The 144,179-nt window shown below is 42.1% G+C and overlaps 1 protein-coding gene across 4 annotated transcripts; it reads left to right on the top strand.

Moving 5' to 3' along the window:
* Positions 1–26,834: 26,834 nt before the first annotated feature.
* TNIP1 (TNFAIP3 interacting protein 1) lies at positions 26,835–138,361 on the top strand. 4 transcript variants are annotated; one of them, XM_073621105.1, is made up of 19 exons: positions 26,836–27,012; positions 64,608–64,746; positions 67,997–68,134; positions 70,038–70,135; positions 73,452–73,520; positions 89,437–89,631; positions 92,378–92,472; positions 95,546–95,660; positions 98,558–98,626; positions 100,979–101,068; positions 104,496–104,561; positions 108,378–108,509; positions 109,430–109,558; positions 112,091–112,219; positions 117,872–117,997; positions 119,478–119,543; positions 122,546–122,734; positions 122,814–122,904; positions 132,457–138,361. In XM_073621105.1, exons 2-19 carry the CDS (start codon positions 64,647–64,649, stop codon positions 132,498–132,500), a joined length of 1,941 nt encoding a protein of 646 aa, XP_073477206.1. In that variant the 5' UTR covers positions 26,836–27,012; positions 64,608–64,646; the 3' UTR covers positions 132,501–138,361. The 4 variants fall into 4 exon arrangements, with proteins under 4 accessions (XP_073477209.1, XP_073477206.1, XP_073477208.1 ...); XM_073621106.1 differs by lacking the exon at positions 26,836–27,012 and adding an exon at positions 51,148–51,266; XM_073621108.1 differs by lacking the exon at positions 89,437–89,631 and having other exon boundaries at positions 26,835–27,012.
* The last annotated feature ends 5,818 nt before the right edge of the window (positions 138,362–144,179 follow it).

The following is a 144,179-nucleotide window of genomic DNA, read 5'->3' as shown; positions in this document are numbered from 1 at the left end:
TTTTCTGGGATCGTCATTGCTTGCTACAAAACTGAGGCACTTCCTGTGTAGGAGGGGTTATATGGGAGGAACCGTCTTACTATTGGTTGCCAGTGTCCAATCACCTGAAAGTAAGCGTATAACCCACATAGTCATTATTATGGTGCTCTGTGTCCCGTGATGTACTCCAAGAAAAGGATTTTACAGGTAAGCTGTTTTAAAAATCCGTTTTTTCCAGGGCTGGTTTTTATTCCCAGTCCAGCCCTTATAGCCGGTAAGGCCACTCGTTAGTGGGGTGAGTTTAGTTGTTCAGGTCACCATCAAGGAGGGTTCTTCCTTCGTCAGAAAAGAGAAAAACGCTCCAGACTGACCAGGTCTTAGAGTATCGCTCCTGCTGGTGTCATGCTGAAAGAAGTAAGTCTTCCATTCTACTGATTTCCCTTACTTTATGAATCCACATCCCTATCGTCGGAGGTTGTGGGGATTTCCACTTAAGAGGGATGTATGCCTTAGCAGCGTCAAGGAGGTGGTGAATTATAGATTTTTTGTATATCTTCCCAGGTGTATTGGAAACGTGGAGGAGGTAGAAGGCTGGGTCCTCCGGTATTTTGCGCTCTGTGAATTTTTGGAGGATGCATTGAATCTCCGTCCAAAAGTGTTTTCATTTGGGGCAGGTCCAAAAAATATGTAAGATGGTGCCCTTGTCTCCCTGGCATCTCCAACATTGATCAGAAATGTCTGGAAAGATTTTCTTCAGTCTCACTGGTGTTCTGTACCACCTGGTGAGAATCTTAAAATTGGTTTCTTGTATTCTCGTGCAAATAGAAAATTTGTACGTAAACCTGAGGATGTGTTGTCGTTGTGTTGTAATGAAAGTTTTACCTAGGACACGTTCCCATTCCTGTACACCGTTCAAGAAGTGGGGTTCTGCAGGAGTGACTAGTAAGTTGGCAGAGAGTGCGGGCAGCGCCCCCGTTTCTGAGCAAAGTTCTTCGAAAGTGGTAAGGGGCCTGGCAAACAGTCCCAGACCGAGAGGGTTCTGAGGAAGTGAGTAATCTGGAGAGCACTCCAAAATCCTAGTCGGAAAGAACCCAACTGGTCCACCAACGCTGAGACTGTCGGCCACGCCCCTGCAATTATCTAGCGGGAGGCTTGTATGCAGCCTGAGCCTGACAGGCTCCGGAAGTTGGCATCACCAATTCCCAGAGGGAAAAGGGGGTTCCCCAAAATTGGGTACAAGGGTGAAGGGTGAAGTTGAGGAAATGGAGGTGGATGAGAGCATGACTGAGCAAAGTTTGGCTGTGTTGCCTATCCGAGGGTAGTCTTTCATCTTCCTTTGAAGGGAGGCAAAACACCAAGGGGCTCTACCAAGAGGAACAACCGATTGGGCTTGTTCCATGCGAACCCATATTTTAAAGTCTGCGTGTCTTTTCCAATCGATCAGCCTACTCAAATGTATAGCTTGGAAGTACTTGCGTATAACAACAAAGCCTGGGGAATGCCCAGGAAAAAACCCAAGCCTACTTACCAACCAGCTCGCAGACAACCGAATTAACCTGTCTAACAGTATGCGTTAAAAACAGGGGTTTAGTCCGCACACATTTGCAAATGCATGCGTAAGCCACAGAGCCTTGTCACGGCACCCTGGTATCTGTGGTCCTAACACTAAACTATGAGTGTCCCCACAGTGGAGGCACATGCATTCTGATGGATAAATGAGGGCAGGTGGGCTGAAGGAGAGCCCACCAAACACCCAGCAAATAGCACAATGGCTGCAAAGGTGTTGGTGCGCTGCCGGCCCAATAAAAACACCAATGTGCGTATGTCCGGTACTTCCAATCCACTGTATTGCTTAGGTAGCATCAACTGGTTACGTTGTAACCGTGGACGTTTATGAGCCCAAATGAAATCAAAGAATATTGTTTGGATCTGCTTGAAATAGATAGACGGGATATGGGTTGGCAGCGCCTGTAGAAGATAAAGAAACTTGGGGAGGATGCTCATTTTAATAATGTTGCAGCGACCAAACCAGGGGTGGAGGCCGGTGTTCCATTTGTCCAGGAGCTGCTTAACTTTTCGAAGTAGTGGGGGGAAGATTAGCTCAAAGATTTTGGCTATGTTGGAGGGGACCAATGTTTCCATGTACGTCAATGCTTTGTCAGTCCATTTGGATTTAAAATTGTTCTGAAGCTGTACGATAGATATTTGTGGAAAGTTAACCCGCATTGCTTCCGACTTGGAAAAGTTAATCTGGAGGTTTGAGAGAACTCCATATCTCTCAAACTCTTTCATCAAGTTAGGAAGTGAAATCAGAGGGTTCGTGAGGGAAAATAACATATCATTAGCGTAGGCCGAGATTTTGTGTTGAGTGTCTCCTATCTTTATTCCATTAATATTCAGGTTAAGTCGGACTGAGCAGAGAAATGGTTCCAGTGACAGGGCGAAAAGGAAGGGCGACAGTGGGCACCCCTGATGTGTCCCGTTAGTAATTTTAAAGGTGTCCGATAGAACACCGTTGACCCGAACTCGAGCTGCTGGTCGAGAGTAAATCATGGAAATCCATCTTAGCATTTTAGTGCTGAAGCCAACGTACCGTAAAAGTGCAAACATAAAATTCCAGTTCACCCTGTCAAAGGCCTTCTCCATGTCAGTACTGAGAAACACACAGTGTCTGTGATTTGTTGACTGCCTGAAGTAAATTCTATACTTTCGTAGTGTTGTCCCTAGCCTCCCGTTTAGGAACAAAGCCCACCTAATCCAAATGGATCAGGTTCGGGATAAGGTGTTAGATCCTGTTCGCCAGTATTTTTTTAAAGAGTTTGAGGTCCAAATTGAGCAATGAGATCGACTGATAACTTCCACAGGATGCTGGGTCCTTCCCCTCCTTAGGGATCACCAAGATGTGAGCCAATAGGATGTCAGCCGCGAATGTTGCAGTTGAGCCAAGTGCATTAAACAGCTTGACCATGTATGGGGCAAGAGAAGGAAGTAGGGCCTTATAATAGTGGGCCATAAGACCATCTGTGCCAGGTGCTTTACCCTGTTTAGTGGCACCAATGGCTCCCTGGAGTTCCTCTATAGTAATGGAGTCTTCTAAGATGTCTCTGTCTGCATCAGTTAGTCGGGGCATGAGTGATGATGATAGATAAGAATCTATCTGGTCTTGAGTGGGGGGGTTTGGTCGTCAGATTATATAAGGAATTGTAGAATTCCTGGAATTCTCTTGTTATCTCGTGGGGTTTCGTAACCTTAGGTCTGTTGGGGGGTACTAGATGTGGGATATAGGTTGCTAGTCTCTGTTCTCACAGGGTTCTGGCTAGTAGTTTCCCACACTTGTCTCCGGACTCATAAGAGAATTTCCTGCACTTGTAGTGCCGCTTTGGCTTTAAATTGTAGGAGGTCTGCGATTTGTGTATGTTTGACAAAGAGATCTCTCTCTAAAGAGGGGTACTGTGCCCGTTTATGACGGATCTCTAGAGCAGCAAGGTCTGCAAGTAGGGTCTTAAGCTGTTCGATTCGTATAATCAACACGCCGCGAATAACCGCTTTGTGTGCCTCCCAGATAATGCCAGGGTCACAGTCTGGGGTGTCATTGGTTCTAAAATAAAAGTCCAGTTCTCTAGTAATGTCTGCCAGAATGTCTTTGTCTTGTAGGAGACTTTCATTCAGTCTCCATTGGTCTGTCCTGGTAGTCATGGAGTCATGGAGAGCATAGGACAGGAAAATTGGGGCGTGATCGGACCAGGAAATGGAGCCTATGGTTGAGGCACGTACTGCATGTAGCTGTGCATGTGGGACAAGGAAATAATCAATGTGCGAGTATGTCTTGTGGGGGAGGGACTTAAACATAATTGGAAGCAAAAGTTACCCATTGCAACCTTGATTTGGACAATGAAATGCCTCCATCCCTAAATATATTTTAACAAGGTATAGGAAAGGAAAATGGAACATTAAATAAGGCATAACATTGTAGTTAGTAAAATTATGTATGAATATCTGAGAATTGTTTTGGATAAATTAAATTTGTTTTGGTGTGAAAATCCCCTAGGGGTAGTCCAAGATTTTTGTAAGCATAATAAAAGAGATAATAAATAATTTTTAATATAATCATAAGAAGAATATTAACATAATTGTAATAGTTGATTTCATGCAAACAATCAATGGACATAATTAATACAATAGATACAATTAAATGTATAAATAAAATTACAGATCATGGGTGAAAAAAAAATCACATAATAAGTATATAAACAGTAGATAATGATGATATTGAAATTCATGATTGAAATAAACTTGTATAGGCACCCTTAGTTGTATACCCAACACGTTTCATGGCTGACTGCCAATCATCAGGGGTAAGATGCATATGAATACTGGAAAATCAAATAAATAACTATTAATATACAAAGCCCTGGAATAAGAGGGAAATGTCAAATACATCTCCTTTCCTAGAGATACTTACGGAAAAGTCAGCAAGTAGGACCCAGCTCCAGTAAGGGAATGGCAAGGTGATCTGGTAACACCCACCCCCCCCGAAAGAAAATTGGAGAAAGGGCCAGGAGGAACAGCAGCCATGGAACACACCAGACAGTCACGTCACATGTCCAAAAGGTATCGTATATAAATATTTTACCCAAATCTGTGAAAAAACGTGAATAAAAACAAAAACTGAATAAACTGAAATAGGTGTGACTTAAAGACTTAAACATACACTCCTAATCCCAATATCCCAAAAAGTCCAATAATACTTAGCTCTGGTAGTTGAATGTCAACAGCTTACACTGGATATTTGGATAAACTGGAACAAGACAATGAGGTGTCTTGGCTGCATCTTTCCACAACTCCAAACAGACTTCCCTCCCCCCATGGCAGGGACTAAATTTTTATAGTCCAGTCTACCAGAGAACACCCACAGGATGTAATCATTCCTCTTGACCACTCACAGGTCGTTTTGTGAGTGATGTCAGCACAACCTGGTTGCACTTTCCCCAAAACCACACGGTCAATTGGATATGCTGCAGCCATCTTTAAGCACGCAACATCAAAGCTCATTAAACCGTCTGTGGGTGAGAGATATTATTACACGTGTATGGGGACATTTGTCATGAATCAGTTAAAAATATCCACAACTGATACATCAGGTCCCCCACCATTGCTCCTGGCCCCTCCCCCTCCCCCTGGCCCACACCTGCAGGCTCGCTCCCGAGACAGCTGTGTGTGTCCATAAGAGTGTGGCTGGGCCCTTCCCCCTACTCCCCCCCACTGGCTGTGATTGACAGCAGCAGGAGCCAATGGCTCCCGCTCTGTGTCTGAGCCAATAAGGAGAGAGAGAGCCGAGAGAGCCTCTGCTCTAGATCGAAATCAGGGTCAGATAATTTAAGGGTGGGGCGGGGAAGGGCCACTGCTTGCAGAAAGTATTTTACCCTAAGGTGGTTGTAAAACTTTACATATACTGTAGCCAGTGAACGGACTATCCTCCGGTGATACACAGAGATGAAACAAATACTCCTACATAAGTTGTATCTGTCTATCTGCAGACCTCTCTACATCTGTTCAAAGTCCAGAATTTGTTAGCTTGTCTGAGAGTTCAGAAAAAAGGAGGCGGAGAGCTGAAGCTACTCTGCAGAGCTCAGTGGAGGAGAGCTCTGAGAGCTGATTGGAAGGAAGGGACACACCCCCCTCCACACAGCTCACAAGAACAGAGCTAAGGCTGTCAGTCAGTTGGAGATCTCTCCCCTGTCACCATTTTCTATTGGTGTCAGGAAAAACTGTCAGAAGTGAGTCATGCTGATAACAAGAAACAAAACAGCAGACAGAAATTACACTTATGCCCTGTACAGGCGACCGGTTTTGCCGCCGGAATAAACTCTGAAGGTTTTTCCGACGGAATTCCGATGGAATTCCGCTCAAGCTGTCTTGCATACACACGGTCACACCAAATTCCGACCATCCAGAACGCGGTGATGTACAACACGTCCGACGGCACTAGAAAAAGGAAGTTCAATAGCCAGTGCGCCACCCTTTGGGATCCTCCTGCTAATCTCGTCGGAACAAGCATACAGATGAGCGTTTTTTCCGATAGTAATTTGTTCCATCGGAAAAATATAGAACATGTTCTCTATTTAAGTCCGTCTGAATTTTCAACAGAAAAAGTCTGATGGGGCATACACGCGGTCGGACTATACGATACTTTTTCTGACGGAAATTCCGACCGTGTGTACGCTGCATTAGTGCTTTTATATGAGACAAGTACACATTATAGAAGGATATGCTTTGTTCATACTTCAAAATGTTTCCGCACTCTTTTATACACTGAGCAAAATTATAAACGCAACACTTTAGTGTTTGCCCCTATTTATCATGAGCTAAACTCAAAGATCTATGACTTTTTCTATGTACACAAAACGCCTATTTCTCTCAAATATTGTTCACAAATCTGTCTAAATGTTAGTGAGCACTTCTCCTTTGCCAAGATAATCCATGCACCTCACACGTGTGGTATATCAAGATGCTGATTAGACAGCATGATTATTGCACAGGTGTGCCTTAGGCTGGCCACAATAAAAGGCCACTCTAAAATGTGCAGTTTTATTACACAGCACAATGCCACAGATGTCGCAAGTTTTGAGGGAGCGTGCTGTGGTCCCTAGGTTGGCACACCAGATACTTCTTAAGCATCACCCCACTGGCCTGCTCGGTCCCCGGCTTGGCACACAAAACTGCTTTGCAAGCGTCACCTCCGCTGGCTGGCTCCCTGGCTTGACAGCTGCTGAAGTTTCCCAATTCTATATCGTCCCCGGTTAGTGAGAATACTGCTCCAGTACTTGCTTCAGCTACTCACTGTGGTCCCTAGTAATAAGGTGGTTAGTCCCTTAGTGGCAACAGCTCCCTCTCTACCTCTGACCATTACAGGTTCTCTGGCTGGTAGAACCATTGTCACTTCTGGTTGGACTGTAAGCCGCAGTCCCAACCCTACGCTGCTCTTTTGCTTCTGGATAGGCCCTCAGACAGCCTAGCAGCCAGATGTCCAAACTCTGGCCCAGCAGCCCAGGCAATACAACACACGTCCACCCAGACAGCCGTCCAGGTGGCACAGAAAACACGATCACCTGACTCCACCAAAATATATAGGTTCTCCCAGCAGGCCAAGGGATTTAAGAAAACCCCCACCCATTGGCTGAGGTACCCCATATACTGCTAATCTGTCCTTGCTTTGCCCTTGTCTTATCTAATGTCACCAGGTACCCGGCCACCCAGCGGTAGAAGAGAGAAGTGCAGCAATTCCAGACTTAGGATGAACTCAATTGATCCCTAACAATGAGCCAATGAGCCTGGCAGGTAAATTTAGGAGCAACCCTGCCTAAACCCCAGGGTGCTACAAAAGCTTTTGCAAAAGTCTATCAACATGCCAATGTGCCTAGAGCTGTGTATTTTTTAAAACAAATCTATTATTATTATTCTATATAAAACACTATAAATTTGAAGCAGTCACCAAAGTGATATCATAATAATGAAAGGCGGGAAAGGATAGTCGGGCATGGTGTTGGCAACTACAATGATATGTTTTGAAATATGTATCTCAATAAACTGGGCAGGATTCAACCCTTTGATAACCAGGGATGTTTTGTGCCCTTTTGACTACAACAATTCCAGCTATAAAGTTCTGGTATCATGCCATCTCTCTCCATTTCATCGAAAGGAAGAGAGCAAGGAAAGTGGGACTTTAATTGAAGCACCTGGTAGCAAAGGATAATTTGATTGAACAAGAGGAATTTTATTGATATAATAATGTAAACATACATAAATCGTTATATATAGATATCAGGTACATAGTAACACAATAGTAGCAATAACCATAATGATAACAAAAATGTCTCAAAATGTAGCCGCTGGAGTGGGAGGTAGAAAAATAGACATAATAGAGAGCAGTAAACAGTTTAAATAGCAGTAATATCTCGATGGAGACCATAATAACATTCCATAGTTCAACTCAGACCAAATTGGATAAAATCATCATTGCGAGGTAATGCCTGCAGGACCTATGGCCTCACTAGACCTGTAGAGGTAGATATTGTATAGTAGCTTAAAATGGGTATAGATAGGTAAGGACATTGTAAGGACTGCATCAAATTGCTCTGCATGGCTGTCGTCCCAGAAGGAAGCCTCTACTAAAGATGATGCAAACGAAAGTCCGCAAAAAGTTTGCTGAAGACAAGCAGACTAAGAACATGCATTACTGGAACCATGTCCTGTGGTCTGATGAGAGCAAGATAAAATAATTTGGTTCACATGGTGTCAACCGTGTGTGGTGGCAACCAGGTGAGGAGAACAAAGACAAGTGTGCCTTACCTACAGTCAAGCATGGTGGTGGGAGTGTCATGGTCTGGAGTTGCATGAGTGCTGTCGGAACTGGGGATCTACAGTTCATTGAGGGGTTCATTGTAACATGTACTGTTACATACTGAAGCAGTGCCCCTTTGAAGACTGGGCCGCAGGGCAGTATTCCAACATGATAACGACCCCAAACACACCTCCAAGACGACCACTGTCTTGCTAAAGAAGCTGAGGGTAAAGGTGATGGACTGGCCAAACATGTCTCCAGACCTAAACCCTATTGAGCATCTGTGGGGCATCTTCAAATGGAAGATGGAGGAGCACAAGGTCTCTAACATCCACCAGCTCCGTGATGTCATCATGGAGGAGTGGAAGAGGACTCCAGTGGCAATCTGTGAAACTCTGGTAAACTCCATACCTAAGAGGGTTAAGACAGTGTTGGAAAATAATGGTGACGACACAAAATATTGACACTTTGGGCCTAATTTGGACATTTTCACTTAGGGGTGTACTCACTTTTGTTGCCAGCGGTTTAGACATTAATGGCTGTTTGTTGAGTTATTTTGAGGGGGCAACAAATTTACACCGTTATACAACTTGTACAATGACTACTTTACATTGTAGCAAAGTGCCATTTCTTCAGTGTTGCCCCATGAAAAGATACAATAAAATACCCCTTACAAAAATGTTAGGGGTGTACTCACTATCTATCTATCTATCTATCTATCTATCTATCTATCTATCTATCTATCTATCTATCTATCTATCTATCTATCTATCTATCTATCTATCTATCATATACAATTGCTACACAAGTCATATTGTAGTTAAGTGTTATTAAAAATGTCCTTTCCTTTTTAATCTGCAGCACTGTCATTTTCTGTAAAATGCAATGCAAAATGGCTACCTGGAGGAGTTCTGTACACAGATGGTGTTGAGAAAGTGCCCCAGATATGTCATTTCCTGCTTGTGTGATTGGCTCATTGATTTTTCCAGAAGTCTGCACTAAGATATAAGTCCGAATGTGGGCATACCCTACAAGAAAAATGTAAATTTTTGGTGAGGTACTCCCAATAGGAAATCACGTCTAAAGGGATGCAGACCTTGCAGCTTTCCTCATTAGAAAAGGAAGGGGAAAGAAATTGCGCTCGGTGTTCAATTTAAAAAGTGAAAAAGACGTGAAGTGAGTCCTGCAGCTAAAACACAATAACCCCAATACAAGGGCACACAAACTAAACAATATATAAAACAGTGTAGCGCTGGACTGATAAGAATACGCATATATTAGTGTATGCGAGTAGACCAGGACCCATAAATGTGTACAAAAATACAAAAGAAAACCATATACCACTTAATCTAGAACAATTCAGTGTCTATAAGCGTGTATTGTGACACTAAAAATTAATCAAGTGCACCTACATATATCTAAAAACAAAAATTGATATATATATATATATATATATATATATATATATATATACAAAAGTATACAAAAATGGTGAACTCAAAGTAAGTTATGTGGACCAATGTGGCAGCAAAAATTAAAATTGCATCGACATGTGATAAGGAACTCTGTTCACTTATGTATTGTTAGTTGATCCTTATACTTAGTGATCACGGTGAAAGTAAAAAATTGAAATAAATAAATTAGGACAGTCCCAAAAGTTATAAACAAAAGTCCCAAAACGTAGTGACACTCCAACACAAATTCTGGTTCAATATTCCACCGCAGCTGTTGCCCACCACCAAGGGATTAAAGTTGGAGGCTTACCGGACAGCCTGCGACCACCCTTATTCAGGGGGGTCAAAACAGGCTCAGTAGGGATGTATGAATCCAGAAGATGTCCTCGCCAATAATCTCCGGGTGTTCTCCAAGTGTTCTTATGGCAAGCCAAGAGGGGCTTCCAGACAGGGTACAGCAAGGATTTGGCCACTGTAGGTAAAAATGACCAAGCGGGGTTTACTACTGCTTCAAGGATGTGGCGGCCGTCTGCTCGTTAACAACCAGCTGAGCTGATCAACGCCAATACGCAGGGGGAAGGCAGAGTGGCTACAGCCTGCGCAAAGGATGCCATTGCAGTATAAGATAAGGATATGTGGCTGGATCTAAAGTAGCCAAAATCCAGAGCATTAGAAATATGGGCCGGATGAGCCAACAGGTGCTGCAGGAATTCCCACTGACTGGAGGTCACTCCAGTCAGTATGTGGTCAGCCCGACAACTGAAAAAGTATACTTGATAACTTCCTTCACAAAGATGTATACAAATCAATGGATCCAAACAGCAAACAGACACCAGGGATGTGACATCCCTGGTGTCTGTTTGCTGTTTGGATCCATTGATTTGTATACATCTTTGTAAAGGAAGTTATCAAGTATACTTTTTCAGTTGTCGGGCTGACCACATACTGACTGGAGTGACCTCCAGTCAGTGGGAATTCCTGCAGCACCTGTTGGCTCATCCGGCCCATATTTCTAATGCTCTGGATTTTGGCTACTTTAGATCCAGCCACATATCCTTATCTTATACTGCAATGGCATCCTTTGCGCAGGCTGTAGACACTCTGCCTTCCCCCTGCGTATTGGTGTTGATCAGCTCAGCTGGTTGTTAACGAGCAGACGGCCGCCACATCCTTGAAGCAGTAGTAAACCCCGCTTGGTCATTTTTACCTACAGTGGCCAAATCCTTGCTGTACCCTGTCTGGAAGCCCCTCTTGGCTTGCCATAAGAACACTTGGAGAACACCTGGAGATTATTGGCGAGGACATCTTCTGGATTCATACATCCCTACTGAGCCTGTTTTGACCCCCCTGAATAAGGGTGGTCGCAGGCTGTCCGGTAAGCCTCCAACTTTAATCCCTTGGTGGTGGGCAACAGCTGCGGTGGAATATTGAACCAGAATTTGTGTTGGAGTGTCACTACGTTTTGGGACTTTTGTTTATAACTTTTGGGACTGTCCTAATTTATTTATTTCAATTTTTTACTTTCACCGTGATCACTAAGTATAAGGATCAACTAACAATACATAAGTGAACAGAGTTCCTTATCACATGTTGATGCAATTTTAATTTTTGCTGCCACATTGGTCCACATAACTTACTTTGAGTTCACCATTTTTGTATACTTTTGTATATATATATATATATATATATATATATATATATATATATATATATATCAATTTTTGTTTTTAAATATATGTAGGTGCACTTGATTAATTTTTAGTGTCACAATACACGCTTATAGACACTGAATTGTTCTAGATTAAGTGGTATATGGTTTTCTTTTGTATTTTTGTACACATTTATGGGTCCTGGTCTACTCGCATACACTAATATATGCGTATTCTTATCAGTCCAGCGCTACACTGTTTTATATATTATTTCCTCATTAGAACCCTGCAAGTGCTGCAGCTGATTGATAATTATAAATTACTTGCATTCCCATTTATTTTGCATATGGCCACAGACAAACAAAGCGCTATTTCTTCAGAATAACAGAGGGTAGGAATCTGCAACAAAGTTTGTTAAAATCCCTGCAATGTAAATAGATCACCCAGAGGGGAAAGATTTTTTTCTTCTTAACCAAAGTTGTTACACTTTTAAGCACAACTAGCATACATACCCGCAGTTGTCATCCCTTGCACATCAGCACTTAGACTGGGAGATGGAGAGACAGCACTTAGTAAGGCCAGCCATACATGATTCGAATGTACCAAGTTGATCGATCAACTTGGGTACAACCATCCTGGCAGATTCTCTTGCGATTACCTCTAGCAACTGCTATACCAGCTAGCAGTAATCACTGTCTTCTCCCAGTGGGGAAGGCTTCCCCCGCCCTGAGAAGACAACGGCCTGCCAGGAGGGATTCCCACATCAACAAGGTCTGTGTTGATGGGGGAATCAAGCAAATTTCTTTCCTGCAACCCTTGGTTGCAGGAAAGAAATTTGCTCCGTGTATGGCCGGCCTAAGAAGAGCAGATTACTTTTTAGAATGTTATTGCTCCTGCATTTTCCAATTAGTAGGCTGCAGATGAGGAGATGACCCCTTTGTATTCCTTATCTCTATCATAATGTGGTGCTACCCTTCTGACTGTGCTGTCTATCACAGGTGCATACATCACAAAAATGGCTGGACAGAATTACAAACCCTGTGGCAGATACGACAAATGCTGTTCAAATTCAGTTTTGTATTTAGCTGTTTGTTTGCAGTTCAGCTTTAAAAAAAATTCAAAATCCCATTGACTGCCTTTGAAATGTAAAGGATTTACTTTCTAATAAAGCAACATGATAAATTAATTAAAAAAAACAGCATTTTCAAGAGGCAATGGCATCCTTTACAGGAAACAGTAAAGAGTATCTATTTTGCTGTATATAATCTAGCATGGATGGAGGAATCTGTCTTTTTTTCACTCTGCATCTAAGAGGAAACAAATAAAAATCGAATAGTGTATGACCAGCTTTAGTCCATAGAGGTCAGAGCTTAAGAGAGTTATTGGAGTTTTTGACTCAGATACGAAATCAAGACTCAGTCCTCACCTCAAATGAGAGTCTAATCGAAATGTCCATATACCATAGAAGCAATTAAATACAACCATTAAGGAAACACAGGTATTTTTCTTAACATACTTGAATAATAATGGGCATTGTTAGGGCTTGTGCTTACTTGCGGCAGCCCTTGCCACTCCTTTGAAAGCGATCTATGATGAATCACCAGAGGAAGTTTGATATGCAGTGAGGTGGTGATATGTCACCTGCCCACTGCCTGTTTTAACCCTAAAGAGGCTGAACCAATGCACTGCAACCACACAACCCTATACATTTAAATGGGTCATGTGCAGCAACAGTACCACCCTTCAAATGCGTTATGCATTCATGCGTTTAATTTTTCCCATGGCCTCAAAACAATATCCATCTATTTATCTTGGCTATGACTAAGGCTACACGCCAAAACGCGTAAGCCCTGTATTATTCTGTACCACACCTGGATCAATAAATGTATTCATATCGGAAGATCGAGCTGCCAGCTTTCTTATCTACATCTATCTATCTATCTTTTTTTTCTATTGAAAATTATTTATACTTAGACAGTAGTTAAACATGAAAACTAAAAATTGTTCTCTCACAAAGCCCTTTAGCGACTGTCCACCATTGGATGGGTTGGGGTATTTATTTATTTATTTATTTGGAAATAAATGTGCATTCACCTTTTAAATCCTATACGTAGTTCATCTTCATTTGGTAGTATAAAACTGATAAAACTTTCCAGTGTCAACAGTATTTAGGATTACGTAGCCTTTGGCCATACAAAGGTTTCTTTAGCTATTGATAGCTAATAACTTGCAGATTCTTTTGTTTGACATTACTGCTTAGACAAGATGAGAATGTTTGTAAATGTGGAAACTCCAATTTAGAATTACAAACAGGTTTAGCTGGGCCTGGGATTTCCCCCATCAGCCTAGAGAGAATAGCTTTACAAAACCTTCAGACTGAAGTCGACAAACCAAACCCGCAGTGGCAGAGGACAAGAGGAAAGATCTGACAGTTCTCTTCAATTTATCTATTCCAGAATTGATTTTGGCATTTAACTGTTTGTTACAAAAAAAGTAACAATTTATTTTTTAAAATAAGGCAGCCTTAGTTATTAGATAACACATGATCAATCTTTTTATAACTACCGATACGCACATTGCCCTAGCTTGCACAGAAGATCCCCTATTACCAGGAGTATTTTGGGTGAATAATAACTAATCTAAAATTGTTCCTAAGGATTTTCCCCTGGGAATAATTAGTGTTGAAGAATTAAAGTGACACTAAACTCTGGTTTAAAAAAAAATGATATTCAAGTATGTATTAACTCAAAAAAGACCTTCTAATGTTCTCAGCCTCCTGCAAATCGAAAAATTCAGTTTTATTTTTTTTACTGTTGTGATTTGATTTATAGGTTGGCTATGTTTGTTCTCCAACTTCTCCATGATCCTGATGTAAGTAGGAATCCTTTCTTGTTGGCTAACGAGATGGATTAGTGACTATAGACTACAAGGTTTGTAGTGTGCATAGAGCATTGCACGTGACCCCCAACTAATGAGTGCTGCTTGTTCCAAACAAACAGAAGTGAGGGGGGAAAACAAAAAGGGAGAGGTTGGAGATTCTCATGAAGTACAATACAAGCAGGGAAAAAACATAGAAAGAAACTATTTGAGGTAAAATAGATTACTTGGCCATTAAGTCAAGGGTGTGTACGGATTTGTTTGTTATTTTTGGAGAATTTGTTTGTCCCTTTAGGAACAAATAACATTACCAGTTCTGTAGGTAAAAAGATACCCATACATATACAAAAAGTGATATTTTATATTTTATGCATTCATTCCATCCAAAAGTGATATTTTAGTTATAGGTGGAACCTTGCTTGCTGAGTTAGCCCGTTTTCTTTTACATCATAAATACCCCAACAATGATATTTCCCTGTCATAATTTCCCACCCTGTTCCTGTCCATCTGGGAGTTTTGGATGTTCTCACCCACCTTTGCGTTCCAGTTCTTCCTATTAGATTTTCTATATTATAAATTAAATACATCTAGCAGATAGAGTGGGAACCTTTCATAATGACCATAGCAGGTTTGCAGACCCAGAAGGTCAAGCGCAGCTTTCTTACTAAAAAAGTTCCTGAGATAAAAGTAACTGACAAGTGGTTAATTGCTCTAGAATCTACCAAAAACTGAAATACTGGTATTTGGGGGGGGGGGGGGAGATACCCTCTTTTTAGGGGTATCCAGCTCCCACTTCCTCCCAGGAGCCGGAAGGAAGTTCACCTCTCCCCCCTCCCTCCCTGCAATCTTCTGGGACACGTCACAGGTTCCAGAAGATTGCCCGGCCAATCATAGTGCACAGCGCGGCTTGCACATGCGCAGTGTGTGCCCGGGTGTGAAGCCACAGCCGGGCACCCACAGTCACAATGTGTGGCGTGCCCCCAGGAGAGGAGGGGGAGAGGATCGGGGCTTTGTTCGCCCCCATTGCTGGACAGTGGGACAGGTGAGTGTCCGATTATTAAAAGTCAGCAGCTACACTTTTTTTTTTTTAAGGACAGCCTTAGGTAGTTTCAAGTTTAATTGGCAGACTCCGAAACTTCGACAGGAGGACAGCCATGCAGGGAAAGGCATTCAGCAAGACCGCCACATCTGCATGTGCAGGAATGCTGTATTCTATGGCAACAGCCTAACAGTTCTTAACACAAAACGTAACAGTTCCTTTCTATTTCACTACAACCTCTCCTTGTAGTTCTTCAGCCCACTGAGCTCCCGGTCTTTCACTAGACCTGCTGATTCACTGCCACTGAATCCCTTGAGCTCCTCCAATCTTCACAGTGGTATCTTCCTCAAGCGTCACCCCCGCTTCTCTTCTGGGTCCCTAGCTTGGCACTCAAGATACCTCTCAAGCTTCACCCCACTGGCCTGCTTGGTCCCTGGCTTGACACACAAGGCTGCTCTGCAAGCGTCACCTCCGCTGGCTGGGTCCCTGGCTTGATACCCACTGAAGTTTCCTGATTCTTCACTGTCCCCGGTTGGTGAGAATACTGCTCCGGTACTTGCTTCAGTTACTCACTGTGTTCGCTGGTAATAAGGTGGTTGGTCCTTTAGTGGCGACAGCTTCCCTTCTACCGCTGACCACAACAGGTTCCCTGGCCGACAGAACCGTCACTTTTGGTTGGACTGTAAGCCGCAGTCCGAACCCTGCGCTGCTCTCTTGCTTCTGGAAAAGCCCTCAGACCACCTAGCAGCCAGATGTGCCCGGGATGGACTCAATCTCTGGCCTAGCAGCCCTGGCAATACAACACACGTCCACCCAGATAGCCGTCCAGGTGGCATAGAACATAGATGACCTGACTCCAACTGAATATATAGGCTCTCCCAGCAGGCCAAGGGATTCAAGAAAACCCCTGCCCATTGGCTGAGATACCCCATATACCCATAACCGGACCTTGTGTTGCCCTTCTCATATCTAGTATCACCAATTCCCCGGCCACCTAGTGGTAGAAGAGAAAAGTGCAACAAAGCCAAAATCAATAGATCTCTAACAATCAACCAGGACAACTACTCCGGGTAAGTAAATTTGTGAGAAGCAACCCTGCCAAACTTCAGGGTGCTACAACAGTTTGAAGCTTGATTACATTTTTATAGTTCTGAGTCTCCATTGTGGAAGTTTACTCTATCTTTCTGTCCCAGAGGCATCACTTGGAATAGAAATCTCCCCTGAGTGAGGGAAAACCCCATCTTTGACAACTGTCAACAGGCACCCCCAATAGCAGATTTCCTCTTTACTTTTGTGCCAGTTACAACCCTAAATGTAGGATTTCCCTTGCTGAAAATGACCACCAGATAGACAGTGAGTAGGGATCATGCAGACAAGGACTCCTTTCCAATGCTATCCAAACCAAGGAAAATTGGTCTGGAATAGTATGTTAGGGGAAGGCTACATCTTATATTTTCTTCTGAGCTATAACCGAGCTCTGTTTTTTCATATGACTAAGAATTCAACTGAGAGATTTGTGTTTGGCATTTTTGAAAATAGATCTAATTTTTTCAACACTTGTGTGGCACTAGATTGGCGATCCCTCTTCCTGGCATTAGTGGTGATCCCTCTTCCTGGCACTAGAGTGGCAATCCCTCTTCCTGGCACAAGAGTGGCCACCCCTCTTCATGGCACTAGATTGGCCACCCTTGTTCATAGCACTAGAGTGGCAACCCCTCTTAATGGCCATAGAGCAGCCATTTCTCTTCATGGTACTAGAGCCGCCATTCCTCTTCATGGCACTAGAGCCGCCATCCCTCTTCAGGGCACTAGAGCCGCCATCCCTCTTTTTTTCCTAGGCTGTAAGGATTTAAAAAAAACAAAAACACTGGGTTTCAAAATGTTTGCATGCTATTAACTTTAACATGACCACTGTCAAATTACTGCAAGCAAATTCTAAAATTTGTGTGCACACAATTTAAGCCATGGCTCATTGATCTAAATCTCACTTTACCATGTTAGTGTTTATGAATAGATACATTTGTATTAAAGTTGGAAATGAGTAAGCTGAACTCCTACACTGTAAAGCAGTGGTAGGCAACCTTTTGAACACAGTGTGCCGAAAAATGTTTTCAAAGAAAATGAGCATGCCGATTTTATAACAAAAAAATGTCAACTTCACACTCTCAGGCCGGGTTCACACTAGTGCGACAAACGCTCCGACATTGGGAGCTCATGTCGCATGACGTGTGAAAATCAATGTTTCCCTATGGGAGCCGTCCTAACTGGTCCGACACAAGTCGGTCCAACTTTGAAAATGCTCCCTGTACTACTTTGGTCCGACTTTGATCCTACTTCAGCCCATTGACTATTATTGAAGTCGGATCAAAGTCGGATCGTCATCTTGCATTATCCGACTTTGGCATGCGACTTGTGCTCAGATGATCTTGAGGGGGAACTCTGCGACAAATTTTAAATAAAAAACCGGCATGGGTTCCCCCTCCAAGAGCATACCAGGCCCTTGGGTCTGGTATGGATTTTAAGAGGAACCCCCTACGCCGAAAAAATGGTGTGGGGGTCCCCCCCAAATCCATACAAGACCCTTATCCGAGCACGCAGTCCGGCCGGTCAGGAAAAGGGGTGGGGACGAGCGAGCAGCCCCCCCTTCCTGAACCGTACCAGGCCGCATGCCCTCAACATGGGGGGTGTACTTTGGGGCAGGGGGGCACCCTGTGGCCCCCCCACCCCAAAGCACCTTGTCCCCAAGTTGATGAGGACAAGGGCCTCTTCCTGACAACCCTGGCCGTTGGTTGTCGGGGTCTGCGGACAGGGGGCTTATCGGAATCCGGGACCCCCCTTTAATAAGGGGGCCCTCAGATCCTGGCCCCCCACCCTTTGTGAATGAGTATGGGGTACATCGTATCCCTACCCATTCACCTAGGAAAAAAGTGTCAATAAAAAACACACTAGACAGGTTTTTAAAGTAATTTATTAGGCAGCTCCGGGGGTCTTCTTCCGACTTCAGGGGTCTCTTCGTTCTTCTCCGTGCTCTCCGGCCTCTTCTCCTGGTCTCCAGTTCTTCTCCCGCTCTCTGGTTCTTCTGCCGAGCTCCTCTGCTATCTGACTCCGCCCATTATGACGTCACCACCCAGGGCATGATGGGACGGTGACGTCAGAATGAGCGGAGGCACCGAATGACATCACCCGGTGACCACGCCCCATACCTATATAAGTCGTTGCACACCTCGCACATGGCATTACAGCGGGAGAGAACGTTGTGTCAGCATTGGAAGAAGACCGGAGGGAAGAAGACGACGGAGAAGACCGGCCTACGGCTAGCAAAAGAGCAGAAGATAGCGGAGGAGCCCGGCAGTAGAACCGGAGAGCGGTAGAAGAACTGGAGACCGGGAGAAGAGGCCGGAGAGCGCGGAGGAGTCGGAAGAGACCCCCGAAGTCGGAAGAAGACCCCCGGAGCTGCCTAATAAATTACTTTAAAAACCTGTATAGTGTGTTTTTTTATTGACACTTTTTTCCCCAGGTGAATGGGTAGGGGTACGATGTACCCCATACTCATTCACATAGGGGGAGGGACCAGGATCTGGGGGTCCCCTAATTAGAGGGGGCTCCCGGATTCCGATAAGCCCCCTGCCCGCAGACCCCGACAACCAATGGCCAGGGTTGTTGGGAAGAGGCCCTTGACCTCATCAACATGGGGACAAGGTGCTTTGGGGTGGGGGGCCGCAGGGCGCCCCCCGCCCCAAAGCACCCACCCCCCCATGTTGAGGGCATGCGGCCTGGTAAGGTTCAGGAGGGGGGGGCACTCGCTCGTCCCCACCCCTTTTCCTGACCGGCCGGGCTGCGTGCTCGGATAAGGGTCTGTATGGATTTGGGGGGACCCCCACTCCGTTTTTTCAGCGTAGGGGGTTCCCCTTAAAATCCATACCAGACCCAAGGGCCTGGTATGCTCTGGGAGGGGGAACCCCTGCCGGTTTTTTATTTAAAATTTGGCATGGAGTTCCAATTCTTGCCAAACACAGTGCCTGATATAGGCGGGGATCCAAGTCGGATCCCCGTTCATTGAAAGTCAGACATATGTTGGCTTCAAGTCACAGGGCAAAGTCGGATCCAAAGTAGGACAGCTGTTGTGTTGCACCAGTGTGAACCAGGCCTCAATCACAAAAAGGATTTTTTATAAAGTAAATGCTGTAAACTACTTTAGTAGTGAGAAATTAACATCCTGCACTCTCACGCCTCAGATCAGCCCCAATTCATGCACCTTCACACCTCAGATCACTGTCCCCCCTGCAAATCTGTTTCACCACTGAACCCCCCTGCTAATCTGTCCCACCACTGTACTACCCTGCACATCTGCTCCACCACTGTACTTCCCTGCACATCTGCCCCACCACTGTACCCCCCTGCACATCTGCCCCACCACTGTACTCCCCTGCACATCTGGCCCACCACTCTACCCCCCCTGCTCATCTGCCCCACCACCATACCCCCCTGCTCATCTGCCCCACCACTGTACCCCCTTGTTCATCTGCCCCACCACTTTAACCCCCTGCTCATCTGCCCCACCACTGTAACCCCCTGCTCATTTGCCCCACCACATTAACCCCCTGCTCATTTGCCCCACCACATTAACCCCCTGTACATCTGCCCTACCAATGTACCCCCTTTCTCATCTGCCCCACCAATTTACCCCCTTTCTCATCTGCCCCACCATTGTAACCCCCTGCACATCTGCTCCACCACTGTAACCCCCTGCTCATCTTCCCCACCACTGTAACCCCCTGCTCATCTGCCCCACCACTATAACCCCCTGCTCATCTGCCCCACCACTGTAACCCCCTGTACATCTGACCCACCAATGTACCCCCTTTCTCATCTGCCCTACCAATGTACCCCCTTTCACATCTGCCCCACCAATGTACCCCCTTTCTCATCTGCCCCACCAATGTACCCCCTTTCTCATCTGCCCCACCAATGTATCCCCTTTCTCATCTGCCCCACCACTGCAACCCCCTGCACATCTGCCCCACCACTGTAACCCTCTGCATGTCTGCCCCACCACTGTAACCCCTGCTCTTCTGTCCCACCACTGTACCACCCTTCTCTTCTGTCCCACCACTGTAACCCCCTGCTCATCTGCCCCACCACTGTACCCCCATGCCCGCTGAACCATCTTCTCATTTGTCCTAACACTGAACTTAGCTGCTCATCTGCCCCACCACTGTACCCCCTGCTCTTCTGCCCCACCACTGTACCCCCTGCTCCTCTGCCCCACCACTGTAACACCATGCTCATGTGTTCCACCAATGTACCTCCTTTCTCCTCTGCACCCCTCTGCACATCTGCCCCACTTCTGTACCTCCCTGCTCAATCAAAAAAATCAAAAAATCACGGAGGTGGGATAAGCAGGTTTATTTTAAAGTTAATGCATAAACCTGCTTATCCTACTTCCGTGATTTTTTGATTTTTTTTTCTTCCTTCCATTAAAATTCCTATCAACAATATTTTTTAATGACAGATATTTTTAGAGTTGTAATTTCTTTCATTGGAATTTAGTCTCTTTCTTTTCTTATTTTAGCACCACTCCCTGCATTTAACATCGTGCAGGTAGTTTAAAGTCGCTTTTGATCCTATGCGCCCATAAACACATTACCTTAAGTAAGTATTCATTACTTGAGACATTTGTCCCCTTCTTACATCCATTTTAATCTGATACTTCTTTCAGATTAATGAATAATCAGATGATTTTTTGTTCCATAGTCTCGCCTTTCTGTCCTCTATGACTACAAACTTGACCATCTCCATTGTCCTTGGGGGTCTCTAGAGCAGTGTTTCTCAAATCCAGTCCTCAAGGCGCCCCAACAGGTCATGTTTTCTGGCTCTCCATTATTTTGCACAAGTGATTTGATCAATTTAACTGCCTTAGTAATTACCACAGCCGTTTCATCTGAGGGAAATCCTGAAACCATGACCTGTTGGGGCGCCTTGAGGACTGGAGTTGAGAAACACTGCTCTAGAGGACTGTTGAATCCGGCCTTCGTTTGTTTTTGGTGGCAACTTTTTGTAGGGTGAGTGTTCTAATCTGTGGTGTCTATTTTAAAGATCATGCTCTCCTAAAATGTATTTTCATTTTTTGATAATTAATGTAGTAATAACTTTTTGTTATAATAATTTTTTGTCTCTATATTTGTTTAGTTCTTTACGTCAATTTTGTTCTGAATTGCACATCCCCTGAAGAAGCAATCAGCGAAACATGTTGGGCTAGTGTGCAATGTATCCATTTTGCTTGAACCTACCAATCATTGTGACCACTATACTACTGCTATTACTGTGAACAATTATTTTGTACTTTTTAACTTTGTAATAATAAAATATATTCCTTATATTTTTAAGTCATTGTTTTCCTCTTGTACTCTCGTTGGCACCGCAAAAATCCCCGTAACCCCCTAGTTCTGTTTCTTTATTATTTGGGATGAGGTGCCTTTCTGATAGGGTGTTGTACCGTTAATCAGACCAACCCTTTGTCCATTATTTTTTTTTATTTGCTATTTTTTCCCCCACGAAAGTGGAGTTACCCTTTAAATGCTCGTCTTGGGTAACTTAAGAAAAAAAAAGCATTTTACTTATCTTACTTCACGCTGTTAGGGCTCCATAATTGCTTCTCTTTGACACTTCGTCTGTCAGTTGCACTCTTACATCATGACATACAATGCAGGACCAGGAGTCTTGCATTGTAAGTGAAGACGCTGGGGGACCAGCCACAGCCCAGAGTTTCGATAGGAAGAGAAACTGTGCTGGCACAATAGAAGCTAAGGGGTATCCTTTCCAATATGAGGAGAAATCCCACCTCAAGCAATTGTAACGTGAACAGGTGTCTCAATGCGAGGTTTTCCCCTCAGCCCCTGTTCCTGTAACAACTCTAAAATGTTGGATTTCCCATTGCTTTCTGCACCAAGACTAATAGGAGGAAGTAATACAAATCTGACAGGGTTTTCACATTTTTTTACTCATAAACTTAAAAAGTTTGGGATTTCATATAAACTGTATAATGTGAACTGGGGGGTATTTCTTAGCTCAATGGTATGCATAATAGTGAGTTCAGTCCATATAGCAGCAGCCACTGTACCTTAAAATGTTCAAAATTAGGTGCAATGTCCATCTCTGAAGCTGTCTTCCATATGGGTAACCATCTTCAGATTTCCCTAGAGATGTTTAATACAGATAGCCATCTTTGGATTTCTTTAGAGATGCTCCATACAGGTAGCCATCTTCCTGATTTATCTAGAGTTGCTCAATACAGGTAGCCATCTTCAGATTTCTGTAAAGATGTTTCATACAGGTAGCCATCTTCCAGGTTTCTCTAGAGATACTCCATACAGATAGCCATTTTCCAGGTTTCCCTAGAGATGCTCAATGCAGGTAGCCATCTTCAGATTTTTCTGGAGATGCTCCATACAGGTAGCCATCTTCCAGGTTTCTCTAGAGATACTCCATACAGATAGCCATCTTCTAGGTTTCCCTAGAGATGCTCAATACAGGTAGCCATCTTCAGATTTTTCTAGAGATGCTCCATACAGGTAGCCATTTTCAGATTTCTGTAGAGATGTTTCATACAGGTAGCCATCTTCCAGGTTTCTCTAGAGATACTCCATACAGATAGCCATTTTCCAGGTTTCCCTAGAGATGCTCAATACAGGTAGCCATCTTCCGATTTTTCTAGAGATGCTCGATACAGGTAGCCATCTTCCAGGTTTCTCTAGAGATACTCCATACAGATAGCCATCTTCCAGGTTTCCCTAGAAATGCTCAATACAGGTAGCCATCTTTAGATTTTTCTAGAGATGCTCCATACAAGTAGCCATCTTCAGATTTCTCTAGAGATGCTTCATACAGGTAACCATCTTCCAGGTTTCTCTAGAGATGCTCCATACAGGTAGCCATCTTAAAGTGCATTAATACAATTCAATATACTGCAGTAAAAGTATACTAGCAGACTTCAATATACTGCAGTAAAAGTGCACTAATGCACTTCAATATACTGCCGTAAAAGTGCACTAATGAACTTCAATATACTGTAGTAACCGTGTACTAATGCACTTCAATATACTGCAGTAAAAGTTCACTAACGCAGTTCAATATACTGCAGTAAATGTGCACTAACACACTTCAATATACTGTAGTAAAAGTGCACTAACCTAACTTAATATACTGCAGTAAAAGTGCACTAACGCACTTTAATATACTGCCCATAAAAGTGCACTAAAGCACTTCAATATAATGCAGTAAAACTGCACTAATGCACTTCAATATACTGTAGTAACCTTGCACTAACACACTTCAATATACTGCAGTAGAAGTGCACTAACCTAATTTAATATACTGCAGTAAAAGTGCACTAACGCACTTTAATATACTACCTGTAAAAGTGCACTAAAGCACTTCAATATAATGCAGTAAAACTGCGCTAACGCACCTCAATATACTGCAGTAAACGTGCACTAACACACTTCGATATACTGCAGTAAAAGTGCCCTGATGCACTACCATACTGCAGTAAAACTGTCCTGACCCTACACAGACACACCTCAAAATACTGCAGTAAACATGCCCTGAAACACTAAACTGACACTAAAGTAAAAATAAATGGTTGCACTACACTCACGCTGCACTATTACTATATTCACATTACACTTATGCAGCGTACACACGAGCAGACTTTTGGACGGACTGAACTCCGAAGGACTTTTCGACTGAGTTCCGACGGAGTTCCAATGAAACAGACTTGCCTACACACGATCACACCAAAGTCCGACTGATTTGAATGTGATGACGTACGACTGGACTAGAATAAGGAAGTTCATAGCCAGTAGCCAATAGCTGCCCTTGCGTCGTTTTTGGTCTGTCAGACTAGCATACAGACGAACTGATTTTTCGATAGGACTCGAGTCCGTCGGAAAGATTTCAAACATGTTCTATTTCTAAAGTCCATCAGATTTTTCGACAGAAAAGGTCAGATGAAGCCCACACACTATCGAATTGTCCAACGGATTAGTTCCGTTGGACCTTTGCTGTCGAAACTTCCGGTCGTGTGTACACGGCATTCAGCATTACACTCACAATAGAATCACAATAGCACACTAACTTGCTAGTAACAATGAACAGAGTCCTAATCTATCTATCTCCACTCCAATATCACTTGGCAAATGGCTGCTCTGGGAGGGATCCTCATATAGTGGGGGGTGGGTCTATGAGACCCACACACTTCAATATACTGCAGTAAAAGTGCCCTGATGCACTACTATACTGCAGTAAAACTGCCCTGTCACTCTACACTGAAACACCTCAATATACTGCAGTAAACCTGCCCTGGGTGGGTCTATGAGCAATGAGCCATGATTGGGCACAGTCATCATTACTTTCTCCAATCATGGCTCTGAAAGTATTCTGTGCCCTGATTGGGCAAGCCCTTCATTGCTTCAGCCAATCAGGGCTTCCAATACACTGTATGGCATGCAGTGCATTGTGGGGTGCTTGGCGGGCCGAACAGACAATTGAACGCTTCGACAATTTAGGTGTTCGTCGAATGGATGAACAGCCAATATTCAGCCCGAATTCATGCTCGGGCCAAACCGTTCGCCCAACACTAGTAGCCATCTTCAGATTTCTCTAGAGATGCTCCATACAGGTAGCCAACTTCCTGATTCCTCTCCTTTTACTCCTGATTTTTTTAAAGATGTTTCATACAGGTAGCCATCTTCCATATCAAATTTTTTCCTCTTGTCTCTTCTAAAGATACTCCATATAGGTAGCCATCTTCTAGATTTCTCTACAGATGCTCCATAAAGGTAGCCATCTTCCATATTTTTCTACGGATGCTCCAAATAGGTTGCTATCTCTTTCTCCACCTCCTTCTGGATGTACCATCTAGGAAGGGAATGTAAGTTTCTTAGGCCTTAGCACAAGCTGCTAGATGGGGCAATATCCAAGAAAAAAAACAAACCATCAATAGTTGAGTAAGGCAGATAAATATTCATAACTCATACAATGGTATAATTTTTTTCTATAGTTTATTCATTCAAAAAACCCTGAAGAGAGGGTTGGGAGCACGGAATACCCAAAAATACATGTAGCAACAATATCTCAGGTCTTCTAGGCAGCAGTTAATAATGTTGGTGGCCCTTTAATAGCAACTTTTATGTAGTAATTGGCCCTTATGAGCAGAATATATATAACAGCAGCCACTGTATCTTAAAATGTTAAAAAAAATACAGTAGGTGCAATGTCAATGGCAGCAGCTTCTACTAAGTTCTCTAGGACACTCTTTAGACTTCTCTAAAGCTGGTCCAAACAGATAGCCGCCTTTATTAGCCTATGATTTGCGGTGTGCAGGGCCGGCTTCCTGGCGGGTTCGAACCGAATGCGCCTGAGCCCATTCTTACTGATAATTTGGGCACTGATTATCAGTGTCTTGATTATCAGTGCAGTCCCAACAGTGCCCACCAGTGCTGCCAATCTGTGTCCACCAATCCTGCCAATCAGTGCCTATCAGTGCTGCCAATCAGTGCCCATCAGTGCCTCCTCATCAGTATCAGTGTCCCCTATCAGTGCTGCCTATCATTGCACATCATTGCCACCTATCAGTGCCGCCTATCAGGGCAGCCTCATCAGTGCCTCCTCATTAGTTCCCACCAGCGTCGCCTCATCAGTGCAACCTATCAGTGCCCATCAATGCCACCTCTTTAGTGCCACCTCATCAGTGTCCCCTATCAGTGCTGCCTATCATTGCCACCTATCAGTGCCCATCATTGCCGCCTATCCGTGCAGCCTTATCAGTGCCTCCTCATTAGTGCCCATCAATGCCACCTCATCAGTGCCCATCAATGCCCAACAGTGCCACCTCATCAGTGTCCATCAGTGCAGCAATATCAGCGTACATCAGTGAAGGAGAACAAATACCTGTTTGTAAAATTTTATAACAAACTATGAAAAGGGGCTTTTTGTTCAAATTTTTTTTGGTAATTTTTTCTTTATTTAGCAAAAATAAAAAAGCCAGTAATGATTAAATACCACCAAAAGAAAGCTCTATTTGTGCGAAAGATAAAAAATGTGTACAGTATTGCATGACCACGCAATTGTCAGTCAACGTGCAACAGCACTGAAAGCTGAAAATTGGCCTGGGCAGGAGGGAGGTAAAAGTGCCGGGTAGGCAAGTGGTTAAATAACACTTCATTCCTCTTTATGCACTGCAGCAATCTGCGATGCGGTGTAGTATGTAGCAACACATTGCTCTGAAAAAAAAAAAAAAACTGAGGAGAGTACAACATGTCCTACGTTTTCAGTGCAACTCCTCCAAGCTGTTTTTATGACACTTTCATTTCTATGAGTTGCCCTTCTCCTCACACAAAACAGGCTGAAGACATTCCATATGAAATTCTCAGTCACTGATCTGCTCTGAGATCACAGCTGAGGGGCGTGTCCTCCTGCTGATTGGCTGTCACACTCTGCTTCCTCATTGACGAGACTGACCAATCAGCGTGCACACGGGAATCCCCCAGCAATAGGAAGCTGTAATATGATGAGTAGCAGATTGCATTGTATTGTTTATGGATTTTGTAAGTTTTGTAACACAGATCTACTAGGGAAGGAGACAAGGAGAAGCTGAGGATCCCACAGGAGGAGGTAATGTCACTGACTCCTTGCTTTTTCAGCCCTTGTCCATACTTTAGAGGGGATCTGCAAAGCATTGTGGTCCTTGTCTGTACTGCTGTCATTTTCTGTCTGCTCTTTGTATATAGTGGATTGTTGTGCTAGGTCCTTTATAGCTGATCACATGGCACAGACATAAACAGGAGGGTACAGCTGTGTATGATTTATAGAGGATGCAGAGCGTCACATGTCTGATGATCCAGCCTGTCCATCCAAAACTGATTATTATTATTATTATACAGGATTTATATAGTGCCAACAGTTTACACAGTGCTTTACAATAACAGGGCAGACAATCAGTGTAATCAGGGGGCTCTGCTCATTGGAGTTTACAGTCTAATTATGCCCGATCTGTACAAAGGGGTCCGGCTTTTGGAAAACCTTTCAGGTATATATTACTGGGGTTTCAGCAGGAGTAGGGAGACTCCATGCAGGAGGGTGCAACTATGGTAATCTAGCTGCTGCTGGCACTTGGATCTAGTAACCCTTTGGGTGATTGAACCCACCACCAGGGTGGATAACAATCAATGATTTTTCTTTTAAAAATCAGATTTTTTTGATTTAAATAAATGTATTTATTTTTTTATCAAATTTATTTTAATAAAATGCTTATGGAGTAAAAATCTAACTAAAGATAGTTTTCTATTTAAGACACATTAATCATTTAGTTTATTCAGCATAAAATGGAGCTTAGTTATGTAGCATTAGGCTGTATTATTATTATTTATTATTATTATTATTATACAGGATTTATATAGTGCCAACAGTTTACACAGCGCTTTACAATAACAGGGCAGACAGTACAGTTACTATACAATTGAATACAGTAGTAATCAGGGGGTTCTGCTCATTGGAGTATACAATCTAATTATGCCCGAAGGGGTCCGGCTTTTGGAAAACCTTTCAAGTATATATTACTGGGGTTGCAGCAGGAGTAGGGAGACTCCATGCAGGAGGGTGCAACTACTGGTAATCTAGCTGCTGCTGGCACTTAGGTCTAGTAACCCTTTGGGTGATTGAACCCACCACAAGGGTGGATAAAAATCAATGAATGTTTTTTAAAAAAAAATCTAAATCAATTTTATTTTATTTTTTTATCAAATTTATTTTAATAAAATGCTTTTGGAGTAAAAATCTAAAGATAGTTTTCTATTCAAGATACAATAATAATTTAGTTTATTCAGCATGAAATTGAGCTTAGTTATGTAGCATTAGGCTGTATTATTGTTATTATTATCATATAGGATTTATATAGTGCCAACAGTTTGCGCAGCACTTTACAACATGAGGGCAGACATTACAGTTACTATACAATTCAATACAGGAGGAATCAGAGGGCCCTGCTGTATGATTGAATCGGTTCTGATATCACTGTTTTACTAACCTCACAGCTTATTATTCTTAATAGGAAACCTTCATTTTGTTTGCAAATATTAAAGATTCTAACCACCATCAAGAATGAGTCCTTGCATTTAAAGAGCACCTGTCATTTCAGATCCATCATGGCAGCGCCTGTTAGTGGGCATCCGCTCACCTTCTGCTGTCCCTCACCTTGTTGTGTCACTGCCGTATCACCAGCCGCCCATTAAAGTGAATGGGACTGTCGGTGAGTCAACAGCGGGTCAGAGGAGGAGCTACTGTGGGACAGAAATTACAGTTGCTCTTTAAAATATGATTTAAATCGACTTGATTTAAATCAAATCCACCCTGCCCACCACTGTTACTGGAATATCAGAGTTTGGTTGATCGTTTCGGTGAGTTGTACCACCTTAATGGGTTTTCAAATAATTCTTGCTAATTAATTTTTTTTTTTTTAAACTTGTGTATTGCAGCTTTTTTAAATAGAAATGGGGCAACCCTTCACTGCAAGGGTTAAATGGTTGTTCAATCTAGGGGTGCAGGGATGAGCTGTAATGCTTACCCCATTCCTGGCTCCAGCAGGCTTTCTTTATCCATGCGATCAGTCAGCCATGGTGGCATGCTTGCCATCCCAATATAAAACGCAGGCTTAATAGCCCTGCATAGTACGTGATGAAGCTACAGATGAGAGCAGCATTGGAGTCTGCTGCATTGAGGATAGGGTAAGTGCTACATATTTTAGCTGCACCCCTAGTCTAAACAAGCATTTGACCCTTGGAGTGTGTGGGGGGGGGCTGCTGCAAGGGCAAATTTGGTCTAAATCTGGGGTCTCCAAACTTTCTAAACAAAGAGCCAGTTTACTTTAGACTTAAGGGGGTGCCAGAGTGTGGCCATTGGGATTAGAAAAGGCCCTGAGGTTAGTTTGAATAAACAATGCCCCATCTTTGGTGTCAGTGGGAGGAATTGTGTCAATATGAGGAATTGTGCCCCATCTTTGGTGTCAGTGGGAGGAATAGCGCCCCATCATTAGTGTGAGTGGGAGAAATAGTGCCCCATCTATGGTGTCAGTGGGAGGAATAGTGCCCCATCTATGGTGTCAGTGGGAGGAATAGTGCCCCATCTATGGTGTCAGTGGGAGGACTAGTGCCCCATCTATGGTGTCAGTGGGAGGACTAGTGCCCCATCTATGGTGTCAGTGGGAGGACTAGTGCCCCATCTATGGTGTCAGTGGGAGGACTAGTGCCCCATCTATGGTGTCAGTGGGAGGACTAGTGCCCCATCTATGGTGTCAGTGGGAGGACTAGTGCCCCATCTATGGTGTCAGTGGGAGGACTAGTGCCCCATCTATGGTGTCAGTGGGAGGACTAGTGCCCCATCTATGGTGTCAGTGGGAGGACTAGTGCCCCATCTATGGTGTCAGTGGGAGGACTAGTGCCCCATCTATGGTGTCAGTGGGAGGACTAGTGCCCCATCTATGGTGTCAGTGGGAGGACTAGTGCCCCATCTATGGTGTCAGTGGGAGGACTAGTGCCCCATCTATGGTGTCAGTGGGAGGACTAGTGCCCCATCTATGGTGTCAGTGGGAGGACTAGTGCCCCATCTATGGTGTCAGTGGGAGGACTAGTGCCCCATCTATGGTGTCAGTGGGAGGACTAGTGCCCCATCTATGGTGTCAGTGGGAGGAATAGTGCCCCATCTATGGTGTCAGTGGGAAGAATAGCGTCTCATCGTTGGCGTCATTGGGAGGATTTGTTCCCCATTGTTGGTGTCACTGGGAGGAATTGTTCCCCATTGTTGGTGTCACTGGGAGGAATTGTTCCCCATTGTTGGTGTCACTGGGAGGAATTGTTCCCCATTGTTGGTGTCACTGGGAGGAATTGTTCCCCATTGTTGGTGTCACTGGGAGGAATTGTTCCCCATTGTTGGTGTCACTGGGAGGAATTGTTCCCCATTGTTGGTGTCACTGGGAGGAATTGTTCCCCATCGTTGGTGTCACTGGGAGGAATAGTTCCCCATCGTTGGTGTCACTGGGAGGAATAGTTCCCCATCGTTGGTGTCACTGGGAGGAATAGTTCCCCATCGTTGGTGTCACTGGGAGGAATTGTTCCCCATCGTTGGTGTCACTGGGAGGAATTGTTCCCCATCGTTGGTGTCACTGGGAGGAATTGTTCCCCATCGTTGGTGTCACTGGGAGGAATTGTTCCCCATCGTTGGTGTCACTGGGAGGAATTGTTCCCCATCGTTGGTGTCACTGGGAGGAATTGTTCCCCATCGTTGGTGTCATTGGGAGCAATTGTGCCCTTTCATTGGTGTTAGTGGGGGGGAATGGTCTTATTGTTGGTATCAGTGGATAAAAATAGTGCCCCAATGGCCAGATAAAAGCAAGCACAGGGCCGCATCTGGCCCCCCAACCCCAATTTGGGGACCACTGGAGTTTAGCTTTAAAGCCCAACTCCTGGGAAACCTAAAAATGATCACAGTGGGACTGTGCCTGCACTTCAAGGGATAATCGCTCATGTAGGTCTGAATACATAAAAAAGAAGATTTACTTACCCAATCGTCCATACCTCAGCTCTGCTAGACTGGTCCCCATATTGTTTTCTCCCCCATGCTCTAACCATCTATGGTCCTGACATCATCAAGACCGATACAGGGTCTATAGCCCTGCATTGGGTGTGTTGACACAGAGGGACAGTCCACTGGCAGAAAAGGGGGGGGGTGCCCTATCTTCTGGTAGAGTAGAGGATTGGGTAACCTAAAGTGCTTTTGCTCTCTTCTAGATGAGCAGTTAACCCTTGCAGTGGGGGGACAGCCCAATTTCCCAATATACCATGTGTTGTGGTGCACTGCGGTTTGTTGCGTTTGGCTTCTACTGTATAAGACATTGGGGTGCCATTCACAATGAATGACGCCCAACATAGAGCAGGTGTGTTGCCATGGGTTGTGGCAGTGCATGTTAACATGTGGGTTTTCATTCCACGATTCCACCACGCATAAGTGTGAATGGGCCCTTTGAGGTATTCCACCATACAAGAAAGTCCCTGTGACTAATTAAAGGAAACCTATCATTGCAGAAATATGTAGGCTGCCATTGCTGACCTCCTGAAATGCTAGTCGTCTGTCTGTGTTCCTGTCCCCCTGATATAAATACTTAGTCACTCATCTCAAATAAGTATGAAGATGCAGTTCTGGCTTGGCTGACCGCGTGATTCTTCTGGATCATTATCATTGAAAGTTTTAAGCTCAATATACACATTACAATTTTTGTGCAATCAACTTCAGATTTACCAAAATATGTAATAGGGGGACCTACCTAAACCATACAATCAGTATCCAAGCAGACAGTTCCCTGCAATACATAGGTGATGGTAGATCCAAGGGCACTTTCACACTGGTGCGCATCGAAACTGCCTGTAAAACGCCTATGCGTTAATGGAGCATTTTGCGGCACTTTTGCAGCATTTGCGGTGCATTTTTTAAAGAGCATGTGACTCAAAGGCTGCACTAAAAACACTTAGCGTGTGCGTTTTTGATGCGGTTCCCATTCCTTTCATTGGAGAGGAGCATTTTTAGTGCTTGGTTTTTTTTTTTTTTTTTTTTTTTTTTCTTTACACCCCCCTGAACATGCTCCAAAAATGTGTCAGGCAGGATTTTTTACACTGCAACGGAAGTGCACCGCCCCAGTGTGAAGAAATACATGGAATTTAAAGGGAAGCATTTTTCTTGAGCTTTTCAGGTGCTTTTTTTAAACGCAAAAGCGCTTGAAAGACTCCACAGTGTAATAGCAGCCTAAGGTTAAGCCTAAGTTACCCTAAAAAAAAGCACCTGGAAAGCTCAAGAAAAAAACGCTTCTCTTTAAAATCAATTCATGTGTTCACACTGGGGCGGTGCGCTTCCGTTGCGGTGTAAAAAATCCTGCTTGCAGCATTTTTGAAGCATGTTAAAGAAAATCCTCACCAAAAAATGAAAGCAATGGAAAATGCAGCACGTGCGTTTTTTAAATCGCATGTCCTTTTAAAAAAACAAATGTGGTAATATTGCAGCAAAAATGCATTTGCAGTGGATCAGTGTGAAAATCGCCTAAGCCCAGGTTCACACTGACAGCAGGAATGAAATGGTGCGAGTTCAGCTGTTCAATTTCAATCCCGCATGTCAGTCCCGACTTCGGGGTCGATTTCAGAGACATCTGTGTGGGTTTCTGCACTGATGTCTATTGAAATCGCACCCTGATTTCAGAAACTACTTTTGGGAATCGTTGCAGCGTCGCACCGATTCGGACGGTGCAATTGCTGCAGATTTGGCATGCGATTTGACATGTCAAACCTCATGCCAAATCGCTCCAATGTGAACCTAGGCTTAAGGAGATTGTACAGTCAGATGGGTGGTGACTTCTAAAAGCAGAGGATCAATAGAACAGCCAGTTAGAAGGTGTCGTATCTTTGTACTTCATGAAATATGTGGCCACCTGTGATTACCCATATTGGCATGGGATGTTGTGTTTTGTTTTTTTGATGATAGCATGATAGAGATATTTGTTTTGGTTTGGTTTTGTATCAAGGTATGTGGCTAGAAGGATGCAAAGCAGCAGGAAGGTTGCCTTGGTAGCCGATTTAGAAGGTTGCAAACTATAGATAAACAGGGCAAAACAAAATTCTACCCATTTTACATTTTTACCGCTTCTGTTTTTCGCTTTCATAAAGGTCCTCGGATTCATTCCAAGTTACAGGGAGGATTAACAAACGTAAAGAAATTTATTTATAAAAAAGAACCCACAGTTTTGTCTGAAATAACTTTAAATTGATCAGCATTCTTCATTGTTTGTTCTATATTTAATAAAAATTAGCCTTGAGTTTCGATTCAACAGAATGTTTAACCCCTTAGCGCTTCAAGCCTAAAGTACACACGATAAGAATATCGGGCGGATGATCCCTTTTTTTTTTTTTTTTTGCATGCTAGTCTCATGTCGAAAACCAATAGAATACTAAAGTTCAGAAAATTCCTGTACGACTGAATACAACGTCAAAAGTGATGTATTGTAATGTATTCTTTCATTTCTGAGCATGCGTGGTCTTCGAGCTTGTCCCTTCGGATATTTTCACACGAACTGTCGCGATCGGCTGTGGAAAGCTGTGTACTAACGATTGGATTATCCGATGATCACTCCCAAAGCGGTATTTTCCATCCCATTTTTCTCATCGTGTGTATTACGCATTAGGGTAAAACAAATGTTAATGCCTAAGCACAATTTTGCAACTTTGACACGTGTTAGACAAACTATACATATCATCACAACTATTTTGTGCATCCAGGTGTATTATACCTTATTTTTTCAGGACAAATTGGGCTTTCATTTGGTGGTAAATGGTAATTAATATCTCCTGATTTTTTTTTTATTATTATTATAATCAAAGGAAAACTGGCCCACAATAGTGCATTTCTTTTTTTTTTAAATGTAGATGTATATTTCTTGCTACTACCATAATGTACCACCAAAGAACAACCCAAAATAAATTCTCCTTCCTCCGACGATCATAGCGATACTTTATATGTGCATGTTAGTTGTTTTTTGTACCCATAGTACAGCCCAGAAACAATAGTGCACATTTTGCTTTTTTTTTTTTATCCTATCTAAAACACACTGATACTAATTTAACCACTTGCCGCCCGCCATATAGTAACATGACGTCAGCAAAGTGGTTCTGTTATCCTGACCGGACGTGATCAGGATAACAGAGCCGGCGCGCGCCGATCGGAGGTGCTGTGTGTCAGTCTGGAGCTTCTGACAGAGGCTTCTTACCACGTGATCAGCTGTAACCAATCACAGATGATCATCGCGTGAACCAAGAAGTGCCGGTAAACAGCTTTTCTTGGTTCGCGCTGATCGGCGGCTCTCCCTGTTGGGGGGGTCTGCGCTGATAGTCAGCACGTTGATTATCAGCACAGCCCCCATCACATGTGCCCATCAGCTGCCAGTTACTACCCATCAGCCGCCAGCCTGTTCCCGATAAAAAAACGCCTGTCAGTGCCCATAAATGTGCCAATCTGCCCCATCAGTGATGGCTGTCAGTGCCCTTCAAATGCCACTCAGTAATGCCTGTCAGCAGCTCCTCATCTGTGCTGCCTATCAGTGTCACCTATTAGTACCCATCAGTGCTGCCTATCAGTGGCCATCAGTTTTTTTTTTTCAAAAATTTTGGTCTTTTTTAGTTTGTTTAGCAAAAAATAAAAACCTCAGAGGTGATCAAATACCACCAAAAGAAAGCTCTATTTGTGGGAAGAAAATGATAAAAATTTTTGTTACAGCGTAGCATGACCGCGCAATTGTCATTCAAAGTGCGACAGCGCTGAAAGCTGAAAATTGTCGTGGACAGGAAGGCGAAAGAGTGCCCAGTATTGAAGTGGTTAAAAATGCTTTTTAAAAAAAAAATAAAATACTGCCCAAAATATACTGACCCTAACCTTTGACCCAAACACTAATCCTGGCACTGATCTAGATCAAATCTTGATCTAGGTAGTTTTTCTTAATTTTTTTTTTTAATTCTTTCTTATTTTTTTGTTATACACAGTTTTGTTTTAATTTTCACCCTGCAAGGAGAGAGCGATACAATGTGTCTCTCTTCCATTTAGAGAGAGAGAGAGAAAACACAGAGGTGGGCTACACAGTGACTGATCACTGCAGTAGCCAATCAGAGGTTATCACAGCGATCAGGTGACCCAGAACCAGGAGTTTGGGGTCCCGATTGTTCGTATGGGACCCCGGGGTCCTGGTGAGACCCTGGTCGCTGTGCTGGGACTGCGCTGTGTGGCACGTTCCCAGCACAAAGACAGATATTCTTCTGTACCGATCTTCCTAGACAACTGCAATGTGAAAGCCCTCGGCTATAGCACCTGTAAAGGACCTCAGTGTGAAAGTAGCCTAAGGCAGGCTATACATGGGTCGAATTTAGAAAGAATTTTCTTTAGAATTTTCGTTCGTATTTCGCACCATTAGTGGGCTGCAGCAACAGCCGATTTTCGTGTGGCCATCAAATTTGAGTAATCAGACATGTTGGAAATTTTTTGAAAAACTAACGATTTTCTAATCAATGATGGGAAAATCGTGCAAGAAATGTAATCGAAAAAGAAATGCGCACGTGCAAGAAAAGAAAATTCCCGGAAAGAAAAGAAGATTCCCAGCCACAAATTCTTTTCTGTAGCAACATGAGGTGAAATTGAAGGCTTGGATGGCTGAATTTCGAAATCAATGGTGGCATCATCGGATCATGAAACACACAAATTTTCTGGTTTTCAAAAGAAAATTCTTTCGAAATCCGACCATGTATGGCCTGCCTTAGAAACAAAACAAACTGTAAACCCTCTGTACTTCTTTAGTTTTGAAACACCTGGAATGTATTTAGCTGATTTAAAGCAGAGGTTTGCTGAAAAAAATACTGCAGCTGCTGACTTTTAATATATGGACACTTACCTGTCCAGGGAGCCCGCGGTGTCAGCAGCCGAAGCCGATCCGTTCTTCGGCTCTTGGCTGCTACCGCCGCCATCCTCGGTAAGGGAATAAGGAAGTGAAGCCGTGCGGCTTCACTTCCTGGTTCCCTACTGCGCATGCGCGAGTCACGCTGCGCGTCCTCTCAGGTCCCTGCTGTATTCTGTGTCTCACAGAATACAGCGGGGGAGGACGGGGTAGGCGGCGGAAGTGGCGTAGGTCACCGCAATCACCGCAGTGATCTATGCCAGGAAGTGGGAGTAAATACCTGTATTAGACAGATATCTGCTCCCTCCTCCCCCCTGAAAGGTGCCAAATGTGACACCGAAGGGGGGGAGGATTCCAAAAAGTGGAAGTTCCATTTTTGGGTGGAACTCCACTTTAAACTGATAGGTCAGTTGGGCTTTAACCACTTCAGCGCTCACACCTATACACGGGGTATTACACCCCCTATGGACCAGAGCAGTTTTTATATTGGGCCTATTGATTTGGCAATAACTTTGCCAAAAGAAAAATGACAGCAAAAAAAATAGAAAAGTATGTTGATCTTGTACAATGAAAAATATAACAATCATTGTATAAACCCAAGGTGGCAACTCATGTATTCCTCACTTGAAACCATACACATCAGGCCAGAGTGGGACAGTCCGATATTAGCCCACACACCATGGCCATTGGCGTGGCTGGAATATGTTCTTCTGGGTGTCACTTCTGCAGATGAAACCTTCTCTAGTAATTTCATACATCGTGGCCTTCACAGCAGTGGCAGCTGGTGGTAGATTTTTTTGTGGGGGATGGCAAACAATCCCCATTGAAGTCCATACGCCCGGCGCCCCGCATGTACATTAGGGGGCTACATTCATGGATTAGGGGGGCCGTGCCCCTGAGCCCTGCATTACGGGCCGCCACTGGTTCACAGACTCCTGGCTGCACCTCATGGTAGATGTGGTGCAGACTATGTAAAGATGGGGATTTGGGCGACGGGTGGCATCTTTAGAAGTTAATCGGCAGCACTTCCGCAGTCGCTTTTCTCATTTTCAAGCGATATATACTGTATATATCATAGCACCCCCATGAAATTTAAGGATACCAATGAAATGTGCAGAGGAGAAAAATGTGTGAGTTGCCACTTAGGGTTTTATATGGTAGTGGTTAGCGCTTCTGCCTGGCAACACTAGGGTTGTACCTCTGGGTACTCCGGTTTCCTCCCACACTCCAAATATGCTGGTAGGTAAATTGGTCCTAGTATGTGTATAATTGTGAGTTAGGCACCTTAGATTGTAAATAAAAAGAATAAGCTATTGCGCTGACTAGAACCCAACCGTCTTTAAATGGGGCACATAAGAGGGCCAGGTGAGTGGTAGGATTTACCAGGTAAAATGGATGCACCTTCTCTCTAATTAGGTCTTGAGATCCTAATGCACATATAAAAAACAAATGCAAGAGGGCGCCTCCACCTAGGTGTAGTGATTTATTTAAAAAAGCATAAAAGACAATAAAAATGCACTCGCTAGTTAAAAGTAGATGAGGCTTGTCATAGACTCATATAGACCTCCATAGGATCATCATGAGCAGGCACGTCGCTGGTTGAAGCAGGGTTCTTGATGGAAGTGCAGCTGTCAAGCTTGAGGCTGGAACATGTGGCTTAATCTGAGTGCATTTTTATTGTATTTTATGCTTTTTTAATAAATCGCTACACCTAGATGGAGGCGCCGTCTTGTGTTTATTTTTCACCTTAGATTGTAAGCTCCTTGAGAGCAGGGACTGATGTGAATGTGCCATATATATATATATGTATATATATTGCTCCTGAAAAGTGATGACAGCCGCAAGTGTACACAAGCATGCATTTTGAATGCTTGGTATTTTACTGATGATATCATTGCAATCATCTCTAGGGAGTAATTTGTAGAATTGTTAAATTTCCAGAGTAGAATAAGCCCTTAATTAATGGCATTACCTGTAATAAATATATATATATATATATCTCTATCTCAGTTGTGCTGATAAGTTTACAGACCCTGGCAGAATTTATGATTTCTTGGCCATTTTTCAGAGAATATGAATGATAACACAAAAACTTTTCTTTTACTCGTGATTAGTGTTTGGCTGAAGCCATTTACTATCAATCAACAGTGTTTACTCTTTTTAAATCATAATGAAACAGAAACTACACAAATGACCCTGATCAAAAGTTTACATACCCTGGTGATTTTAGCCTGATTACATGCACACAAGTTGACACAACAAAGGGTTTTGAATGCCTATTAAAGGTAACCATCCTCACCTGTGATCTGTTTTTGTGTAATTAGCGTGTGTGTGTATAAAAGGTCAATGAGTAAGGATGCGCTCCGGCGTGTTTGCACACTCCACGTGCAGAGCCTGCCAGGAAGTTGGCGCGGCACGGCGCTGATCACAGGCAGCGAGACATTTCCCGATCTCTGCAGCCGCACATCAGGACAATGTGATAATCACACGAAAACAGATCACAGGTGAGGATGGTTACCTTTTAATAGGCATTCGAAACCCTTTTCGAATATACTGGAGGAACATTTGCATTCATCAGCCAGGAAGCTGAGCATGGGACGTACTTGGACATTCCAATATGACAATGATCCAAAACACAAAGCCAAGTCGACCTGTCATTGGCTACAGCAGAATAAAGTGAACGTTCTGGAGTGGCCATCTCAGTCTCCTGACCTCAATATCATTGATCTACTCTGGGGAGATCTCAAACGTGCAGTTCATGCAAGACAGCCCAAGAATTTACAGGAACTGGAGGCTTTTTGCCAGAAGTAATGGGCAGCTTTACCATCTGAGAAGATAAAGAGCCTCATCCACAAAAGACTTCAAGCTGTCATTGATGTTAAAGGGGGTAATGCACAGTTTTAAGAACTGGGGTATGTAAACTTTTTTTGATCAGGGTCATTTGGGTAGTTTCTGTTGTCATTATGATTTTAAAAGAGTAAACACAGTTGATTGATAATAAATGGCTTCAGCCAAACATTAACCATGAGTGAAAGAAATGTTTTTGTGTTATCATTCATATTCTCTGAAAAATGGCCAAGAAATCATAAATTCTGCCAGGGAATGTAAACTTATGAGCACAACTGTATGTATATGTGATGTGTGTGTCTATCTATCTATCTAGATCCTTTTACTGCTGTTTATGTGCTTTGTCCATCTTTTTGCTCTTTATTTATACAGCAGACCTCCCTGTTTGTAGCTTTAAATGCTTGCCCTTTGGCTTAGTTTACCAGGTGGCTGGGGAGGGGGTTAGTAAAAATGGTTGAGCCACAATTTTACCACCACCCCAACTGAACATGGTCATTGGCGATCATGGAGCTGCATGGTAAAAATCATACCACAGTTCACATTCAGCAAGTAGAACTGCCGACAAATGCGATTGAGGCAGTGCCACAACTGCACTGCAATCACACGCATCGTGCTGTGGGCTTTCAAGGGCTAAAAACAGGGGTTCAGGCAGCAACATAAATCCAAGCTGCCTGTCAAATGCCTCTGAAAAATCTATACACTGAGGATTGCTTTTCAGAGGGGAGGCAATGAACACCGCAAGTATAAACAAGCCCTTCTAAAGCTAAAAAGACAGTGAGTATGCATTTTGAATGCTTGGTACTTTACTGATGATATCATTGCAATCACCTAGGGAATCATTTGTAGAATTGTGACATTTCCAGGGTGGAAAGTGCCCTGCTTAAAAATAGTCTATGCGTCAATTGTTCTGTAGTCATTTAGCTAGTTGCAGGCGGCAAATCATTTTTAAAGTTATTACAGTTTGTAGTGAATTAAGGGATTTTTTTTATATTTGTTTTAGACTTGACCCAATCTAATTGTAATACGACCCTTATATCTCTAAGCATCCCATCCTCTGCTTGACATTCTCAGTCCATGGAGATCTCAGAGCATCCTGCCTTGCCTCTTCCCTAGTAGATGGTAGTCCACGAGGCACTGAGAATCTGACTGCAGGTCCTGGGACTTTTTAATGTTGGGAAAGAATGCAAGCAAACTTTTTTTAATAGTATCAAATATTAATTATAAAAAAATCATATTTACCATTAGCATCCAGCTGGTAGCAATCGCCAAAAACAAGTAGGCTTTCTGAAGGCTCAAAGAACAAGTGTTTTGTAAAATTGACCCGAGGAGCAGGATAGATCAGGACACACACAGATCTGATCTACTCAGAGGAGGGATTCTCTCTCTCTCTCGCCAATAGCTCTGGATCTGATTAAGCATATCATTTTCACTGACGGTAACCTATGACGTTATCTTTATGTACGGTCAGTTTGAACCTCCTAGCTTTGTAGCAGGTTTAGATATAGACCATACAAGGCTCTGAGTATTAGGCCTCATTTACATTAGGCCTTATTTACACCTCATTTCCATTTACTGCGTCCCCCTAGAGTGCAACACGAAACTTTCTTTCTCGGACATCACGGGACACAGAGCCACAGTAATAACTGATGGGTTATGTAGGTACCTTTAGGTATTGGACACTGGTCACACCCTAATTAAGAAGTTCAACCCCCTGTATAATCCCTCCCCTTACAGGGATACCTCAGTTTTTATGCCAGTGTCTTAGGTGATGGACGTGTAAAGATGTCCTGTGCTGAAGCTCCAAAGGGAATAAACTGATATCCTATACTGGGGCAAGCCAGGCGAACTGGATCCATTCAAAGTGTCTTTTCATGGCCGAATTGGATGGTACCCGCCGGGCCTCGTGTCCGAAGAAACAAGGTTTTACCTGTAATGCTCCTCTTTTTAGAGAGCTGGACCCCGCAGATCAGAAAATGGCTTTAAACCTCCTAATTTCTGGCTGGGTGCTTTACAGGTCCAGAACTGCAGGATCCCCCTATTCGTAGGGGGCCCCAGTCTCTGGCGTTTTTTTTTAAATGGAGCCCACCGTGAGAGGTGAAGATTGGGTCTGTGTATACAGCACCCTGCGGCTGGATAAGGTAAGAGGAGATTGCACAGAATTTTGAATTCTAGTAGGTTTTCTTCTTTAAGGTAGATGCATGCTATGCCTAGTGTGACAACCGGGGGCTGCCAAGAGCACATACCTTCTCATGCTGTTTCTGTCTCAGTGTTCCACGCTGCACAGCTCTTCCGACCGGCTCCAGGTAGGATGGGATGGGGGGATTTCTCCTTAGGAATGTTCCCCCTAGGCCAAGGGGAGGCCGCAGGTGGGCTGTAAGGCGGTTTTTATACTGCACTGTCGCCGCCATTGCATCTATGCAGGTCCCATCGCTGCCGGCCTCTCTCCTTCGTCCTCCACCCCCAGCCTTCCTCCATGCTTACTCCGGAAGGGCGAGGCTCGCGCGGGAAGCGCTCGTTTTTGAAAAAACGAAGGGGGGGGGCGTCAGCACAGCGTCAGCATGCTCAGACGCCCACAGTGCCAGAAGCATGGCTACTTAAAGCACACTCTACAGGTGCTCTGAGCCTTGGAGGGACACAGAGCAGACAGTCGCATGTAAGGTGGGACACAGGCATTCTCCTAGGCTGCATTTACTAAAGTAACACTGGACTGGGCATTTGGTAGCAAGGCTTTTGCCAGACTACATCGCTCAGCAGTCAGTGTTCATTTTGGATACCTCACACCTTGTTGCTTTGCACTATGAGTAGAAGAGGTTCAAGTACCCCCAGAACCAGAGACACTAGGGGATCTCGTTCAGGTTCTGAGGACCCCCTGTCTGCTACATCCTCCCCCCCTGAGGGGCCAGGGACGGCTGGACAGGGAGAGCCGTTGGGGTCTGGGGCTATACCTGCTTCCGGCACTTCAGCCCCTGTATACATTACACAAGAGGTTTTTTTCCTCAACCATTACTGGGTTAGAGGAAAGATTAATGGCTGTGATTACAGCTTCACTCAGTGGAAGAAAACGTACTAGGCCTTCCTCTGTTTCCCAAGACCCTCAAGCAGAGGAGCTCTGGGATAAAGGAGATGAATCCCTTTCAGAGGATCAGGATGGGACAGATGATTCCTCTTCTGAGGAATCAGGTGGAGAGGGATCCTCTGCGACTTCCCAAGAGGAGAAAGTCCTAGTTCAGATCCTTACTGGATTGGTCCGCTCCACATTTAAGTTGCCCGTACCTGAACCTGTTAAAGAATCCTCTTCTGCTTTGGGGTCACTGAAACCTTCCCAAGCAGCACATGCTTTTCCTGTTCATAATTTGCTTGAAAAGCTCCTTTTATTCTGAGTGGGATCACCCAGATAAGCGATTTCTTCCGCCGAAAAAGTTTTCTAAACTTTATCCTATGGAAGAAAAATTTATTAAGATGTGGGGAATGCCGGCCATTGATGCGGCCATTTCCTCTATAAATAGTAGTCTGACTTGTCCTGTAGACAAAGCTCAGATGCTCAGGGATCCTGTGGATAAAAAGACGGAATCCTTATTAAAGGATGTTTTTTCCTTAGCAGGATCAGTGGCCCAACCTGCAGTAACAGCGATTGGAGTCTGTCAATACTTAAGAGACCATGTTAAGCAGGTCATCAAAGTATTACCTGAACAACAGGCCCAGGGGTTTGCTAACCTTCCAGTGGCCTTATGTTATGTTGTTGACACCATCAGAGATTCTATCATGCAAACCTCTCGCCTTTCACTTGGGTTGGTGCATATGCGTAGAATCTTATGGTTGAAAAATTGGTCAGCCGAAGCACCATGTAAGAAGCTCTTGGCTGGGTTTCCTTTTCGTGGTGCAAGGTTGTTTGGAGAAGACTTGGATAACTATATCAAGAGAATCTCTTGTGAGAAACGCACTCTCTTACCTGTTAAGAAGAAGAGTAAGCGTCCCTCTTTCAAACTGACTCTTTCCCCAGCGCCAGGGGCTTCAGCCTCAAGGCAGTCACGACGGCCTCCTCCATCTGGGGTAAGAAACAAACAAGAGTCAACCCCAGGAACAAAAGAAGTCCTGGGGGAAGAAGTCTTCTAGACAGGACACTAAGACCTCTTCATGAAGGGGCGCCCCCGCTCGCTCGAGTGGGGGGAAGACTGCTACAGTTCTCAAAACTCTGGCAGGAGGACTTCCAGGACAGATGGGTAATCTCCACGGTAACCTTAGGGTACAAGCTGGAGTTCCAAGAATTTCCCTCTCCTCGTTTCCTCAGATCAAGTGTTCCCAGAGACGAAGCAGTCGCTCCTTCTAGCGTTAGATCGACTTTTGTCGCAAGAGGTCATTATGGTGGTTCCCACAAAGGATCAAGGATTGGGCTTCTATTCCAACCTTTTTACGGTCCAAAAACCAAATGGGGATGTCAGTCCCATTCTGGATTCAAGGGATCTGAATCGATTCCTAAGGATTCCATCCTTCCGCATGGAATCAATTCGGACAGTAGTCTCCATCCTGCAGGGAGGAGAATTTTTGGCATCGATAGACATCAGAGATGCATATCTACATGTGCCAATTTTTCCAGCTCATCAGAAGTTTCTACGCTTCGAGATAGGAGGGCGCCATTTCCAGTTCGTGGCTCTGCCTTTCGGGATAGCCACTGCACCTCATGTGTTCACAAAGGTCTTGGCCCCTCCTCTGGCCAGATTAAGGGCTCAGGGTATAACTGTCATAGCATACCTAGACGACCTGCTCTTGATAGACCGGTCGGTGGCTTCCTTGAACGAGAACTTGAGGACCACAGTCAAGTATCTGGAACATCTAGGTTGGATCCTCAACCTAGAAAAATCTTTCCTAAAACCAGTAAGAAGACTGGAGTATTTGGATCTGCTCATAGATACAAGCCAGGAGAAGGTATTTCTTCCTCAGGCAAAGATCACTGCTTTAAGGGAGCTGATTCTGACAGTCAGGGTCCTTCTTGTATGAGGCTGCTGGGAAAGATGGTGTCTTCATTCGAAGCAGTTCCCTATGCTCAGTTCCATTCAAGACTACTGCAACACCGTATTCTGTCAGCCTGGAACAAGAAGGTTCAGGCATTATACTTTCCGATGCACCTGTCACATGCGGTGCGTCAGAGCCTCAATTGGTGGCTCATACCCGAAAACCTGCAGAAGGGGAAATCCTTTCTACCGGTTACCTGGACGGTGGTAACAACAGATGCCAGTCTGTCAGGTTGGGGAGCAGTTCTGGAACAGTCTGCGATCCAGGGGCTATGGTCCAAGATCGAGAGGACCTTACCCATCAACATTCTGGAGATCCGGGAGGTATACCTAGCCCTAAGAGCCTGGACTATCAGGCTACAGGGTTGCCCGGTCAGGATCCAGTCCGACAATGCCACAGCAGTGGCTTATGTCAATCTTTAGGGAGGCACCCGGAGCCGAGCTGCTCAAAAGGAGGTGAACCAGATCTTAGTCTGGGCAGAGATGCATGTGCCATGCATATCGGCAGTTTTCATTCCAGGGATAGAGAACTGGCAGGCGGACTATCTAAGTCGCCAGCAATTACTCCCGGGGGAATGGTCTCTGCATCCTGACGTCTTTTTGGCCATATGCTAAAGATGGGGGATCCCAGATGTAGATCTCTTTGCATCCCGATTCAACAAAAAGATAGATTTGTGGCAAGGACGAGGGATCCTCTTGCATGCGGGATTACGTGGCATCGGTTCTCACTGATTTATGCATTCCCGCCTATTCTGCTACTGCCACGACTCCTTCGCAGGATCAGGCAGGAAAGGAAGTCAGTACTTCTGGTGGCCCCCGCTTGGCCCAGAAGAAGGACTTGGTATGCAGAAATAGTAAGGATGACGGGTTCCCCGTGGACCCTACCGGTACGCCCAGACCTGTTATCTCAAGGTCCAGTGTTCCATCCTGCCTTACAAATGCTAAATTTGATGGTTTGGCTATTGAGACCCACGTTCTGAAGAGTCGTGGGCTTTCAGGTCCTGTCATATCTACCTTGATCAGTGCAAGGAAGCCAGCTTCCAGAATGATTTATCATAGAGTCTGGAAAGCTTCTGTATCCTGGTGTGAATCCAGGGGTTGGCATCCCAGAAAATATGTCATGGGTAGAATTCTTGATTTTCTACAATTAGGATTAGAGATGAAGCTGGCCTTGAGTACCATCAAGGCCCAGGTCTCGGCTTTATCAGTATTGTTTCAACGGCCACTTGCTTCGCATTCTTTGGTCCGAAACTTTATGCAGGGGGTGATGCGTCTTAATCCTCCGGTTAAGGCACCTCTAAACCCCTGGGACTTGAACTTGGTTCTGTCAGTGTTACAGAAACAACCTTTTGAACCAATACGTTAGATTCCTTTGGTCTTGCTGACAAGAAAACAAATTTTTCTGGTAGCCATTTCTTCTGCTAGAAGAGTATCAGAATTGGCAGCTCTTTCCTGTAAAGAGCCTTATTTGATAATACACAAGGATAGAGTGGTATTGTGCCCTCATCCTAGTTTTTTACCGAAGGTGGTTTCAGATTTTCATCTAAACCAAGACATTGTTCTGCCTTCCTTTTTTTCCAGATCCCTGTTCTTCGGATGAGAGGTCACTACATTCTTTGGATGTAGTAAGAGCAGTCAAGACCTATCTGGAAGCAACTGCTCAAATTCGCAAAACGGATGTTTTGTTCGTGCTGCCAGAGGGTCCCAGTAGAGGACAGGCAGCGTCAAAAGCTACCATTTCTAAATGTATTAGACAATTGATTATTCAGGCTTACGGTTTGAAACAGAAGATTCCTCCGTTTCAGATCAAGGCACATTCCACAAGGGCTATTAGTGCTTCTTGGGCAGTGCATCATCAGGCCTCTATGGCTCAAATCTGTAAGGCCGCAACCTGGTCTTCAGTCCATACATTCACCAGATTTTATCAGGTGGATGTGAGAAGGCATGAGGATATCGCCTTTGGGCGTAGTGTGCTGCAGACAGCGGTACAGGGTCCTCAGGTCTGATTGCACCCTACTTTGTTGTGATTTTCCCCCCCCCCCGCCCCCTCAGTTGGCATTGCTTTTGGGACATCCCATCAGTTATTACTGTGTCTCTATGTCCCGTGATGTCTGAGAAAGAAAAGGACTTTACAGGTAAGCTGTTATAAAAAATCCTATTTTTTGTGGCTCCATTGACTAAACCAATGGTTGTCAACTTGCAAGGTAGCAGGGATCTCAAAATGTGGCCCCTAATATCTCCAAAGGGCCGGATATAAAATGTAGTGTGTGTGTATATATATATATATATATATATATATATATATATATATATATATATATTGCTACAGAAAACTGTCACAGACTGAAGACTTCCGAGAGGAAATAGATATCTTTCTACGGGAATCATTGGAGACTGTCATGCTATAGGAGATCGTCACACTAGGAACATGTTGAGTTAAATTTGGTAGACTTTACTACTATTAAGGGACCCTTTTCGAATCAATGGTTCCTCTACTGACTGCTGGGGCCCAAAGGCTGCGCTTCAAACACCAGAGGCCCGCGTGTGCTGCTTGGGCCACAAGTTGGGCACCAGAGACATAAACAAATGACTGGCTTATGCTGTATGGGTCACAACACTTCTGTGAATGAAGCGTTACAGTTACTTGACGTCAATAATGGCTGTCCCTGCTTCCCTTACATACAGTGATGTGGTCTCTGTGAAAAATAAAAAAACAATGCGGTTTAATAAATGTTACTGCCACATTGCTGCGTTCTGAAGTAAACCAGTAAATAAGACCTAATCCCATGAGAGATCTGGTGAGGAGAACCACATGCAGCAGCCACACACGTCACACAGCTGTCACAGTATTCAAGGAAGCCATGTAAGACAGGTGTTGTGGTCATACGACCACGAGGAGGTCGGATGCTTTTATGTGTTTGCATAATAAGAAGAGGAACCTCTGTCTAGCCTGCTGCATCTTCAAATGCAGTCACTCTTGAGTCGAGTCTCCCAGTGATACATCTCTGTTCATGTCATACTACAACCTGAGTAATAACTCGCTGTCGTCAGTCATGCGAATTGTACTGTAACCCGTTTTGTTAGAAAAACAATAGTGGGGAAAATGGCAGGTATTTTTAATGTACTCATTTTAAATTCTAGTTTTGTAATGCTTCCTTGATATAATTTTTTTACAGAATCTTTAGATATTTACAAGCTTGTTTGGGGAATTTATCACGCAGATGCAGAAAAGATCTAGTATAGTGTAACTCTACCACCGCCCTACCTCTCAAGGGAAATGTAATCGCTGACAGCCAACAATTTACTGGTAGGAAATGTATCATTACATTTTCATCATTTTGTAAGTAAAGTGTATATATAGCCAAACTTTTTTCCTTGTTTTGTTTTGGATAGAGTTGGGTTAGGCTTAGAACCACTGCTAAAGCCAGCCATACATGGAAAATGTAGGGACCGGATGAATTTCAGTCCACGTGTGGGCACTGTGGTTCTACAGTAATCTTCTGTAGACTTCTGTACAACTGTCCTGTCTGATTTTTTTTCCCCACTCGATCAGTGCTGCAGGCTATAGCAGCTCAGCAGGGAGGATTCCCCCATCCACACACTAAACAAAAAAATTGAACTAAAGGCTTAATACTCACGTGTCCAGTGGCCAGTATTGGTCTTCAGTGTTGATCTTCAGGCCTCTTTATTGGCTGTTTGGGAAGACATCACTCTTGCACAGTGCCTGGAGCTATGTAATCCCGGCACTCGGAGATCGGCCCAGCGCTGTAAGCTGAGCTACTCATGCTCAGCTCAGTGTACAGCGAGCATGGAGGAAGGGGCATTTTGTTGTAGAAGAGACAGCGTATGTCTCTTCTGCAAAAAAAAAGACTGCCTGCTTGCTGTACTGAAGTGCCGCTTTTAATGCTGCTGCTATTTTGCTACTGGGCACTTTCCTATAATCTTCATCCTCAAAACAATTAATAGCTCATGAACTTGGGCACTTTTGGGCGTACAGTGTAAATTGTGGATGTATCTCTGTACCCAGGATATGCAGCTGCTACGTATAGCTGACCATAGTAATAAATGGCTGTAGGCGAGTTTGTACTTTATGGTCGTACAACCCTGGGTACATCCATTTATTATGAACCCATGGTTTGTATGTGAGCCGCTCAGGCTGCTAGGAAATGTAGTCCTGTGCCTGCTTCTGCGAGTGCTGGCTGGAAAGGAGACCGTCCACGCTCCAAACAATGATTAATAAGAGCACAAGATCCCAGAAGACTCCAGGAGCTGCACATCAGAATAGAGCCTGCTGTGTGTAGACAAGTGGCAGTCTCAGCCTGGACCCCCGCCAGGCCACGCCTCCATGAGTAAGGAGGGGACCCTATGAGTAAGCTCCAGTGGGCGGAGTGAAACGCGTTGGGAGCGTGGCCTGTTGGGGGGTCCAGGCTGAGTCCGCCACTTGTCTACACACAGCAAGCCCTATTCTGATGTGCAGCACCTGGAGTCTTCTGCTCTTACATACATTTATTACTATGTGGTCAGCTGTATGCAGTAGTTGTGTATCCAGGGTGCAGAAATACACCCGCAATTTACATTATATGTCAAAAAACACCTATCCGAATTGTAGTGATTCCGCCAATGAGTCCTTCCATGTTTTTGCATTACTTAAACCCTGAAGAAGGGGGTTATCCCCCGAATTTCATTGGATTTTTTATATTGTCTGTCATCGATGGCCTGTTTTTCGGCAGGGTTCTTCACATGCACCAATAATAAACTTTCCTGGGCTCTCAGTTAATTGGTCTGCTGCACTTTTTAGACTTGTATGCATGATTTCTAAACTTCAGGTCCTCCGCTTTAATGGGCACCCTGTTTTGAGAGAAGCCTCACCAGCAGGGTTGCCAACAGTAAATTTACTAACAGTTGACAACCCTGCTCACCACAGCCATTGCACCCCATATGAATTTGTTTGAACCTCCCTAATCCGGATCCATTGGTGAGACAAATTCAGCTCCTCTGTTACACATATGTTCAAGCAGTGTGAGGCTCGACACAGAGAGGACGAGGCTGATTTACTAAAGGAGTTGGAAATAAATTGTGTGCAAATTTTCTTCAATCATCCATTCACGTGAAAAACTATTCCTATTTGGTTTGAATACCCAATCACGTACAGATGCAATAAGTAAACAGGAATATTATGTTCACATGACTGAATAACTGAAATGAAAATTTACACAATCTAGGGTGTGACAATTCTAAACTCCTTTGGTAAATCAGCCTCACCCTTTCTATATATCCTGGAGACCATTGTCACCCAGACAGAAAGTGATAGGACATCCTAAATTTTAGAATAAGGATTGAGGGGACACTTGTTCCAATGAAAACTTTCCCTCATTCTTTAGTGATCTCCCTATCTGTATTTCAATAGATGTCCTGGCTGATTAGCTGCTGCAAGATAAGTAAATGTCTATCACCGCTTCTGTGCTTGCATGCAGAGAAAAGCAAAGTGCCAGCAGTAAGGCTGCATTCACGCTACAGCGATTTGATGCAAATCTGCCCGTGATTTGACAACGCCGATGTGTGAATGACAAATCGCAGGACTCGCATTTGAGATGCCATTCATTTGAATGACACCTCAAATTGCAGTTCGGGTCTGCCGCAATTATTGCTCTGCAATTGCGGCAATCTGCATCGCGATGCGGATTGCCATGATTGCAGCGCAAATTATCCCCTAAAATCGTGGCAGACCCACACCGTGATTTGAGGTGTCAAATCAGGGGCAGATTTGTCTCAAAACGCTGTAGATCTGCCCCCGATTTGACAGCATCGATGTGTGAATGACAAATCCTGGGACTCGCATTTGAGATGCCATTCATTTGAATGACACCTCAAATCACGGTGCGGGATTGTCGTGGGATAATTCACACTGCAATCGCCGCAATCCGCAGCGTGGGAAACATGTCACCCAAAAAACGTTCAGGAGCTACTTTAGGGCATCATGTTTCCTGCGAAGCAGATTGCCGCGATTGCAGAGCGAATTATCGTGCGACAATCGCGGCAGACCTGCACTGCGATTTGAGGTGTCATTCAAATGAAAGGCATCTCAAATGCGAGTCCCCCCACCGCCAGATAATAGAGATAAGGCAAGGTGAATGTGCATTGTAGCCTAAAGCCAGGTACACACTACAGATTTTTTTTTTTTTTTGGGGGGGGGTTACACGAAAAATCTGACAGCCATGCGAGCTGTCACCTGCTGAGCTGTTGTGTTCTGACAGGGAGGTACCCCCCCGCCAGTACACTCCGATCAGCACTCTTTGCTATTGGCTGAGATTGTTGATCGGGAGTCGGTCAGCTGCTGGTTTTCCAGCATGCACGCCCGAGAGACTGTCATACACACGAGCCGAATGTTGCCCCATATTTTTTTTTTTTTTTAAACTGCCCATTGTCTCCCGACGTTCGGCCTGTGTGTACGGGGCTTAAATCAGGAGCAATCAACTTAAGGAGACAACGCTGCTCCCCATAGATGCAGTGAATGAGTGCACCAAATACAAATGAAAGTGTTACTAAACCCAGAACCCTGCATTCACTATATCTGGTCTCCCACAGAACATGGAAATGCAATTATTTTAGTAAATATAAACTGCTAAATACCTTTTCTCATCAGCAGTATATACTAGCAGTCTTGTGACTTCTATCAACGTCTGGTTAAAGCTTGTAAGAGGAGTTTTCTTTCTGCTCTAACTGTCCTTTGAGGCTGCAGGATCCCTGATCCTCTGTCTGGACGGTGCTGATTGGCCCTGTGCTGATCACATGCATCCTCCCAAGAACAAAAAAAAAAACTCTAGCAATACACACTGAACTGAGCATGTGCAACCTGACTCCAAGGCTCCTCACTATCAGCAGATGGATTGGGGAAAGTGGAAGACCGGTAGGATCAGAGAAGACAGGATCAAACCACCTTTCTACATAATGCAGAGGATTAACCCCTTAGGTTCCACAGTGAGTATAAAAAGCATGCTTTACTGCATATACAGACTGATTTTACTGTTGTGGGTTTAGTAACACTTTAAGGAAAATAAGGCTGAAAAAAAGATGAATGCAGCCACCACATCTAATTATTGAAGAGCTGCAAGATATTACATTTTGTTCTTGGGTGTACTTTTATACTGGAGGCGCTCGGTTGAAGTAAATGGACGCCATGTGCACCTATTACTTTTCGTTAAGTAAAACCTTAAACTCTTCTGGCACACAATCTATATATACAGAGATCGCAAAGTGAAAGCAGATAAGAAGTGGGACTGGGAATTTCCAGCATCTCTTTGCTTACAGTTTCACAGTACTGTTATCTGTGATCCATAACAGCCAACTAATATATCTTGTGAAAGGAGATTTCCAGTCTCATGCAATACGATTTGGAGGACATCACTTTTATTCCAAATGCCCTGATTAGTCTGCCAGCTCTGCGGGCGAGAACCCCACTTAAAAACAGGCGATCGATGCAGAAGTGAAACTTGAGGTGTGAGACAGCCTTGGACGCTCATTATCTTGTTTGATCCTATTTGGAGGTAACGTGATATGCAAGAAAGGGAAACTGTACTGAAAAATAGGTTTTATTACGACTATAACTATTTATATCGTTTGTGTAACTTCCATGCATAGAATAAATATAGCTTACCATCTGTAAGTTTAAATGCACTGGAATTCCCTATCATCACGCTGACCTCAGCGACTGTGTGAATGCATCTTTCTTGTTTAAAGCTGAACTAGGGATAAACTATTAAATAGACAGCTACAGGCTTATAATACTGTCTATCCAGTCGTGAGATTTACACAGCTTTGCCACACAGTATGCCCCCTGCCTGGTGGTGAAGGGGACCTGATCTTTGTTTGCTACAGTTTCACTTTCACTTAAAGGATGTTTACATGTTACATTCCTATTTAGGGTGTAAAATGTAACATTCTCCAGCTCCTGCTCCCTTTCTGTTTGTGACATTCGCTCCTCTCCCCCACAGCCACTGTCACATTTAAAATTGGCGCAGCTGCTCCTATACAATTGATTACTTCCTATGGTGCCCCTAGAAGGATAGACCTTTAATACAGTCACCTACGTTATCACATTCTCTGTGTAGCACCCTGGAGTTTAGGCAGGGTTGCTCCTCACAAATTTACTTGCCAGGAGTAGTTATCCTGGTTGATTGTTAGAGATCCATTGATTTCTCCCTAAGTTTGGCCTTGTTGCACTTTTCTCTTCTACCCCTAGGTGGCTGGGTACTTGGTGGTATTGGATATGAGAAGGACAACCCAAGGTCAGGTTACGGGTATATGGGGTATCTCAGCCAATGGGCAGGGGTTTTCTTGAATCCCTTGGCCTGCTGAGAGAACCTATATATTCGGGTGGAGTCAGGTGATCTGTGTTCTGTGCCACCTGGGCATCTGTCTGGGTGGACATGTGTCGTGTGCCCCGGGCTGCTAGGCTGCTGGGGGCGTCTGGCTGCTAGGCTGTCTGAGGGCCTATCCAGAAGCAAGAGAGCAGCGCAGGGTTGGGATTGCGGCTTGCTGTCCAACCAGAAGTCACGGTTCTGCCGGCTGGAGAAACTGTCGGAGGTAGTAGGGAAGCTGTCGCCACTAAGGGACCAACCACCTTATTACCAGGGACCACAGTGAGTGGAGGTTCTCATTAGACTGAAGGAGGCCAGAGACCTTGCTACATTTGGCTCTCTGGGACCGCTTGTAGTCCAACTCTCTGCTGAGATCTGCATTCACCCCATTAGCACATATATTTCATAATCCTAATTTCTCTCCGGGTATGGACATTAAAGCTTTTAAATGGTGGACAGACAAAGGTCTGTATAGCGTCCGCCATTTTTTCACGCACCATGGGCCCTTTACCCTATCTTATTGTCGTTCGGTCTTAGAGATGCCTCAGTCGGAGCAGGTTTAGTTTTTTCCAAATATTTTTTTTTTACATTCTATCTGGCCCTCTGGAGAAACCCCCTCAATGACAGTTTACGAACAATGGTGCACTAAAGACCAGGGCACCAGAGGTGGTATTTCTATGGTGTACGGGTCGCTGCTCACCCCGGTTCAGAAACAACCATACATGCTGGCTTGGGAGAGGGACCTTAATGTTGAGGTTGATCTGGACTCCTGGTCATCCAGACTCCAGATTTCCTATAAAGGCATTCTGAATGTGTCATTGATAGAAGCTAGCCTTAAAGTTATGACTAGATGGTATTTGGTCCCTAATTGCCTTGCCAGGATGTATCCCACAACTTCTGCAGAATGTTTTTGAAATTGCAAACTGAGAGACTCTATGCTGCATATATGGTGGGAATGCCCTAAACTTAGGAATTTCTGGAACAGGGTGTTTTCTATGCTTCAGAAGCTGACTGGCCTGTCTATTGAAAAACAGCTGGTTTAGCGCTACTTAACGAGTTTCCTTCTGAGTGGCCTTGTCCTTTTAAAGCAGCTGGTGTACATTGTTATACTAGCTGCTAAGATCATTTTTGCAGGGGCATGGAAGTCATCCTCCGTATCATTTAGAAGGTTGAAACGTAACATTTTGTGGATTATGATACATGAAAAGGTTGCAAGTATTGTCAATGGCTGTCAGCTCCTTTTTGAACGCACTTGGGAACCTTGGGCAAATTCTCTTCATGTTCCCCTCCCTCAGGTTTACAGTGCGGTAAGGTGTACAGGTTCCACTTCCCCTTCATTGTCCCCCCTCACTTCCTAGATCTCCCTTCTTTCTCTGGTCTTCCCCCCCTCTCTCTGACTCCCTTTGCTCCCTCTCCCAATTTCTTTTATCTTCTATGTATTTTTATTATACTTGGTTTATTTTTTGTTTACTCTTTCTGTTTATGTGATGTTGGCACTTGAGTGCTGGTGATTTTATTTCCATGCAACACCCGCTGTCTACTGGTATCTGCGTGAGATGTTATTTTCTTTAATAGGGTTTTCTGTTACTCAAAGTCACAGATCTCTCACTCTATTTGTTGCCACATCTCATTTTAGTTGTAGAGTTTTTTTTTTTTTTTTTTTTTTTTGTTTTACATAATGAGATTTCTTGACTGCAATTAATCTATGATGATTTATTGTATGATGCTGCAAATTTGTATTTTGTACTATGTTACCTGGCACGGTGATGCCCACTGGTTGTTATCTTATTTTACTTTATTATAAATAAAAAAACTCCTTGAAAGTTAAAATTGGCGCAGCTGTGCAGGGTTCCGCACGCCACAAGGGATCTGTGAATGAGTAAACTACAAGTCCTGTCTCCCACTGTGACAGACTGACTTGTAGTTCTAACTGGACTAGGTGTGCGCTGATCAGTGTGCTTATAGTCCATTCACTCTTCCTCCAGCTACAGAGGTACAGGCAGGAAGCTGGAGGGAGAGTAGTGTGCAGGATGCTGACACTGTGTCTGCAATCCAATGATCGCGTGTGTAATTTTTGCAGGCTCCTGTAGAGAAAAATAATACATGCAATTTTTTTTACCTGCAAAAATATTTATTATCTTTTTTTCTATTAGGTGATGTTAGCCTTAAATAGTCTCCTTTCTGAAAGGAAAAGTAGCAATAATGAGATCTTCTTTCTGTCACTTTTGATTTCACCTCCCATTAGATTGCTTCTTGCACACGTGATTGGCTCATTGTGCTGCTTCTCTCTCACAGTATGCTGTACATGGGATTACAAGAGGCTGATGTCAAGCCAAATTTCAATTACCTAAACTGACCGCGCAAAAAATTTCACTTGTTCAGTCTGTCTACATGGATGGACAAATACCCCGCTGCTGACTATTGTATTCTAACAACTGGCACTTGCAGCTGTCCAAATACCTGAACCTGCTAGTTCTTTTTTTGGAACTTGCTTTTATAGTTCAGGCTCTGTTTAAATGACACATTCCTCCCATTTAGTTGTCACGCATTCAGGTTAGACTGGGGGTTACCAAGTAAATGCTTAGTCAGTGTGACTCATGTCAGGGTATCCTCTGGAATAAATACGGTACTTTGTGATTTATATTTTCCTTTGTGTCCTTTGAGAAGAAACCCAAACTTCTGCCTACGAGCCACAGCAATTATAACGTATGCTTATGAGCCATATAATAGTTTACTGATCTGTTATAACCCATCCATATAGGCAGTGCTTTTCAGATGTGGTCACCCCCACACTTTGGACATTTCCACATTTTGCAGTGTTGCAAACTGGAATTAAAATGGATAAAGTTGGACTTTTTTGACATTGATGTATACAAAATAGTCCATAATGATGGAGACATTGAAATGGTGTTCAATAGTTGAATAATGTTTAAAATGATTTACATTTGTAAAACTGAAAAGTATTGATTGCAGCAGCGGCCCGTCCATAGAGGGCGCACGGGCGCCGCCTCCCCCATCCATGCGTCTGGCCCCCTGATCTACATATCAGTGGCGCGGACCATGGATTTCAATGGGGGTGGGTGTTTTCTTAAGCACCTGATTAGAGCCAGAGGCTCTAATAGGCTTAAAAAAAGGGTGGCCTTGGAGCGCAGAGCATTGCACTCTGAGGCCACCCAGTTGTGTGACCATAGCGAATGAATTTTTGCTATTTTCACAATAAAGATCCTCCCCGCCAATCAGGAGGCAGGTCTGTGAGACCTGTTTCCCGATTGGCCAAAGCGTCAGGTGATCCTATTGTATGCCTATCGCTTTGGCGAAAGAGGAGACACATTGGGGGAGGAAGCTGGAGGAGCGGACACCTGAGCTGCTGAGGCCGCTGCCCGCACTCGAGAGAGGACACCACAGCCCCGCATGTAAGTGCCGGACCACCTGGAGGGGGGGGGGGGCTGCCCCCATATTGCAGGGGTTAAATGCTCAGTTATGTCTAGGGGACAGGCAAAGCAGTTTTATCTTCTGCTCACTGACAGATGGTGCTCCCCTGTGTTTTTGTGGTGGACTGTTCCTCGTTGTCCTCACGTTTATTCATGTCAGAGGGTATTTTACCACCAGACAATAGGGGAGAAGAGGCTACGGGGAATGCTCTTGCAGAACAGAAGAGCTTGCAGGAGAGGAGAATTAGGAAAGTAAAACTTTTTTTCTGGTACTCTAGATATAAACGGGCATTTAATCCTTGGAGTGTGAAGCGTGAATCCTGCCCGAATGGAAAGGGAGGATTTTTACTTAAAGGAGTTGTAAAGCCTTAGTGTTTTTCACCTTAATGCATTCTGTGCTGCAGCAGCCCCCCCCCAGAGATCTCCTTTTTCTTACCCGAGCAGATCTTCCCTGGGGACGAGCACAGCAACTCCAGCTGCTGTCTTGGGTCCTCATTGGATAGATTGATAGCAGCAGGAGCCATTGGCTCTCACTGCTGTCAATCAAATCCAGAGACATGGGAGAGGGGGGCAGGGGCAAGTCCTACTGTCTGTCAATGCACACAGCAGCAGGACTCAGGAGAAAGCCCACATGAGTGCCCCCATAGAATGTGGCTCTCCGTGGGGGCACTCGAGAAGAGGAGGAGCCAGGAGTGCCACTGGGGGACCCCAGAAGAGGAGGATCTGGGCCACTCTGTGCAAAACCCTTGCACAGAGGAGGTATGTATAACATTTTTGTTATTTAAAAAAAAAATGAACCTTTAGTATCACTTTAATCTATATAGATAGAGAGAGAGTTTTTTCAAATATATTTATTATGTTTTATTTGTTGTGTTTCATTTATTTTTTGATATATTATAAAGAGACTGAGTATAGGACTATGGTGGAGAACTTTGTCACATGGTGTGAGGTTAATCATCTGTAACTAAATGTGACAAAGGAGCTGGTTGTGGATTTCAGAAAGAGGAAGCCACCAGTGACCCCCATCTCTATTCGAGATTATTATTATTATTATACAGTATTTATATAGCGCCAACAGTTTACGTAGCGCTTTACAACTTGAGGGTAGACAGTACAAGTACAATACAATTTGATACAGTAGGAATCAGAGGGCCCTGCTCCTTAGAGCTTACAATCTAAGAGATGTGGATGTAGTAGAGAGTTACAAGTATCTGGGGGTGCACATAGATAATAAGCTGGACTGGAGCAAGAACACTGAGGTGCTCTATAGGAAGGGCCAGAGCCACCTCTATTTTTTGAGGAGACTGAGGTCCTTTAACATCTCCCGGACGATGCTGAAGATGTTTTATGAGTCTGTGGTGGCCAGTGCTCTCCTGTATGCAGTGGCATGCTGGGGAAGCAGGCTTAGACCCCACACACACTGTTACATTTTCTGCAGATTTTTGTCTTCAGATTTACCAAAACCATATAATATGAGGTCAAACCTTAAGAGTTTCAATTTGCATTCAATCAGGCAGGCCCTTGCACTACATGATTTTGGTAAATCTGAAGACAAAAATCTGCAGAAAATCTAATAGTGTGTATGGGGTTTTAGGGTGTCCGACACCAACAGACTCAACAAACTAATTTGCAAGGCCAGTGATGTTGTTGGATTGGAATTGGAGTCTTTTACAACAGTGTTGGAGAGGAGAATGTTGTTCAAGTTACGTTCTATCTTGGACAACTCCTCCCACCCACTCCACAATACACTGGTCAGTCTGTGGAGTACCATCAGTGACAGATTGTTACACCCACGATGTACCACAGAGCGACACAGGAAATAATTTTTGCCTGTGGCGATCAATATATATAATTCTTTTCTGGGAGGGCTGGAATTGAAGATTTAATTCTGGCTTATGATCAGGATTTTGTGTTGTTTTTATAGTATGTTGGTATTGTATTGGTTATCATTTAGGGTGGTGTTAAAGAAAATGGTGTATTTGTTTTTGGTAGTTTGACTGTCTGTTATTTGAATCTGTTATTTATTCTATGTTGTATTTAAATTGTATTGATGTTTTATTTGTAGTGTAGTTTTAATTTTGTTATTTGGTGTTAATGGCTGTTATTGGTCATTTTTGTTGTGTTTTTGCATCTTGTTCAGTTCATTGTTGTGATCTTGTGTTGTCTTTGTTAAGCATGTCTGTGTGTCTGCGTATTAACAATTTCCCTTTTGGGATTAATAACTTATTCTATAAAATTATATATAATTGATTTCCAAGGGGCTCAGCTTTAACTTTTGAAAACATAATATATATGAAACCCTGCGAGCCACTTACGGATAAATGCCTACAAAATAATAAGTGAACAGTGGAGACCAGCTGCAAACACTCAGTCACGTTCCATATTCGTGCAAAGTATTAAAATAAAAAAACAATGTGTCTGCGCTAGAAAAAATCGCTGCACTCAAAGTGCAGTACCCCTAGGTGCTAAAGTATAAAGTGCACAGTGCTATGTGAAACACAGCAAATGAGTGATCAAACAAAACAACATATCCATTAAAATATCAAAATAAAATACAAGGGGATATAACAAACAGTGAATAAATGAAGTCCAAAAACGTGTATATCCAATGATATAAAAGTGCCCAAATAAATTAGTCCAAAAATTTGGTGAATTTCACATATCCTATCTTCCAAACTGTGCCACCAAAAAACATGCTATGGTGTCTTCCAGCCGCCCCCACAGGTGTATATGCTCACCTTCCTGTGTGTGACACAGCGATTAGACTATGTCAAACAAAGCCTTGGAGCCACTCCTTAGGGGTTAGTTACTATATATGCTGCCGCCGACATCATCTAGCTGTGACCGGCAGCACCTGCGCGCATGCACAGGAGTGACATCATCGCGGCTCCGGCCAATCACAGCGCCGGAGCCCATGAACTTGGAAGTAACGGAAAGATGTCGACCGTGGGAGCGGAGTGCAGGCAGCACTGCAGGGCATCGTTCTAAGGTAAGTATTTCATAATAAGCTAGTATGTGATGCAGTTTTTTTTTTTTTTTTTTTTTTTTATTTGGGGGGGGGGGGGGGGTTCGGAGGTTTACAACCTCTTTTAAGAAATAAGTATTTTTTTTTTACTATGATTGCCAACTCCATCTATTGGCCATAATGCTGTATTTTACCCAAACCACTCACTTTTTTTGATGAATGAATAGGATCCTTGTAAAAGGAGAAAATATACGGTATTTTGATACGTTTGCAGAAAACAAATGTATCAACAGGTTCACTAGCAATTCACTACATGATTTTTTATCTTACACCCCTAAATGTCATCCAGTTAGAGTTTTTATGTTTAACCTGTTTATTAAAGTTTCAGAACATACAGGCCAAAGGCAGTATTCGTATGCAATACAACCAAGTATACAATGCAACAGAACAGGCATGAAAATGTACAGTAGCACATCACATTTAGAGGGACTGTCCCTGATTTGGAAAAATTTCCCTTTTTTCCCTCCTCATTTGTCCCTCATTCCTCCTCATTTGTCCCTAATTTTGCTCTGATCTATATAGTTGTATATAAAATGCACTATGTATCTTTCAAAAAGTGTTAAACCTTTCATCCCATTTTTAAAAGCTAGTATAAAGGAATTAAAGTGGTAAAAAAAAAGCACTTGCTGGTTTAACTAAACTTCTTTCTTTTCTGTAGAATTCTCCTTTAAGGGGGGCGTGTCAGGAGGTGTGTCCTATGCCTACATACTTTTTGCTAATAGGTGTCCCTTGTTCCCATCTCAAAAAGTTGGGAGCTATGAGTTTGCATGTTCTATCTGTGCTTGCATAGGTCTCCTCTGGGTACTCCAGTTTCTTCCCACACAAACATGCTGGTGGGTCAATTGGCCCCAGTATGTGTGTACAGATTGGCTATGCATGTGTGTTATTACATTCTGCATGTAAGTGCAAAACCCCATGCAAACAGGGAGGGTTGAGTTAGAACTTGGTGACCTATGTCGTGTGTTGTTATGGAAAGGCCCATTCCAATTGCTGTAAAAGGAAACAAATGAACCACGCTCATATATCATAAATTACGCTTATTGCGATTTTTTTTTTTTTTTTTTCTGTTATTTCTTTTTACCATAAAAATGTGGAAGAATATATATTGGCCTAAACAGAGGAATAAATCTTTTTTATTTATTTATTTTTTTTGTTTGGGGGGGGGGGGGGATATTTATTATAGCAAAAAGTAAAAAATAATGCTTTTTTTTTTTTTTTTTTTTTTTCAAAGTTGTCACACTTTTTTGTTTATAGTGCAAAAAATAAAAACCGTAGAGGTGGTCAAATACCACCAAAAGAAAGCTCTATTTGTGGGGGGAAAAGGACACCAATTCTGTTTGGGTACAGTGGCGCGCGACCGCGTAATTGTCAGTTAAAGCGACGCAGTGCTATGTCGCAAAAAATTGCTCTACAGAGAGTTATTTCCTCTCCCTCTCTGTATGGGAATACTGGAGCTTTAAATATGAAATATATATACATATATATATATATATTACACACACAGTATCTCATAAAAGTGAGTACACCTCTCGCATTTTTGTAAATATTTTATTATATCTTTTCATGTGACAACACTGAAGAAATAAATTACACTTTGCTACAATGTAAAGTAGTGAGTGTACAGCTTGTATAACTGTAAATTTGCTGTCCCCTCAAAATAACTCTCTGCACAGCCATTAATGTCTAAACGGCTGGCAACAAAAGTGAGGACACCCCTAAGTGAAAATGTCCAAATTGGGCCCAATTAGCCATTTTCCCTCCCCGGTGTCATGTGACTCGTTAGTGTTACAAGGTCTCAGGTGTGAATGGGGAGCAGGTGTGTTAAATTTGGTGTTATCGCTCTCACTCTCTCATTCTGTTCACTGGAATTTTAACATGGCACCTCATGGCAAAGAACTCTCTCAGGATCTGAAAAAAAGAATTGTTGCTCTTCATAAAGATGGCCGAGGCTATAAGGAGATTGCCAAGACCCTGAAACTGAGCTGCAGCATGGTGGCCAAGACCATACAGCGGTTTAACAGGACAGGTTCCACTCCGAACAGGCCTCACCATGGTTGACCAAAGAAGTTGAGTGCATGTGCTCAGCATCATATCCAGAGGTTGTCTTTGGGAAATAGACGTATGAGTGCTGCCAGCATTGCTGCAGAGGTTGAAAGGGTGAGGGGTCAGCCTGTCGGTGCTCAGACCATATGCCACACACTGCATCAAATTGGTCTGCATGGCTGTCATTCCAGAAGGAAGCCTCTTCTAAAGATGATGCACAAGAAATCCTGCAAACAGTTTTCTGAAGACAAACTGACTTAGGACATGAATTACTGGAACCATGTCCTGTGGTCTGATGAGACCAAGATAAAATTATTTGGTTCAGATGGTGTCAAGCATGTGTGGCGGCAACCAGGTGAGAAGTACAAAGACAAGTGTGACCCCAAACACCCCTCCAAGATGACCACTGCTTTGCTAAAGAAGCTGAGGGTAAAGGTGACGGACTGACCAAAAATGTCTCCAGACCTAAACCTTATTGAGCATCTGTGGGGCATCCTCAAACAGATGGTGGAGGAGAGCAAGGTCTCTAACATCCACCAGCTCTGTGATGTCGTCACGGAACAGTGGAAGAGGACTCCAGTGGCAACCAGTGAAGCTCTGGTGAACTCCATGCCCAGGAGGGTTAAGGCAGTGCTGGAAAATAATGGTGGTCACACAAAATATTGACACTTTTGGGCCCATTTTGGACATTTTCACTTATGGGTGTGCTCACTTTTGTTGCCAGCGGTTTAGACATTAAAGAGGGAGTCCCGCGAAAAAAAAAAAAAATATAAGTCAGCATCTACAAATACTGCAGCTGCTGACTTTTAAAATATGTACACTTACCTGTCACAGGGTCCAGCGATGTCGGCACCCGAGGCCGAACCGCCCCTCGGTCCTCGGATGCTGCCGCTGCCATCTTCGTTATGGGAATCAGGAAATGAAGCGTTGCGGCTTCACTTCCCGGTTCCCTATTGCGCATGTGCGAGACGCGCAGCGCAGTCTGAATGGTCCGTGCTGTCTCTTGGACCCGTGTGTGTCCCAGCAGACAGCGCGGCGGGACAGGAAGAGGCAAAGACTCCCGTGGGAGTCTATGCCCGGAAGTGGGTGCAAATACCTGTCGTATGTATGTGTGTGTGTGTGTGTGTGTGTGTGTGTATCTATCTATCATATATATATATATATATATATACACTGAATGGATGACAGCAGCGGTTTGAATTCATTCCTGTGACCTCATGTACAACTTCTTGGGATTTTCCCATATGTGCAATTTGACTCCCTGTAATAGGGATCAATTAAGTCTGGTGCATTGTGTGTCTGCATGCTGGTGGAGAGGAATCTTTCCTATACTCGCTGAGGACGCTACTCACGTTTTGAGATTTATATATGGACTTCACAAAATCATTTTTTTTACTTTTTTTATAATTCAAATGAAGATGTATTTGTTTATTCACTATGGTGATGTGTAATTTATGATATATGAGCGCGGTTCATTTGTTTCCTTTCAAGTTTTAGGTGTTTTCACACTTTACAAAATGCAGATCTTTGTTGTAGTTTATGTGTTTTTGCTGATTGATTTAATTTGTGCGGGTTTGGAACCTATTGATTCCTTTGTTTTTCTCCATTCCAATTGCTGTCGGTTACCGGTCTTTACGAAGTCTTTACTTATTTTTGCATATTTTGCCAGAAAATATCTAGCATTCTGTCACCTACACTTCCCTTATGTTTTGTGGTTTATAGCGCTTGGCACCAAAACTCCCCATGCTAGTGTTTGCGTGACAAGACTCAAAATATGAGATGAGTTTTAATTGGTTTAGAGAGGAAGAGAATTTTTTTTTTTTTTTTTTTTTACCACAAGCCAGGTTTTTTTTTTACATACATCTAAATATGTGCTAACTGTATTTGGGCAGAAAGATGCACTCTGTACATTCTAATTCTGTCATACACGGGGCATAGCAAATAGCCCTGCCAATAAAATTATTACTAAATAAGGGCGCCCTGGTCGCCACTCCCTGATGTCTTAGAAAGACAAGTGAACTCCTTATTTTATAGAGGACATCCTTTCCTTTCATGTATCTATCTCTCAATTAGTGAACTGGTAACTCCAGCCTGAACGTTCATGCAGCTGGGCTGTATAATTAAATTCTAGTTACGCCTTTTTTAAAATCTCCTTAAAATCTTGTGCCTGCATATTATGATTTGTCACAGATTTTTGCATGGAAATTGTAAAATACCGATTTCTCTTAGGCCTTATTCACACAGACACACCGATCCGTATACCCGTGCAAAGGGGCGGTCTTCACCTGCGCTGGATCTCGGGTGTTTCCTGCAGGCAGCCTGTTTAAATCAATGACGAGTGGCTGGCTGCATGGATCGGCACAGATCTCCATGTACATTCCAGGGTATACATTCATGTGGGTCCAATACATGGAGGATAATGCACACAGACTGTGTTCTAATCTGTGCATTGGACCTGCAAGGATGTACACCATGGGATGCTCCATTATTGGATAATGATGGAGCAGCAGCAGACTGATTACTCATCTCTCTGTTCTCTCCTCCTCTCAGAATATGTATTATGTATGCTGCACACCTGATTGCCTCCTAGTGCTGCCCCTCCTTATCTTATTCAGTGTGATTCTATACTAGAGAATACAATACATTCCAAATTTGAGACTCCAGCAGCAGCTTTGCTCCAGACACTTAAAGTGATATTAAAGCTTCCTATTTTTTTAAATTAAAATAACAAACATGTTATACTGACCTGCTCTGTGCAATGGTTTTGCACAGAGCAGCCCCGATCCTCCTCTTATCAGGTCCCCCGACAAGTGCCCCATTGAAAGTCAGTTTCAATAAGGGCACTTGTTCATGCTCCCTGCCAAGCCTCGCTGTCTGCATTTATTGACACAGACAAAACTATATGTTTTCTTTTAATTCAATTAAAATGTGTACATTTTCAGCCTTGATTGTATGTCTTGGCTCAGATAGAGAGGAAGGCTGTTAGAAACTTTACAGTGCTGAAGTTCACAGGCTACCAGAAAGGAGAGAATTTCAGGGAGATAGGATAAGACATTATCCTTGTAACTCTTTTGTGTCTCCCTGGCAGCAGAGTTTGTCCTGTTACCTCTTCTGCTTTTCTTTTCTCTCTCCCTAACCCGTGTTCCCTCAGTATAGTCTGTGCCATTCCTGTAGCTTTTTTCCCCTTCAGCAACAGTAAATCTTAAAGCTGCCAGCAGATCAGCCTCTAGCGGCTCTGATTTTAGGCATAGTGCCAATAATAGAGAGCAAATGAGCATGTGCAGAACAGGGTGAGACAGTGCCTATGCTGTTTAAAATCCAGTAATACGCTAATTTCTAATGTTTTACATAGCTATACCTGCAAAAGGGGCCAGCATGAAGTGATCTAGCAGGACTTTGTTTTCTGACTAAAGCTCCACTTTAATATAAATGACCTAGGAACACAGATGGTAAAAATAAGCAAACCCTGCGGGATGCATTAAAATAAATGGCCAATGCATAGGTTCCCCGTGATTGTACAGTCTTTTTAAAAAAAAATAAAGATAACAAACCTGTTATACTTACCTGCTCTGTGCAGTGGATTTGCACAGAGCAGCCCAGATCCTCCTCTTCTCGGGTCCCGCTTCTGTGCTCCTGGCCCTTCTCTCCTGCTGAGTGCCCCCACAGCAAGCAGCTTGGTATGGGGGCACCGGAGCCGAGTCACAGCTCCCCGTGTCTATTCAGACACGGAGCTCCGGTCCCGCCCTGTCCCCCCTCTCCTGATTGGCTGACTGAGTTTGACAGCAGCAGGCACCAATGCTGTGTCTCAGCCACTCGGCTGAGAGACTCGTTGACCACGCTGGATAGAGATGGGGCTCAGGTAAGTATTAGGGGGGCTGCTGCACAGAGAAGGCCTTTTATATTCATTGTGATTTGCTCTAACCTGCATATTTTACCCATGTTAATTGTAAAGGATAAATGTTTTTAAAATGTTATGTTTGGATGCACATTATGTTGTACTTATATATATATATTTTTTTTTTTTTTTAGACCTGCTGGATCACTTTTAGTTGGATGTCTAACTGATTAATGGAAGGCAGAAGTCCCTACAGAATATATGATCCAGGAGGCACTGCCCCAAACAGACTGCCCACACAGAGGCAAAACATGGATGGAATCTTGAGTTTAGGTAAAATAAAAAACATTACTGTTGCGGTATTCCTACCATCTGCACATTTACTATATGCTTTTTTTATGATATTAACTAGAAAGCCAGTGATAAAATAAAGTTGTGGTCTCCAAACTGTAGCCGAGGGCCGGATGTGGCCCTTTGCTTTCCTTTATCGGCCTATAGGGCACTTTTCTTCCCACTGACACCAACAATGGGGCATAATTCCTGTTACTGGCATCAACAACAGGGCGCTATTTCTCCAATTGACACCAATGATGGGGCACTATTCCTCCCCCTAATGCCAAAGATGCACTGTTTAGTCCTACTGACGCCAGGACAATTTCTACTTCCAATGGCCAGACTCCGACTTCTTAAACTCTAAAGGACAGTAAACTGGCCCTTTGTTTAGAAAAACCCCTAATATAAAGCATACTTACCAGCATGTGAGTCCAAGTCCCTGGGACACTGTCACCCTCGTCTACATGTGACATGCGCCATGCGCTCTTTCCAGTGGCCATGCCCAAACCATGCCTTTTTTAATGGCAGGTCTGGACCCTGCAATCTCCTCAGTTTTCACCCTATTTTGAGTGAGCGCACATGCTCAGTAACTCAAATAAGGGTGATACTCTGATTCTAAGGCCTAGGATAGTGATCGTGAACTTTGGCACCACAGATGTTTTGGAACTACATTTCCCATGATGCTCATGCACTCTGCAGTGTAGTTGAGCATCATGGGAAATGTAGTTCCAAAACAGCTGGGGCGCCAAGATTCGCCATCACTGGCCTAGGACATGGCATCATCAATTAGGACACACCATCATCTCTCCGGACAGAGGTCTGAGATGCAGGAATGTCCTGCCAAATCTGGGACAGTTGGCATCTATGATAGAGCAACTCAAATGGCTATTGGTTATGGAGAGTGCAAGATATTGGGATTCATTAGTAAAGGTGGTGAATTATGTATTTATAACCCTGAAAAGTACATTCTGTTGCTATCTGTCTCCTTCAAATCTCGAAATTGTCTAAATGCAATTTTTTTTTTTTTTTTGTGCTGTGATCTGATTTCCTGTTGGAGGATGGCTACATTTGTTCTCTATAGTCTCTACAGTTTCATTGTATGTAGAAATGTAGCCACCCTCTCTTGCTCACTTCTCAGATAGACTAGGGACTATGGGCATTGAGCAGTACACTTGACCACAACTATTGTGCACTGTTCGTTCCAAACAAACAGAAGGGAGGGGGAAAAGGAAAGGTTCAGCAGCTTGGCAAAAAAATGCTATAAGGAAGCAGAAAAACACAAAAGAAGTGTGAAACCATATCATGATAAATAGATTACAGGGTCATTAAGTAGAGGATGTGTATGGATTATTCTTTTAGTGTCACTATATCTGGTCTCCCACAGTACACAGAAATGCAATAGTTTTAGTAAAAATAAACGGCTAAATACCTTTTCTCATCAGCAGTTAGAGCAGTCTTGTGATTTCTACCAGTGTCTGGTTAAAGCTTGTAGGAAGAGTTTTCATTCTCCTACAATTATCCTTCCTGTCTGGACAGTGCTGATTTGCCCTGTGCTGATCACATGCACCCTCCCAAGAAAAAAAAAAAGCAATACACACCAAACTGAGCATGTGCAGCTTGTCCCTTAGCCTCTGTTCTATCAGGAGATGGATTGGGGACAGTGGAAGAAGGGTGAGCAAAGAAGGCAGGGTGAAATAGAATTTTTACACAATGCAGAGGATTACCCCTTAGGTTCACAATGAGTATAACAAGCGTGCTTTACTGCATCTACAGACTGATTTTACTGTTGTGGGTTTAGTAACACTTTTTAAACACGGTTATTGGTTATTGTCACTTTTAGTTAGTGAATTAGGTGAATCTAGGTGAAAATTGAAAGTGTTACTAAACCCACAACAGTAAAATCAGTCTGTATAATGCAGTAAAGCATGATTGTTGTACTCACTGTGAAACCTAAGGGGTTAATCCTCCGCAGTGTGTAAAAAGGCTGTTTGATCTTGTATGCACAGACCCTCCCCTTCTTTTACTGACTCCAAAACATGTCTGCATAAGACAGTTACTGGAGTCAGGCTGCACATGCTCAGTTTGGTGTGTGTTGCTAGAGAGTTTTTTTTTTTTTTTTGTTCTTGGGAGAGTGCATGTGATCAGCACAGGGCCAATCAGCACTATCTAGACATAAACTCAGGGGTCCTGCAGCCTCATAGGACAGTCTTGCATTCAAATGTTCTGTGTACTGTAGGAGACCGGATAAGGTAAATGCAGGGTCCTGGGTTTAGTAATACTTTAATTTTAAGGCCCCTTTCACACCAAGGCGTCGGCGGTAAAGCTATTTTTACTTTACCGTCATTTTTGCGGAGGTTTTCGGCCGCTAGCGGGGCACTTTTAACCCCTGCTAGTGCCGAAAAAGGGTTAAAACCACCTGCAAAGCGCCGCTGCAGTGGCGCTTTGCCGGCGGTTCGGGGGCGCTGCCCATTCATTTCAATGGGCAGGAGCGGTATATACACCGCTCCTTCACCGCTCCAAAGCTGCTGCTTGCAAGAGGTTTTTTAACGTCCTGCCAGCGCATCACCGCAGTATGAAAGCACTCTGGCTTTCACACTGAGACTGCAGGGGAACCGTTTTTCAGGCGCTTTACAGGCGCTATTTTTAGCCCAAGAGCGCCTGAAAAACGCCTCAGTGTGAAAAGGGTCTAACACATTAACTTTGGGTTTAGTAACACTTTAACTTTGGGTTTAGTAACACTTTAACTTTGCAAAGAATACCCAATCATGGGCAAGGAAAATTTTAAAAAGCGTATTTTGGATGATGGAAGTCAGCAAAACTTCACCTCATTCGCTGAGCACAGTGACAGTTCACATGTGCTAATCCTTTAGTAAATTGACCCCATTCTGTCCAAAATGAAATTTTACTTTTTAGTGAAATTACAAAAATGTTTCCCTTCTGGATTCAGTTTACTTACATGTCCTGTGCACCAAAAATGGTTTGTAAATGGGCATGTTTAGTCTGGTAAGTTAGCAATTTTTACACAAACGCTATTTTGTTAATAATGTGATATAAAAATCTAGGAAGATTTTATAACCTTATTTTTATCACAGCAAATAGTAATAAAACATGGCTTGGATGTTTCCTAATCCCTCTATCTGTTCACATATGACCCATGTAGTTTCTTTTCTCCGTCATCTGTTTCTGTTTCTGTTCTTTTCCTGTTACTAATATGCTGCATGACACTGAGGCCTCCTACTCTATATCTCAGGTGAATTGTTGGAGGAGTCTCAGAATGTGGCTTTCACTCTCCGACAGAAAGCAGAGGCTCTGACCAAAGACAACCAGGATTCACAGCCTTCTTCGTGCTCAGCCACTCGATCGTCTCACCTTGGACCAATGGATACAGGTAAGTCTCTGCTCCAGAGCTGTAAAGCCTTGTTAATCAAAGCCATGAATATTGTCCCAGAATTCATTTGAGGGTCTTCTGTTATGTCAATCTACCATGTATGCAGTTTATGGGATTTAAAGTAGACCTATCACACCTTTAACCACTTTATCTCTGGAAGATTTACCCCGCTTTCATGACCAGGTCATTTTTTTGCAATATGGCAGTACATTATTTTTAACTGCGTGGTCATGCAATGCTGCACCCAAATAAATTGTACGTTCTCCCCCCCCAAATAGAACTTTCTTTTGGTGGTATTTGACCATCTCTGCGTTTTTTTGCGCAACAAACAAACAAAAAAAAGGCAATTTTGAAAAAAACTTTTTTTACTTTCTGCTATAAAACATATCAAATTAAAAAAAAAAATGTAAAAAAATCTAATTTCTTCATCAGTTTAGGCCAATATGTATTCTGCTACATATTTTTGGCAGAAAAATCCCAATAATCGTTTATTTGATTGGTTTGTGCAAAAGTTATAGTGTCTACAGACTTTGATATTTTTATTTTACAATTGTCCGTAGGCAACGTTTCAAAAAAGTTAAACATGAGCTATGGCACTAAAATTATTGTTCTTATTCTGACATTCACAGCAATACCTCACATGTATGGTGCAATTACCATTTACGTATTCACGCTGGACCTATGTGCGTGTGAGCATGGGGTGGGGGGTGGGGTACGGGAAGGAAACAGTCAAGGCTGGTCCAAGAGACAGCACGGACCATTCAGACTGCACTGCGCGTCTCGCACATGCGCAATAGGGAACCGGGAAGTGAAGCTGCAACGCTTCATTTCCTGATTCCCATAACGAAGATGGCAGCATCCGAGGACCGAGGGGCGGTTCGGTATGTGTGTGTGTAATGTTTTTTTTTTTTTCTCTTTCTTGCTATTACAAAGGAGTGAACAAGCCCCCTTTTGATAGTTTTGGGCAGTGACAGGTTTTCTTTATGGTGACATAATAGACCCCCTAGTGTCTCCCCTCCAAGGCAGCTGATCAAACATAGATCGTGTTTGATCAGCTGCTTCCCTGGGTGTAACAGTCAGAGAAAGACAGCTTTGAAACTGTAAAGCAGTCCATAGATGGATTGCATCTCGACCAGTTTAGTAGGGATCGACTTCAGTACATCCAGCCTGTCTAATTTTTTTTTTTTTTATGCGATCACTGACGGTGGTTATGGCCGCCAGCAGTGATCATTGTGTTCTGCCGGCAGAGAAGGCAGCTGCAGCCATGATCCTTGTATAACCCTTTGCTGCGCAGGACATTTTTATATACATACACTGAGCCACAAGCAGTTAAGATTCTGTGTTTCGGATAGTGTCTGGTGTCTCCCAGAAAATCTGCTTTTGAGATCACTGTATACGTTCTGCTTTCGGTGGGTATTACAAGCAGGGCTTTTTGGATTTTTTTTATATAAATAATACCAGCAACACAGCCAACTTGAGCAAGACTTGTGCAGCAGAGTGAATGAGACTCCAGAGTGGGAAGAGGCACAGCTGGAAAGTCTGCTCATGAGATCTCATTGCTGGAGCTCAGTGTGATAGAAGAATGCAGGAGCAAACTGACAATGCCACACATACCCAAAAATATAAAGTTCTATATAAAATACATCAGTACCGCACCAAATATGTAGCAGATCGCATTGGAAGATACATTTCTTAATGTTTCTGCCAATCTTGGGTAGTTTGAACATCCAGGATGCCATGAGAACCAAACCTTATTTTTATAACTGTACAATGAAAATTGCAAATGATGACAATGTATGTTTGTCCATATTCCTCAAATCTGAAATATAATCCAAAAATAATATGAAAATTAAATATCAGCTGTGAATGGACTGATCTATTAATTCTTTGTAATCTGTTTCAGAAAAAGAGCATGTGGATGACTTTCTGCATGTACAGATGGAGAAAACGAGTGTGGAATCAAATACTACTCTTAAAACTAACCAGAAATCTCCAACAAGTGTGAGTAGCCCAGAATGTTACAAATCTCTTTAAAGGGTAACTCCACTTTCGTGGGAAAAATAGCAAATAAAAAATACTATGACGTATACAATTGCAACTCAAGTCCTATTGAATGTTCTTTAAAATTACCATTCCTTTTCAATCTGCAGTGCTGTAATTTTCTGTAAAATGCAATGCAATATGGCTACCTGGAGGTGTTCTGTACAATGATTGTGTACAGAACACCCCCTGAAAATGTAATTTCCTGATTGTGTGATTGGCTCACTGATTTTCCCAGAAGTCCGCACTAAGATACAAGTCAGATTATTGGTATCCCCTGCAACAAAAATGTCATTTTTGGTGAGATGCTCCCAATAGGAAATCCAAGTCTAAAGGGATGCAGACTCTGTAACTTTTTTCAATAGAGTTCAGCAGGTGCAGCAGCTGATTAATAATTATAAAACCACTCCCATACAGAGTCACTCAGGACATGAACACAGACAAACAAGCAGCTATTTCTTCAGAATAACAAAAGGTCGGAATCTGCAACAAAAGTTTGTTAAAATTCTTGCAATGTACATACAGTGCATCCAGGAAGTATTCACAGCGCTTCACTTTTTCCACATTTTGTTTTGTTACAGTCTTATTTCAAAATGGATTAAATTATTTCCTCAAAAGTCTACAAACAATACCCTATAATGACAATGTGAAAGAAGTTTGTTTGAAATTTTTCAAATTTATTAAAATAAAAAAAAATGAAAAATCCCATGTACATAAGTATTAGGGATGAGCCGAACACCCCCCTGTTCGGTTCGCACCAGAACATGCGAACAGGCAAAAAATTTGTTCGAACACGCGAACACCGTTAAAGTCTATGGGACACAAACATGAATAATAAATAGTGCCAATTTTAAAGGCTTATATGCAAGTTATTGTCATAAAAAGTGTTTGGGGACCTGGGTCCTGCCCCAGGGGACATGGATCAATGCAGAAAAAAGTTTTAAAAACGGCCGTTTTTTTCGGGAGCAGTGATTTTAATAATGCTTAAAGTGAAACAATAAAAGTGTAATATCCATTTAAATTTCATACCTGGAGGGTGTCTATAGTATGCCTGTAAAGGGGCGCATGTTTCCCGTGATTAGAACAGTCTGACAGCACAATTACATTTCAAAGGAAAAAAAGTCATTTAAAACTACTCGCGGCTATTAATGCATTGCCGGTCCGACAATACACATAGAAGTTCATTGATAAAAACGGCATGGGAATTCCCCACAGGGGAACCCCAAACCAAAATTAAAAAAAAAAAAATGACGGGGGTCCCTCTAAATTCCATACCAGGCCCTTCAGGTCTGGTATGGATATTAAGGGGAACCCCGGCCAAAATTTTTTAAAAAATGGCGTGGGGTCCCCTCAAAAATCCATACCAGACCCTTATCCGAGCACGCAACCTGGCAGGCCGCAGGAAAAGATGGGGGGACGAGAGAGCACCCCCCCTCCTGAACCGTACCAGGCCACATGCCCTCAACATTGGGAGGGTGCTTTGGGGTAGCCCCCCAAAACACCTTGTCCCCATGTTGATGAGGACAAGGGCCTCATCCCCACAACCCTGGCCGGTGGTTGTGGGGGTCTGCGGGCGGGGGGCTTATCGGAATCTGGAAGCCCCCTTTAACAAGGGGACCCCCAGATCCCGGCCCTCCCCCCTGTGTGAAATGGTAAGCCTACCATTTCACTAAAAAACTGTCAAAAATGTTAAAAATGACAAGAGACAGTTTTTGACAATTCCTTTATTTAAATGCTTCTTCTTTCTTCTTTCTTCTTTCTTCTATCTTCTATCTTCCTTCGGTTTCTTCTTCCATCTTCTTCTTCTGGTTCTGCAGTCAGTTTTTTCTTTAAAGCCCGGACACTTCCACCATGGCCTCAGTTGTAGTGTTTCACCCAGAGGGGGAATGTTTTTTTTTTTTCTCAACAAAAGTGGAGTTACTCTTTAAATGTTAAGATCTATTTAAAGTATACTGTCTGACCCATTTATAGTCATCTTTTCTGCACTGCCCACCCCCACTGACTAGTTGCTCTGTTGGAGCTGCCACAAAATACACAGCACTTTTGGGTATGAGCGAGCATGATCAGACACCATGTGATGTATTCTTCACTCCCTTATGTAAAAGGCTGCAGTATCCAGGGCCCATTTGTAGAAAGATAATAACCTTGGAGGAGTATTTAGGCCTGTGGATTTTTTTTTTTAAATCCATGATAATAATTCTTTTTTATTATATGTTTAACTAAGTGACCTGTAGATTTACTTTAGGATAGCTTACCTTTAGATTTAATTTACTTAGTTTGGTGCTCCTAATAATTAAAGTGTCACTAAACTCACATCATAAAAATCTCTCAATAAATGATGTATTACATGCTGGTAATACTCAGTCACTATGAGATTCGATTTCTGTATTCTGTAAAAAACCTGGTTGATCCTGCTGCTCTCTATCTCCACTTTCTGTCCATGCCCCCAATTCAGCTAGAGATTTTGCAGGTGTGGTGGCAACTCTGCACATGCTCAGTTTTCAGTGAGTGTCTGTGCTGAGCATTTCCTCCCTATCACATCTGAGCAGCCCATGGGACTATAAAGTCTCACATGTGGGTGTATACACAGTGGTAAATGACAGCTCACTCCCTCCCTCCATGCCCACTATTCTAAGACACAGGCTGGAGGGGTGTGACTGGCAGAAATCCACCCACACCATGTTATTTCCACAAAATAATAAAGATTTCATTTCAAATATGTATTTATATGCCAATTTAAAATAGTTTTATTGATTTTATTTATTTTTACTCTGTATTCCAAAGGCTATTTTTTTTACATGTGACCAGCAGCAGAGGACTAGAAGCTCCTACTGCTTATGTTTCCATGCAGACAGGCTGGGAGAGAGCTGGGTCATGTACAGCTGTATATAGATTAGGAACAAGGTACTTTTAAAGTTTTTTTTTTTTTTTTTTTTTTAATTAAAATAATTACAGTGCCATCATCCCCATACAGAAATAGAAGGGACAATATAAATTAAACAGTGTATGTTTAGTATCCCTTTAAAATTCACAGGATATATAACACCGCTTTGTATACATTTCCTTTGTTGTATTTGAGTCCTATTGCAGTGTTTCCATTCTTCCTGCATGTGAGTGGTCAAGCAGGTGATACAGAGCAACTTCATCCAACAGAGAATCCGTAAAACAAACTCACAAAAAAGTATTTTACCTTAGAAAATATCATGATAATAGTAATAGAAAACAGCATAGTCTGAGCTGTAATTTTCTGTTCTAAATCAGTGTCTCTCTTCTATAGGGATCATCTTCTGAATTTGAAATCCTGGACCATAAAGAAAGAAAAAAGCCTCTTGAAGTCAGATTATCGGTGAGTGGATAGATGTGTTATAAGATAACCTACCAGTGGACCACATTGTCCTGGAGACAGCATTAAAGTCAGAATACAATCTAAACTGTTTTCTTTGTTGGTTGGAGAAGGCTTAAATCCTCAGTAAGATTTTAAATGCTGCGTATGTCCAGATGAATATGCTTTTTGGGCTGGTTTAAAGTTTATAGTCCCCTATTCTGCTGCCTATTCCTCAGATCATTGCTCTTTTGCAGATCAACAACCTCTTGACATATGACTTGCCTCTAATTCTTGATGGCGTAATGGGGATTTTTTTTTTTCATTTTGGATAAAATGAAGATGTTTTTAAAAGGTTACTTCACTTTCGTGGGAAATTAAAATTAGTAAATGAAAAAAAAAATTATATAGCATATACATTTGCTACACAAGTCATATTGCAATTGAATATGATTAAAATTAACTTTCCTTTTTCAATCTGCAGACCTGTAATCTTCTGTAAAATGCAATGCAATATGGCTACCTGGAGGTGTTCTGTACACAGATGGTGTATGGAACATCCTCCACATATGTCATTTCCTGCTTGTGTTGTTGGCTTGCTGATTTTCCCAGAAGTCTGCACTAGGATACAAGTCAGATTTTGGGCATACCCTGCAACAAAAATCTCATTGGTGAGATACTCCTAAAGGGAAATCAGGTCTAAGGCCTGATTCACATCTATGCAGGTTGCAGTTTTCATATCGCAGGTGCATTTTGCGTTTTTCAATACATTCTTTTGATCCATTGAAGTCTATGGAACCAAAAACCAGAAAAAAGTCCCTGGCCCTTTTCATAAAATGCACAGATGTGAATTACATCCATAGGAAACCATGTTAAATGGACTGTAGTGTGTTTCTGCAAAACTAAAAATACACTAAAAAATGCATAGGTGTGATCCAGGCCTAAAGGGAAGCAGACCCTGACATTTTCCTCATTAGAACCCTGCAAGTGCCGCAGCTGACTGATAATTATAAAATCACCCCTATTCACATTCAGTTCGCACATGAACATAGACAAACAGCTATTTATTCAGAATACTAAAAGAAAGGAATCTGCCACAAAGATTGTTAAAATCCCTGTATTGTACATACAGTAGATCACCCAGAGGGGAATGTTTTTTTTTTCTCAACAAAAGTGGAGTTGCTCTTTAACCACTTGCCTACAGTGGTTGTACTAGGGTGATGCCTGCAGCTGCAAGCGCCTTCATGGTGCCATTTTTTAAAAATCTAAAGTGTTCCAAAAACGCAGATCTGGGTGTTTTGGATGCTTTCAAGTGCAAAGGAGGATATTGGGGTCTTATAAACCGCAGATCCCTCCATAAAGAGTATACTTGTCACATGCCCATTGCTGACACAAGGATGTTTACAATCCTTGTGACAGCAATAACAGTGATCAAAAAAAAAACTTAAAACAACAGTGTAAAAAGTAAATTAATAATTAAATTTCTTTTTTTTTAAGTGGCCCTGTCCCCCAGTGCTAACGCACAAAGGTGAACGCATGCGTTGGTCCCTCACACAAGCAAACCATGATCGTCCCACATACGAGCGTCGGATCGTGGGTAGTAATTCTAGCACTAGATCTCCTCTGTACATCTAAAGTGGTAACCTGTAAAGGCTTTTAAAGTGTAGCCTATGGATAGTAAAATTTACGTTGTTTTTTGCTGTTGTGCGGACGTGTGCGATTTTAAAGCATGACCTGTTTGGTATCTATTTACTTGACATGACGTCATCTTTTATATTTTACAAAAAATGGCTTATGCATTGTGTTTTTTTGCATTTCCAATTTTAAAAAGTGTATTTTTTTTTTTTTCCCCAAAAATTGTGTTTGAAAAACCGCTGCGCAAATACCGTGTGACATCAAAAATTGCAAAACCCACCAATTTATTCTCTAGAATGCATTAAGATAAAAAACCTTCTGACTTTACAACCCCTTTTGAGGGCTGGTTCACACCAGATGCAGTCCAGTGTGTTTTTATTCTGCATTAAAAAGGCATGGACAGTGTTTAACATGTATTCCAATGGCTCTAGTTCACACTAGTGCAGTCAACAAAAGAACTCATCTGGAAAATGGCAAAATGCATCAAAAACGCAACGGAACGTACATGTCCTCAATTGAGAGTGAGGAAAAAAAGGGGGGAAAAAGGCACCAGAACGCAACAAAAATGCACATGCAAGAAGCACATCTGGAATGCAGAATTTGTGGTGTGAACCGACCCTACAAATTTAATTGAGCAGGGTAGAAATATCCTATTAGACGCAGTTACTGTTCAGGTAATTAGACAGTGGGGGGAGCTGTGGCTGCTTGAATACAATAACCAGCACTGGATATTTCTCCATCCACGCTGCCGGTTCCAAATTAGAACTGAGATTAACATCCTTCCTCATGGGGCATTATAGATAGGGGAATCTTTTGTTTCCGAGAGATAACTTCTAGTGAGTGAAATTTCCCGATTTAATCTCCCTTAGTGTATTGAAAATGTAAAAGGAAACATTTAATTGGTTTATATTGGCAGCAATACTTCCTGCAAATCCTTTTTGTGTGGAGCTAATTATTTTGCAAGAAATAAAGGGAGCGGAATGGGTAGACCCATATAGGATAATGTTTACCTTCTCATTAAAGGAGTTGTAAACCTTCGTGTTTTTTCACCATAATACATTAGGGTGAAAAAACACCTGGCAGTAACCGGCCCCCCAACCTCTCCGTTTTACTTACCTGAGCCCTGGAACTTGACCCGGCGGGGATGGGCTGTCTCTCTGTCCGGGGTTCTCGGCTCTTGATTGGATAGATTGATAGCAGCGCAGCCATTGGCTCCCGCTGCTGTCAATCAAATCTAATGATGCGGGGCCAAGTCATACATTTGGTGGCTATAGACGCCGAATGCTGGACTCGGGAACGCGCCCGCAAGGTAACCCCCCCAGGAGAGCGCTTCTCCTAGGGGGTTATCTGATGTGGAGAGGAGCCGAGTGAGCCGCTGGGGGACCCCGGAACAGGATGTTCAGGGCCACTCTGTGCAAACGAGCTGCACAGAGGAGGTAAGTATGACATGTTCTTTAAAGAAAGAAACGAACCCTTACAACCACTTTAATGACAAGCAGCCTAGATGTTGCACAATATTATCTTTAGAGCAAGAGATTCAGCATTCCCAGCCCTGTGTTTTTGGTTGTTTCACAAAGCAGAAATTCCAGATCATCCCTTTCCTGAAATACAGCATTGGCATGTTTGTCTTACACGAATACTGGTTATGCAATTGTTTCTGTCATATTACAGTGCCTTGAAAAAGTTTTCATACCCCTTTTTAAATTTTCCACATTCTGTCATGTTACAACCAAAAACGTAAATGTATTTTATTGGGATTTTATGTGATAGACCAACACAAAGTGGCACATAATTGTGAAGTGGAAGGAAAATGATAAATAGTTTTTAATTTTTTTTACAAATAAATATGTGAAAAGTGTGGTGTATTCAGCCCCCCTGAGTCAATACTTTGTAGAACCAGCTTTCACTGCAATTACAGCTACAAGTCTTTTTGGGGATGTCTCTACCAGCTTTGCACATCTAGAGAGTGACATTTCTGCCCATTTTTCTTTGCAAAAATATCTCAAGCTCTGTCAGATTGGATGGAGAGCATCTGTGAACAGCAGTTTTCAAGTCTTGTCACACATTCTCAATTGGATTTAGGTCTGGACTTTGACTGGGCCATTCTAACGCATGAATATGCTTTGATCTAAACCATTCCATTGTAGGTCTGGCTGTGTTTAGTGTCGTCGTCCTGCTGGAAGGTGAACCTCTGCCCCAGTCTCAAGTCTTTTACAGACTCTAACAGGTTTTCTTCTAAGATTTCCCTGTATTTAGCTCCATCCATCTTCCCATCAACTTTGACCAGCTTTTCTGTCCCTGCTGAAGAAAAGCATCCCCAAAACATGATGCTGCCACCACCATGTTTCACGGTAGGGATGGTGTGTTCAGGGTGATGTGCAGTGTTATGGGGCGTACACACGGTCGGACTTTGTTCGGACATTCCGACAACAAAATCCTAGTATTTTTTCCGACGGATGTTGGCTCAAACTTGTCTTGCATACACACGGTCACACAAAGTTGTCGTAAAATCCGATCGTTCTAAACGCGGTGACGTAAAACATGTACGTCGGGTCTATAAACGGGGCAGTGGCCAATAGCTTTCATCCCTTTATTTATTCTGAGCATGCTTGGCACTTTGTCCGTCGGATTTGTGTAAACACGATCGGAATTTCCGACAACGGATTTTGTTGTCGGAAAATTTTATCTCCTGCTCTCCAACTTTGTGTGTCGGAAAATCCGATGGAAAATGTCCGATGGAGCCCACACACGGTCGGAATTTCCGACAACACGCTCCGATCGGACATTTTCCATTGGAAAATCCGACCGTGTGTACGGGGCATTAGTTTTCCGCCACACATAGCGTTTTGCTTTTAGTCCAGATGCTTTTTGGTCAGATGAGACCAATTTTGGTCTCATCTGACCAGAGCACCTTCTTCCACATGTTTGCTGTGTCCCCCACATGGCTTCTCGCAAACTGCAAACGGGACTTCTTATGGCCTTTCTTTCAACAATGGCTTTCTTCTTGCCACTCTTCCATACAGGCCAGATTTGTGGAATGCACGACTAATAGTTGTCCTGTGAACAGATTCTCCCACCTGAGCTGTGGATCTCTACAGCTCCTCCAGAGTTACCATGGGCCTCTTGGCTGCTTCTCTGATTAATGCTTTCCTTGCACGGCCATGTCTTGGTAGGTTTGCAGTTGTGCCATACTCTTTCCATTTTCAGTTGGTGGATGTTCAAATCTTGGGATATTTTTTATACCCTAACCCTGCTTTAAATTTCACATCTTTATCCCTGACCTGTCTGGTGTGTTTCTTGGCCTTGGCCATGATGCTGTTTGTACACTAATGTTCTCTAACAAACCTCTGAGGGCTTGAAAGAACAGCTTTATTTATACTGAAATTAAATTACACACAGGTGCACTAATTAGGTGACTTCTGAAGGCAATTTGTTCCACTAGATTTTCCTTAGGAATATCAGAGTAAAGGGGGCTAAATACAAATGCACACCACACTTTTCAGATATTTATTTGTAAAAAAATGTGAAAACCATTTATCATTTTCCTTCCACTTCACAATTATGTGCCAACTTGTGTTGGTCTATCACATAAAATCCCCCCCCAAAAAATGTTTACGTTTTTTAGTTGTAACATGACAAAATTTGGAAAATGTCAAGGGGTATGAATACTTTTTCAAGGCACTGCATTTACCGGATATCAACAAAAATTGCACAAATTTCAAATTTTAAGCAATAAAGTAAAAATTCCACAAATCTGGTCTTGAAGAAGGCAATCTAACGATTGTTATGTGCTTTGTATAGGCAAAGCAGAGGTTTATTTTAAAATGTATCTAAACCCAGAAATAAAATATAATGGTGTATTACAGCTTAACTGCTTCAATAATGGGTACTTTTACCCCCTTCCTGCCCAGGCCAATTTTCAGCTTTCAGCGCTGTCGCACTTCTAATGACAATTGAGCGGTCATGCAGCGCTGTGCACAAACACAATTTTTATAGTTTTTAGACTGATAGAGCTTACTTTTGGTGGTATTTAATCACCACTGGGTTTTTTATTTTTTGCTAAAAAAACAAAAAAAAGACCGGAAATTAAAAAAAAAAAAAAAAAAAAAAAAAGATTTTCTTAGTTTCTGTTATAAAATTTTGTGAGTAAGTAATTTTTCTCCTTCACTGATGTGCACTCCTGAGGCTGCACTGATGAGGTGGCACTGATGAGGAGGCACTAATATGCGGCACTGAGAGGCGGCACTGATTGGCATCGCTGCTGGGCACTGACTGGCAACTTTAAGTTGCACATTAGCTGTCTGGGGAACTGTGTGAATGCTTTTGCAAAGTAAATTTTTTGACAACTTCCTTTGCTTTGCTGACTTGCTTAGAATATTGTTTTTTAGCAAAAATTATCTTATGTTGTATTTTATCAAACTCTTTAGCATCTTTTTCCCTGCTATAGATGTTAGACTTGCAGGTCTGTATTTACTTGGTAAAGACTTTGATCCCTTTTTAAATATAGGCACTACAGTGGTCTGGTGCAGATCCATTGGTACCACGCCAATCATTACACGTACACAGTTTAGAGGGATATGCATTGTTCATAGTTCATGTCTGAGGTTTACAACCACTTTAACTGCTTCCCAACCGCCTCACGTAGATATACTGCGGCAGAAGGGCACGTACAGGCAGATTAACGTACCTGTACGTTGCTCTTTAAGAGGCGGCTTGAGGGCGCGCGCGCCCGCTGGGAGCTACGTGAGCGTGATCGCGTGTCCCGCGGACCCCATGTGATTGGGAGCGGCGATCAATGTAGTGTCACACACAGCCCCTCCCCCTCACAGTTAGAATCACTCCCTAGGACACACTTAACCCCTACAGCACCATCTAGTGGTTAACCCCTTCACTGCCAGTGACATTTTTACAGTAATCGATGCAATTTTTTAGCATTGATCTCTGTATTAATGCCAGTGGTTCCAAAAATGTGTCAAAATTGTCCAATGTGTCCGCCATAATGTCGCAGTCATAATAAAAATCGCAGATCGTCGCCATTACTAGTAAAAAAAAAATTATTACTAAAAATGCCATAAAACTATCCCCTATTTTGTAGACGCTATAACTTTTGCGCAAACCAATCAATAAACGCTTATTGCAATTTTTTTTTTTTTTACCAAAAATATGTAGAAGAATACATATCGGCCTAAACTGAGGGGAAATTTATTATAGCAAAAAGTAAAAAATAATGCGTTTTTTTTCAAAATTGTTGCCCTTTTTTTTGTTTATAGCGCAAATAATAAAAAAAGCAGAGGTGATCAAATACCACCAAAAGAAAGCTCTATTTGTGGGAAAAAGGACGTCAATTTTGTTTGGGAGCCACGTCACACGACAGCGCAATTGTCAGTTAAAGCGACGCAGTGCCGAATCGCAAAAAGTGCTCTGGTCATTTTGGCCACCAAAATGGTTAATGTGTTCAGTTTAGGGTTCACAACTACTTTGAAGATATGCGTCGTCCGTATGCTTGCATACACGGTTAATATTCTAAAAAAAGGTTACAGGATGTTCTTTAAATGCTCACATTTCTGTTAAACTTTCTCTTCTTGGGTTTCCTAGTTTGCAGCCTGTTATCTCTTGTACACAATGTTCCCCGGTGGTCTGCGTTTCCTTTTGTTGGCCTCTCGTATACAGACTAGGTTAGTCAGCCTGGCCACACTTCCCCATTGTGCAATCTTGTAGTTTTCTTAGTGGGATCAGCAGTGTTCTCTGACACTGACTCATTGTTCTGTGTATCACCTATATTAACAGTGGCAGGGATTGTGTGCTATGTGAATCGGCTTGGGGTTTTCTCATCTTGCCTGTAGACTGGTTTAACCTTGTGACTAGATACTAGAAATCAGCCTGGTCATCGAGGAACAAGCCTTTCAGTAAACAGGGCTGTATTTCCAATTCCTCCTGTACTCGGCTCTCATCAGTGAAGCAGTCTACCAATCAGACTCTATTTTTTTTCTCATCAGCAATGCTACATACATATAGAATTCTAAATTTGATAACCAGGACATCTGAAATAGGATGCTTTTAGCCTTTGAGCCCACCGGCAGGCTATAGTAGTGAAAAGATGCTGCTAAAGTCACTAGTAATTAATCACTAAGTGATCATTTACACCTAAACATTGTTTTTTTTTTGTGCCTAAAGCCAGGTACACACTAATGCCGCGTACACACGAGCGGACTTTACGGCAGACTTTGCCCGGTGGACGGGATTTCGTCGGACAATTCGATCGTGTGTGGACTCCAGCGGACTTTGTTTTCTCAAAAGTTGGACGGACCTAGAAATGAAACATGTTTCAAATCTATCCGACGGACTCTAGTGCGGTCGAAAAGTCCGCTCGTCTGTATGCTAGTCCGACTGACAAAAAGCCACGCTAGGGCAGCTATTGGCTACTGGCTATGAACTTCCTTGTTTTAGTCCGGTCGTACGTCATCATGTACGAATTAGACGGACTTTGGTTGATTGTGTGTAGGCAAGTCCGTTCATTCAGAAAGTCCGTCGAAGTCCGCCGGGCAAAGTCTGCCATAAAGTCCGCTCGTGTGTACGCGGCATATGAGTTTTTTTGTTGTGTTGGACGAAAAAAACCTGTCAGCTCCGGTCAGGTCCGAGCCACTGTACTACTACTAACTATGCAAAGTTAGTGCAGCGATCTACCCCACTGAGCTGTAGTGTTCGGCCCCCCTGCCAGAGCACTCCGATCAGCACTCTCTGCCATTGGCTGAAAGCGCTGATCGGGAGTTGGTCGGCTACTGGTTTTCCAGCATGCTTGTCCAACAGAAGCCGCCAGACAAAGAAACCAATGGATCGTCCTCACTAAATAGGGTCTTGTGACTCTGTATACAGTCCTTATACCTTTTCACCTTCAGATCTGCTGATGACTTAAATATTGTAAGTTTAATGCTTCCTCCGCTTATCTGCAGTCATAGACATTAGCCCATGAGTGCCTTGGGTGCATTTGGCTGATGAAAGATAGCTAAAACTGTGATGGGTGAGGCTAAGGCCGGTGGGCTGTAGAATAGTGCAGATTGTCGAATAATGCCTCCGACGATCTGCACATGAGCAGACAGACAGAACACCGGACACTGAGGATTACAGCGTATACTGGTAACCGTGGGCAACACTTCCCTGCCACCTACATTCCCACCCACCCAACAAATAGAACCTCTTCACCCAATCACCAATAGGAACGCAGGCTCATCCGCTCCCCTCTGCTGACAACAGGGAGTGGCGAGCTGTGATTGGCTGCCTTTGTGGCTCAGCTATTCCTGTTGTATTATACCAGTGTTCTGTCGATTACCTCCGTGCTTTGCTGATCATCGGATAATGCCTCAGACGATCTCCGCATGTGTAGTGTTCACGTTGATCAGCTGGCGTGACGTTACGTTACTGTTACCGCACTACGACAGAACATACAAGGAGCGAATTCGCTCGATCTCCCCATCAACACAGCCGTCCTTACCAGAAGAAGAAAGTCATTATTGCTAGCGGCTGTAGCAGCCGGTAGCGATAATCGCAAGAGAATCCATCAGGCTGGTTGTAACCAAGTTAATCAATCTATCAACTTGGTACTTTCTGCCTGCTCATTAACAGTTCAAATCTCGGCCAGTTCAGCAGAAACTGGCCGAGATTCGAACCGTGTATGGCCGGTCTAAGGGCCAGTATAAAAAGCCAATCAAGAGGTTGAACCCGACCTGCCTTAAGCTGTACAAAAAAATGATCCATTTGAGATGCATTTCACTTTGTTTGGCATAAGGCAGCCCAGATACAGCGCCTTGTGGAAAATTTCAAGGAGTGTGAATACTTTTACATTTTGTCATGTTACAACCAAAAACCTAAATGTATTTGGGATTTTATGTGATAGACCAACACAAAGTGGCACATAGGAGACAAGGAAAATGATAAATGGTTTTCACGTTTTTTCAATATGCGAAAAGTGTGGCGTGCATTTGTATTCAGCCCCCCTGAATCTATACTTTGTAGAACCACCTTTCACTGCAATTACAGCTGCAAGTATTTTTGGGGATGTCTCTACCAGCTTTGCACATCTAGAGAGTGACATTTTTGCCTATTCTTCTTTGCAAAATCTCTCAAGCTCTGTCAGATTGGATGAAGAGCGTCTGAGAACAGAAAATTTTAAATTCTTGCCACAGACTCTCAATTTGATTTAGATCTGGACTTTGACTGGGCCATTCTAACACATGAATATGCTTTGATCTAAAACATTGCATTGTAGATCTGGCTGTATGTTTAGGCTCGTTGTCCTGCTGGAAGAAGAACCTCCGTCCCAGTCTCAGGTCTTTTGCAGACTCTAACAGGTTTTCTTCTAAGATTGCCCTGTATTTGGCTCCATTCATCTTCCCGTAAACTCTGACCAGCTTCCCTGTCCCTGCTGAAGAAAAGCATCCGCACAACATGATGCTGCCACCACCATGTTTCACGGTGGGGATGGTGTGTTCAGGATGATGTGCAGGATTAGTTTTCTGCCACACGTTGCATTTTGCTTTTAGGCCAGAAAGTTGAATTTTGGTCTCATCTGACCAGAGCACCTTCTTTCACATGTTTTCTGTGTCCTCCACATGGCTTCTCGCAAACTGCAAACAGGACTTCTTATGGCTTTCTTTCAACAATGACTTTCTTCTTGCCACTCTTCCATACAGGCCAGATTTGTGGAGTGCATGACTAATAGTTGTCCTGTAGACAGATTCTCCCACCTGAGCTGTGGATCTCTGCAGCTCCTCCAGGGTTACCATGGGCCTTGGTTCTTGCTTCTCTGATTTAATGCTCTCCTTGCCCGGCCTGTCAGTTTAGGTGGACGGCCATGTCTTGGTAGTTTTGCAGTTGTGCCATACTCTGTCCGTTTTCGGATGATGGATTGAACAGTGCTCCGTGAGATGTTCAGAGCTTGGGATATTTTTTTATAACCTAACCCTGCTTTAAACTTCTCCACAACTTTATCCCTGATCTGTCTGGTGTGTTCCTTGGCCTTCATGATGCTGTTTGTTCTTTTTGATTGGAAACAATTCTCTCTAACCATTTTATTTATAGGGACTTCACGTCAGCTGTATTTAGATTCATTTTTTGATGCAATATTGGTTTTTATGTGACCTCTGGTTGCACATTATAGTGGAATATTAATTGTTTAGACTTTATCTATACCTGGAGTTCCTAATTTTGGACCTTCCTGGTATGGTGAGAGTTGCACATATTTAGTTTTTTAAGTTTTTAACATAGTTAAGCGCCGCATTTGATTACTTAATTATCTATTTAGTTTGTTCTTTAAGGTTCTCTAACAAACCTCTGAGGGCTTCACAGAACAGCTGTATTTATACTGAGATTAAATTAGACACAGATGTACTCTATTTACTAATTAGGTGACTTCTGAAGGCAATTGGTTCCACTAGATTTTAGTTAGGGGTATCAGAGTAAAGGGGGCTGGACACAAATGCACGCCACACTTTTCAGATATTTGTAAAGAAATTTGAAAACCATTTATCATTTTCCTTCCACTTCACAATTATGTGCCACTTTGTGTTGGTCTATCACATAAAATCCCAATAAAATACATTTACGTTTTTGGTTGTAACATGAGAAAATGTGGAACATTTCAAGGGGGATGAATACTTTTTCAAGGCACTGTAACTCATATATTTGTCCTCTCTTTTTAAGAAAACCTTTCCTGAGAGAAACATGGTGGTTGCCATTGCTAGTCATTTGGCTATCATGCTCGCCCTCTATCTTCAGTAGTTTGAGTCACTAACCCAGACCAAATATGCAGATCAGGACTTAAAAGAGGAGCTTCAGCCAGGTTTCCTTAAAGTGGTGTTCCAGCCGAAATTATACTTCTTAAATAAAAATACCCCTATAATACACAAGCTTAATGTATTCTAGTAAAGTTAGTCTGTAAACTAAGGTCTGTTTTGTTAGTTTATAGCAGTAGTTTGTTATTTTATAAACTTACAGCAGGCCGTGGCCATCCTAAGTCTGGGCATCTGAAGCCAGACTGTATTTCTTCCTGGATCTCATCCTTGCAGATCTCGCACATGCTCAGTGCAGCACAAGCAGTGTAATAGGTTTCAGGTCAGGTTTCCATAGCAACGGCAGTGTCAGAGGAAGTTGCCGCCCCTTCCCAGAAGGCATTGCAAACAGGAAATGATGCGATGGGCCGCAGCCAGGGAGGAGGAAGTGGAAAAATGAATACAGCAGATATACAGTAAGTGCTGAGAATTTTTTTTTTTAAATATCCAATTCCTTTACAGTGCACAGTTTTGTGAGGGATGCTGAAGAGTTGTAAAAGTGGGTGGAACTCCACTTTAAGTTAAACGTCAGCAGTTACAAAAACTGTAGCTGCTTACTTTAAATAAACAGACATTCAACTGTCCAAAGCTCCATCCGGACTGGGGCTGGTTCTTCATGGGTTTTCAGGTCCCTGGTGCCAGCATGGTAACTGGGAAGCTGATAGGAGTCATTTCCGGCTCCCCACTGTGCCTGAGTGAGCTGCTCTGTGCCTTGTGAATGGACCCACAGCATTTTAAGGGTGTTGGCGAACTCTAAACTAGGTACCCGCTAGGTCCCCGAAGAAAAGCGGAACTTCATCCAAAAGGGGTAACCCCGACTTTCCTGTTTTTACATACTGGGTCTAAGTCAGTGGCTCAGACAGTACTGAAACCAAACGGTTAGCATAGTTGCCAGACTACTTTTCTTTTTTTAATGCATCAGCCCCATGGGGTTTTAAAAAACTTTTGCTGTGCTCTCTAGCTTGCCCTGTACATATAGAACATATTTTAGGTCAGTGAACATCACCGTAACATCATTAGACTTCAACAAAACGAATGACCTCCTAAACCATCTGAAGCTAAAACATAATCTGTATGTACTTCCCATATTTCCCACAAGGGGGCGATGAAATTCCTAGTTTCTCACATCCAGACTTGTTTTCAAAGTTTCTGAGAACTTCTTGGAGCTTATTGTTTTTTTATGTTTTTATTTTTTTTTTTTTTTATGGAAAATTTATAAGAAAATCTGATGTCCTAGATCTCAGGCTCAATATAGTGGCTTTTAAAGGCTTTTTAAGCTAAAAAAAGAACTCTACCCAAAAACTTTCAAATTCCTATGTTTGTGAAGGTTGAGTGTAAAATTCTAATTCCCAATTATTATTACTACATTATTAAATATGAAAAAATGTAAATAGAAAGAATTGCTGCAGCAGTCCGATGACAGATAAGATGCAGACATGCGATCCCAGCTCTTGTTGCGCAGGTCCAGAACTTTTTTTTTTTGTATTCTTTATTTTGGTGCAGCAAACAGTATATTACAATTATAACATACATACAGTCATAGATGACAAAAGTAAGAAACGGGCATAGAACCGAGAAAGCCTAAGGCGGTAAACACATTGAATAGACCAAGATGAAATATCTTTTTGAAAAGCCTGGAATATGTATGAGGCTGTCCCTGACTTTTGCTCAGGAGAAGAGAGACCAGATCTGGGTTTTAAATTAGGAAATAGTTGTATGACTTTTACATATTGTATGGTAAATTAGTGTTTTAAAAAAATTTGTGTTTTTTACATTGCAAATATTTCTAAAATTCAACCAGTTGTTTTTTTCAACAAATGATCATCACAGTTTCGAGTTACCGTAGCGATGGGGAAAGTTGGGTTTTTGCATGACTTTACAAAGATAATATATGACTTATTTATTATGAAATTAAATATTGTTCCTCTTACGTACTGAAGTTCTTTCTCTTGGCTAGCACCCTGGTTTGTCTTGTTCATAAGGGAACATTAAGAGTGAAAGATAACTTTTTTTTTAGCGGGGTACATAGAAGCCCCATGTACCTTCCAGCTGTGAATTTAGAAAGGGACACCAGATACAGTGTATGCCCTACATAAAAAATGTCTGTGTAATTAAGATACACTATATTACCAAAAGTATTGGGATGCCTGCCTTTTACGTGCACATGAACTTTAGTGGCATCCCAGTCTAATGCCCTGTACACACGATAGGATTTTCCGATGGAAAATGTGTGATAGGACCTTGTTGTCGGAAATTCCGACCGTGTGTGGGCTCCATCACACATTTTCTATAGGAATTTCCGACACACAAAGTTTGAGAGCTTGCTATAAAATTTTCCGAAAACAAAATCCGTTGTCGGAAAATCCAATCGTGTGTACACAAATCCGACACACAAAGTGCCACGCATGCTCAGAATAAATTAAGAGACAAAAGCTATTGGCTACTGGCCCATTTATAGTCCTGACATACGTGTTTTACGTCACCGCATTCTGTACGATCGGATTTTCCGACAACTTTGTGCGACCATGTGTATGCAAGACAAGTTTGAGCCAACATCCATCAGAAAAAATCCATGGATTTTGTTGTCGGAATGTCCGATCAATGTCCGACAGTGTGTACAGGGCATTAGTCTGTAGGGTTCAATATTGAGTTGGCCCACCCTTTACAGCTATAACAGCTTCAACTCTTCTGGGAAGGCTGTCCACAAGGTTTAGGAGTGTGTCTATGGGAATGTTTGATCATTCTTCCAGTGCATTTGTGAGGTGAGGCACTGATGTTGGACGAAAAGGCCTGGCTCACAGTCTCTGCTCTAATTCATCCCAAAGGTGTTCTATCGGGTTGAGATCAGGACTCGCTCATCCATGTCTTCATGGACCTTGCTTTGCGTCCAAATAATTTGGTGGAGGGGGGATTATGGTGTGAGGTTGTTTTTCAGGGGTTGGGCTTGGCTCCTTAGTTCCAGTGAAGGGAACTCTTAAAGCGGAAGTAAACCCATCCATAAAACAGTTTAGTTTCCGGCATGTGCCGGAAATGTAACACTCCCATTGGTTGTGCTCTCAACCAAACTGTCAAACCATCCAATGGCTGGTGTCATAACTGATCACATGTGCAGCATCATGGCAGTTGTAGATTAAACAGAGGCAAAGATGGCAGCTTTCTTGGCTGAAAACGATAGCAGGGTTTACTTACACTTTAAGATGTCAGCATACCAATACATTTTGGATAATTTCATGCTCCCAACTTTGTAGGAACAGTTTGGGGTTGGCCACTTCCTGTTCCAACATGACTGTGCACCAGTGCACAAAGCAAGGTCCATAAAGACATGGATGAGCAAGTTTGGGGTGGAGGAACCTGATTGGCCTGGAGTCCTGACCTCAATGCGATATGTACCTTGCTTTGTGCAATGGTCAAATCATTTGGTAGAAGGGGGATTATGGTACATTTTGGACAATTTAATGCTCTCAACTTTGTGGGAACAGTTTGGGGATGGCCCCTTCCTGTTTCAACATGACTACGGAGTACGCACTAGTGCACAAAGCAAGATCTATAAAGACCCGATAGAATACCTTTAGGATGAATTGGAGCGGAGACTATGAGTCAGGTCTTTTTATCCAACATCAGTGCCTGACCTCACAAATGCGCTTCTGGAACAATGGTCAAACATTCCCATAGACACACTCCTAAACCTTGTAGACAGCCTTCTTTGAAGCATTGAAGCTGTTATAGCTGCAAAGGGTGGGCCAACTCAATATTGAACCCTACAGACGAAGACTGGGATGCCATTAAAGGTCATGTGCGTGTAAAGGCAGGTGTCCCAAAACTTTTGACAATATAGTGAACATTGAAATTATTTGAACTGGCAAATGTTGGATTATTATTCAGATATTGCCTACAAATAAAGGTGATATACTTGAACAAATAACACATAAAAGTGGCATAATGTATTATATTTATTTTCATGATCTAAATCAGGAGTCTCCAAACTTTCAAAACAAAGGGCCAGTTTACTGGCCTTCAAACTTTAGGACATATATAGAAAACCATTATACAATACGCCCACAAGGAATCATTTCTCTTGAGCGGTGCAATTCCAGATTTTGACGCCAAAGGTGTGTGTACCTTTTCCACAGTACAGCATTACATCTATTGATATTTTTGTAGAATAAAAAAATGAAAGGCAAATTGTTCTTGTGTTCCTATTCAACAATATCATGCTGATCTGCAGGCACCGTTTGAGAGAAGTTCTAATTTTTGCCTGTTTATATATATTTTGAAAAAGGCCAACTATTTCCATGGGGTGTACTGAATTGTTCCTATGACCATATGTCTATTATTAAAGAGGGAAATTGCATTTTTTTTTTGGGGGGGGGGGGGGGGGGGTACTGCCTGTAAATGGCAGTGAAATGGATTGCAGTGAAATATGTACCAATACAATAAATCCCTTTGATCTGATTGGCTGTTGTGCTGATATCATGTATCAGGACCCTGGCCCGACTGTGCATCATGAAGACGACAACCTACATCATCACCTGCAGCGTATGGAAAGTTCACTGAACATGTTCGCAGAGGAATCTGACCATAACCGGCTTCTCAGTCACATAAGCCGCATGGTGTTGGAGTTTAACCGCCTGGCAAGCAAAGTGAACAAGAATGAGATGAGGACATCGGTATTACAGGTAGAAAATTAGGAAACCGCTCAAGCATAATAATGCCTTGTTGCAAATGAATAGTAATCATTTGTACAGTCATACTGAAAAGCCCAGTTGAAGTCGCCAAAATAAGCAATGAGCCAGGAAGACCTTGTACTTGCCGCCCCCGTGTTCATGGTCTTCCCTTCATTTTCCTGTAATTATTTGTACAGTCATACTTAAATGACGCGAGACTTGCCAGCTGGCTAATTCCAGCATTGGGGCTGCTGTACACCCCCCAACATACCTAAAACCACCATTGCATAGTTTTCACTGACAGGGGAATCATCCTCCTAAGTGAACCTTACTTAACCACCTCAATACCAGGCCAATTCTGACACTTTGCTCCTACATGTAAAAATCATCATTTTTTTGCTAGAAAATTACATAGAACCCCCAAACATTATATATGTTTTTTTAGCAAAGACCCTAGAGAATACAATGGCGGTTGTTGCAACTTTTTATCTCACACAGTATTTGCGCAGGAATTTTTCGAACGCGTTTTTTTGGGGAAAAAAACTGTTTTGTGTTTAAAAAAAAAACAAAACAGTAAAGTTAGCCCAATGTTTTTGCATTTTGTGAAAGATGAAGTTACGCCGAGTAAATAGATACCTAACATGTCACGCTTCAAAATTGCACACGCTCGTGGAATGGCGCCAATGTTCGGTACTTAAAAATCCCCATAGGCGACGCTTTAAATTTTTTTACTGGTTACATGTTTTGAGTTACAGAGGAGGTCTAGGGCCAAAATTATTGCTCTCGCTCCAACGTTCGCGGCGATACCTCACATGTATGGTTTGAACACCGTTTTCATATGTGGGCGGGACTTACGTATGCGTTCGCTTCTACGTGAGAGCACACGGGGACAGCGGCGCTTTAAAAAATTTTTTTTTTTTTTTTATTGTTAATTATATTTTATTTTTTTTTATTTTGACACTTTTTTGCAAAAAAAAAAAAATTGATCACTTTTATTCCTATTACAAGGAATGTAAACATCCCTTGTAATAGCAATATGACATGTCAGGTGCTCTTAATAGTGAGATATGGGGTCAAAAAAATAAAACGATCGCCGCTTCCAGGCCGAAGCGGCGCCGTTTTTTTGAATGGCGAGGCCGGGCGTGACATCATAACATCGCGCCTGGCCTCCGACGATCATAGAGACTCCGGGGACCATCTGGTCCGCCGGAAATCTCTATGATCTACATCCGGCGCCGGCGGATCCGCTATCCGACTCACCGATCGCTGAGGTGAGTCGGTAGAAGCACCGGAGGGCGGCGGGAGGGGGGGGACGTCCCCTCTCGCCTCCCATAGGAACGATCAAGCGGCGGAACGGCCGCTATGATCATTCCTATGGTGTAGAGATTCGCCGGCTGAAACCGGCAATATCTGAATGAAGTCTGTAACTACAGGCATCCTTCAGATATACCCGCCCAAAGCCCAGGACGTCATTTGACGGTGGGCGGTGGGCTAGTGGTTAAAGTGGAGCTCCGGCCTTATTTTTTAACTCACCCCTGTGATAGTTGCAGCTTATGCAATCTAAATTCAGCATATGCTGCATATGAAGACATTTTTTTTCTCCATTTGTTTATTTGTACTCATTGTACCCTCCAGATCCAGTGATCTTCCATCCTTAGTGTGGGCATCTAAAGCCCGCTCCGAATTTCCTCTGGGAAATGGTGCAGCTGACTACCCAGCGTGCACCTCCCAATCTCTCGCGCCTGCGCAGTGTGAACGAAGCGCAGCAGTGCACTTCAGGTTGCCCATTGACTCCTGGGATAGATGACACATTTATCCTAGGAGCCAATGGGCGGCCGGAAATGACGTACCTCGCCACAACGCGATACAGAGGAAGTAAAATGGAAAAGGGTAAAATGCTTTAAAAAAAAAAAAAAAAAAATTCTGAATATTTTAGGCAATGAGATCAGCAACTTCGGGGGCCAAACTCGAAATATAGGGTGGAACTCCGCTTAAATTTTTATGTTTAAAAGCTGAACTCCATTCACACTAAAATATATAAGCCCACTAAAAGGTAAAAAAAATCCAGCCTTTCCTCTATAATTACTTTTTTTTCCACCAGTAGATGTCTTCAGGCTTCTGGGTCGAATAACAGCTAGCATCATTCAAGCCACTTCCTCTGAGCCCAGGCTATCATAGGTCTGCCCCCAGTCTTTGACTTTACAGTGAAGGAGAAGCAGCACGTCATGAGCTCATCGTTCTGTCACTCTGCTTTCTATTCCTATCAGCATGCTCTTTGTCAGAACTGATTGGCTCCTTCTGCTGCTTCTCCCTATCACACTATAAGCTCAGCTTTACAGGGATTGCAAAAGGCTAAAATCAGGTAAAATTTAGGTACTTGCACTTAAAAAAATATTTATTGATGTATTAATGAATACAAAGCTGCATTCATTTGTCCTTTTTTTTGGCCTAGAGTTGTTGGCTGTTGTAGTACCATTAATGTACTGTTTTTATGCTTATGGAATCTGTACACAATGTACTCCATTGCCTCAATGAAAGTTATATTACAAATTTAAAGTCCTGCCTATGAAAAGACACAAACTATTATTATTTATTAGCCAAAAAAGCCTTTTCTGTACCCCTCTATGATTTAGTTTTTCTTTGCTATGGGGCCTGATTTTTGACTTGATGGTTAGGCTTAGAGGAAGTCGGGCTCAGTCAGTGGCTCAAGTTTACTTCAAGTCTGTAATGAAGTGTGATTTCATTCTGCATCTTATAGACCTTGTGTGAACAGCTGAGGAAAGAGAATGAAGACTTAAGATCTAAACTGGAGGTTGACTGGAACAAAAGGAGCCAGGTTGAGCAAGCTTTGAGGTAAGAGGCACCATATGTAGCCATGTCATCCAGTTATTTCCAAGACCCATGCTTCATAGAAGTATAGGCATATTTATAGGTCAAGAAGAACAAGTCATGTTCATATCTAAACTGTCCTCTTAAAGTGATTGTAAAGGTATTTTATTAACAAGAACGTCATACTTACCTTCTGAGCAGCTCCAATCCTCTTCTGGGTTACCCCACCGGCACTCCTGTCTCCTCCCCTCTTATCAGTGTCCCCATAGAAGCCGCTTACTATGAGGGCACTCGATTCAGCTCGATCCCAAACTGGGCTCTGTGTTTCCATTGACGCACAGAGCACGGCTTGGCCCCCACCCCCTGCTCCCTCCTCACAGGCTGTGATTGACAGCAGCAGGAGCCATTGGCTTCCACTGCTGCCACCATTTCCGGAGTTGAGAGAGACGCTGCTTTCAGGCACAGCACTGTATCGAGATCAGGCTCAGGCAAGTATTTAGGGGTGGCTGGGAGGGAGCTGAACGCAGAAGTTCTTTTCTTACATTAGTGGTATTAAACCCAAAAGCAAACATTTATTATATTGCAGCTTACCAATTTTTAGATGTGATGGCTGTGTTAGTTTCCTTTTTTAGGCTTTCTTTCTTTCTTCTGCTTTTAATCTGGTGATTCAGGCCAGAAAGTCAGTTGCTTTTCAAAAGCACAAGCTCTCCAGAAGAATGTATGAGTTTACATGGATGAGACAGACCATTAAACATTCTGGCAGGGGTGATTAAAATGATCAGCTTTTATTTATTCACGTAACAACCTTTATCCAAAAAGGAATAAAAACTGTTTGCTGTAATTCATTATAAATTGTGAGCTTGGCTTTAATTTGCTGGTATATGTAGCTTTTATAATGCATTTAACGCTATCCTTTCCCCCGCCCCAAGGCTGACAATGCTGCCTCCTGTGCTCATTCATCCAAAGCTGTGTCTCACTAATACAGGAAGTGTGTTACTGGCCAGATCACCAGATGAAAACAGGGAAAAAAGCCTAAAAAAAGAAAACCAATGCAGTCACCACATCTAATGATTGGAAAGCTGCAATATAATACGTTTTTGGTTTTGGGTTTAATGCCGCTTTAATTATTAAAATGCACTAAGACGAAAAAAAAAACCTTCTGCCTTTACATCCAGTTTAACAAAACAAGCTACATTTTAAAAGAAACTTAACATCACTGTAAGAAAGCACTATTTACGGGGGGACAAAACAATTCTAACAGTAAATATGACAAAAGAATTAAAGCGGAGCTCCACCTAAAAGGGGAAGCTCTGCTTGTTTGCCTCTTCCTCCACCCATCCCCTGCCTCATTTGGCACCTTTCTGGGGGGTGGGAGCGGGTACCTGGTTTTGATAGGTACCCGCTCCCACTTCCGGCTGACTTCGCCGAGGCAAACTCAGCCAGAAGTTCAGCCCCCCTCCTCCTTCCCCCGCCACCAGGCCATTCACAGAGCTCAGAACATGCGAAGCAGGGAGCCGGCTGCTGATTTCCCTTAGCCGAGATGGTGGCGGCAGCACCCGAGTGCCGGTGAAGACACCACTGGATTTGTGGATAGGTAAGTGTCCTAATATTAAAAGTCAGCATCTACAGTATTTGTAGCTGCTGACTTTAATTTTTTTAATATAAGCCTGAGTCATACAAAAATACAAAAAACTTGGCTTTCCTTGCACCTCATCCTGCTTGAATAGGCTTTGCTTGTCCTCTTCAGCCATTAAATGGTACTGGGACAGATCGTAAGCTCATAACACCAGTAGTAGAAGATCTTGTGGCAGGGATAATGGGGAAGTAATACTTTACATAACTCTTTCTCTTCCTGTGGAAAGCTGTGAGTCTCTTCCATCAACAACTTATTAAGTATATGGAAATGGTATTAGATGAAATTGTAGCAGAGATGGTTGGGAAGTCATATTTTACACAAGTCTATTTTTCTATCTCTGAAAAGCTGTGAGACTCTTTGGCAACTTATTTTTGTGGTTGTTGAGTCTGCCAGTTTTAACAATGGGCAGTTTTAACAATGGTACATTTTTACCACAACATTCTTGCACATATTTCCAGCATGGTCATGCAATTGTTTATTGCACTTTTGGCTATAAGTTCTTTTTTGACTAGGTAAGTTATGGTTTACAACCAATCTACTGATGTCTGTTAGAGAAATACTAAAAATGTGTGCAGTCTTCTTTACAGTAGGAGTGGAAATGTGGAGAAGACTTGCACAAGAGCTGGTTCTACCCGATTTAGTAGATTGCTTTTCAAAATGGTTGGATGTGTTTTTAAATCTGAATTTCAGGAATTCAGCCACTTTGTAAAAAGTGCAGGCACACTATGAGTTAAGTCCAATGAGGTGCATGCCACCTCCTGAATGTATCGCTATTATTTATATCTGGCAGATTTATGAGTCTGCTAGAGGATACACTCCAGCTGTGAGAGGAGAAAAGAACACACGACAGCTGTACCTGCCCTTCCCCTCTGCTGCCCATTCACAGAAGCCTTTGTAATTTGTGAATGAGTGAGTTCACATAATACAAAGGCTTCTGTGATTGGGCAGGAGGAGGGAAGGGGCAGGCATAGCAGCTGCAGCAACTCTTCTGTTGAATATGCCAAGACCAAAGGGTCCAACATCGGGCTCTTGGAACTTGCAGGAGTTTTATAAACCTGTCAGATGTAAATAATAGAGATAAGTCCAGAAGGTGTCATGTACCCTGTTGAACTAATAGTATGTCTTCACTTTTTTACAAAGGAGTTGAAATTCTGGAGTTTAGCTTTAAATATACGAAATTAATTATTTTAGCAAATAACAGTGTAGATTGTTGAACCATGTTTTTCTCTTGTAAGAGCTAATTGGATCACACCTCGTAAGGGTTTTTTGCCTTCCTCTGGATCATCAGTGGGTTTTGGGTTGTTATGCTGCAAGGTGTTTTTATTTCATTCATTTCTGTCGTTTGGCTAACCTTGAAGGACATGTGTCCTTTTTTTAAACCTAACTAAACTATGTAACTATATAAATTGTACACTGTGGCCTTTTTCTTTTTTCCTCATTGTTTGGTTGACCTCCCTGCAGATATGAAAACCTGGAGCTCAGAAAGTTAATTCTAGAAAAAGGGAAGACACCAGTAAATAATATCACACCAACAGGGGAGGACATCGGCAAGGTAGAGCATGCCGCACATCAACAGGTAATAACCTTAAAAGTGTCCTTCCTGTGTGAATCCAAAGGAGTATGACTGACTATATCTGACCTCTTTCTAAAAATACTAGTTGCCTGGCTATCTCTGACTTCAATACTTTGAGTCACTGCCTATAACTAACATGCATCATGCAACGTCAGAGTGAAGTCAGAACTCCTGTGTGCATACTTGTTACAGGTCAGTTACTCAGACAATAATAAAAACACTGGATCAGTATGCTAGCCAGGCAAATGTCATTTTTAGAAGGAGAGGTTAGCCTCTTGATTTTCTTAGTACTGGTGTTTCATTTAAAATTAAACTTATAGATGTAAAAGACACACTGTAATGTATTCATTAGTACATCATGGAATATGTTTTTTATGCAAGTAGTATAAATATCTATATTTGACTTGAGTGGCTGATGTGGAGAAAACAAACATTTTGTTTTTCAGAATTTTATATTTTGTTCTAGATCCTGGAGCCTAAAGACATTGTAGAGCTTTGGGAAGGATGAACCCTTCATTCCTAGGTTCACATTTTGCCTGTAGACAGACTTCATTATTAATCTCAGTTGTCACCAGGTCTTTATATACAGCAGGTAAAATAAGTATTGAACACGTCACCATTTTTCTAGGTAAATATATTTCATTCTAAAGGTGCTATTGACATGAAATGTTCACCACATGTCGGTAACAACCCATACAACCCATACATACAAAGAAACCAAAACAAATAAGTTCAGAAATTAAGTTATGTGTAATAAAATGGAACGACACAGGGAAAAAGTATTACCTGAAATGTATTTGATTTTTAGTACAAAATCCTTCATTGGTAATGACAGCTTCAAGGTGCCTCCTGTATGGAGAAACTAGTCGCATGCATTGCTCAGGTGTGATTTTTGCCCATTCTTCCAAGTCTTTAAATCTTGAAGGTTCCATGGGCCTCTTCTATGAACTTTGATCCTTAGTTCTTTCCATAGATTTTTTTATTGGAATCAAGCCAGGTGATTGGCTGAGCCATTCTAGCAACTTTATTTTCTTTCTTTGAAACCAATTGAGAGTTTTCTTGGCTTTGTATTTGGGATCATTGTCTTCCTGAAATGTCCGCCCTCGTTTCATCTTCATCATCCTGGCAGATGGCAGCAGATTTCTATCAAGAATGTCTTGGTACATTTCAGTTACATGAAGTTTTCCAGTACCGTATGCTGAAAAACAGCCCCACACCATGATGTTCCCACCTCCAAACTTCACTGTTGGTATGGGGGTGTTTTAGGGTGATGTGCAGTGCCATTTGACCTCCCAACATGGTGTGTATTATGGCATCCACAGAGTTGCATTTTGGTGTCATCTGACCAGATCATATTCTCCCATATGCTTTTTCTTCAGCAATGGAGTCTTCTGTGGTGCACGTGCATACAGGCCATGACTGGTTGAGTGCATTACTTATTGTTTTCTTTGAAACAATTGTACCTGCTAATTCCGGGTCTTTCTGAAGCTCTCCACAAGTGGTCCTTGGCTCTTGGACAACTCTTCTGATAATTCTTTTCACTCATCAGAAATTTTGTGAGGAGCAACTGGTTGTGGCAGGTTTATAGTGAAATTATGTTTTTTCCACTTCCAGATTATGGCCCCCAACAGTGCTCACTGGAACATTCAGAAGTTTAGAAATCCTTCTGTAACCAATGCCATCAGTATGTTTTGCAACAATAAGATTGCGAAGGTCTTGAGAGAGCTGTTTGCTTTTACCCATCATGAGATGTTTCTTGTGTGACACCTTGGTAATGAGACACCTTTTTATAGGCCATCAGTTGAGACTGAACCAGCTGATATTAATTTGCACTGACAAGGGGCATGATTGCTTTCTAATTAGTAATAGATTTCAGATGGTGCCTTGGCTTTGCATGCCTTTTTGCACCTCCCTTTCTTCATGAGTTCAATATTTTTTTTTCCCCTGTGTCATTCCATTTTGTTACACTTAACTTAATTTCTGAACTTTTTTTGTTTCTTTGTAAGTATGGGTTGTACCGGCATGTGGTGAATATTTCATGTCAATAGCACCTTTAGAAATATATTTACATGCTGTGTATGAAGTGGCTAATGCTCAGGGCCACTCTTTTACTCTCTCAGCTGTTGGAGCCTACTGCTGGATGAAAGGGATGACTGCTGACCTAAAACTAATATGGCACAAGAGCTGCATGTTTGTTTTGGGGAACCCACTAGGGAGGGCACCCTGTTAGTCAGGAACTGAGTTTAGTTAATGGCTCAGATGGGCAGATGTTTTGTTTGTTTTATGCTAGTGACCTGCTGTAAAAAGCCCTCCGGATTTGAAACCGTTTTTGTTTTCTGCCTTGCTGAATAAATGTGCAGGACAGACCTGATCCTGGATGTCCCTGTCCTGTGCATTGTTTACCCCAGCCGATAGCAATAGAGCCTGTCCCCCTTACACTCCCTTATACCCCATTTTGCAATTGATTGCCTCCATTTCCAGCCAGCTGAGACAAACACTGACAAGTATACCAAGGATTGACTTGGCTGCACCTGTTTCAAGAGATTCCTTAGCTAAAAATAAGAACAAAGATGTTGGTGGAGCAACCTAAGAATATGGAACAAAATAAATGATGTCCAGCATACCTGGGATTTGTTATATCAGTGAATGAGAGATGATTACCCTTTCACATAAAACTATATTTCCTGTGAACTTATCTTGGATTAATACAGAGTGGTAAAATAAGCCCAAAAAGATAAGGACAGGAATATATGTGTAATCAAATCCAATCCTACTAATCTTGTTATCTCTTTTAGGAAATCCGTAATACTGAATAACGTCCATTTTTCCCTTTCAGTCTAATCATCTGTTTATATTGTTTTGTCATTCTCTTACGCAACACTGGGGGTTATTTACGAAAGGAAAATCCACTTTGCACTACAAGTGCACTTGGAAGTGCAGTCGCTGTAAATCCGAGGGGGACATGCAAGGTAAATATAAAACAGCATTTTAGCTTGCACATAATTGGATAATAAAATCAGCAGAGCTTCCCCTCATTTCAGATCTACCCCTCAGATTTACAGCGACTGCATTTCCAAGTGCACTTGCAGTCATTTGTAGTGCAAAGTGGATTTGCCTTTCGTAAATAACCCCCAATGTGTAATTGTCAGTGGAGAAATGTACTATAAATTTGTATTAGGTGTATAACTCTTATTTGTATCGTTTTAATTTGTACAGCGCCATGGGAAATGGAGCTATATTAATTATTTATAATACTTGCCTATGTATTTTAAAATGACCCTTTTAGGGGGACAACTGTAGAACCATTACCCAATAAAGAAATGTGTATTACACATTCCTCTCCAATGATCCACATGTTAAAAATTTCTGTAGTAGAGTTTTCAGAACAGTTTTGAATCGACTCGTCCAGCTGGTGGAATAGCGGATCCCCTCCACTGGTCACTGTGGTTCCTCCTGCTGATCTGTAGTCACTGTAGGACACAATAGTGAAGTAGGGAATGCTGCCAAGAAGTGCAGCAGCCATTGGTGGATATGCTCTTCTACATACTTGAAAATGTGAAATCAAACCTGTGTCTGCAAGAGTCAAGTTTTACTAAACGGGCCAAAAAGCAGGCATTTATAGTACCTCTCTCTTGACAGTTATTTTATTGACTGCATAACAAGGTTTTTTAAAGTGGGTTTAAACCCAAAACATAAACCTTTTGGTAAACCAGCCAGTAGGTCTGTTGCCATTTAACACTGGCAGGGGTGCTTATAATTATCAGCTTTAATTTATTTATGTAACTTTTATCCCAATAGGAGAAAACCGTTTTCTGTAACAGCTTAAAAAGTGTTAGCTTAAGTGTGTCTTCAATTTGTTAGTGTCTTTAAATCTGCTAGTACATCTAACACTCCCCTCCCCCAGATTGACAATGCTACTGTCCAAAGGTGCCCCCTCATCCAGAGTGGGGGTACTCTAAAGCCTAGTACACAAGTACACACGGGCCGAATGTCAGCTGGCACCGGCCGGTTCAATTGAAACCAGTTGAAATTCGGCCCGTGTGTATGGCAGCCAGTCCAACAGAAGCCAGCCGAATGGCACATGACCACAAAAACGTCTGCTGACTGGCTCCCAATCAGCGCTGACCGGAGTGTTCTGGCAGGGGTGGCATCCGTCTGTCAGAACACAATAGCACAGCAAGGGAGATAGCTGTACTAACATTGGATTGTTAATACAGTGGCTCTGACCTGACTTGTCAAAAAAAAAAAAAACTAATGGGGTGTACAAAGCTTAATACAGGAGGTGTGTTACTGGCCAGATCACCAGATGAAAACAGAGCAAAAAGGCTAGAAAAGGAAAGCTAATGCAGCTATCACATCTAATGATCGGAAAGCTGCCATGAATTACATTTTTGGTTTTGGGTTTAATACCACTTTAATACAGATTTTATGCTGAGGGGTACATAATTGACATTTTAAAATGATGTCATTTTAAAGTAGATCTAAAGCAAAGTTTTGGATGTATACGTGAATAATTACCTTGGTTAGGCTTTTATTGCTGTCTGTGTCCCCCTATTTATCCTGGTGATCATTGTCACTGGGAAATGAAATTCATGGAAAATCCAACAATTTATGGTTGCCATCTGAAAAGTAATAAAGGGGAAATCTTGGGAAACTTGTTTCAGTGGCAACCAGAAGGAAATTTCTCCTCCCTTCAGAGAGGTTCCTTCTTACTTCCTGTTGTGTTGCCGGGAGAGGAAATAAAAAAATTCCCCCCAAGGGGACACAAGCGACGGAAAAAAAAAAATGATAGGAGTGTTAACCTACCCTATTTGATCAAACCATAAAAAAAAAAAAAAATAAATAACTTTTAGACAAACTTTAAAGCAAGATTCCAATTATTTTTTTCCTGTACAGTGAGATTGCTTTTGTGAATAATAAGGCACTCTGATGAGAAAGGGATGGTGGGCATCCCTAAGTAACAGAGTAAGATTAGGTTAAGAAGGGGCAACACAGGAGGGTTTTCTGGCCATCAAATATACTAGCAGGCACTTATGCCCAGATAAATTAGTTCATATTACATCAGATTGTATATATCCGCAATTTAATTTAATTTTGTATATCCACTATTACACTTCTTTCAAGTGTATTCCTTTTTCTGTAAGTAATATCAGTAATCGTTTTGCAGGTTTGCTCTATACAATGTCAGGGGCCATGTCTACAACTGCCCAAACTATTCTTTACTAACCATAATTATTAATTCAAAGCTGTATAAAGTAATTTTCCTGACATATTTTGAGAAAAAAGTTTGTGTATCTCAAACTTTTCACTTGTTCTTCCAGGCAGCCAAATCGGTTGAAAAGCCTACAAATAAAGACCAAAGTGGAGCGTTGTTAAAGAAGGTGAAAATTCTGGAACATCAGAGGACAGAGGTGAGAGTACAAATTATAGATTTATTGGTTTCTGCTTCATGGTCGGGTTATTGTACATCAATTGGTATCTTGTCTCACAAGTGACTTCCTTAGCATACCTGCTGCTAGGGAAAGATTGAATTGTGGTCAGTGAGAAGACTGTGTTGCAGTGATTGCAGTTATTTGTAGCCCAGATGTTGCATGAGTTGGAGCTAGGTACAAATTTGTCAACTGCAATAGCTGTTCATATTGTCCAGTGCAGCTGCTGTTGACCTTAACATACTAATGATTTGTAGCTTCATTGAAGAACATCACTGTTTCCATCAACAAATTGCTGAAAAACATAGGCCAAAAACATATGTACAGTTGTGCTCATAAGTTTACATACCCTGGCAGAATTTATGATTTCTTGGCCATTTTTCAGAGAATATGAATGATAACACAAACACTTTTTTCTTTCACTCATAGTTAGTGTTTGGCTGAAGCCATTTATGATCAATCAACTGTGTTTACTCTCTTTAAATCATAATCACAACAGAAACTACCCAAATGACCCTGATCAAAAGTTTACATACCCTGGTGATTTTGACCTGATAACATGCACACAAGTTGACACAAAGGGGTTTGAATGGCTATTAAAGGTAACCGTCCTCACCTGTGATCTGTTTGCTTGTAATTGGTCTGTGTGCATAAAAGGTCAATGAGTTTCTGGACTCCTGACAGACCCTTGCATCTTTCATCCAGTGCTGCACTGACGTTTCTGGATTCTGAGTCATGGGGAAAGCAAAAGAATTGTCAAAGGTCCTGCGGGAAAAGGTAGTTTAACTGGATAAAACAGGAAAGAGATATAATTAGATATTCAAGGAATTGAGAATGTCAATCAGCAGTGTTCAAACTTTAATCAAGAAGTGGAAAATGAGGGGTTCTGTTTAAACCAAGCCACGTTCAGGTAGACTAACTAAAATTTCAGCCACAACTTCCAGGAAAATTGTTCAGGATGCAAAGAAAAACCCACAAATAACTTCAGGTGAAATACAGGACTCTCTGAAAACATGCGATGTGTCTGTTTTAAGATGCACAATAAGGAGGCACTTGAAGAAAGATGGGCTGCATGGTCGAGTCGCCAGAAGAAAGCCATTACTATGCAAATGCCACAAAGTATCCCGCTTACAATACGCCAAACAGCACAGAGACAAGCCTCAAACCTTCTGGCACAAAGTCATTTGGAGTGATGAGACCAAAATTTAACACTTCATTTGGAGAGGAGTCAATAAGGCCTATGATGAAAGGTACACCATTCCTACTGTGAAACACAGAGGTGGATCGCTGATGTTTTGGGGATGTGTGAGCTACAAAGGCACAGGAAATTTGGTCAAAATTGCTGGCAAGATGAATGCAGTATGTTATCAAAAAATACTGGAGGAACATTAGCATTCATCAGCCAGGAAGCTGTGCATAGGAGGTACTTGGACATTGCAACATGACAATGATCCAAAACACAAGGTCAAGTCGACCTGTCATTGGCTACAGTAGAATAAAGTGAAGGTTCTGGAGTGGCCATCTCAGTCTCCTGACCTCAATATCATTGAGCCACTCTGAGGGGATCTCAAACGTGCAGTTCCTGCAAGACAGCCCAAGTATTTACAGGAACTGGAGGCTTTTTGCCAAAATGAATGGGCAGCTTTACCATCTGAAAAGATCAAGAGCCTCATCCACAAATACAACAAAAGACTTCAAGCTGTCATTGACGTTAAAGGAGGCAATACACGATATTAAGAACTGGGGTATGTAAACTTTTGATTAGGGTCATTTGGGTAGTTTCTGTAGTGATTATGATTTAAAAAGAGTAAACACAGTTGATTGATAATAAATGGCTTCAGCCAAACACTAACTGTGAGTGAAAGAAAAGTTTTTGTGTTATCATTCAGATTCTCTGAAAAATGGCCAAGAAATCATCATTTCTGCCAGGGTATGTAAACTTATGAGCACAACTGTATATACAAAAAAACCTATAAAAGGTACAGTGCTATCCACCCAAAGTATACACAATTTGTGCTAAACAAAACCATGTTAAAAAACATGGTGCAAACACAAGTCTAAAAAACAAATATGTCCGCACATCAAGTGCTCAGTGTTGCCTGCTATTTCCTGAGTCCAAAACGGGTGCATACAAGTATATACTCCGTGTCCATAATACTCTGTGTCCATATGTAAGTGCTCGCTTTAAGGTGATCCCCTGACTTGCATAAACAAGAAAGTCTAATATGCGCCTGGTATATTCAGGCGTGGATGGTTTTTCTTGTGAAAAAAAAGGTATAGATGGTTCCAAGGATCTCAAAATCCTCCAACACTTTTACTCAAGTAGCTCCAAGTACTCATGTGTCAAGCATACATAATAGGCACAGAGAACAATAGAGAAAAACTTTCCGTAGTGAAATATTGCTTATTAGGATAAAAGATATAAAACCAATGCACTCACAATATGTAAAATGTAAATTGCCTGTAAAACTAGGAAGTGCCACCTGGCGCGTGATCCAAATGGCGGAAATGGTATCAATGAAAACCCCAACCAACGCATTTGAACATCAACAGGGGATGTCCTCCGCATTTTTTTTTTACTTTAAAAAGATATGTAGTCATAACAAATCTCTGCTACAATTTTCTCATGTGGCATGGCTCTATTCCCACCCACTCTATAGTGCCCTGGTGGCTGTGTGACTCTCTGAAAGGATAACCATACTTTCATACAAATTGGTATAAGACTGTAGCACAAGAGTCCACAATACTAATAGATTTACACATTGGACACACCACTGCCCCTGGAAACTTTCCCAGCCAGTCCTGAAGTCTTCTGCCCATGTATAGACTAAATCTCTATCATTCCTATAAAGAGGCCATCTGTCATGTGACCCATTCCCATGGAATTGGATTTATCTGGACATACTGTATGCAAAAGATTTTGGGATAGGCCAGGGGAGTTTCCAGTGGTAACAGTGCAGTTCTGAACAACAGAAAATGCATCTGCCAGGATTGTAAACTGGTGCGAATAAAACCTTCAATGGGTTAGTCATTTAAAGGACAACTTTACGAAAGTTAGGTTTGTGTGTTCTTGTAATGAATCATGGTCAAAAATATTTTGCACATGTACTACAACTGAACTGGATGTTTATGAACATTAAAGCAGTACAGAGTTATTGTGGTTTGGCCAAAAATGTCCAACCTGTATTAAATGGTTGGGATCACTTGCACCACATATGTATGACTGTTACAAGGAAGCCTCAAACTCAGTGTGATATTTTTTTCCCTTGAAAACCAGAGATTACAGCCTCATCAGATCTGATGAATGACCTTCATAACATCTAATGAGTGACCTAGACTTTGTCCTTCATTAGTTAAATTAAATTTAAACTTGCTTGATGTAGTCTTACTTGTTGAATGTTTCTTACAGCTCTTGGAAGTAAATAAGCAATGGGATCAGCAGTTCCGTTCTATGAAGATGCAATATGAAGAGAAGGTACTTTGGCATTAAAGTTATGGTGATGCTATTTCCTATGTAACCTAATGGTTAACTAATCTGTAGGAAGGTAATTGTGACCAAGATTAATACATCTTTGTTTCTAAGTTTAATCTACTAATGATGAGCATAGATACAGTCTAATATTACACAGCTGTTTATTTCAAACTTCATACAGCCGTCTCAGGTTTCTTGGTCATTATCAATGCAATGAATGAAAACCATTTAATAAATACAAGAAAAACAAAGAGGTGACTTAGAGTATGTGACACCCAAGGTGAATCGTTTTTTAACAATTCCCCCCTCTATAGGATAAAATAAATTGCAGCTATAATCAGAAAATTATAACAGCAAGAAGAGAAATGCAAACAGACTCCGATATATTGATGGTCAGTAGATAAATGCCCTGCTACATTGGTTTTCAAGGAAGGGTCCACTTACCTTGTGGCCAGTGAGAGAGGTATTTCTTTATATTGGAAGTCAGTAGAATAGGGAACTTGTACATTATATTCAGTGAGATAGGAATGTGGGCCGGACCTACTCGCCCTGCACGTGGGGGTACCTTTTCATGCTTGCACACATCAATGCCTGGGACCAGGCAGGGCTCTATTTTTGTGAAAGTCAAACATCATGGCATTTCCCTGACTTTGAGATGAGCCGTACACTGTGTACAGTACTAAAAGTGCAGATTCTTTCTGTCCCATGTCACTACACACCTTCCTTGTTGCATTTGGGAGGGACACTGCTGAGCTTGTCACCACTCTACCAGTCCAGCGTACCTCTGCCACCTCACTCCCAGTGATAGAATGCGTTCCCGCTGAGCACTTAGTATGGACCTCATGCTTGCTCTCGCCTAACGCTTTCACTCTCGTACAATACCGCCAGGCACAGAAGGTCTCCTTACTGCAGGTTCGGTACTTTGGTGGAACCACCGCTAGGGAAGGAGCCAGATCACTGACCCCCTTGCTACCGGAGGACCTGTCACCTTTGCCAGGTACCATCCTTCATGACTGGTAGCAATGTACCTTGTACTAGTTATGGGTTACCCATAGCAACTGCTTTCCTCCTTCCACTTGTCCTTTCATAGTAGCCTTGCTTCATATACCATTGTGTGTTACAGACCCAGTTCTTTTGATAGGCCATAGTCTACGATGCACCCCGTAAATAGTTTCCGACCAGGCTTAGAAACAGTTTAAGAACTTTACTGAAGATTTCTGGCAAAGTCCAAACAATACATTTCAGTGCAATGCTATCACATCCATAACTATCTGAACTGAACTGCCTAGGCATACCTTAGTAGGTCATAGTCTATTACTGGCATACTCCAAGGCTTGACAGTCCTCTGATCTTCCAGTGTTCCGAAGGACTACTGGGTGCAGCAATCCCTTCTTAGTATCGCATGTCTGTTGTGACCAAGAGCAGGAATGGGACGGCCTTGAACCTGGCCTTCCCCCTCTTTTTATATCACAGGGTGGGAAGGCGGGGCCCAAAAAGTGCGGGAAAGGAGCCCAATGCTAGATAACCCCCTCCCTGTCTGGGCAGGTTAACTCACTTGCTGTAGCAAAATCCCCATTTGTAGGCAACCTGCCCACAGGTACACCCTTACAACTATGTTCAGTCAGAGGTGTGTTGCCTTTTACATTGGTGGTCAGAAAAAGTGTAACTTAAATTATGTTTAGTAAGAGGGGTACCCCCTTACATCTACATCAGTGGAAAAGTGACCTTGTACATTATGCTCAGTGAGAGGGGTACACCCTTACATCTATCTTCAGTTAGAGGAAGAATGACTCTTATGTTGGTAGTCAGTGGAAATAATGCACCATTTCATTGGGGATTATGTGGAAGAAGGCCCCTTACAGTGGTAGTCAGAAAGACATCCTTACAGACAACCAAAAGATAATTGGCATCATGTTTCTGGCACTTCCATGTGGTGTGTGTGACCCAAGAACTTTTCAGGCATCATCAAATGGGGGGGGGGGGGGGGGGGTCAATTGACAACTGTTCAAGGAATCCTCTGTTACAAAAACCCCATCTGAGAATGGCTGGAGTAAAGCTTGGAGGCCAATTAGAAAGTATGATCCATATGGCTACAGCGAATAGAGACTAAATATAGAAGGAAAGAAATATATATATATATATATACAGTGCATCCAGAAAGTATTCACAGCGCTTCACTTTTTCCACATTTTGTTATGTTACACCCTTATTCCAAAATGGATTAAATTCATTATTTTCCTCAAAATTCTACAAACAATACCTCATAATGACAACGTGAAAAAAGGTTGTTTAAAATCTTTGCAAATTTATTAATGATAAAAAACTTGCATGTACATAAGTATTCACAGGCATTGCCATGGCACTTAAAATTGAGCTCAGGTGCATCCTGTTTCCACTGATTATCCTCGAGATGTTACTACAACTTGATTGGAGTCCACCTTTGGTAAATTCAGTTGATTGGTCATGATCTGGAAAGGCACACATCTGTCTATAATAGGGCCCACAGTTAACCGTGCATGTCAGAGCACAAACCAAGCCATGAAGTCCAAGGAATTGTCTGTAGACCTCTGAGACAGGATTGTATTCAGGCACAGATCTGGGGAAGGGTACAGAAACATTTCTGCAACATTGAAGGTCCCAATGAGCACAGTGGCCTCCATCATCTGTAAATGGAAGAAGTTTGGAGCCACCAGTACAAATCCTAGAGCGGGCCACCCGGCGAAACTGAGTGTTCGGGGGAGCAAGGCCTTAGTCAGGGAGATGACCAAGAACCAGATGGTCACTCTGACAGAACTCCAGAATTTCTCTATGGAAAGAGGAGAACCTTCCAGAAGAACAACCATCTCTGCAACATTCCACCAATCAGGCCTGTATGGTAGAGTGGCCTGACGGAAGAAACTCCTTAGTAAAAAGCACATGACAGACCACCTGGAGTTTGCCAAAAGGCACCTGAAGGGCTCTCAGACCATGAGAAACAAAATTCTTGCCCAGCCAGAGCCCAGACTTGAACCCGGTTTAAACATCTCTGGAGAGATCTGAAAATGGCTGTGTACCGACGCTTCCCATACAACCTGAAGGAGCTTGAGAGGTCCTGCAAAGAAGAATGGGAGAAACTGCCCAAAAATAGGTGTGCCAAGCTTGTTGCATCATGCTCAAAAAGACTTGAGGCTGTAATTGGTGCCAAAAGGTGCTTCAACAAAGTATTGAGCAAAGGCTGTGAATACTTATGTACATAGGATTTTTTCCCTTTTTATTTTTAAAAAATTTGCACAGATTTCAAACAAACTTCTTTACTGTTGTCATTATGGAGTATGTAGAATTTTGAGGAAAATAATGAATTTAATCCATTTTGGAATAAGGCTATAACATAACAAAATGTTGAAAAAGTGAAGCGCTGTGAATACTTTCCAGATGCACTGTATTAAGGAAATCAGGTGAATAGCATATCAGAGGGTTTAGAGGTGCAGTGCAATCAGGCCATCCCAAAGGCCATATAAAGAAATGCTTCCACGAAGAATTGCTGCACTCAAAATGTATTGAAAAAATGTACAAAATAACAAAATGTTCCATAAAGCCTTATTGTGCTCACGTACACCTTACAGAAGTCTGAGAAACCAAGGATTGAAAACGAATAGCAGTCGTTGTGATTTGTGATATAACAATTGTTGACAATTACTCTTCTTCTTTTTTTTTTTTTTTTTTCCTTATATATAATATAGTCTGGATGATTGTTCTTTAAAGTTGGACAGGCGCTTGAAAAACCTTGTTAAAGATTATTGTCCTATTCTCACTATATTGTTCTTATGCTGGTCACTACAGATCACATCCCTGCGTCAGAAATTGTCTCAAGCCACCAAGAATGAGACTGAACAGGAAGCAGAAAGAGACCGCAAGCAGAGAGATTTTGACCGCAAGCTCCTTCTTGCTAGGGACAAATTGGAGGAGAAAGAGGTAAAAACCTAAAATAATTTCTGGATTATTCATGAATTATTTCAATACAAGCGCCTAACATTTCCCTTTGCTGTTTTCTGTTGAACCTTCACAAGCGGGGCCCTGTGCTCATTGGCATATGAATACCCTTATGTAACAGCTGCTGTTGATTGTGCCATTGCATCTATATTGCATTACTGTCATCCTAGGTGTGGGCACCCCTAAGATCAAACACACATTCGTATGTATGTATGTGTATGTGTGTGTGTATATGTGTATATGTGTGTATGTATATGTGTATATATATATATATATATATATATATATATATATATATATATATATATATATATATATATATTCATTCAGATGGTACTGACTGTCTTCCAAGCCATGGCTAAAGACTCAGAGGAGGGAACACAGCTAATTTCCAATGTAGAAGTAATGAGATGCTTTCCTATTTATTTCTGAAATAGAAGTCTGTTAAGGAATTGTGTCACCAGCAACTCCTTCACTATGTACCTAAAACGTATGTTTGCAGTGACTTTTGTGTTTGGTGTACGCTACCAAATTATAACAACCAGTGATTGCATCTGTTACATATTAGCATTGTGAGTGTATAGGCTTGTATATGACCCAAGATTTTACAAGCAACCTCCTATGTCCATTCTACTAATCCCATCTAAGCAGAAGTTAATTCAGAGGAGGCTTGTGGTGTGTGGAATGACTTGCATGGCAATTCCTGAGCCAAAACCACAATCCTTTTATTTATGTTAGTCCTTTATATAGCACCTACATATTATGAAGGACACCACAAAGCTCAGATCACTCCCTGAACCAGAATGACATTGTGATCTGATGACCAGTCCACATTTTTGGAAAGGTATTATTTTTTTTCTTTTATGCAATAAATCTAAGGTACTGTTTTTCTCTGTTCACAGTCACAAATCCAGAAACTGGAATCTGACATAAGGGATCTGAAGCAAAAGAATAAGTTTCTCCATGACCAGCTGAGCTCCACCACCAAGCAGCGAGAGTACCAAGAACGGGAGATCAGCCGGCTGAATAAAGTAAACTAACCATAGACACCAATGGCCCATTCACACTGGTCCAATGGACTGTGTTTTGTTACCGCACACTTTGTTAATGTGCAGCATTTCATGTGTTAACATGCTCTGCGTTAAGGCAGCCCATGCACAATTTTTTTTTAACACAATCTTCGCGGCAGTAAAAACCTGACAGCTGTACTAACTCTGCTCCCCGTACTATCCAAAACTATAAAAAAACCTTTTTAATATTTGCACAATATCTTCTTCTTATAAATCATTCATAAACATGTCTAAATATCATGATCAGGCTTAGTCAGTAATGCAGCCGTGGCCCAAGTTTTGAGAATGACACAAGTAATAATTTTTACAAAGTCTGCTGCTTCGGGGTTTTTAGTTATTTTTGTGAGATGTTACTATGGTATACTGAAGTATAATTACAAGAATTTCATAAGCATCAAAGGCTTTTATTGACAATTACATTAAGTTTATGCAAAGAGTCAATATTTGAAGTGTTGACCCTTCTTTTTCAAGATCTTTGCAGTTGGCCCTGGTATGCTGTAAATCAACTTCTGGGCTACATCCTGACCCATGGCAGCCCATTCTTGCATAATCAATGCAAGAATGGGCTGCCATGTTTGTTGGAATTCGTGGTTCTTTTTTTTTTCCCGTTCACCCGCTTCCTGAGGATTGACCACAAGTTCTCAATGGGATTAAGGTCTGGGGAGTTTCCTGGCCATGGAGCCAAAATTTCAATGTTTTGTTCCCGATGCCACTTAGTTATCACTTTTACCTTATAGCAAGGTGCTCCATCATGCTGAAAAAGGCATTGTTCATCACCAAAACTGTTCTTGGATGGTTGGGAGAGGTTGCTCTTGGAGGATGTTTTTGTACCATTCTTTATTCATGGTTGTGTTCTTAGGCAAAATTGTGAGTGAGCCCACTCTCTTGGCTGAGAAGCAATCCCACACATGAATGGTCTCAGGATGCTTTACTGTTCGCATGATATCAGACTGATGATAGTGCTCACATTTTCTTCTCTGGAAAGGGATTTTTTTCTGGATACCCCAAACAATCAAAGGGGATTGTCAAAAATTGAAAACTCGAACCAACGCGCCCTTCTTGAGTTCTCACCACTGCGCTCGATGCCAGATGAAGGGGTGTGACCCCCTATGAAAGGTGTAAACTGACACTGTGTATGAAACACCTGTGTGAAATGAACTCATAAATGAAATAAAATAAGATAAAACCAAAGCTGCCACTTATTAAATAATCAGTGCAAAAAACTTCCTATTGATTCCAAGAGCCCAAGGCGACCCCTGTGAAGCAATATAAGCGGCGCTAAATGACAGTGATCACCATCCAAAACAGGATTCTAGTGCATCTATCTATACCCAAAATAATAAAAAAATAAAATAAAATAAAAATATGAAAATTATTGCATGTGGTAATCTGTATAAACAATTTTCAGTATACAGTAAACCTAACAGTGTATATTAAAGTGTATCATACACCCAGTAATATCAATTGGCAAATAAATCAAAAGTGAAATCAGGCAGTATAGTCCATATGAAGTCCAAGTCTATGGACTTCATATGGACTATACTGCCTGATTTCACTTTTGATTTATTTGCCAATTGATATTACTGGGTGTATGATACACTTTAATATACACTGTTAGGTTTACTGTATACTGAAAATTGTTTATACAGATTACCACATGCAATAATTTTCATATTTTTATTTTATTTTATTTTTTTATTATTTTGGGTATAGATAGATGCACTAGAATCCTGTTTTGGATGGTGATCACTGTCATTTAGCGCCGCTTATATTGCTTCACAGGGGTCGCCTTGGGCTCTTGGAATCAAAGGGGATTCATCAGAGAAAATGACTTTATCCTATTCCTCAGCAGTCCAATCCCTGTAACTTTTGCAGAATATCAGTCTGTCTCTGATGTTTTTAATGGAGAGAAGTGTCTTCTTTGCTGCCCTTCTTGACACCAAGCCATCCTCCAAAAGTCTTCACCTCACTGTGCATTCAGATGCACTCACACCTGCCTGCTGCCATTCCTGAGCAAGCTCTGCACTGGTGGTGCCCCGATCCCGCAGCTGAATCAACTGTAGGAGACAGTCCTGGCGCTTGCTGGACCTTTTTGGGCTCCCTGAAGCCTTCTTCACAAGTGTAATGGAAATGTTTTTTTATGGGATTAAGTTAATTTTCATGGCAAAGAGGGACTTTGCAATTCATCTAATAACTCTTCGTCGACCTTCTGGAGTATATGCAAATTGCCATCATAAAAAGCTGAGGTAGCAGACTTTGTGAAAATTTATATTTGTGGCATTCTCAAAACTTTTGGCCACGGCTGTGCAGTGCATAGAGCAGTCTATTCTGGCATCAGTTTACTGCAATTAGTGAAAGTTTATTTTCAGCTAGTTGTTTGGGGGTTATTGAATTTTGTACAGTTTATATTGTATTTTACCCTGCTCATTGTATAAACCAAAATAACTCCTATTGCAAGTGAATGTTCTGAAAACGTTTATATGCTGTTTTTAGGCCCTTGAGGAAGTGCTGAAACTTCGTGACTTGGGTCCTCCTTCACCCTCAATCATTGCCTCTGGAGAGGACACTTTGTTTCTGCAACGCCAGGAACTCCTAACCCAGAATGACCTCCTCAAGCAACAGGTACATATAATAATAGATTTGATCGGTATTGCTGCTGACACTGTATGTTTTGAGCTGCATTCATGGCCGGCAACATTGAATCCTTGAAATTCAACTTCTATCATCACTATTTTCAGGTCACTTTGTTGCTTATTGTTGCTTAAATCCCAACTGTGACCATATAAAAAAAAAAAAAAAAGACTCCTACTCCCCCCTTCTCCCAATACCTTATAGACAACCAGGGTGAGATTATTTAAATTAAAACTTCCAAAGCCCATTAACACTCACCTAATCTGCAGTCCTGTAATATTCCGCATAGCTGGTTACGGTTGTGGCAACCAGTTTTATGAAGCTGATCTGCATGCAGCTGTTGTTGTCACCCCTCTCATTTTTGCCTTTTGGGGTTTTTTCTTTTATAATTGTATAATATTTATAAATTATATTTTTTTAATAATGTGCATACTGCGAACTCGCACAGAAATCGGATTGCAATGATTGGAACACCCATGAGATCCGATCCGAGTCTATTATGAATGCTGCTGCTAGATTAATACATCTTACTAACTGATCGGTGACTGCTGCTCCACTCTGCCAAACCCTTCACTGGCTTCCCCTACCCCACCATATAAAATTAAAAATACTAACCACAACATACAAGGCCATACACAACATCGCCGCCCAGCTACATCACCAACCTCATCTGCAGATATCACCCAATATCACCTCCGCTCCTCCCAGGACCTCCTGTTCTCTAGCTCCCTTGTTACCTCCTCCCATGCTCGCCTACAGGACTTCTCCAGAGCCTCTACCATCCTTTTGATCTCCCTACCCCAGTATGTCTGGTTAGCTCCTACCCTATCCGCCTTTAGGCAATCCCTGAAAACTCACTTATTCAGGGAAGCCTACCCCACCTCCACCTAAGAACTGTACCCAAGTCACCTCCATCAGATTATCCCCCCACAGTTATTACCTTTTGTACCACCTCCTACCTTTCGATTGTAAGCTCCATGAGTAGGGCCTTCCTATTCTATCTGTATTGAACTGTACTGTAATTGTACTGTCCCCCTCTACATTGTAAAGTGCTGCGTAAACTGTTGGCGCTATATGAATCCTGTATAATAATTATAAAAAGAAAATAACTCCTGCTCGACCATTTCAGCCAATCCTGGCCCTAGCTGTAGCTCAAACTAAGCCCTGACTAAGGCAAGGAAGCTCATCGGCAGGAGATACTTACTTTCTTTTTGGCATAATTCAGTATACACTCACCGGCCACTTTATTAGGTACATCTCGCTAGTACCAAGTTGGACCCCTTTTGCCTTCAGAACTACCTTAATTCTTCATGGCATAGATTCAACAAGGTGTTGTATCAGATTGAGATCTGGTGACTGTGGAGGCCATTGGAGTACAGGGAACTCGTTGTCATGTTCAAGAAACCGGTTTGAGATGATTTCAGCTTTGTGACATGGTGCATTATCTTGCTGGAAGTAGCCATCAGAAGACGGGTACTCTGTAGTCATAAAGGGATGGACATGGTCAGCAACAATACTCAGGTAGGCCGTGGCATTTAAACAATGCTCAATTGGTACTAAGGGGCCCAAAGTGTGGCAAGAAAATATCCCCCACACCATTACACCACTAGACTGAACCGTTGATACAAGACAGGATGGATCCATGCTTTGATGTTGTTTATGCCAAATTCTGATCCAATCATCTGAATGTTGCAGCTGAAATCAAGACTCATCAGACCAGGCAACATTTTTCCAATCTTCTATTGTCCAATTTTGGTGAGCCTGTGTGAATTGTAGCCTCAGTTTCCTGTTCTTAGCTGACAGGAGTGGCACCTGGTGTGGTGTTCTGCTGCTGTAGCCCATCTGTTTATGTTGGGCTGCAACCCAACCTGTTGTGCATTCAGAGATGGTATTCTACATACCTTGGTTGTAACAAGTGGTTATTTGAGTTACTGTTGCCTTTCTATCATCTTGAACCAGTCTGCCCATTCTCCTCTGACCTCTGACTTCAGCAAGGCATTTTCATCCACACAGCTGCCGCTCACTGGATATTTTCTCTTTTTCGGACCATTGTCCTCTAAACCCTAGAGATGGTTGTGCATAAAAACCCAGTAGATCAGCAGTTTTTGAAATGCTCAGACCAGCCTGTCTGGCACCAACAACCATGCCACATTCAAAGTCACTTAAATCCCTTTTCTTCTGCATTTTGATGATTGGCTTGAACTTCAACAAGTCATCTTCATCACATCTAGATGCCAAAATGCTGTCCCCTGCTGTCAGCCTGATGAGGACTCCCTCTCCACCCACTGACTTCCAGGAGCGCCTCTTCACTCCCAGGTATCGGATCAAGCATCGGGAGCATTTGAATGAGTACAAGTGCTCGTGCAAATGCTCGGTATCGGCGGCCCGATCGTTCAACTTTAGAAACGTTAGTGGGTGTATTTCGATTCTCAAAATGCAAAGTTTTATGCCAAAAGAAAGATCCATTGTATCAGAATTTTGTTGCGTAATCAAACCATTTTCTAAACATTAGTAGGGAAATCGACTTGTAAATAGTTTGAAAAAACGTACAGCACATGTGCATTGATCGACAAAAAAAGTACTATGTTTGTCGTTAACGATCTATAATATGTCGACAAGTGTGGAAAACAATTTGATACAATGATGGCATTAACACACACAGTCTTTCGACAGAGCTTTAAAAAAAAAAATGAAAGTTTTTTTTGTTTTTTTTTTAAACGATTTTCTATCCATGTATGGCCAGCTTTAGTCTAGGTGGAGCTGAACAGGCAGGATTACTTCCCTGACTCCTTGCTCTGGTGCTGTCCTCTACTCTCTGAAGTCACAGTCTGTGGGTGGGGCCTTGGTGTCATCACGTGCAATGCGTGGCTATTAACCCTGCGTTGTACGGGGAGGTGCGCATACAACAGCAGCCTGAAGCACCTTAGAGAGAATGCTTGCACCGATCCAGGGAGCCTGCTAGATCTAGAAGTAGGGGATTTCTCCTGATCTGTGCACCCCTAGACTAAACAAACCTTTAACCCTTGCAGTTCAGAGATGACCACTACAAGGGTTTTTCTTTGACACGTTTCCCAGAGTTCAGCTTTAAAAAGTCACATCTGCTGTTCTTCAGGTCCAGTCATTTTCCAGCGTCTGTGAATGAAATAGTCAGTCTGGCCAAGGAAGTTTCATGTGTGTTCTGTTTGATATTGACTGATGTGTTTACTCCAAGTACTTCGATCGTCAAGTCTTTAGTCAAGCTCGCTATTTGTTTCTGGCACTTGAATTATGTGGCCATTTTGTAAGATAAATGTGTTTAATGGGAGCCAATGACAAGCGTAGAAAAAGTAGTACATCTTTGATGTCTGAGCTTCCTAGTGAAGCACGTAATAACCTGATTGCCATTAAAGCTGAACTCCAGGCACAATCTAATGTAGTGCTGTAATCATCAATACAATAAAGTACATTTTAAGACATTTTTTCCCAGAAGCCACACTGGATTGTATAAGAGGCGCATGGTCACCTTGGCAGAGATGGCAAGGTGTGGTTGTGTGATAGACAGTGGCAGCTGGTAATTTTTTTTTTTTGGGGGGGGCGGCACACGGTGCACCTGCCACCCCCCAGGTCGGGGCAGGCAGCCGGTCGGTGCACTTACCCTATCCATGGTGGGCAATCATGGACAGCTTCCCCAGCTCTCCGCTGCGGGCATCACGAGCAGCTTTAACTTCCCCTGCTTGGCGGCATCCGTCTCCTCCCTCCTCCTTGGCAGTCAATCATCGCTTCTCCTTTTGGCCAATCGGGAAACGGGTCTCAGACCCGCGCTTCCTGATTGGCGGAGAGGCGATTCAGTGTGAGAATGGGGAATATTCATTCCCTATTCTCACACACCTGGGTGGGCTCCAAACGCATTCTCAGTGCCCCGAGCCCACCCTATTTTGAAGCCTATTAGAGCCTCTGGCTATAATCAGTGCTTAAAAAAAACCACCCACTCTGCATTGGAATTCATTAGCCCGGCATCCTGAAAGGGGCCGGACGCATGAATATGGGGGGTGGCGGCGATGGATAGGAGACGCGGCGCCAGTGCACCCTTAATGGACGGGCCGCCTCTGGTGATAGAACTAAGGCAAGCCATAGCTTACTCAATTTTCTTTCCTTCTACTGCAAGTGTAAAGAAAGAAAATTGCTCAGTTCCCCTATCATCGCACGGGCGCCGACTGCGTTGATGGGGGAATGCCTCCCACAGCGCTATTGTATTCTGGTGGCAGGTATTCTGCCAGCCTTCCTGGCTGGCAGAATACAATGATTAGCCGCTGGAAGTGATCGCATGTAGAAAAATCCAACAGCCTGGTTGTACACAAGTTGATTGATGGATCGACTTGGGTACAATCAGCCTGCCCATACATGGATTGAAATTTGGCCAGTCCCTGCAGAACTGGCTGAATTTCGATCCATGTATGGCTATGACCTAATTTAGCTTGACCTTTACCCACCTATTAAGTTAATGGGAACACAGTTAATGGGAAATTAACTAGTCCAACTACTTAGTAACTTAGAAAAACAAAGCATGCCTGAATTACAGCACTTTACATCCTCAACAACCAGATATGTACAAATATTTACAGCCTAAATGATGAACTCCATCACCTTCTACAGTATGTACCTGCTTCATCCGCCCCCTTCTATATTCCATAACATAGGACACACACTCCACGAGATACTAAAGGTCTCGTTTTACAACAGATGTGTGTTTATTGTGAAAATAAATAATCCAAAAGCTCTAACAGGATTGTGGAATCTGATATTTGCAGATAACTTTGAGAGTCGCTAATCCTATCCACAATACATTAATGCACACATTTGTTTTATGCTTGGACAGGTTCTTTGGCTGGTATAAAATCTGCCTGCATCTGAATGTTGACCTTTAATCAGATCAACAATGGTAATGTTATATTTGTTTAGCTTTAAAGGGATTGCACTGTCCCTTAAAAATGTTAATATACATGTAACTGAGATACAGCTTGATCTAAGTAAACTTATCAATGAGTTCTTTTATCCATTGTTTGCAAATGCCAAGGTAGGAACTATATTGACTTAAAGCAAACGCAAATTGAATTTGCTAAAGCACTGATTATCATAAACACTTGCCATTTATTTGAATATTTTGTTTTTACTTTTTTTTTTTATTCCTTGGCCAGCCATAGACGGAACAATGTTCTATTGACTCTATTGAATAGTTTATTGACTCATGCACTTGTATTTTGAGAAGGATGTAAGCTGTTTGGGAGATATTCCCTAAAGAGCTGCACCAAAATAAAGTAAACTGTATAAACGGGTTGCTATGGGTTATTATACTTTTCGAATTCTTATTTTCTAAGCAAAACTAAAATTGTAATGTTTTCTAATTCTAATTTTTACTGGGAGCTAATATTGGTACACATTCTCCATAATAGTCAACCCATTTATACAATGTGGGTCACATTGTGGAGTCTACAGTGTCCAAAGGAGGTGTCTTTGCTTAACGCCGCAGAGTGAGCCCCGCAAATCGAGGAGAGCTGGTTATGTGACATATGTTTCCTCTTTTCATCTTCTGACCTGCAATAGCAACATAAAAGAAACGAATCTCAGAAGTATCTTTGGTTCTTACAATTACCTTTTTGTGTCCAGGTGTCCATCTTTGAAGAAGACTTCAAGAGAGAGCGCAGTGACCGGGAACGTATGAATGAAGAAAAGGAGGAGCTGAAGCAACAGCTGGAACAGCTTCAATCACAATTGGCTCAGGCAAAATCTCAGGTGATCCTTATAGCTACAGTACATGCCAAATACAGTTTCTCCTGTACTCACCTAAAGCATTGTTACCATTTAAAGGGTTAGTCCACCTGAACTAATCAGTTAGTTGCTTGTCTCTCAAAAATGTCCTTGTCAACTGCCCCTACAGAGCAATACTCGTAGATCTACCAGAGATCCAGTGAATTTCTAATTTTCTGTTTGAGCTGATCACATTGCCATGGTTGCACTGACATCCCAAATGGTGTTGTCATCCCTCCCCAGTTCTACTGTGCTGGGCTACAGAACACCTCTCCCACTCTTCACCCTGCAAAGTTAGGAGTTATGTAGTTAAGCACGAGATAACATAGGAAAGAGTGATAACATTGCTTGGGATTTCAGTGCAGCAGGCGCAGCTTTGTCAGCTCAATATAGAAGGCGAGGAGTTCACTGAAATTATGGCATTTTTAAAGAGACAATACATGGATAAATGTATTGTAGAGATGCGCTGAAAATGTTTATTTTTTGTATTTGGCCCAGACATCCTATATAATATATGATTTCTAAATTCTACTTTCACTACTTTCACTTTGCCACTGTGCAAATCAGCCTCTTCTGCTCCTTTCCCAGTAACGTCACACCTCCAACACCCAGATTGATCTTTCCCTGTATGCCTCCCCCAGTATACACACATTGGTCTGTCCCCTGTATTCCTCCTCCAGCACACACTCATTGGTTTTCCCCTTGTATCCCTCCTCCAGCACACACACATTGGTCTTTTCCTTATATCTCTCCTCCAGCACACACACTTTGGTCTTTTCCTTATATCCCTCCTCCAGCACACACACTTTGGTCTTTTCCTTATATCCCTCCTCCAGCACACACTTTGGTCTTTTCCTTATATCCCTCCTCCAGCAAACACATTGATCTTTCCCTCCATCCCTCCTCCAGCACACACACTTTGGTCTTTCCCTGTATGCCTCCCCCAGTATCCCTCCTCCAGCACACACACGTTGTTTTTTTCCTTCTATTCCTCCTTCAGCGCACACACATTGGTCTTTCCCCGTATGCTTCCAGCAAACTCTTTCTCCTCTAGAGGTGTCTGCAGTCACACACAAATTACATATTGAACATTGTCCATGTCCTCCCTGTAGACATTGCACACTGAGTCCATGCACACAATCTTTGCTCTTGGGGTAAGGCGCAGTTCAGCAGCCTTCCCCCCCCCCCATCTTCCCCTGAAGAAATTAAGTCTCTCATTGCTGTCCCATTGTCTCTCCTGCACATATGACCTGCTGTCATACCCTCCGCACTCCTCTTCTGCATATTCAGCCACAAAGACACTTCTTTAACACTCTTTGTTATATCCCCAAATTTTCCTATTATTGAATGGGCACCATTTTGCTAGTAAACTTTTTTTAAATGTTTGCTATTGGGGGTAGAAAACAAATGGTACACATTGCTAATAAAGATTATGTAAAAACCTCTTGTACACCTTTCTTTTCAGTTACGCTCTTGCCAGGAGGACTTGCGACAGGAGAGAGATTGCTCACGTGACCTGCCAAGACAACAGGTAGACTAGTTTAACTGTTATATACTGTAGATAGACATAACCTGCCAGGATATTGGTGGTAAATACAGGCTTACTGCTTAACAGAGCAGCACGTTGACTGCGTTTTACTGTTCCACTCCCTCAATGCAAGATGGTGTTTGGCTGGGAGGCTGACCACACTTTTGATACACTAGTTCCTACAGAAGATCAATATACATAACTGTGCTTGAGATACAGTCATTGGCATATAAAACTGCATGTATGTAGACATTTGAAGGTTACATCAAAAAGCTCATTTTAAATTACACTCAATTTACATGTAAAACCTGGATTTGGGCTTTAAATTCTGCACCATTTTTGAGTATAGTCACTGATTAGATGAAATGCTTTCACCTTAAATTAGGGAAGGCAGGCGGCATTAAAATACTAGTATGGCCAAGGCTTTTTTGGTCATTCTTCTGTGGGTCACAGGAGTTCACTTACATTTATGCTCCTGTGGCCCAGTGGCATCGTGTAGATGGCTATAGCCCATTGTTGGCTTACATCACAGAGCTACTCCAGCAGGACAATATTCTTGGGATCCACCTAGCTGTCTGATTGACTGCTGGCTCCGGCTCTCAGTGCATGGCTGATAGCAGAAGCCAGCTGTGCCCAGCCCCGGGCTCCAGTGAGCAGTTATGTGATCACTTAGTTCTCGGGCTTAGAGCCAACGTGGGACGGCTGCAGCATCACGTGATTGATGCAGCATAGAGATGAGTATATATGTTTGTTTTGTTTTTTTAATTCCTATACAACTACTTTAAATACTATATTATCTAGCATTTCCTCTAAAATTCCAGGTTTTTATCTTCTGAAATCATTACTTATAGGTGGTGTCAGCAGTTAATGAATATTCGCCTCATCTTACTGACTTGGAACTGTGAACCCAATTATCTGCTGATTTGGCATGTTTGTGCCCTCTGGGACATCAATGAAATTACCTAGTATATTTTTATTAGTGTTGGAATGAACCAAACTTTCCTCTGACTCGTTAATATTTGCTAGGATTTACCCTAAACAGTAACTAATGCTAACTGCCCATAATCTTCATAGCTAGTTGAGTTTTGTGTTGCCTCTTAAAGCAGACTGTGTGCCAAGCTCTAAGGCTTGGCAGTAAAACATCAAAACAATCTGTTAAGACCTATCACACTGTAGCTTTTGACTTGGCCAACAAGCAGAATTGGCACAGTTGGGATTGAAATGTGCCTAATATTTTGGACAACAAAATTTAATAAATGCCCAAGCACTTGACGCACCTAAATGCAGCATGGGAGCAATTTTGCAGCTGCTTTTCTCCTTCCAGAAGCAAAGCATTTTGGAGAGCCCCAGTGTGCATGACGCCATAGGGGTGAAAGATAGGTGTTCTGTAGCCCAGCAGGCTGGGCTGACAAGGCCAGTTGGGATTTCAATGTTTTTTAAAACTTGGGAAAATGTGCACATATTGCAAAAATTAACTCCATTGCTTAAATAACCACAGTATTATTTTATTTTCTATAAGGCAGCTCATTTTATAAAGTTTACTGATCCCTTATTTCTCCTTTACATTTATAATCGGATTCATTTAGTAGTCTTAGCAGCACAGTAAGGGGTCACGCTCCCCAGCACAAAGATTTATTGACACAGAGAGCGGAGTCGGTGAGTCATGGTCTCTGCGTCATCTTTGCTGCATTAATGAAACAGTACAGGGCTCAGCTGTAATTATACTTATGATGAATAGAGATTAATTGCCATTCAGCTTTGGTTAAGTAAAGGCTGTGCCCCAGAGTGTTTGTCAAAAGCTTAAATGTGAAATAGATTTTTCATGCTTTTATAGGAAGTGAAGTGCTTTTTAAGTCAAAATAGAAATTGAATTCATATGTAACAAAATCCTATTAAATCCATGTTTAGCACACAGTGTGGATTTACCTATAGATGTTGCTTGCACTCTTCCCAAATGCACCTTTTTGTAAAAAGAAAAATAGAGCTTATAAATATTCGACTCTTTAAAAGTCCTATGGGCTAAATAATTTTTGCTGTGTGCATACTATTTGGGACTGAGATACCACCTCTACCCATATCACATCAGCTCTTTCTTTCTGTAGAGCTTATAAATAGATGCTCAATAAAAGTTTTACTTAACAAAAAATACATGCTAACTTTACAATATACATTGCTCATTCTGATCTGTAACGTAATTACAATGTGTAAAACCATTATCTATTATGTTGTGGTGTAAAGGGAGTGAACTTGCTTACTACGTGCTGCTAATTTCACCTTAGTATTGCAGGGAATGCAGAAGTTATTATTTCTGATGGTCATGTGGTATATAGGATATCAGTAACCCCCTTCCTACTTGGATGGGGGCTGAAATATATGTCCAGTCATTCATATGTACTCTCCGACCTCCCTCACTCTCCAAGGTCTCATTCACATTGGCATACCTATCCGTACACCCATTCAAAGGGCTGTCTTTGCCCACACGGGATATACAGGTGTTCCATGCATCCACACACAGCGTAGTGTCTGCGCGGACAAAGCTGCTGGTCCCAATTTGACAACCATGCAAGTGCGAGTTCTTGTGTCAGACGCAGACAGTGTGCATTTGGGGACACACATCTGCACCCGCATGACTGTTTGCATGTTCTCCCTGTGCTTGTGTGGGTTTCCTTCAGGTTCTGAAGGTTCCTCCCACACTGCAAAGACATGCTGGTAAGTTTACTGGCTCCTGTCCAAACTGGCCCTATTATGTGTTTGTATAATCTTAGATTTTAAACTCCTGGAGGACGGGGACTGATGCCCCCGGAACGACATCTCATTAAGGTCCTTTAAAGGCACAATTTCTGGACATATGCTATTTCTGATTAGTCTGAGGGTAGTGAGACATGACAGCTTTGGGATACATTTTACACAGGAAATGCAGAACTCGCTGCTTTTATAGATCAAGATGAAATGTTTGGTAATTTACCAGTCCTGTCCTTATGACTTTTTTCTGATTCACATTTCAGGGTTTAAGAGAAAGATACAATCAAGATCCCCATGAAGGACCTGCATGCCCACCATACCAATATCACCAACACCCATACAGCCCTCCTGGCTTAATTTACCAAGGCTTTGATGATTGGCAAATCTGCTACCCACCTCCAGTTTTTAACCTAGAACATAGCCAAGTCCAAGACTTGCCTAATGGTCCCCCAGTGAGTTATCACATTCAGCTTGTTTTATATTCTAGGGCTTCTATAGATCGACCTACTCTAACTCTTACTCTGTTCACAGCCTGCATATCATTGTAAAGTCCCTAATGCACCTCAGCGTCCACATAAACCAAAGGGAATAGAGATGTCAAAATCTAGAATGAAAGAGCAAGGTGAGTAATGTTTCAGACCTAATCTTAAAGTTCTACTTGGCTGAATTTTAATCCTGATGGTACAAGAAAAGGGTAAAGGGAAATGTTAGAATATGTACTTTTTGTGAAGAAACTGGTTCTTTACCCAGCAGAGGGTCATATAAATGGTAAGTTATTGACATTTCACATTTTCTTGGGGGGGGGTGTAGGGTTTTTTTGTTTTTTTTTTGGGGGGGGGGGTTAAATTGGATTTTGGATTTTTGTATATGTGAAATGTGTAATGCATATACAACTTGCTGTTGTCTGCTATAGCTTGTGCTGTAACCTGGTGTGGCATGCTGTAATTAGGGTATAGCTGGGTATTTGATATATGCTATGTTATGCTATGTTATGTGTCATATGGTCTACTTATGGCTTTGTATATGACTTGTGTTATATGGCTTAATATATTGCTCATTTAGAGTATCTACTATGCAGTTAAATAATCTCACGGAGAAAAACTTTTATTTATTTTAATTTTTTTATTTTTTTTTTGGGTGTGGGGGGGGGTGTGGTTTCAGCTTTAGTTGGAGCTGGGATGGAGTACGGCCGGACAAACATGTCTCTTTACTATAGGGCAACAGGCCCCCTTTGCAAGCCTGGATGAACTTTTTTTTTTTCTCCCCATTTACATCTTCCTGCGGGAAATTGGTTCTGCATTCATCAGTTATGGATGCATGTGTTGATTGTTTTCTTTTTTGTTTTTTTGTTCTTTTGCTTTTTCCCCTTTTTTTTTTTTTTGGTTGTTCTGGTTGGGCTATTTGTTTTTTCCCCCCTTCCCCTGCCCGCTCTACCTTCAAACTGTTTTTTTTGTATTTATGGTCTTATCTCCTCCCCTGGATATATGTTTGGATAAATGCTTGGGATCCCCTTCTGCTTCTGTGCACTGTGTCATTTAGGTGGGGATGGATACTGGTATATAGGTATAGTACTAATCAGGGCTTTTTTTCTCAAACAATAGGTGCTGGAACTCAACCGTGACCCCCCCCCCCCCAAAACCCCTCCCCCCCCACACACAACCTCCTCCAAATCACATCAAATAGTAGGTGTGGTCATATTTCACAAACAGTAGAAGGGTCTTAAAGGGGCATTAAATATCAGGATTGCATTACATACAGAGTGCAGAGTTCATGGGGGTTACACACAGAGTGCAGAGCTGTCACTTGTAAACACAGAAACCAGACTTCTGTGTTTACAAGTGATTGTGGTGAACAGGCACCAAAGGGTCTGAGCCAGAGGTGGTGGAACTGAGTTCCACCAAGTTCCTCCTGGAAAAAAAGCCCTGGTACTAATAATAGATTATATTTGTATAAACTGAAAGATGGCGACTGGAATATTAGAGGAATTAAGAATCGTATTAAGAAACAGGCTATGTTTAATACTTTGAGTCAACATTCACCATCGATAGTATGCCTGCAGGAAACACATTTAACTCAGGACACGGTTACCTTGTTACAGAATAAAATGTACCCTACTCAGTATCATGCTGTATAATCTATGCTTGCTAGATGTACAAGTATATTAATTTCATCTAAATTACAATTTTCCTGCAGGCACACGATGGTGGATCTACAGGGTAGATTTATTTTATTAGTCTGTAAAATATTTTCTACACAAATTATATTGGGGTCCGTATATATCCCCCCACCCTATAATTGTGAGGTAATTTGTCAGGTTTATTTTTGATAGATAACCCAGGGCTACCATTGTTGATTCTGGGGGATTTTAATAGTGTTTGTAACCCTGGTAGAGACAGACACCCAGCGGGTCCTGAAGGGGATACCCCGTTTTATAGGTATTGTAGAGAAATATGTCTACAGGACATATGGCGTCTTAAAAACCCATCATCTTATGCCTACTCATGTTGTTCTAGTACTTACCAGACCCTATCTAGGATAGATTTTACGTTCGGTACAGAGTCAATTCGTCAATGGGTAGCAGATATTTGACCAGGGGTTCATCAGACCATTCTCCCATCTTAGTTACATTGGAAAAAATAAAACCTAGGAACAAACCTAACTGGCGTGTTCCTAGTTTTTGGCTAAAATAACTGTCTCAGGGAGACTCAACGAGTAGGGCTATAAGTGAATTCTTCTACAATAATGAGAAATCGGCATCACATCAGGTGGTATGGGACACCATGAAAGCTTTTTTAAGAGGGGTCCTTTTGAAGTCAATAAGCGCTTGTAAAAAATCTGATTTAGAATGGGAATCAGCATTAGCAGCGGAGGTGCAGCAAAGTGAAGCCCAGTTCATACAGAATCCAACCCCCTCTAACCGATGCGCCTGGAGAGATATACAAATGTTATATAAACAAACAGCCTTGGATAAGGCTGATCGGGCTTGCTTTCTCTCCAGGTGTCGCGGTTTTGAGGAGGGTGAGAGACCAGGTCATATACTAGCGGTAGTAGCAAAATCTCAAGAAAGTACTAACTATATATCTTCCATACGTACAATAGAGGGCGAAGTTGCACATGATCAAAGTGAAATAATGAACAGTTTTTTCTCCTTTTATTGCAATCTGTATCAGAGTAAAGCAGATTTTCCCATGCTACGTCTAATGCTGTGTACACACGACCAGACTTTTCTACAGCAAAGGTCAGACGGAACAAATCCGTCGGACAATTCGATCATTTGTGGGCTTCATCGGACCTCAAATCTTTCCGAAGGACTCGAATCCTATCAAAAAATCAGTTTGTCTGTATGCTAGTCCAACGGACCAAAAACAACGCAAGGGCAGCTATTGGCTACTGGCTATGAACTTCCTTATTCTAGTCCAGTCGTACGTCATCACATTCAAATCAGTTGGACTTTGGTGTGATCGTGTGTAGGCAAGTCCGTTTAGTCGGAAACGCCGTCGAAAAGTCCTTCGGAGTTGAGTCCGACGAAAAGTCAGGTCGTCTGTACACGGCATTAGAGAATTTCTAGACCCTCTGTCCACCATGGCAAGAGGGGAACTTAATGCACCTCTGACTATGGAGGAATTAGAGTGGGCGGTGGCAGAATCTCCGAATTATAAAGCACCAGGTTTAGATGGGTTACCGTCAGAAATATATAAACAATATGGAGATGTTTTATTACCAGAATTATTGAAGGTAATAAACCAGGCGTGGGAATCTTTTAAACTTCCAGACTCTATGAATGACGCTTGCATTATTGTATTGCCAAAGCCGGATAAGGATCTTTTGATCCCGGAATCTTACTGTCCGATATCTTTGTTGAATGCGGACGTTAAGATTCTGCAAGGATCTTTGCGAAGAGACTGGGTAAGGTTATTCAGGGACTAATCCACCCAGACCAATCTGGTTTAATACACACCAGGTCTACAATGACAAATTTAAGGAGATTATATCTGAATATGCAATTACCAACAGATAACATGGGAAAGAGAGCTATTGTGTCACTCGACACTGCAAAGGCATTTGACAGCGTCTAGTGGAGATATTTGTGGGAGGTGCTGGGTAGATTTGGCCTGGGAAATAGATTTATATGCTGGGTTAAATTATTATACTCATCTCTAAGGGCCTGCATGCGAATTAATGGGCATGTGACAGAATTATTTACACTATCAAGGGGCACGAGGTAGGGGTGCCCCCTGTCCCCTATGTTATTTGCATTAGCTGTAGAACCATTAGCAGAAGCGATCCGGCAGTCTGAGGATATCTGTGGATTTATTAGAGGGGCACAAACTGAAAAAATATCACTTTATGCGGATGATGCTTTGATATTTGTGGGAGATACGGATAATTCATTGATCTCTGTAATGACCTGTATAAAAAATGTTGGCTTATTTTCAGGATTTATCATTAACTGGGACAAATCAGTTTTATTTCCTATAGACGATCCCAATTTAAGTATATCAAGTGAGGTTCAGCAAATAAAAGCTGTGACATTCTTTAAATATTTAGGAATATGGATATCCCTAAGGGCGAAGGACTACCTACAACATAATTTGAACCCTATTTTTAACAAATTTAAACAAAAGAGTTTGGCCAGGTCTAAGTTCCCTTGGTCAGTGGTGGGTCGAGCAAACCTTATAAAGATGATTTGGGCTCCCAACTGTTGTATGTGTTACTCAACTCACCCATATGGATTCCTTTAAAATGGTTTAAGAAAATAAACTTCTGGTTTCGAAAGTTATTGTGGAAAAAGCCCTAGGATCAAACTGTCTATCCTTCAGTGTACTAAGGAAGGGGGGGGGGGGGCCTAGCGGTACCACAGCCGAGAATGTATTTTATCGCCTCTCAAATGCAGCACTTTGCTGGTTGGGGGACGATAGATTGGAGAGACCCCATACAAGCTGTGCTTTTGAGTCACTGCTCGTATTATAATCTCATAGCCCAGTTAGAATCGGGATCATTTGCGAATATTCAGTCTAGACCAACATTGGTCCTTATGAATAAAATATGGCAAGAAATGAGACGTATAATTGAATATGTAGGGGTGTCAGAATTTTCACCAATTTGGGGGAACAGGTACTATGAAGAGTTATGTAAACTGGAAGGGATTGAGTACTGGTGTTCTAAAGAAATACAATATATTTCACAGCTTTATGTTCAAAATGTTATGCGTTCATTTCAGGAGCTCCAGGAGTCATACCAATTACATCATAATAACTTCTATAAATATTTACAACTGCGTCATGCAGCTAACTCGCAGTTTAAGGGTGTCGGGATGAATACAAGATCTATGCCATTGATGTCTTTATTGGTGGGGGCTAAGGAGAAAAAGAAAGGTCTAATTACATTAGCTTATAACCAACTTATGATGAAGTATTAAGATTTTAAGAATACCCAAGGTAGAAAGGGTTGGGAGACAGACCCGGGGGGGTATAACAGAGGATGAATGGCAAAATATTCTGAAGAGAGCCCCATTGGTATCCATATCACATACGCAATGCCTATCTCAATTGTTTATTATATATAGGACGCCAGAAAAATTATATAAGTGGAGGAGGAGGGAAACCCCGGATTGTCCGAGGTGTAAGCAGGCCCCGGCTGATTTAATCCATATGTTGTGGAACTGCCCCAAGCTGGTCAGATATTGGCAAGAGGTGGTGTCCACAATTAATGAGGCTTACAATACAATATAGAAATGGAGCCAAAGATTTGTCTACTGGGCTATGTTAATGAAGAACTATATCCATGGGACAAGTTAATAGCAATTGGCAGATTACTATTCATAGCTCGTAAGATAATTGCTAGAAAATGGATGTCTTCTAATAGACCAGTATTCGAGGAATGGCGTTCTGATTTAAATGCTACAATATTAATGGAACAACAAGTGTATAAGAACAGGGGCAGAATAGATATACTAGCCAAATTATGGGGACCCTGGGTAACGGCTCCAGGATTGGCATTTTTCTCTTTGCCCCCCCCCCCACCCTAGAATATCATAGTAATGATCTAAGTTATAACTCGTGGGCAGAAACAGGATGGACGGGATGCCTTATAGTTTAGGGGAGGACCGATGGTGATGGTGGGGAGAGGCGGAGGAGAGGGGGGGAAGTGGGGGTTCCTTTTCTCTTTTTTTTTTTTTTTTTTCCCCTTTTTGTGTGTTGTCTGTTTCTTGTTTGATTTGTTCATTTGTTTGTTCTGTTAGGAATGTTAAATTTTGGTATTCTAGAGATTACCTGTAACTAGAGAGGTATTGTAAAGTAGTAACGTGTATAATCTGCAGGTGATGCAATTTGTCTTGCTGATCAGCTGTAATGTTTGAAAGCTTTGATAAATAATGAAGATAAAAAAAAAAAAGTTTAAAGCCCAGCTGAACTTTCAGTTTAAATTAGCTAAATGCATTACAGGAGCATTAAAGGATCTAAGGTGTGCAAAGCCATATACAGTTGTGCTCATAAGTTTTACATACCCTGGCAGAATTTATGGTCAGTTCTTGGCCATTTTTCAGAGAATATGAACGATAACACAAAAAAGGTTTTTCTTTCACTCATGGTTAGTGTTTGGCTGAAGCCATTTATCATCAATCGTGTTTACTCTTTTAAGATCATAATCACAACAGAAACTACCCAAATTACCCTGATCAAAAGTTTACATACCCTGGTGATTTTGGCCTGATAACATGCACACAAGTTGACACAAAGGGGTTTGAATGGCTATTAAAGGTAACCATCCTCACCTGTGATCTGTTTGCTTGTAATTAGTGTGTGTATAAAATGAGTTTCTGGACTCCTGACAGAACCTTGCAACTTTCATCCAGTGCTGCACTGACGTTTCTGGATTCTGAGTCATGGGGAAAGCAAAAGAATTGTCAAAGGATCTGCGAGAAAAGGTAGTTGAACTGTATAAAACAGGAAAGGGATATAAAAAGATAAGGAATTGAGAATGTCAATCAGCAGTGTTCAAACTCTAATCAAGAAGTGGAAAATGAGGGGTTCTGTTGAAACCAAACCACGGTCAGGTAGACCAAATGAAATTTCAGCCACAACTGCCAAGAAAATTGTATGGGATGCAAAGAAAAACCCACAAATAACTTCAGGTGAAATACAGGACTCTCTGAAAACATGTGGTGTGTCTGTTTCAAGATGTACAATAAGGAGGCACTTGAAGAAAGATGGGCTGCATGGTCGAGTTACCAGAAGAAAGCCATTACTACGCAAATGCCACAAAGTATCCTGCTTACAATACGCCAAACAGCATAGAGACAAGCCTCAAACCTTCTGGCACAAAGTCATTTGGAGTGATGAGACCAAAATTGAGCTTTTTGGCCACAACAATAACACTACATTTGGAGAGGAGTCAATAAGGCCTATGATGAAAGGTACACCATTTCTACTGTGAACACGGATATGGATTGCTGATGTTTTGAGGATGTGTGAGCTACAAAGGCACAGGAAATTTGGTCAAAATTGATGGCAAGATGAATGCAGTATGTTATCAAAAAATACTGGAGGAACATTTGCTGCGCATGGGATGTACTTGGACATTCCAACATGACAATAAACCAAAACACAAGGCCAAGTCGACCTGTCATTGGCTACAGCAGAATAAAGTGAAAGTTCTGGAGTGGCCATCTCAGTCTCCTGACCTCAATATCATTGATCTACTCTGGGGAGATCTCAAACGTGCAGTTCATGCAAGACAGCCCAAGAATTTACAGGAACTGGAGGCTTTTTGCCAAAAGGAATGGGCAGCTTTACCATCTGAGAAGATAAAGAGCCTCATCCACAAATACCATAAAAGACTTCAAACTGTCATTGGTGTTAAAGGGGGCAATACACAGTATTAAGAACTGGGGTGTATAAACTTTTGATCAGGGTCATTTGGGTAGTTTCTGTTGCCATTATGAATTAAAAAGTTTAAACACAGTTGATTGATAATACATTGATTCAGCCAAACACTAACCATGAGTGAAAGAAAAGTTTTTGTGTTACCATTCATATTCTCTGAAAAATGGCCAAGAAATCATAAATTCTGCCAGGGTATATAAACTTATTAGCACAGCTGTATGTATATGTGATGTGTGTGTACATGTATCTATCTATCTTATCTATCTATCTTATGTAAACAACTGTAGTTTGTTTTCTTTCTAAAACAGCCATAGCCTGAGTAGAAAAGCCTGTCTCCTGCCAGCATGCTGTTTGCACTTGCCTGAAGTTCAGCTTTAACTCTTCCCCCATCCCTAACACTTAAAAGAGAAGTGCAGGATCAAAAAAAAAGCCTACATACTCACCTAGATGGCTGCAGCATTGATTCGAGCTGCAGCTGTCCCCTGATGAGTCTACTACAGGAACTGATAAAAGACCGCTGATCGCTCAGTTCCCGGGTCCACTCTCAACTCAGAGCAGTGACTGTCAGTGCTCTGCCCCTCCAGCACTCACTGGAACGCTGGACTGTGGAGGGGGCGGAAGCGGCTGGCTGAGGCTTTCAGCAGCGCGCTGTGAGGCTGGGCCAGTGGTTGGTCAGATCCCATTTTTGTCAGGATCTCTGCAGAGATTGGACTGGCTCCGTGACATCATGACATCAGCTGACTGTGGTCTTTAGTCGCTCTCAGCTGAATCTGGGTCACAGGCCATGCTTTTCCTTTAAGCAAACCCCTAAAGGGAACCCTTGACACTGTAGAACATTGTGGTGTTACTTGACATATAAAGAGAATCGGTCTCTTTGCTCAATGAAGGGAAAGTAACGGATTCTCCTTTGGGACACACCCACCCACTGATACCTTGTCGTACTCTCTTAGCTCCATTTGAGAGTGCTAAGAAATTGTAAATGAACCAGGTATGGGGTAACATGTAACCTTCTACCCTTTCTTCAATGATGTAGTGCTTGGACACAAGTGGACAATCGCCAGGCTTGAACGCTGACATCTGGGGGAGAGACTAAGATCATTTACTCTATGTAAGATCTGACACAGTGTTCCCACAGGGACAGATGGTGGTGGTGGGGAAGCACAGGGATGGTACATTTCTAGTGGGTCAGGAGTGCCCTGGAAGAGCAAAGTGTTGTCTGCTTAATTCCCCTAAAGAGATTGATCTTTAACCTTTGCCCCCATCATTTAATTCCTCCACTGCTGCGTAGTCGTTCTGTCTAGTACTGGGAAACTTGGTGAAAAAAATTGATCAACACGAAGATCCCGGTGTTATAAGAGACTTTTTCACCTGCAGGAATTCTGTACATGGGTGTTCATGTTTTGCTGTTCAGATGTGTTTCCAATGCATTTTTTAAGGTTCTGGAATGCTTTGTTTCAATCGGCTTGTATTGAGTAGTAAAATGTTATGACCCCCAATCCTATGCTACTCAATTGTCCTAAATCCAAATACTGAAAGTGTTAATCTCTCTCCCAGCTGCTGTGTGCCAACACAATATAAAAACGTATACGTTCTAGCGCTAATATGCATTTTTTCTTTTGCCGCATGTCTTAACATTATGGGGTTGATTTACTAAAGGCAAATAAAGGGGGTGATTTACAGGGCCTTTGCTCCAGAGCTTAGTATTTGAGGTAAATCTTCACTTTGCAAAGAATCACATGCAAGGAAAATCTAAAAAATAGCATTTTTGCTTGCACGTGATAGTATGAAGCAAGTCGGCTGAGCTCTCCCTCATTTACTAAGCTCTGGAGCAACTGCACTTGCAGAGTTCAACTGCACTTGCAAAAGTGCACAGTCTATTTGCCTTCAGTAAATCAACTTCAATGTGTTTTTTTGCATACAAAGTCTGAACTATTCTGCTTATGATATGCCTTTATTGTTCCCTACTAACTAATGAAGATGCAATGTAAAAATATAAAAAATATATCTCAAAAGTGATCTGTTTTTCCCTAAAATCATACTTTCGTGTGGCTGCATTTGACCTGTTTTTGAGTCTGATGCCCATGGACAAAACGTTTGAAAAAAGACTTAACCACTACTTGTAAAAATAATTTTGCCTATGGCCAACCAACCAACCACATTCCAGTCATTTTATGGCACTGATTGATTGGTTAATGTAGGCATTAGACACTTTCCTACAAGTTTCTTCTATAGAGTCCCCCATATTAATTCTGGTTACTATATTCACTTTTTTTTTTTTTAATTTGTTTTAGATGGCGCCAAGCGAGGAACCCAAAATCCTCAAAGACCAACCTGAGCGGGTACTATGAAGGCAACACCACTGATCCACTTTGTTGTGGCACTCGTTCCTTTCTTTGTGTGGGATCATTACATCCTTTTAGCCATTTTGTTGGTACCGCATCCTTTCTTAATGTAGAATTGTTACGTCCTTTTAGCCAGTTCCTGAGCTTACAATGGTTGACATGTTTAGCACTTGGTAGCAGTCCAAAGTTTGGTCAGTGATCAAATAAAGATGGAGTTATTTCAAAAAACTTAATGAAATGGGTAACAATGTATCAAACACAATTTGAAAACCTTTACTAGCCTATCCTTTTAGTTCAACCCGTGTATGATGACATGGTCCAGCTAGGCTTAAATAATTACTATATTAATATTTAATTTATCACTAGAATGTCTCTAATTGCCTGTGAAGGCTTTCATTTGAGCCTGTCAGTAAACAGTCCCTACCACTCCAGTATAAACATGCCCAGTTAGAACAATATTGTCATGAATTAAAAAGAGGAAATTGCAGTTGGTACTACAAGGTTTAGAAGAATAAAATATATTAGACGGTTGCATTCAGCAAACACAGGGAATGGATATATTTGTGCACTTCTTCACACCCACTTCAAACTTTTAGTGTACACGGAATAAGGGGTGCCATTTTATAGGATGGGGCAGCCCCCTAATTCACCGGGAACTAGTGACATCAGTAAAAGTGTAGTGCATTGCTATCATAGAACAGTATATTGTAATATCTTGTTATGGTAGGGATCTTCTGCAGCTAATATATGTGGTACAATATGTATAGTCTATATGACAGGTCCATATGAAACTCTTGAATTTCATTTCTATTTGATGACACATGCTTGTCTTTCACAATTCACCCTGTTAGTCTTGCTTAGCAGCAAATAAGAGTTGGCTCCACATGTACACTGCAGAGGTGGAGCAAAGACTGATTATGCTATAGTGAATAAGATCTGGATGCTAAGACTAAAAAAAATGCCTTTTCTAACAGTTTTTTTAATTTTCTTTACTAAGTGATTTCAATATACTGTTTCAGAGAGGTGATTGGTGGTTGGAACACGCAGCTGAGATTAAGAATGGTGGGAGATACACATTGGATATATGATGGATTAGCAAGAGCTGTGCTATTTAGGACAAATAGAGGATCTTTGTATGTTTAACACTGATAGGTACAAGGTGGACATGTAGCTATGCAGAAAGTCAAGGCTTGAAAGTTCTTGAAAGGAATGAGTACTTGTTGATGCTCTCCTCCCAAGTCTCATTGCCTGAGATGAGGTAGCAGTTATGCTATTTCATAGGGTTTTTAAAGTCAGGAAAGCCCTTTGCAGTAAGTGTATGAGGTATGTATACAAGGTTGCAGTAAGTGTATAAGGTATACGGGGGTCTGAGCCAGAACCTGAACACTTTGTGGATCATAACTCTTGGGAAGAATCTGTAGTTCTCAGAAAGTAACTGGGTACTGCAAATAGTGCCTCCACTGGGACCAGTGAAAGGCAAGCTAGCAGGCCTCAGTGTGGATCAGTCAATGATGGAGGTTTTTGGACAATAGGAAGTCATCTTCCACCTGGTTTCCCTTGAATGTATGTCTGAGTAATAGGGAATTTTTCGGTAAAGGAAAACTGTCACTAAATTTGCAGTGTTGCCACTGCTAACCTCTTCTTAAAAAAATTGTTTTTTTCAGCTATGCTGATGCTTTGTTTATTATAGTTTAAGTAACTATAGCAGGACATGTGTAAAAGTCTGACTTGTAGTCATTAAAGTAGAACTAAACCCTCCCATCCTTTACCACTAGACATGGCACAACTGTTTAGATTTGCCATGGTGATGCACCTATGATGAGCCACCATTTGAGTGCTTGAACACTGGGTTCTGAGCAGACATAAGCAACTATAATTGTTCTCACCGGAGGGATACCTTGAATATAACTTTTTGGGAAACCTTTAAATTGGTGGGTTTAGTTCCGCTTAAGATACATCTTTATTGCCAGGAAGAAGAAAGTGAACTAGACAGAATTGAAAATTTGACTGATTTTTAGGATATTACCTAAAGGCAGGAAGTGGCTAACATATCCTTTCACCTCCGACTTTAATTTGCTTTATGTATAGTCTGGATCTATGTCTCAGCTGTATTAAGGCAGGACATAGCCAAGCAGATAGCATTTTTTTAGGCTAATGATGATAGCTTATACAGTATATTTCTAATGTGACTGATAGGACTTTAGGACATGAATAGAAACCATTGTACAACAAATGTATCAGGTGATAATTGGTCCGTGTATGACACATGAAAGGTTGTATTGGCAGACTGGCCTTGCGTGTAATTGAGGGGGTAAAATTTTTTTTCTTTACCTCTCGGTTTTATTGAACAGAGATGAACATTAATTTCTAATACAACCAAAGACCGTGCAGCATACATGGAATAATGGGTGTGCAGGTGATTTGGAAGGTCATTTATAGGGGGTCTGATTGTTCCAGTTCATATGATCAGATCCCTGTGTGTATATGGCCAGTTTTCTTATTTTCTATGTGAAATAAGCTGAACAGGAAGTGTTTGATGGGATGAAAGTTTTCAGATAAAAGTGAAACTTTAACAGATACAATAATATTGTATGAGAGAATCAATATTCATCTATATTATGTGATGTATGCCGTGGAGACATACAGTATCACCCAAGCATAATCTGAAGATTCATCTATAGTACGCTTATGTATCTATAATTTGCTTGATCTATCTAGTTTTTGTACTTGCACGCTGAGCTGAACTGTATGCGGTACTGACAGCATATAGAGTAATATGTATAGAGCATTTTCAAGCTCACCTAGTAGTCAAAGGCTTTGCATTTCGATGCCTGGCCTGTGAAAAGACATGTCCATAGCACTAGTAATAGGGCACATGGCGGTGACCAATTAAACCTGACAGCATCAACCCTATCAGACCTATTTCAGAAAGTCTATTCAGTAGGCAGTAGAACCCCTGGGATAACAGACGCCGTCTTGGGGGAACAACCCTGGGAGCTGTCTATGACAACCTAATTTCTAGTAGCAAATTTTCAGCTATCAATTTGTCATTTCTGCAATGCAAAGTTGAAAACCAAAGAGGGATTCTGATTTGTTGCTATGGGCAAGAAGACATTTTTATTCTAACACACTTTTCATACCCTACTTTCATTATTACAGCACTTTCCCTTCCTTCATAAAAGTAAAAATACAAAAACTCAAACTGTTGATAGAAAACCTTTTTTTTTTTAACTTTTGCCATTTTGAGATTTTTAATTTATATAAATTATAATATCTGAAAGATAAGTCGGCACTCATGGGCTTGAATGTTGAGAACTCTTTGATAGGGTTTATTTCTATGTTTTGATGAGCTGAAAGCTTGTCCTTCTCAGGACTTGCACCTTGTCAAAACGTTAAAATAAACTTTATCCTTGAGTGTTCACCAATCAAGCTCTGTGAGTGCCACCTTCTCTTTTGGATATGTTTCTTATAGTTTGCTGAGCACCCAGGCCCAGTACAAAACACTCTGCTCCTGAGCTTCTGTCAGAAAACTTTTGCAAATAATTTTTTTTTATTTGGTGAAGTAAAAAACTAAAAGTGTTTCATGGAGGTGACCATTTCTTTTTATTCTTCCAGTGCTAGCTGTCTGTAGGGTCATTCTGATCCTATGACTTCAATACTTTTAGTCACTAACCCAAGACAAGTATACAGATAAGAATTCTGACTTTTCTCTAAATTTTCTGATCTTCATACTTGTTCTATGTCAGTCATTGAGTATATTCTTTCGCACACCATACTGGAATGAACCATGTGGTTAAGAGGTTACTGCAAGAACTCACGACTAGTCACAGTATAGGATATGGATAAGGAATGTTGTCAGCACAGTAGCAAGTGCAAAGCCCTTCTTTATTGCATGCCTGTTGAAGGACCAAATGTTGTCATTCTGTGTAATTATGGAATAAAGAAGAGCTTTGCACTTTAAAATAAGCTTGTTGATGTGCCGATGACATATCTTATTCATGTTCTGGGTCAGAAATATGCAGGCTAAAGGATAAGCATAACAACTAGACACCTAGCAATGTCAGAAGGGGTCAGCAATGGCAGCCTGTACATTTCTCTAACCAAGTAGAAGCCCACTAGTGGAATATTGAGTTGATCATGTTGGAGGGCCTGATTATCAATCCTCTGTTCGAAAAAGTACTTTTGGGGAAAATAATTGAAGAATTAAATTTTGGCTGTCGAGTAGTGCAGGCAATTCATATCAAGACCATTTGATAATTCAAGGCCATTTGTGACCGAAGAAGAGAGACACTGCTGTCATTTATCTACAACTGTGACAGAAACAGAATTACTAAAATGATAAATCGGACATAAGACACAACATTTGCTGCTGTCCGTGGACAGAGAAGAGTTGGCATTTTTATTACTTGCTGGATATCGCAGATACCTTTGTAACCCAAAGCAACCAATAAGATGCCAGATGTTAGAAACTGAGTGCAGTCAGATTATTTATTGTTAGGGGCCCATTCACACCATATGCATTGGGCAACATTGTACAATGCAGTCCTTAAAGCGATTGCAAGGGAGCGTTGTTTTTTTTTCTTTTTTTTTTTTTAAATAACAAACATAACATAACATTAAATAGCACACATATCATACTTACCTCCACTGTGCACAGAGTGGCCCCGAACCTGCTGTTCTGGGGTCCCTCGGCGGCTCCTCCTCACATCAGATAACCCCCTGGGAGAAGCGCTCTCCCGGAGGGTTACCTTGCGGGCGCACTCCCGAGTCTAGCATTCGGGGTCCATAGTAGCCGAATGCAGGACTCTGCCCCACCCCCGCATCATTGGATTTGATTGACAGCAGCGGGAGCCAATGACTGCGCTGCTATCAATCTATCCAATCAAGAGCCGAAAACCCCAGGCAGAGAGACAGCGTGGCCCCGTGGGTCAAGTTCTAGGGCACAGGTAAGTAAAACGGGGGGGCTGGGGGGCCGGTCACTGCCAGATGTTTTTTCACCTTAATGCATAGGATGTATTAAGGTGAAAAAACACGTAGGTTTACAACACCTTTTAAAAGAGAAGTATGGGAATTTTTTTTTTTTTATTTAAAAAAAATATATATATATATATATATATATAATACTTATATTGGATCTGTCCCCCACTGATTCTAAGGCTGAGAACTGAGCGATCAAACAGCTGTCTGCTGAACAGGGGACACAGGAGAAATGCAGCCAAACGAGCTTTGACTGTACTTCTCCTTTAAGCACAGACGAGGAAGTTTCCCTATGTCCTATTGTTTCAGCTCACACCAATACACTGTGTTGATGTGCTCTGAAAAAAGTAGGATAGGATGTATTTTTACACAGAACAGCATATTGCATCATATTACGGTGCATAAAGTTGAATTGTATCTCCTTTTGTGCCATTAAAATAAAAAGTATGATGCATCGTAGCGTTTCACACTGCCCCTATGCAACACACCTACAAAGCATAACGCTTGCCCAGTTATGTGAATGGGCCATTATTCTCTGTGAGTGGTTGCTGTGGGTAGCTGCATGTTATGATTTGTTTTTTATTTTAATATTAAATGCTAAAATTTTGAATTTTCTGTTCCACAATAATTGTTAATATTTGTTATATTCAGTTACTTATTTTAATACATTTACAATAATTCATGTATGTAAGAAAATGTATGTTTGTGAATTCAGTTGTATTAAGTGTACAGTATCCTATCACAAACTAGCTGATACACCTGATTACCTCCTGAAAGCCATAAAGGCCTATATGTTAAATATGTAGTCAAACCTGTAAACCAATTTATGTAAAGCTTCATTCCAGGTTTGTTAATAAAGTTTTTTTTTTTTAACCTAGTGATTGTCATTCTTTATTATGAAAAAGTACAAACACCCTTGTTCGATAGACAGTGTTGTGAACAGTGGTCCATAGCGATCAAATTTTAGCTTTCTACCCTGACTTCAGCAAAGTGAATTCCGATTGGGTGTCGTGGATTACTGCTCTCAAAGGGTCAGTCCACCCAAAAGTGATATTTTAGTTAAGCATTTATTTATCCTTAAAGTCCTATCTGAGTCTCACTGATTCAGAAGGTCAGCTCTCCGGGCAACCTGTCTGATATGCTTGAAAGCTTTTTCCATAGAATTTTCTTGGCAATTTTTTTTTTTTTTTTTTTTATGAGGTAGGTCACTAGATCTTTCCTCAACCCTTCCCAATTGCTCAGCTTGGGACTGATGTGCAGAATGTGATAACACATGCACTTAGCAAGTTTGTACACACATACCAGGGTCAATTTAGACAAGAGCCAATTAACCTACCAGCATGTCTTCAGAGTATGGGTAGAAACCCACGCAAGCACATGGAGAACATATAAACTCATTGCAGGTAGTGTTCTTGCTGAGATTCAAACCAAGGATCTCATTGTTGCAAGACATACTGTAAGTGCTACATACTAAGCCACTGTGCTGTCCAGTTTAGCATCAAGAACTCTCTGCCAAATCTTCCCATTCTGTTAGTGCCCAGCTGGAAGTTTTTAGTGTTTCCAATATTTTTCCTTGCATACTCCATCCTATCTTTCTATATGTATATTAAAAGTTTCTGTTTTTGCTGTAGACTTCTCCCGCCTCCTAGAAACTAGTATAGCTTTCTAGAACATGCGTGGAAGTTGGGCAAATAGGCAGCATGAATATGTAGCAGTCCCAGCCAATTACAGGAGAGGTGCCCCTGAGCATGCTGGGATTGGCCTATATATTCAGGGAGCATGTGATCTCTGGGTCCTTCCCTGCCCAGATGGAGTGCACCAGTCGGGGGTGAGGCAGGCTTGCCACCCGTGGCACTTGCTGCCATGTGGCTTTGGGTGGTTGACCTGAGAGCCTGAAGCTAAGGTAAAGGAGTGACCCTGGTTCTTCAGAAGAGCTGACTGAAAGGGAGCCGTGCTTGAGGATCCGTTTGCAACTCCAGTGAGTACAGACCAATGATCTTGGGGCTTGTTCTTTTTGGCTACCCCTTTGTGTTAGTACAGTCAGCCAAAGGTTCAACAGAAAGGGAACGCTGGCTAGTGACCTGAAGAGCTTGCCCAACTGCTGCTACTGCATGGGACTTTGCTCAGTTCTACTACTTTTGGACTGCTGAACAGTCTGCCGTACCCGAAGAGCTCTTTCTACCTGTCCTGCTTTACAAGAGACTTTGCTCATGCTATTAATCTCTACACAGGAGAAGTCTGCCATCTGCTCCCAGCAAGGGACTTCACCTGCTACTCAATTCTAGATCAGCTAGAGTCCTCAAGTTGTACATCGTTTTATTTCGGAGTTTCCTACTACAAATCCCCTACCCTATCCAAGTTCTCCAAATAAAACTACAAAAACAACATCCCCTAGACTGGTAATTGACTACATCGAGCCTGCATCGAGTGTGTGTGCCTGGCTGCAGAAAATACCTTACACCTGGCTATGGGGGTAGCGCTGCACATGCTTTGCAGTATGCCCGCATATGGGCAATACATATGCTCATGATAACGTCTCAAAGTAGCCCACAAGATGACAACTTATTAGACTGCTGAAAGGGGAAATAAACAATTATGTAGATAAAACACACACCTATACATTTTGGTGTGTGCAGGTAAAGTGTTTCTGGGATGTACAGTATATACAGTAGGTGGCTGATCTGTTGTACTAAGTGTTACTGTTCTTTCAGCAACACAAAATGGTGCTTATATTACAAGGATCTGTATTTGAAAATTGAGTTACATGTGCAAGCATCATTCAGTGCTCAGACTGTGCATAATGCAGGCAGAACAATAACATTATTATACCATGAAAATTATTTATTAATAGTACTGCTTAGAGCACGCATATAAAAGCACCAATTAATTTATCAGAAATTATGTATTTTAAATGCAAGTGCTGTTAATATCTTAAACTTGACTTGATATTGGCCTCTTGTAGTCCCCTGTACAGCAGCACTTAGACTGTAAAAGGAAGGGGCAGTCAGTAATTGCAGCCAACCAGGTGTCCTGTGTGCAATTTAGCTGACAGGTGCAGAGACATGACCTTGTCAGCCTTTTGCTGCTCTTTCAGTGTCCAGTCACAGGATGGGGATAGGTAGGTGATCAGGTTGTTTTGCTTAGCTGCAGTAGAGGGCCAGGTCAGTAGGCTGGCTTTGCTGCATGCTTTTGCATCCTGTGCAATCTTAGCATTGAACTGACAGAAATACATATCTTTTGAGAGGTAAGTTAGCTTCAAAATATGTATTTTTATTTGTGTATTGCCTAGAGTTCAAGGTTTAGGGTCATTCACATGGTGCAGAGTGAGTTTATGCACCCAGGAGTGACAGCTTCCATTTAAACACTGGCAGCAATCTGTTAAAAATCAATGACAGGTTGACAAAAGCAGCAGTTGTATGGATCTTCTTGCACATCCTAGCCTTTACATCCGTGCAGGAACAGAAAGGCTATACGGCTATTCCTGTACAAATGTAAACCTTCAGAAATTAATGACAGTAGTGGCTGTTTACATCCTCCTGTGTATTCAACAGACTGCTGGTGGTGACTGCACAGAGAAACTATCACTTCTAGGAGCATAAACATATGCTGCACAAGCATCCACGCCCATGTGAATGAACTGTTTAGTTAGTATGTGAGTGATTAGACAACATTTCCTTTAGTCTTTTCTAATTCTGCACTTGCAGTTTATAGGTTACACACAGAAGGCAGGGTAGAGCTTCCAAATCAAGCTGAAAGGCTCAGCATATGTAGGGATCTGCTGCCTTCTACTGCCTATATTTGTAAATAGCTTTTGCCCATTAATTATCGCAGAGTTGGTTGCAGACAGGTATTTCCTGTCGCTGCTAGTTGGGTCAGAAACCCCAATTGGAGGACTGATATTATATAACGAGGAGTTTCCAGGAAAAAAACACAAAGAACTGAGCCACATGACCATATATACACAGGTAAGGCTGTATTTCACCCAGGCCAGAAGCAGAGACTAATCGTCAAGTTTTCCAATGTTCTAGTAGTTTAACTGCAGCTGATCATAGCTTCTTGAGTGGGTATCTAAATCCTTGTGAAACACTTATCTCTATCCTATTGTTATATTACACGCACAGTGCCACATAGGTCTGTGCTACTGTATGTGTGTAGTGGTTAACTTCCAGGATATTAGTAGGTGAACCTATATATTGCAATAGAGTTTATGTGCAGTGCCTGTTATTTAAGCTAACCCTGTCCCTTCTGGTCTGAAATTCTATAGTTTTAGATCAGGGTTCAAAAACTAGCATAGACATTATGCTATTCATCAGAGTTTCTCACTTGAGCTAAGGGAGAATCAGTTCTCATCTCTCTCAGGCCACAACAGCTGACACTGCCACCTGTGTACCTGCAGCGCCTGACAGGAGAGGAAAGCTGGCAGCACTACAGGGGGGGTCTGGGTACACGGGGGGATCAGATGTGAGCAGGAAAGGGAGGAAGATCGAGGCAGAGAGGGGGCAATTACAGGAACGATGCACTTGTGTGTGTCTACCTCCAGCAGCTGAAAGCTGGTGGGAGGGTGAGGGGGAGAAATCAGCTTTCAACTGCTGGAGGGAGAGACACAGTGCATCATTCCTGTAATTGCCCCCTGCCCCGCCGCACCAATCCCCCTCCCTGTCTGGGCTCCCCTGTGCCTGGGCCCTCTACATGAGCACTGGTGATCCTCCGTTATCGGTGGCCCTGGTTAGAAGTCCAGTAGCATGACAAATTAGAAACTACTAGGGACTAAGATGCATAGTAGGCTGATTTTTTGTTTCTGCTGGTGAGAATCTGCGTTCCAGGCTGGTTGAACAATGGTTGGAGGATCTTCCCATCACCTCTGATCTTGCCTTCAAGTGTCTGAAAGGGAAGGGGGAGGAAGGGGAAAAAAAAAAAGAAAGGGGAGGGAATTTTTATTTTTATTTTTTTGAATGTTTGGATGTATGTATGAGCAATAGGAAATCAATGTTTTGAGGTATGTATGAGTAATAGGAATTTAGTTAGATGATTCTATAGAAACAGGAGGAAGTGGGTATCATTAAGATTATTTATTATGTAAAAGGAATTTTTAATGTATGTTTTTTTGAAGATGGTATGATGTGTATTACTTGTCTTTTTTTTAAAAATTTTAAAAAGAAGATTGATAACAAGTGTCTGACTCAAAGATGGACTCTGCATCACGATCATCCTCAGAGACCCATGCAACTCAGACTGGCCGCAACATTTATTTGGAAATCTGTGCACGATTCCGCCAGGACTCTTGTTAGTTCCTTTCTGACAATGCCTGTTTGTATATTGGATGTTTACACTATTATTTATCTTTTCTTATTTAAAGCTTGTATTATTTCCATACTGGTGTGCATCTATGCACTAATGGTTGATGTTCTGTGCTAGTTGCAGTAGTTCCTCTGCTCCCAATTACTTAATTACTGTTTAGATTACTGATTAATTTCCCAGGAAGGCCCTCTGTTCACATAAGGCCCTGCCCTGGGTGGAGGCATTGCCAACTTTATTATCAAATCCAGCCATCCACATAGCAAAGGTTCCAGATCTCTTATTTACCTACAGGTCTAATGGGTTTTATTCACATAGATATTATTTTCACCCACTTCTTATCAAATGTTTGGCAATTTACGGCGAAAAACATTTGAGAAGTTAAAGTGTTCTTAATGGAAACTGATGAAGGTTCATGTCCAACTATTCAACATGAATGAACAATTGAACAAAAGCAGAGTGTTGTAAACACAGATAAACCATGACAAGAACTATACAATGTGATTTTTTAAGGTGCGTAACCTCAGAAAGTAGCACAAGGGATGTGGTGCCACTTGATGTGCTATTATTGAGGTCATGCATCTTAAAAAAAATCTAATTGTGTAGTTCTTATGGTTTATTGCTTTTTAAGGCAATGTGTTACTATTTGTTACATATACTGTCCAAAGGTTTTTGGTAATTGGTGGTGTGAGCACAGACTAAGGAGGAATAATATACTGCACATATCTGCTTATGAGCTGCCAAATATAACTTTCATCTGAAAGACAGTGAAGGAAGGCCACTGGAAGAACTTCAGCTAGATCTTTACATTGATAGCTATATCCTTACATGGAGACCGCATCCATCACTTTGCACAAAAGAAAATGAGTCAGTTAGCCCGGGTTCACATATGTGCGGTGTGGGAAATGCATAGAATCCTGAGTGTTTCCCGCACCGCATTGAACTTGCACTCTGTTCGTGCAATCTGCCACCGGTGTCAATGTTACATTTATGACACCCCAAAACAGGTCGCAAAAGGCAGTGCGATTGCAAGAATTGAAACACATGGGTGTAAACATCCATGCAATCCGATTCCGGTGTGACAAGAAAAAAAAAAAAAAAAGATGCTTGCACCTTTTTCGCGTGGTGCGAATCGACCCCATACAAAATGAATGGGCTCAACTTACTGTGCAAAGAATCACATGTGATTTAAATAGGAATGCAGTGCTATTCCTATCCGAATCACATACGTTTTTTTTTTTGTTTTCTTTACTGTTAGTAAAGTTAGAACCCCTGTCAGAGTTTTATTGCTGTCTGTGTTCTATTCAGGAGCTACACCCTTTCGGATGACCATTGACACTTGGACTGGAACTGATAGTGATAGCTAATCTAAATGACAGTTTTCCAGCGGGGACACCTGT

This window comes from Aquarana catesbeiana, linkage group LG03, assembly GCF_042186555.1.
Source record: "Aquarana catesbeiana isolate 2022-GZ linkage group LG03, ASM4218655v1, whole genome shotgun sequence".
In the NCBI taxonomy this organism is placed as follows: Eukaryota; Metazoa; Chordata; class Amphibia; order Anura; family Ranidae; genus Aquarana; species Aquarana catesbeiana.
Note: the sequence above shows the minus strand (reverse complement) of the source record. Positions and strands in the feature narration are given on the sequence as shown.

What these genes read in the sequence shown, in the direction of transcription:
- TNIP1 (XM_073621105.1), top strand. Translation starts at nt 64,647, where the DNA reads ATGGAAGGCAGAAGTCCCTACAGAATATATGATCCAGGAGGCACTGCC. An exon ending in TGAGGACATCGGTATTACAG is followed by an intron (nt 89,632 to 92,377) that starts GTAGAAAATTAG and finishes TGCATCTTATAG; the next exon opens with ACCTTGTGTGAACAGCTGAG. An exon ending in ATCTAGAATGAAAGAGCAAG is followed by an intron (nt 122,905 to 132,456) that starts GTGAGTAATGTT and finishes AATTTGTTTTAG; the next exon opens with ATGGCGCCAAGCGAGGAACC.